This window comes from Mus musculus, chromosome 3 (assembly GCF_000001635.26).
Source record: "Mus musculus strain C57BL/6J chromosome 3, GRCm38.p6 C57BL/6J".
NCBI lineage: Eukaryota > Metazoa > Chordata > Mammalia > Rodentia > Muridae > Mus > Mus musculus.
Window position 1 is genome coordinate 121,708,035 of NC_000069.6, and position 144,179 is coordinate 121,852,213.

The 144,179-nt window shown below is 42.6% G+C and overlaps 2 protein-coding genes and 2 long non-coding RNA genes across 6 annotated transcripts in view; 2 read left to right on the plus strand and 2 right to left on the minus strand.

Annotated features, from left to right (window-relative positions):
* Nucleotides 1–15,502: 15,502 nt before the first annotated feature.
* On the plus strand, nt 15,503–27,018 carry F3 (coagulation factor III). The gene is made up of 6 exons (NM_010171.3): nt 15,503–15,768; nt 16,943–17,048; nt 21,303–21,520; nt 23,490–23,668; nt 24,347–24,506; nt 26,072–27,018. The coding sequence occupies exons 1-6, from the start codon at nt 15,681–15,683 to the stop codon at nt 26,203–26,205; spliced, it is 885 nt and encodes a 294-aa protein (NP_034301.3). The 5' UTR covers nt 15,503–15,680; the 3' UTR covers nt 26,206–27,018.
* A 23,851-nt stretch (nt 27,019–50,869) lies between these two features.
* Abcd3 (ATP-binding cassette, sub-family D (ALD), member 3) lies at nt 50,870–107,268 on the minus strand. 2 transcript variants are annotated; one of them, NM_008991.3, is made up of 23 exons: nt 106,975–107,268; nt 88,415–88,451; nt 84,770–84,868; nt 83,700–83,788; nt 77,968–78,037; nt 76,439–76,536; nt 75,977–76,100; nt 73,894–73,950; nt 71,521–71,663; nt 68,963–69,032; nt 67,768–67,837; nt 67,583–67,680; nt 67,397–67,488; nt 66,108–66,199; nt 65,955–66,027; nt 64,269–64,332; nt 61,481–61,558; nt 61,318–61,383; nt 61,133–61,222; nt 60,588–60,707; nt 56,967–57,071; nt 53,381–53,437; nt 50,870–52,275 (listed from the first exon to the last, which is right to left on the minus strand). In NM_008991.3, the coding sequence occupies exons 1-23, from the start codon at nt 107,082–107,084 to the stop codon at nt 52,198–52,200; spliced, it is 1,980 nt and encodes a 659-aa protein (NP_033017.2). In that variant the 5' UTR covers nt 107,085–107,268; the 3' UTR covers nt 50,870–52,197. The 2 variants fall into 2 exon arrangements, with proteins under 2 accessions (NP_033017.2, NP_001342685.1); NM_001355756.1 differs by lacking the exon at nt 106,975–107,268 and adding an exon at nt 106,686–106,875.
* A 30,791-nt stretch (nt 107,269–138,059) lies between these two features.
* On the minus strand, nt 138,060–139,119 carry Gm33924. The gene is made up of 3 exons (XR_376025.2): nt 138,971–139,119; nt 138,678–138,851; nt 138,060–138,211 (listed from the first exon to the last, which is right to left on the minus strand). It is a non-coding gene; the product is annotated as a predicted gene, 33924 (long non-coding RNA).
* Nucleotides 139,120–143,097: 3,978 nt separating this feature from the next.
* The window catches only part of Gm33987, a 4,040-nt gene continuing 2,958 nt past the window's right edge, over nt 143,098–144,179 (plus strand). Inside the window, exons 1-2 of one of the 2 annotated variants that reach the window (XR_867607.2) lie at nt 143,098–143,311; nt 144,060–144,179. The exon at nt 144,060–144,179 is cut by the window's right edge and continues 39 nt beyond it. This is a non-coding gene — a long non-coding RNA (predicted gene, 33987). The remainder of the gene's footprint in view (nt 143,312–144,059) is intronic. The other variant, XR_376026.3, reaches the window with a different exon arrangement.

The window sequence follows — 144,179 nt, forward strand, 5'->3', positions numbered from 1 at the left end:
TAGCCATGTTCCTTGTCATTCAAGGTTAGTTTGTGACAGATCTTTTCTTTGTTTTTTTCCTAATGACTGCAATTTATCTGATCAGTTCAGAGTTCAGACAGACACCTGTGAGTTCACATAAATCTAGACCCACAGCTATGGGTCCCTGGTCCCTGGTCCCAGGAACCATGCACTTTGTCTAGTTAGAGCACAGTGTCTATCCTTCACCTCCAGGGCACTCAAGCTCGAGCCTAGCAATAAGTCCCTCCTTATACACTCAACATGTTGAGCATCTGCCATATATCAAGCCCTGTTCTAACTGCTGGAGGTACACACTAGTGATGAATATATAGGGATATCTGTGCTCAAGGAACTCAGTCTGGGAGGTAGAGAGAAGGATCTTTTCTTTTTCTTTCTTTCTTTCTTTCTAGAAAATAATTATGTTGGGGAGAAATTTTACTTCAAGTTTTAAAAATAATCAAAGTTTTTTGTGATGGAGCATAATTGAAATCCCAACACTTGAGAGGCTGAGGAAGGAGGATCAGGAGTTGAAGGCCAGCCTTAGTTACATAGTCAGTTAGAAGCCAACCTAGGCTATATGAATTCTTACCTCCGAAAAGAAAAGTATTTTTAAAAATCAAAACAGAACAAGAAGAGAATTTCGAATGTAGATGAAGAAACTAAATGTACCTCTGAGAGCCTCTGGCTTGTCTCCACCTTTAACACAGACCCTGGAGTAAGCAGGTGATGACCACAGAGTTGGCTAGCGTGTGTGTGTGTGTGTGTGTGTGTGTGTGTGTGTGTGTGTGTTTTAAGTGCTGCTTTGACTCATTTAATTAGTTACTTATTTTGAAACTCATACCTTATCTTTTGCATAGCAATAGATGTTCTGATTTAGAGTTGTGAAAATCTTATAACATGGATGAGGTGAGAAATGAAACACAACTACTTTGCAACAGTATTTTGGAGAGATAAAAAAAAAAGCATAAGAATGAAATGCTTACAATTGCTACCGGTACAGATGTGGGCAGAATGAGCCAGTAATGATTTATTCTACAGAGCAAACGTGACTCTTCCCTCCTGAGGATCCCCCCCCCCCCAATTTAAGTTAGCTCATAGCTATGAGCTGGCAGCCAAAGCCATATTTCCTACTTCTAAGATGGGACCTGTCCATGTCTCATGTTCGGGACATGCTGGGCCAGCATGCTAACAGCACTTTTCACCCATGAGGTTCCAGATGCCCATCATCCATTGTGCTTGGCACAATGCAAAGCAGGAAACAATAACAAACAACAAAAACCCTAAGGTTTAATTACAGAAGCAATTCCTCCAAGGTTATCTCGGGACATGCAAAATTGGGATTTGAATTTTGGGGTGTCTGTCTCAAAAACCCATACTGTTCCCACTGAGTCTCGCCAGCTGAAATCTGCAGCCATGAGTTGTTTGCCGGGTCCTTTCAGGTCCTTGCCCTGCGTCTAGATTTGAATTCACACTGGCATCCGTGGCTGAGGAGCAAATGACTTAGATGACAGGCATGGCATGAGTGATAACTCGGATACCCATGGCTGCCTCCAGGGTTAGAAAGAAAGCAAAGTCGTCAGGAAAGGAACAGCCTAGCTCCTCAGCCTGGAATCCTCCACACGACCGCTCCAAAGGAAGTAGAGATGAGATGCTTGGTGTGCAGAGAGCATAGATCACCTTCTACATCTGAGGGTTCTGCATGGGTCCAGACAACGTCGCATCATAAACAAATTGCATCTACATTGAACGTGTATAGACATTTTTTTCCTTGTCATTATTCCCTGGTTCATATCCCATAACACCTATTAGATAGCACTAGTACTAGGTACTGTAAGCAATTAGAGATTATTTTAAAGTGTGTAGAAGTAAGTACGTAGTTTATATGCAAGTAGTATAGCACTTTGTAGAAGGAGCAGGCACTATGGTTACTGGATCCTGAAGCCATCCTTCAAAGAGTGGAAAACACAGCTGCAGTTGGATGCTCATTCCCAGCACATATAGTTCTTACTTACAACAAACCAGCCTTTTCAGTATTCACAGATTCTCCGAACAACTAGTTATCACAATTATTTTGTGAGATGCCTATCCTTTTGTGAGAGAGCTAAAACCCAAGAGTGGATTTCCCAAGGAGGACCCTGTACTCACCAGAGTGAGGGCTGAAGGTGCGGAGGAATGCCTTCCTGGCTGTTCCCTCCCTCTCAATATCCAGCCTCTGTCAGTTCCTCTCAAGAGTTGCAATGTCCTGAAGCCAGAGGGCAAGGAATCTTGGGAGATTACTTGTGTGTCTTACAAAACCAGTCTCAGATCTACGGCAAAATGCAAGTGATTGGCATTATCCTGAAATCAACAAGGTGAGAAGTAGGCTGCAAATATGATGGGGAAGAGGAATACCATGAGGTCCATAGGTCCCCTCTGCCATGTGTTCTGAGTCACCACAGCAACGGGGTCAAGCAACCATAGATTAATACCTCTGAAACCATGGGCCAAAATAAACAAACCTTTCCTCTTCTTAAGTTGAATTATCTCAGGTATTTGTTAGAGTAGTACAAAGTACCCTAAGACACTTAGTGCCAAATATTTTAAAGTTTTTTTCTTTCTTTTAGGAAAATTAAAAAGAGGTAGAAGAACAGAACAAAATTCAGGAAGTATGATTCCAAAGAAATATTAAAGAACAGTTAATGCACTCGATCTGAAAATAGGTTTAAAAGCAGCATGTATCCAAGTTCTTGTACCCATAATGCATTGCGATGAAGCTAGTAGACAAGGAGGAGGTTGACAGCTGTCAGAGGAGGATCAGCCATGTCTGAACATCCAGTCCCACCCAGGGAGGGCTGAGGGCGGGAAGGTTGAGCTTCCTGAACATCCATGCCTCCATGAGCCACGTCCAAGGTGGCTGAGAACACCACCCAGGCTGCAGTTCCTGAGCTCTGGATGCCCATGAGGTAAATAACCATCAGTATATTCATTCATTCCATAGAAATGCATGGAACCCTCACAACACCCTACGGACCACAGAAAGCAAGCCAAGGAATGGGAATATCCTAGCATCTCGTGAGTCAGAGTGATGTCCAAGCCATCTGGAGGCGAGGGAAGGGTACTGTGAGGACAAGGTTTGGCCAGAGAGAAGCACAAACCTCTGGTGTCACTCTCAGTTCTGATGTGCCCGTTTATGTGATAAGGACACAGCTGCTTCGATCGTAGAGATGATCCCAAAAAACCAAATATGTTTTCTTCTAGATTCTATTCTATTCCATTCCATTCAACAAACATCTGTGATGTGCCAGCCAGGAGTCTGGTGCTGGAGTTGTAAAACAGAGCATGTTCTTTAAAAATAGCCTCCCTTCCCTACAAGGAGTGGCTCATCTAGGGAACTTCTAATCCAGGCATTGCTGCCAGAGACCTGAGTTTCCCTATAGATTTCTGTGAGGTGGGAGGGTGATACCCCTGCCTCCAACAAAGCAATGATGACACTGGCCAGAGCCATGGAAAACTGGACTGAGCCACCTCTCCAGTCTTGCTGCACCACTTCTAAGTGTCCATTGCCAACCACGGGGAAACCTTTTCATCTTAAAGCGACATCAGACTTCAGAACAGCCAGACAGTGCATGAAAGGCATCTAGCTTCTGCAGGACCTGAAAAGCTTCCTCCTGCTTCTCTTCTCAGCCATGGAGACCTCACGCTCCGTCTCTCCCCATCTGAAACAAGGCAGAGAGGGAGAGCAGGATATTATTTTCTTTACAGTGAAGTCTGATTTCCTCTTGTTCAATTAATGCTTGATTTAAAAATACCAATGTAATTTAACACAGGAAGGACTATTATCTATTTCTGGCCTTTTAATAATTTTAAAATATACACTTGAAAAACTCTTTGTCTACCCCTCTCCCCTTTTTTGGGTTCATGTGGGTGATTAAGGATTATAGTCATTCCTTTCATGGTATTCTTTTTTTTTTTCCTGTACAAAATTGCATTCCTTGGGTGCTACTTCAGGGTCTGAAGGTACAGATACACTCTGTTTTGTAAGACAGAATGAGTCACATCCAAATCTAGGCATTTTTAGTGTAGAAATTTTGCTTCCTGGAATTCCAGTTTGTTTTGAAAAGTTGAATTCTTTTTTATACACAAAGAAATATATCCAAAGCATAATCAAGAAGGTAGCCGGCTGGGTGTCACCACTTACCCCCAGGATGTGGGCTATCAAGTAACATGTTGTACAGGACTTGTCTGTTTCCAGAAAGCACCGCACTGCTGTAGTCATGCTGAGATCTTCCCAAGCCTTTGCCTCATGGGGATTTGGAACCTGGAACTCTGAGGGGTTGCCTGGGAGGCCAGCCTGGCTCTCGAGGTCTCCTCCATGCCTGACTGGGGCTAACCTCCTAACCCATGCCACCTGCACAGTCCTGCTGCCTCACTCTGAGGGCATTTGTTTAGAACCTGCCTGGAGTGACTCTGAAACAGCTGTGTAATTGTGACATTTGTTGAGGTCTTTTGTTACTTTCAACACCTGAAGACATCAGTGGGGCTTAGTGTAATAAATACCAACGGTTGCCGCTGGCTTATCCACCCAAGTTAGAACATCACATGTCATTCAGATGAGCATGTGGGAAATAAACTTGAGGGTTGGGTTGACCTGGGGAAGGGGGAGGCGTGTTTGTCACTTTGGCTGGTTTTGTTTACTGAAGTGGCTGGGGCAGTCGAACAGGTGTGGGAAAGGACAGATCAACTTCCCAGAGGATTCTTCTGCACCCTCCCTCAGTGTTAATTGAACACTATGTCAACATTAATTAAAGTCTTTGGAATCAACAAAGCAAGCAAAGCTGAATTCACCTTGGGAGAGAATAGGAAAATGGAATAAAACGAAGAAAGGAATTTAATTTTTTTCCGGTCTACCACAGGCTGTGAATAAATGGTCTCTACAGGATTTCTGGAAGCCGTTCCATTTTTGGTTTTGTTGTTGTTGTTGTTGTTGTTGTTGTTGTATGTTGTTGTTTGTGTGACAAAGGCGCGTTTACTAGTTTTGAAAGTCTGAGTCATCCCTTCAAGTACAGAACTCCTTTAATCTCTTTGATGGGATTTAAAAGAAAACTGTTTCCCCGAGAAGCTGAGTGCTTTTCCTAGGCCTCCGCAACACTTTTGTTCAACATGTGTCATGGGTGTGACACTTGGCTCTAGAGCCCTGTTTCTGCTCTCACCCCTCTAGGCTCTGTGGGAACTCGAGGTACCCTGCAGAACCTTCTCCTGTCATGATGCTTTCCGGGAGCTTAGGCATAGATGCTATCAGGCTGGGTCGGTACAAGTGCGTATGTTCTGCGGCCAGACTGTAGTGTGAGCCACAGCTTTGTCCTCTCCTGCATCTGAGCCCGAGCAGTGGTATCAGTCTTAGCAAGTCATAGATTTCTCAAGGGGAAAGTGAGGGTGCTTGGAGAATCTGTTTGCCAGGGTTTACATGAGCTATAAATCAAACACTGAGGGTGTTATTAATGAGTAAACACGAGCAGCCCGGACGGGACAGAGCTTATCGTCGCTGATAAGACGGTGACTTGCTTATGAACTGTTCGGGCGAAGGACATCCTGCTGAGTCAGCAGCTACGTCAGGAAGGTGGGAATACTCGGTGCTGAAGAAACTTCATTAGTGTGTGTCTGCTGTCAGCAAGAAAATGGAAGAATTGTGAGGTCAGGAACTAGCAATTGAAGTGAGAACCGGGTGTTTGCCTGCAGGGATCTTATGAGGGAAGAGCCCCTGACAGTTGCTTCCTCAGTTTCCTCACTCTGGCTTGCACCTCTCAGGCTCTTTCCTCCCCAAAGCCCTTCTTAGAACACACCTCACTGCTTGTAATGGAAAACGATGTTGCTGTGAGCGGTTGCAGAGTCTCATAGCCCTTTATCTTGCAGGTGCGTTGCCAGCTTGCCCACTTGAGTGTCCTGCCAAGTCACTATTACTACAGGCCTCACAGGATCAGGCCACACTGCTGAGTGTCAGGCATCGGGGACTATGCTAAGAGTTCATACCCATCGTTACTGCATGTGCCAACGCTGAAACCAAACAACCAGGCCCACAAGCAAATAGGGATGCCAGAGTTAATTACCGTGAAAAGAAACGAGGTGGCTGAGCTGGTTGTGAAATGCTCATGACCAGCTTGCAATTGGATGCTTTGAACAAGTCACTTTAGAAGGTATGTTCAGAGGAACCATTAATTATAATCATTAACTATCAGTACAACAATTAAAACTATCAGATAAACTCAGACATAGGATTCAAAACAGTTGGCACAGGTCAACTGTGAGACTAAGTTCTGACCCAGAAAAAAAAATCAAGATTTTTAAGTAGCAGAGCACAGGACACAGGATCACAGCCCTGGTCTCTGTCTCCTCATTGCAGATAGAGATGCTTCAACTCTAAGAAATCAAATGATTAGGCATACGTGTGCATGTACACACACACACACACACACACACACACACACACACACACACACACACCTTCTCTCCCTTAGTGTTAAGAGCAGGTGTACTTTTCCATATCTACATTCAATCTTGACAAATAGACTATTTAACATAACCTCATAACTCAAGTGTTCTTTGCTCCAGGAAGACCTGGGCCTTTCGAGTAAATGTCTAACTTGGAATCATTTCTTTGAAATGCTGACTGAAGAACATTTTATTGTCTGGCCCAACAGGTCACAGGCAAAGAAGGAGATCAATCCCAGAACCTTCTTCCTCATCAACTACAGCAAAATCCTGAAGCCATATCTTTATGTGTCCATCATCAGAGATTAAAGGAGTCCAGGGACAAGCTTGTGTTAACAGGGGCATCCGGAGAAGAGGCAGAGGCAGGAGCTGAAACAGTTTGAAGAAAGACATTCCCTTGGATGTGTTGTTAGACTGTGTGGGTTTCTCTGTGAAAGATCCACAGCGGTTGTCATCATAGGGCATCATGGTGGAGGTAGTGATAAACCATTCTGACCTCACTAGGCTTAAAAGAGGCTGGGACTCACAAGTCGGTAGCATGACTTACATCACCTATGAACACAGGGCCAGAATGACGTTCTCTCATCTACTGTCCAGCTCTACTTTATCTCCTCTTGAGGGTATTTGGAGACTCGCTGTAGCTATTTATGGTTTGTTTCAACACAGACTCCACATTCTTGCTGCTCATAAAGTTAAGCTTCTCTCCTGCTTCCTCGAATTCCCCTCACAAACACATTCTGCCTCCAAAACAACTGCTTCCCAGTGGGTTTGCCCTACAGTTGCCCTTAACATGACTACCATGGGATTGGGGGTAGGGGGGGGGAGAACTTGATCTTTTTCCTGGGATCAGCCTCAGCTGTAGGCTCTGCAGACACCAATGATATTTTCCTTAGGTTGCTCCAAAGATGACAAGAGAATGACCACATAGCAAAAGCACCAGGTAGCCTAACACAAGGAAGTAGTGTCACCTACCCTGTCCCATGAGGCCAGAGAGAAGGCTAAGACCAGGTAAGACTGTTGTTCCAAGGGTTCAGTTCCCAGCACTCCCATTGGGTGGCTCACAACCATCTGTATCTGCACCTTCAGAGACTCCAACCCCTTGTCTCTTCAGGTCCCCACACACATGTCAGACAGGTTCACTCTCTCCCTAGCCTCTAACACACACACACACACACACACACACACACACACACACACACACACACACACACAGAGGGAGGATAAAAAGAAATCCTTTAACTTGTCCCAGAGGCAGGCTCTGAGGTCACCACTGGGAAGAGCACACTAAGTTTATGGAAGTGAGTGGCTTGGGGAGCCAGGTCAGTGCTGGGGCCACTGGGGCATCTCACAGGAGTAAGCTTCTTGGGGGAGACTCCCTCTGGAGCTCTCCGGGAGGGAGGGACCGCTGAACAGACAGAGCCAAGCAAGTGCAGGTGATTCCATCACAAGTCCCATCTTGAGCCAGGGTGGTGGTGTCATGATGATAAACAGCAGACAGGCAAGAAATGTGCTGCGGAATGGCAGGATGATAAGGGGGAACTGATTGCAATCAAGCACACTCATCAGTTTCCTTAGCAAGTCTGCAAGGCCTTTCCTACCCCAGGTTGTGAGTTGGAAGGGTGACCCATATTTCTCGATGAATGACAGACCCTGCTGCGGGACACGGATGCCATGTTCTTGAGGCAAATAAGCCATTTTCAGTTACAATATCTTTCTTCTTCTCTGTTCTGGGTAGGAGTGCAACTTGAATGTAGAAACACCAGAACAAAATAAACTGGAAACAAGGCAAAAGAAAGAGCCCTTTCTTCTCAACTAAGACCAGATTTGGCTTGGTTTTCTTTTGGAAAACCTCCATATTCTGAAGCCAGGCACTCTAGAGAGGCACAGCTCACAAGGTAGGGAACACTGAGGGCAGCAGGGACAGGGACTTGAATTCATGCTGCAATTTCTTTTAAAGGATTTATTTGTTTGTTTATTTATTTATTTACTTATTTATTTTATGTGAGTACACACACTGTCACTTTCTTCAAACACACCAGAAGAAAGCACCAGGTCCCATTAAAGATGGTTGTGAGCCACCACGTGGTTGCTGGGAATTGAACTCAGGACCTCTGGAAGAGCAGTCAGTGCTCTTAACCGCTGATGCTTCTCTCCAGCCCCCATGCTGCAATTTCCACAGTGCTCCCATGGGAAGTGTGTGTTACCGCACATTCAGTGAGACAGGAAGCACTGTAAGACAGTAAGACATAGCACTGCGATTATGAAGTTGTACTCAAGGGCTCCGATAGTCAGATGCAACCCCAGCTCACCATTATCCAGTTGTGTGACTTCTGAACAACTTGTTCAACTGCCTTTGGCTTCAGTTAACCCATCTGTAAATTCATCCCTATCTGTCAAAAATGGGATTACTCTGAGGACTAAGTGACTTAATACTTGGTGGCTAATAAATGGTATTTTCTGGCTATTTTCAATGTCAGGAAGATTATAGCATGGTCCTGAGATTCACTGAGTTTCCAAAGTTTATCTGCTTTTCCACTGGGACATGATGTCAGCTAAGAAGAAATACAAGAGGGAATAAAGTTATTTATAGAGTTCCTGGATTCTTAGAAGATCTTGCCCATGACAGAAACCATCGTAATCGTAATTGTCATCTGAGCCGCATTTCATTATTGCCTAAGGCCAGCTGGTAGCATGTGGGAATTTGGGTGTTGTATGGTAATCTCCTTTGAACTAAAAAATTCCATGCTGGAGAGAAGCTCATGAATGCTCAGGAAGTATTTGTGTGTGTACATACATGTGTGCATGTTTGTGTGGATGTGTTTGCTACATGCAGACAACGTCAGTAGAGGCCACAAAATAAGCTGCCTGGTGTGGGTGCTAGGAACTGCAAATCTCTGTAAGAGCAACACGTGCCCTTAACTGTTGAGCCATCTTTCCAGTCCCAACACTTATAGAAAGTTTTAAAGGTAGGTTATTTAAGATTGAGGAAATAAACAACTCAGAAATCTCAGAAACTCCCCCAAATTTATCAAATTAACAAGGCTCCTCCCTTCCCATGGCTTTACATGCAGTAAGAACTGCTGAGGGGAGGAGACTTTCTCACCTGTCAAGCTGGCTACAGGTCATACAGAGAGCTCCAAGGTCCCAGCTTTTGTGAGTTTTCATTTATGCTGGGTGGGCTTTGGTGATACAACTGCCTTTAAATCATTCCTCCTTCTACGAGAACTCTTTCATCCATATTTCTCTAAGTAACCCCATAAAAACTCATTTGTTTACCGAGTTGGACTTTAGTGGCATTGTTACTTTGATCTGTTACCAGTTCCCTATCTGAGGTGAGTAGGCTTTTGTTCGTATCTCCCCCAGAATGGTTTCACATAACTCGGAGTTTCTAGGCTTTAGAGCAGGGATAAAGGCAAATTCCTAGACAACTGAGTCTTAGGTCAGAGCGAGCTAGACTGAAACCATGAGTAACCTTGATGATAGAGAAATCAAAGTTTGGGGAAGTTGATCTGAATCACTGATATGCATCTCTCAAGTCAGCAGTAGTTTCCTTTCTTGCTTTAACCCAAAGAAGTGGGAAACGTAACAAGATCCATGTGTCTTTTAGGACCTGTTGTAACCACACATATAACTGGATTTTACCAAGTCAAGTTTCATGGTCTTCTCTTTCTGCAAATTTCAATCCTCGTTCCTTCTCCAGATCCTCCCAGGTCACCTCCCGCCCTCCTCTAGCCACACACCAAGGACCAGCATCAAGTCTTGTTCCTGTCCGTTATGGCTTGGATGAAAAATGTCCCCCACAGGCTGGTGTATGAACATTTGGCATCTCATCCGTGGTGCTGTTCAGGGTGGATGTAGGGTTATAGAACACTTAAGAACTAGAGCTTTGCTGGGGGAAGTGCATCACTGAGGAGAGGCTTTGAGTATGTGTAGCCTCACCCAACTTCCGGTTCCCTCTGTCTGCTTCCTGTGTGTAGATGAAATGTGACCTCTCTGATTCCTAACAGCCAGTTCGCCGCCTGTTCCGGCTTCTGTGTCTTCCCCAGCGCAATGGACCCTATCCCTCTGGAACTAGAAGCAAATACAAATCCCTTCTTCTTTAAGTTGATTTTGTCAGGTTATTTTATCACAACCTCAGGAAAGTAATTGACACGCCATCTGTCCAGTAGCTTTAGCAGTCCTCTTCTCTGGTCTCAGACCCCCTCTGCCTCCAAAATAGGTCACACAGCCCAGACTTGGATGTTCCTCTGGCAACTGAGATTGCCCACGGATGGTCCCAGATCGGAGCAGAAACAACTGGAATCTTATAGTAGTACTGGTGATTGGCTCCAGATGTGACAAAGCCAAGACATGTGATTCTGGGCTGTTGGTGACTTCTAGGCACTGTTCCATTTGTTCTAAGAGCTTCCTGGGCTCGTAAACTGTAACTTGTTTCTTTCCATAGGCTGAGCAGCTCCTGCAACTCACTCTAGGGTTGCTAACACTGTAGATTTTCTAGGAGACTCTGTCCAGCATGACTCGCGATTTCTCCCTCCAGCCTCCCTTCTCTCCCCGCCGACCCCCTCTTCTGACCCACGTTCTGCTCTGTGCTAGCAGTCCCAGGGGGTCCCTCAGCTTCAACATCTCTAAACTCTTCTTAGCTGCCCACCTTTTTGTGGTCTTGGCCTGTGGCACTGCCTTCCCCCTGCTCCCCTGTCCCACCCACATCAGCTCCTAGCCCCCACTGCTGTTTCTTCCATGCTTTTCTGCTTATCTCCCTGCCACTGGGTGGGCTGGGGGTTCTATTTTGTTTGTTTTTATGTGACCTCAACTCAATTCTTCAGTTCTCGATTCTGCTGACCCCAGCCTGGGCTTTGCACAGGGGCCTTTATTTTGAAGACTCATTTCTCACCTCTGGGATTCCTGTATTCCAAAACCCATCCCACCTCCTCCACTCACTGATCTCAGCCCTTGCCCTGGCCTTTGCTCTTCCTCTGTGCTCCAGTTTACCATGATCTGAATGTTGGTGCCACCTGAAAATGCATATGTTGAAACCTCATGCAGGATACAATAGTATCAAGAGGTGGGAGGGGTTTCTGGATGTGATTAAGTTAAAAGGCTCCGCCCTCATAAGTTATATAGAGGATCAATGCCCTTATGAGAAGGCCATGGTGGGTCACTCCCTCTCCCCTGCTGTGAGGACACAGGTCACCATCTTTGAAGCCCAGAATGTGCCTTTGAGAAACCCTGATTCTATTGACACTTTTGTCTTAGACTTCTCAGGCTCCAGCACTGGGGTCTTTGTTACTGCAAACTCTCCTGCCTTATTTTCCTCCTTCCTCCTCTCCTCCCTTCTTTTTCCCCTGCCCTACTTTCCTTCTTGTGTATAGCTGCCAAAGTGATCACTGAAGTATTTTGTAAGAGTGGCCTGAATGGACAAAGACGTTGCTCAAACTCTGCTTTCCCCCAAGGAACCTTCTCTGATGAACTGGTCAGAAGAAAGTTCTCCAGGGGGTCCCGAGTAGTTTTACGTTATAAACAAAGCTTTAAGGATATGAGAACCTGTCCTGGGAAACCTGTGTATTACCAAAACCAGAGCAGTCACTATTAGCATGAAGTTTTCAGTCTATGAGTAAGACATGTATCTCAGACCTCAGTTCTGCTCCATCCTTGTAGGAAGTGTCTATTTGTTTTTCTCCCTGACTTATAAGCTATTTAGAGAGAGAGAGAGAGACTCAAACATAGTTCCTGTGGTATATTGTCCCATACATAGTAATCCCTCAATAAATATTTATTAAGTTACACAAACCAAGATCTTCATTATTCCCTGGTGATAGGAAAGACAAACACTTAACTTTTTCTCTTTTTTTTTCTTTCTTTTTTTTTCTCCCTTTCCTTGGTTGGTTGGTTTGGTTTTTTGAGACAGGGTTTCTCTGTGTAGCCCTGGCTGTCTTGGAACTTTCTTTATAGACCATACCAGGACAGCCTCGAACTTAGAGTGCTGATCGCTAAGATAGGCAGCCTACTAGCCCTGAGTCTGCACAGGTACTTATGTGCTAAAAATCCCAAGACTTAGACTGGAAGATTGTCCTCTAAAATCATGGGGCTTTAGATTTTCTTCTTAAAGATAGGTGCAGTGGTGCATGCCTTTAATCCCAGCACTCGGGAGGTAAAGGCAGGTGGATCTCTCTGAGCTGGACACAGCCTGGTCTATACTAGTTTCAGTCCAGCCAGGGAGACATAATGAGAACTTGTCTCAAAACTTAATAATAAGTGAATAAGCAGATAGAAACAGTGTTTTTCAAAATCTTGGTGCTATGTGATAACTAAGTTAGTGGCCTAGCAACTGTATTTTGAATACAGTTTTTGAATGGTCAGGTTAACGTTATACAAGTTTTCACCTAATTTTGGATGAAATATAAACTGTTGGATAGTACATAATTATTTTCACAAAACTCCTGAAGCACAGCAGCCATTTTCTCCATGACTAACCCTGCCAGATGTTTCTTCGGTTTTGCTGAGTCACTTTTTCTCCCGACTCAGAACTCTGCGTTCTCACTAACTCTGAAGTTCCACTGGCATTTTCTCATATTTTGCCTTTTACCTGAAAAAAAATGGGAAGGGGGGAATGGTTAAATTGCTTATTTTACTATCTCACACGCATATAACCAGTTTTTTAAAAAAAAAATAATTACTTTCAGTTTTACCTTCGGTCATAAATCTTAACCTGTCCTTTTCCTGGGAAGACAGACATTTTGAGGAATTTATGCTAAACAGCCTTTAAGCCTGGCTATCAACAGTCACGTTGCATCCCATGACTGAGCAGCTTCTGAATCACCCTCGAGTGTAAGCTGTTAGAAAAAAATGAAAGCAGCCCCCAAACGTCTTCATTCTGTTCTGAAACTACCTCTTCTCCAGGTAGAAGTCCTAGAAACCGGAAGGACCCTCAGCCACCTTGAGCGGGCTGGGGCTGGCTGGGGAGCAAAGTCCTTGGAATCCATAGGTTTGCATTTCCTCACCAATCTGATTTGCTCACTGCCTGGCTCCCAGACAGAAGCGCTTCAGCGACAAGAGTTCATCTGGTGAATGTTAATGAAAACTCTCAGCGACAAGTGTGGCTGCATAAATGAATTTTATTGATTCAAATGTGTCAAGTTCCTCCTGGGTGCTTGTAAACTGTGCTAAGAGCTAAAGGGGGGACCTGATCCCCCCTCCCCCTAAAAGAGCTTGATGGGGGAAGTTGACAGAGGGCACCATTGAGATTATGTAAAGTACTTGATGAACTTGGTTGGTAAAGCTGTTAGCATGCTCTATAAACGTGCACAAGAAGGGCTAAAAGCGTGCCCTGGTCACTTACAGACTCCTCATCAGCCACATTGCACCACTGGTGATGCAAAAGGAAACTGGGCTCTCTACGTGTCTTCACGCATGTCTGCTTTAAGGAATAGCCAACAGGATATTTCTGCCTATGAACAATAAGTTCCCCAAACCGCGAGTGTTTCCCACACCTGCTGAGGAACACAGTTGAGGGTCCGTGGATGGAAAAAAGATCACCCTTTGAACAGTTTTCTTGATGCCCTCTTCCTTTGCTCAGTTGGGAGTAAAAGAAAGTGCGGTCAAGAGGGAAAGTCCCTGGAGTAGAGGACCAGATAGAGCTACATTGTGTACTTAGGCCAGTGAGCACACGGACCAGCTGACCTCAAGATTGGTATTGTAGAAGGCTATCTAAGAGGTTCTGCCCTGTCCATTCTCAGACATAAGCAGGAAGCCTAATCAAAAGCTACTGTGAGTGGGACGACAGCTTAGTTACTCTTTACACTTCTCAGAGCCTACAAGGTGGACCCAAGTTTGACTTTACTCAAGGAAAGTAAAAAAGGAAGGAAGAAAGGAAGGAAGGAAGGAAGGAAGGAAGGAAGGAAGGAAGATTGTACAAAGCATCCAAAGACACAGATATTTACATTACAGTTCATAACCGTAGCAAAATTACAGTTATGAAGTAGCAATAAAAATAATTTTATGGTTGGGATCACTACAATATGAGGAGCTGTGTTAAAGGGTCGCAGAATTAGGGAAATTGGAAAAGAAGGGATAAACTGGACAGTCAACCAGGAGTGACAAGAAATCGTTTGATACACTGTCGAGCAAATGCTACCAGTAGGATAAGTGATCGTCTAAGGCTTCAACAACGTCACGGCAAAGCCTAGAACAGGAGGCCAGGAAATAAATGAAGAAAACCCAAAGCTTGCAAGTGACACCTGGCTGCCACTAGGCTCAGTGACAGAGGTGGGCTCCTGGGTCCATTCCCAGCATCCAGGAAGGGAAAACACAAATTGGAACGTCCGAATGTTTATTTTTCAGTTTCATTTTTTGTTTTTCTGCGCTTTGGAGGAATTCACTCAAACCCACTGCGGGCTTCCTCAACGTGAGAATCATCCTTCCTGGAACCCCCGTGGCTACAGAAGTCACGCTCAAATTCTCTCAGGCTTCATGTTGCAGTTCCTCGGTCACCTCGGGAACGGGAGTGGGGTGCCAAGTGGCCTTTAGACCTAATCCAGGGCCCTTGTCCATGGCAGACACGTGCATTTACTGCACCGCCCTGTGCAGCGGACCAAAGGGACTGACAGAATGATCTGCTAGCCACTGCGTGTTCAGGCAGGGCTTTGGAACTGCCCTCTGCTACCAGGAGTGGTCCAGGGGCTTTGATACATCCTCTGCTAGGGCCTCAGCGTACATCGAAAGCAGAGGAAAAGTAAGACTCCCTTGACTTTCAACTTAAGTCCCTTCAATGACACTCCTTTCTCCCCAGCCAGCCACCCAGGCTGGTCATCCAGGGATCAGCCCGGGAGCCTGGGTCTCCGCAGTACCTGGATCCGCCTGCGCCGAAGGGGCAGCTCGGTGCTCCGCGGCGCTGTTGAATCACGGTTGAGTCACCCCTTTCGGGGTCTCGGAGTTTCCTACAGGAGGGGAGTGGGCGGGGCAGGGGTGTGGACTGATCGGGAGCCGCCCACCGCGAAAGCGAGTGACCCGGGCCGGGGGGCGGGGAGTCGCGAGCTTCGGCGGAGGCGGCGCGGGGTGGAGAGGAGCCGGTGTCCGCGCGGCCCTTTATAACGCACCCCGCGCCGACCCCGGCAGCCTGGGTACAGCCGGTACCCATCACTCGCTCCCTCCGATCGCTCCTGTAGCGTAGCCAACGCGCCGCCGCTGAAGCCCCGAGACCTCGCCTCCAGCCCTTGGACATGGCGATCCTCGTGCGCCCGCGCCTCCTAGCGGCTCTCGCGCCCACGTTTCTCGGCTGCCTCCTCCTCCAGGTGACCGCGGGTGCAGGTGAGTGGCATTGGTCCTGAGAAGCCGGGGGCGCTCCGCCCGCGGGAAACAGAGAACCTATCTGGCTAGCTGGGGGGGGAGGGGGGGTGCTGCTCTGGTTCCTTGGGGACACCAAGGTGTCCGGCTGTACCTGTGGATTTGGCTGCGCTCGCCCTGAGGATTTGAATGAACAATGGGATGGAAGGTAGTTGGTGCCCGGACTCCTGGCAGTTGTCACTGCTAAAGATGCCTGCTTTGTGCGTCCACCGCGGTTGCATAAGATAAAACTGAGATTCCAGCTTTAACTCTGAGGGAGAGTTTCCTAGATGTTGGGCCCTTGAAGGTGGCAGGCTCGTGGGCCCGCCTTTGCCAAAGTCGGCGTGCTTTGCGCTTTGCGTGGCTTGCATGTTATCTCTGACAAGGTGTGCGCCTTCCCGTAATAAATAGGTGTTCTTGTGGCCTTTGGTTTCGGTCTGATAGAAGCAAGGCTGTTGTAAACTCAGGCAAGACAGAGTGCATACCCACATCTACCCAGTGCTGAGTTGAGGCAGAGGCTGAAACCAGGGGGCTTGCAAAACGAGACGTTGATGACAGCACTTTAATGGAATAGCATCCCACCATGTGACAGGTGCCACGTGGGCTGCACGTCTGACGAGCTCTCCTTGAGAATTTCAGTGTAAAGATATTTTAGATTACAATGGGAAAAGTCCGGTTAGACTCTTTTTTTTTTTTTTCGTTTATGTGCATTCCTGACTCTCACGTGTGTGGGGGACTAGCCCTGTTTGGAATTTATTCAAACCCTTCCTTGCGGCCTCTCCGACGGCTTCGGAAGAGTCCGGGACTCTCTGGCACCTTGGGCCCTCCTTCTGTGTCGTTTTAAAGTGGGCTTTCCCTGGAATAGTTTAAAGGAGGACTTCAGGATCTTCAGCTCTTTCCACGGATTGCAGTATGGGTGTTGCCTAGAGGACTATATGGCCCTGAGGGCGGGGATGGGGCGTGGGGGGAAGGACACGTACACACACACACACACACACACACACACACCCTCTGCTCTTGACAAGTTAGCAACGTTATTTTTGTGACTGGCAACAAAACATGTGCTCCCTTTGATGGCAGAGGCTGGGAAAGTGTTTAAGACACAAGGTCGAGACCACAGAACTGGGTGCAATTCGAGATATTTTGTGCTTATTTGTAGGCATTCCAGAGAAAGCGTTTAATTTAACTTGGATATCAACTGATTTCAAGACAATTTTGGAGTGGCAACCCAAACCCACCAACTATACCTACACTGTACAGATAAGGTAAGCCAGGTTAAAACCAAAGCAAGATGGCTAACAGCTTTGCACGTCTAGCTCTTATGCACTAATAGGGACTCTTTGAAGTCAGTTGTTGGATGGGGCTGTTTACCAAATGGTAGAGTTGTCATGGTAATCTGCTGGCTACTGTGATGTTCCATCAAATGGAAACATTCCATATGCTAAACTGATATGACAGGAACTGGCGCGGGGGGGGGGGGGGTTGTACCTCTGTCCCTTGAGTGCTTACCAAGCACACCTAAGTCCTGGTTTAGATACTCAACCCAGCATAGAATTGTCACTGTGGTCACTGTGTTGCTCGGGGAGGAAGTAGAAGTAGAAATTCAGTCACTCTTAGCTGTACATAGGGAGTTCCAGGCCATCCTACAATACGTGGGACCCTGTATCTAAATAATGCAGATACATACATACATACATACATACATACATACATACATGACATACATGACATAGTGTCTGGTTCTTTGAGGGTAGTTATAAGAAAATTAATAAGTGCATATAAGCTATAGAGGGGTGAGCCCACTTACACAGGCACATAGTGTGCTTTGGGATCGTCCGCAGCTAGTCTCCTCTAAGCACCAATGCCCTTTTCTGGTTACTAGCTGTCTAGACTGAGCTGCTGCAGGCATGTCAGGGAGAGGTAGGAGGAATTCCAGTGTCTACACTGCCCTGAAGCAGTGCTTGATTCATTAATCTATGGACTCGTTGAATTGAAATTTGGTTATACACACACGATTTCGGTGGAGGCCAAATTCCTGAGTCATTGAGCTGCTTAGAAAACACTGAAGGATTTGTCTGCATCCTGCGCCGTCTGGGGCTGTTCGGCTCACTCAGCCCTGTTCACCGACTGACAGCTCTCGGGAACAAGTAATCCCGTGCTTTTCCTCTAAGTGGTAACCAGGGTGTGCCAGGTGCCTTCCTTGATGATTTTCACATATTTTTGGCAAGCTTTTGGTTTCTGATAGATTCTAGGAGATGGATAAGGAACTTAAGAAACCTGCCTGGTGTGGAAATTGTTTTAATAGTGACGATGTAAAGGACACAGGAGTATCGTAGGCAAAAGGCAGGCACATTGTAACCCTTTGTTTTTCCATTTTAGCTTATGTTAAGCCTTATTTAGCACTAGGATGCAACTCTCAGGTGTGGATCCTTTAAATGACTTTCTTGTCTGATAGATATTGCCAAACCAAAAGGGGAGAGAATTTGTGTGTGTGTGTGTGTGTGTTCATGCATGCATATATGCACGTATAGCTATGCATAGCTAAATAGAGATGAATCTTATAATCTATAATTACCATCACAGTCAAACTTATCAGTTCAAAGGCTGGTGATGCAGGTCAGTTGTAGAGTTCTTGTCTATCGTGTACAAAGCCTTGGGTCCCATCCATTACCCATGTCCACTCTGCTCCCAATCTTGTTGAACTGGTAGTGATGGCACGCTGTAATCCCTGCACAGCTTGCTCATATGACGCAGGAGGATTAGGAGTTCAAGGCTACATGTTTGTTCAAGACCAACTGGAGCTATAGAGTGAAACTCTGACTTAAAACAAGTTCAAACCCTGACAGTTGAGAGTCATTAAAGTAGTTAATTTCTCTTATATAGATCTAACATTTACCTTACCCTTTCCTTCTAGATATGAAGATTAGGTTTTTCAGAGAAATGGTTACTTTCTAATATCTTGAATTAATTCGAACAACATTGGGAATATATCTTGGGTTGTCTTGATTTTTTAAGATAGAAGTCTGTATTGGTTGAAAGTTTTGGAGTTTTTAAGGTGGTCACCATTGAGGTGAGCACGGCTCATGATCTGCAGACATCAGAGCTGAGGACATAGCTTGGGGATCCCTGCAGACTTGGGTGTCTCACTGCTCAGGTCACCTTGCTCAGGTCCTTGCTGCTGAGCTGGGTGATCCTGGAAGCATTGCCATTAGTCAAGGCATGAGACCCGAGCTAGCCTTCACCCTTCCCAGGGGAAAGGGGATTCCAGGTCTAAGGGGATCTGGAAAGCCAGGGGTTCACACTGACTGCTGGTGGTACCTGCCCAGGCTACCTGGAATGGAGGTGTGCCACGTCTGCAGGGGGCTCTTCCAGTCTGCTGGGAGGAAGGGGGAAGCTCTGCTCATCCTGTCTCCTGAATCTCCTTTATTCACCTCCCTGAGGAGGTGGCACCTTATCTAGGGGACCCTGTCCCCCACACCCACCCATGCTGCTGGAGCTTGGCTGTGTGATGCTGGCCAAAGGGCAGCTCTGAGGGACCCAAGCCCCTTGGCTGAGTGTGGACGGTGTCTTCTCTGAAAGCAGGCTCAGTGGTAATTGGGAAGCAACAGCGGCCCAGCCTTAGCACCGTGACATGGCTCGTGCTGTCCATCCAGTCCATAGTGTGTGTTGAATTCCAAAGCTGAATTTAGAAGCTTCCAGACACAGCCTCTAACTCAATGAGTGAATGTTTCTTTTCTGTTGGAACTCCTCAGTAAATTGGGGGGGGGCAGAATTTATTTCCAAATTTGGGGAGTTTTTCCGCTAACCTAGAGGGACCTTGAAGACTTTTAAAGTGGTTTGTGCTCTTAGCAGCACCTGGAGGACCTCAATGGAACTGTCTCCTCATTGACCTGTTATCACCTACATTTTATTTAGAGAGCACATGGTCCTACTTGTAAGCTGGGTCAAACAAAACACTGCATCCATCAGGCGTATGACTTCACCCAGAGCCCAGCCACTGAACGACTTGCTTGTCATATGGTGGAAAGAAACCATTAAGGTGTCGTTGGCTTTTGGTATAGCAAAGATGTAATCAAGGTACATTTTGGTCATTCTGGATCCAAACTGCCTCTCTATACTTATTATAGAAGAAAGTTCAAAAATACAAGAAACTAAAATATTTCAATTTTAATATTAGCTTTCGACTTTGAGGATAAGGGATATGTGTACCTATGTACTCGGGTTCTTTCAAAGGGCTTTAGAGAATTCTCATTTGTGCCTCTTCTGTGTGGATTTAGATAATTTTATCTGTATGTGACTCCCCTGCTGAATGTTTTATCATATTACACATCTATGTTGAATAATAAGGTCTATCAAGCCGGGTGGTGGTGGCACACGCCTTTAATCCCAGCACTTGGGAGGCAGAGGCAGGCGAATTTCTGAGTTCGAGGCCAGCCTGGTCTACAAAGTGAGTTCCAGGACAGCCAGGGCTATACAGAGAAACCCTGTCTTGAAAAAAATCAAAATAAATAAATAAGTAAATAAATAAAGTCTAACAATAATAGATTCCCTACATAATTATATTCCGTTACGATCATCATATATGGCTAGTCACTGACTCTCCTATATGCCAGATATTCTGCTGGGCTCTTTGAACGTGTTAGCTCATTTGCTACTATCTAAGGAGGTGCTGGGTTCTTTTTAATGTGTGTGATCATGGGAAGTGTGTATTCACCCCGAAGGGCTTTCACACTCGGCAAACACAGAAGCCCTGATGCTTGGCCGAGAGATGAGAACCAGCACTCTTGGGCCAAAGAGATCCTGCATGTGGAGAGCTTTCGGGGCAGTAAGGTTGGGGGTGGTCGTGGTGACCAGCAAGCAGGAGAAGAGCGCTAAGCAGAATGACATGGAGATCTGGAACTCGCTTGAGTGCCGAGGTCTGTCTAGCAAGATATTAGGACCTCAGAGCACTGCTGGCATTCACCTGATGGAGTGCATCTGGCAACAAGTAGTGATGCTTGGCTAATGGTCATTGTCCTCTCAAAGAACTTTATTGTCAGCAGAAGTTTTTCAAGTTATTTCTCTTCGATGGTGCCTTACAAAAGAAAGATCTGCCCTTTGCCCTCGGAGGCTCAGACTTTGTTAAGCAGGCATTATCTGTATTGTTTCTCTCTGATCTTTGGTGAGATGTGTTTCTCATTCTCGTAGGTAAGGCTAGCATGTGGTGTAACGAAGCAAACAAACCCAGCTCTACCACGCGTGTTAGCGTGTGACTGTGAAGGCTGCTTAGTGCCACTGGCCTTCCATCCTCATGTACATCAAAAATAAAATAAAATAAAATAAAATAAAATAAAATAAAACAAAACCAAATAAAAGGTGCCCAGCAGAGCTAACCTGGTTACTGGGTGAACTTGCATTTGTACTTCAGATGCTCTTCAGGTTTTCCCAGTTGGGAGCGCAGAGCACTCCGGTGGAAGGCCATCCATCCTGCTAGCCACAGACCCTAACCTCCCGTTTCTTTTCCTCCTTCCTCCCTTTAGTGATCGATCTAGAAACTGGAAAAACAAGTGCTTCTCGACCACAGACACCGAGTGCGACCTCACAGACGAGATCGTGAAGGATGTGACCTGGGCCTATGAAGCAAAGGTCCTCTCTGTCCCACGGAGGAACTCAGTTCATGGAGACGGAGACCAACTTGTGATTCATGGGGAGGAGCCGCCATTTACAAACGCCCCAAAGTTTTTACCTTACCGAGACAGTAAGTAGCTTGGTTTGTAATGCCTTCACTCTTGGTCTAGGCTTCTGTATAAATATGCTTGTGCTTCATGACCCCCTATTAGCCATTAATTAGATCTCTCTCTCTCTCTCTCTCTCTCTCTCTCTCTCTCTCTCTCTCTCTCACACACACACACACACACACACACACACACACACACACACACCAAGGAGATGCATCTTATAAGTGTCTCTCTCTCTGCAGATGGGCAGGAGGTTCACAGAATGTGAACTCGTGTCTTGATCACTATGTCATCTACTCACTTTCTCCTCCAGTCTGCCGCCACTTCCTATCAGGAACCAGCTGGAGGGTGCGCTAAAGCTGGGGTTGTGGCTTTTCCTCAGGCTACTGTGTCATATGCTGAATTTTATATTCTTTCATCAGACCAGGGGTGCTAGTTTAGACATTTTCCTCCAATGAGCACAGATCCACAGGGAAGCCACTTGTGCCTGAAATTGGGCTTGTCAGCCTCCCTCGTGCTGGGTTTGAATGTGTAGCATGCTTTCCCACCTTTGTCCAAGTGTGTGAGCCTGCCATCTAACAAGGAAATCTTCTTTCCTTTCTCTCTCTCTCTCTCTCTCTCTCTCTCTCTGTGTGTGTGTGTGTGTGTGTATGTATGTATATCTTCCTTCCTTTCTTTTTTCTTTCCTTCCATGTTTCAGAAGTAGACATTTCACAAGCTTATGCAGCACATTAGGAAGACTAAATCCCACTTCTTTTGCAAGGCCTGCTGGTTAAAACACAAGTGTTGTGGTTTTGGTAATCCCCATCTGTCCCCTTCTGATTGCTCAGCGACGTGGATGGTGAGAAGGATGAAGGGCAATTGAGAAGATTTTACTTCCGATGTTTGCTCTAATGGTCTAACTACCCAAATGAATGTAGCTGCCTTCCTGGGGTCCCCACTGACAAGCCTCTCTTCGGACTCCTTTGTATTTTTACCTTTGTGCTTCTGCACAACACGCGCATGCCAATCATGCTCCCCAAGCTGTGATTTCCCTTCATAGTTCTTGAGCTTTCAGCAGTCCAGACCAAATCCTTTGAGATACACAACAGAACACACACAATCACACACACACACACACACTGTTCTGTGATTTGCACAGAGTGAGGACTTGTCTGACCATCACATGTGCTGCAGTTACCTCGTGTAACTGAATCAGGAACCAAGAACTTAAAATAGATTGGGTGTGGGATGTGTCAAGAGGTTGTTGCAGGAAAACATTAAAAATTAACAAAATTAGAAGGTGACAAATGTGCACATAGTGGACTTTCAAAAAAAAAAGTCTATGCCTGGTGTATGTTTGTGTATCATCTGTAACTCAGTTCCAATGATCAGATGCCATCTGACCTGTGGACCCTAGCCATGTATGTAGTACACACATCCATAGAACAGGCAAAATACATGCATAAAAATAAAAAAATATTTTTAAAAGTCTTAAAAAAAAAAAAAAACCCTTCCTGGGCTTCCCAGCCTCTAATGCATTGTAGCTAAAATACGGAAGCTTGGAAAACTTCTTGTCCAGCCTGGTAGCCATCACTCACACATGGCTACCAAACTTTTGAAATATGGCTAATGTTGCCAAGGTGAAAAATATATGCCAGTTTTTGAAAAATATAAAATATCCATAATATCCACTATATTGAGTGCATGTTAAAATGCCAATCTGTTAATGGACCTACTAAAGTATATAATTAAAGTTAATTCCACAGGCTCCTTCTCACATTTTTCTAACATCTGCAAGGAAGGGTCTCCTTGTGCTTCCAGAGGACGGCATGGCTTGCTATGTGTTGAGACTCAGCTACAAGACCGTCACCACTCCTGCTACTGGAGCTGATTCTGTACAGGTGTTCTGTATGAGCGATGGAGGAGCTGTCAATTACGATAACTAAGTGATCTTTTCTTTGTATTGATTTTTAATTTCTAAGCAAGGTATTTTTTTTTCCATTTCAGCAAACCTTGGACAGCCAGTAATTCAGCAGTTTGAACAAGATGGTAGAAAACTGAACGTGGTTGTAAAAGACTCACTTACATTAGTCAGAAAGAATGGTACATTCCTCACCCTGCGGCAAGTCTTTGGCAAGGACTTGGGTTATATAATTACTTATCGGAAAGGCTCAAGCACGGGAAAGGTAAGAGATTTTCCATTTATTTTATGCCCCCCCCCTTTTTAATAGATCTTTGATTCTCCACAGCATGCTTGCTTCCCAGTTCAAATATGGAGGAATGGGGGTTGACATGGTGGTGTGCATAACAGGTCCTCCTTCTGCCTGTCACTGCTGAACCTTCTGCCCTTGGGCAGGGTCCTTTCAGAGATTCCAGTCACACAGTCAAGGAGCTAGACCAGACTGTCCTCTCCCACATCTTCATATTGGGGACCCCAGGGTGGGGGTGGAGCAGGGATAACTTATTAACTAATTTGCATTTGTGTGCACATGTGTATGAATGCATGTACAGGCATGTGTACATGTGCATGAGAGTTTGTATGTGCATGTGTGTGCGCATGTGCATGTATGTGCTTGCGTGTGTGATGCTGGGCAGTGTTACCCAGGACCTTGTACACTAGACAAGTTCTCTACCACTGAGTTGCATTCCCAGCCCCCAAATGCCCCTTCTTTGGTGATTCCATCTCTCTTTTCCTACAGTAAAAAGGGGCTGAACTGGGCTAGGTGTACTGTCTTTTTAGCAGTCATCAGGGGTTACCGATGTGCCAAGTGACTTCTAATCCCTCGTGCGTCAATGATGTCTGCATGGACTTAGAGCCCTGGTTTTGCTTTTCTCGGTGATTTGAGAACTCTATCTTTTCACAGAAAACAAACATTACAAACACCAATGAATTCTCGATTGATGTGGAAGAAGGAGTAAGCTACTGCTTTTTTGTACAAGCTATGATTTTCTCCAGGAAAACTAACCAAAATAGCCCAGGAAGCAGTACAGTGTGCACCGAGCAATGGAAGAGTTTCCTGGGAGGTGAGTGGCCATGGCTGTCAGTGCCCTGGGAGGCTCGGCTGCCCCCACATCAAAGCCAACATGTATCTCTTAGTTTCAAACATTCAGAAATGAGCTTAGGGTGTCTTAGAATGTCTTTTTGGATTCTTCATTCTCTTTGGGGGCATTTAGGAATGATTTCACATTGTTCCCTTGGTCACTTCCCTGGGCACTTGCAATGGGCCAGGTTCTATAGGGTACTGAGCATGCAGATTACAGACTTTAGAACTTAGGTACCAAGTCACAGCCTTCTCTGCCTGTTTTTCCTACTGACATGATCTGAGGGGCCTGGGCCCAGGGGAGGAGTAGTTTCTGGACCAGCTAGTTTCTGGAATGGCAGATATTTCAGTGCACCTATGATGGACTGTTGGTACAGGAGCTGTGTGTGTGTGTGTGTGTGTGTGTGTGTGTGTGTGTGTGTGTGCATGAATACACTCTCTGGGTATTCAGTGTTGTGACTAAAAGCTCTGGGCCCCACAGAGAAGGGGCTCTGCTGTCAGAGGAGACGACTAAGGGGGCAGTAGCTATGGCCTGGCTCTGTTAGAGCTTCAAGTCATTATGCCAACTAGGCCAGACTCGGGAAGACAAATGCCACATCTTCCTCTTATATGTGGAAAGCTAGATTAAATGTATGTACATGTATGTATTTATATATGTATGTAGTGGGGTCATGAAACTAGAAAGGAGACCATGGGAGAGAAGGAAGAAATGTAAAGGGGAAGGGTTAATAAAATAGAAGTACTGAAAAGAGGCGGGGGATGGAGGAACTATCTAGGGAAAGAAACCAGAAAGAGACCAAGGGGCATGGGGGCCAGGAATGAATGAGAACAAAGTCTAATTGCATGTTCTTCATAAAAAATACCATAATTAAACACATTACTTTGTATGCTGGCCTAAAAATAACTTTTTTAAATGCAATAATATGTTTAAGTATTCTGCCTTCTTGCCTCTGTTAACAGAAAGTTCTCTTTCCATTGGAGCCCATTCCCACTCTGGGCTAGCCAGCTCCTTAGCCACAAGCCTCACTATTCCCTTCCCTAAGCCCTACACTATCTAGTTCTGATGCCCCAGGCTCTGCCTGTTTCCCTGCTTCATCTCTTAACCCAATAGATCCTCTGGGGTACTGACTACCCCAGCCAACTACTGTCTCTTCGTCTCCACCATCAGCACTGTGCCCCCTCCTTCTCTGTCTTTCCCATTTATCTTCTGTTATAATCTCTGCCACCAAACTCAGGGTCGTTTTTTGGACTACATTTCCAACATGTGTTCTTCCATCCATCTCCCGTGGCTCCTTTCTAGTCCAGGAACCTTGGGTAGCTCATTTAATGCTGTAGCCACTGTCAGTTTCTCTCAAGCGTATGAGGTCAGATAAATTCTTAATCAAAGAATGAGAGAAAGAGTGGAAGAAATAAATGTCGGGTTTCAAAAAGGCGGGACGGTATGATTTGGGGTCACGCCCACCGGCAAGTGGCGTTCGAGCCTCCATGTTGACTTTACATCTTTGATTTATTTTTTTGTTTGTTTGTTTGTCTGTTTTTGCTTTTCAGAAACACTCATCATTGTGGGAGCAGTGGTGCTCCTGGCCACCATCTTTATCATCCTCCTGTCCATATCTCTGTGCAAGCGCAGAAAGAACCGAGCGGGACAGAAAGGGAAGAACACCCCGTCGCGCTTGGCATAGAGGAAAGGCTGAAGCCGCTAACGCTCACACTGCCTGCACGGCACTGTTGCGGAGAGCTCTGATGGGAACTGTGCAACATGGAGCGTGGAGCCTGCCGATCCTAGCTCAGAGAGGCTGCCTTCATGGCCTGTTACTCCAGCTAACGCTTTGATTCCAACACTAGCATTTGTCACGTTAGGACGAACTGAAACGGTACAAACTGGTTAACACTACAGCGCCTTTTGCACAAATGCTTTAGATTGTATGGTCTACACTCAGGAAGACACTAGGTCACCCAGGCAAAGCCAGTGGACAGATGCCTTTCATATAACCTGGGTGGGCTTTTGGAAAATCTTTGAGAAGTTGATTTCATAGGCTGTAGAACAGTAAAGTGGGAACTGGGCGGACTTTTCTAACAGTCGTACTTTTATAAAGCGGTATTTGGGTGTTTTTTCCCTCGAATAGGTACTTTTGGAAGTTCAAAGCAAGTGGCAAACTTTCATATAAACATGTTAAATGCAGGATATTTCTGCTTGGGGCATCTTTGTGATTTGTACTTTCCTACAATTTAGCACTTTAACTGACAATGATGGGGTTTAAACATTTGACAGCCAACTCTATTTTTATACGACTACTATACAAAGAAACTACATATAGTTTTATGATTTAAGGTACTTAGAAATGTTTATGGTTAACATTGTATATATTTACATAAAATTTAAAGGTTTTGTATATGGGATTTTCTATTTATATAGCTTCTATTTGTATATTTTGAGATAATTTATTTAATATACTTTTATATAAATAAAGGTGATTGGGAATTGAGACAATCGCATTTATATCTTCCACTTATTATTTACTTCTTGGTTTTCACATTAGGTGACTCCGTTGCTGTAACAATTGACCTTATCAGTCTTAGTGGCTTACAACAATATATACTTTTCGCTTAGACTACGTGTTTGTGAGTGTTGGTAGGTGGTAGCTCCTAATGGTGTCTTCTCATTACAAGGCCCGAAACAAAGCAGGGGTCTCTATTGGATCAGAGCAAAGGTGAACACACACACACACACATGCACGCGCGCACACACACACACACACACACACACACACACACACACATACATGCGTACACCCCCCCCCCCCCAAAGCACAACCATACCAAGGCAAACAAAACAAAACAGCAAAACAGGCTGCTACACCTTCCTTTTTTTTTAGTTTTTCGAGACAGGGTTTCTCTCTGTATAGCCCTGGCTGTCCTAGAACTCTCTCTGTAGACCAGGCTGGCCTCGAACTCAGAAGTCCGCCTGCCTCTGCCTCTCCAGTGCTGGGATTAAAGGCGTGTGCCACCACGCCCGGCTACACCTTCCATGTTTAAGCCACTTTTTAAAAATGACTTTTTGATTATAATTACATCACTTCCCCCCTTCCCTTTCCTCCCTGCAGTCCCTCCCTCGTAATCCCTGCCCTTTGACCCTTAGACTCATTCGAATTCATAGTCTTAACACTTCCACCGAATACTTTGGTTCACCAGTCAAGCAAGTCACGTGACTAAGCCTGATAAACCTAGCCTACTGAGAGAGACCATCTAGTACAGACTTAGGGTTCTCCCCAGTCACTCACTTGCATTTTGGAGGAGGCTCAAAGAAAAAGAGACCTGCCTTTGATTTTGTTGTTGTTGTTGATAAAAATTGGAAGGATCAAGTTAGACCTCATGTGAGGAAACTAAGCACAAGGACTCGGTCATGCTGAGTTGACTCAGTGACTTCTAAAACGGAGAAACGGAGCGAGTCCTTCAGAGGCAGCAAAAGTCTACACTGCGCAGAAAGAAGATCTGAACTGAATGATGGTGTTCTGAGCTGGCTGCCAGGCAAACCTGCTCTTGCTTCCCTCCCTCTGTGCAAGGCTGGGGAGTTGCCAGTGGCCCTCTTAACTGGTCGGTTTTGTTTACTCAATAACAAATGCGCTCCATCTGCCCCGCTGCGGGCACCAGTGCAGCTTTTGATACCACAGCGACCAGTGTGTGTGGTGGAGTCCCAAAGAGAAAGGACAAGCATGTGTCCTTGTCCTCAGAGAGGGGCCTTACGCCTTATCTTGAGTCCCTGCTCACATGACTTATCCAGGACAAAGAGCTCGGTGTAGCACACGAAGGGCAAAGTTGGCTACAGGAGCTCATGACTGACCTTGCCTTCCTCTGCCAGGAATAATTATAGCATTATGTAATCCCCTAGCTTCATAATCTAAGGAATTTGAATTATCTGCAGACTGAAAGCAGGTCTGGATGTAACAAGGTAGAGCAGGAGGAAGTCGTTATAGATGCGGTGTAGCGGTGCTGCGGGAATCAGAAGGTTCCACTCCCAGCGTTAACCATTGCACACAGGCCCCCTCTCTCCTTGTTGTGGACATGAGACAGCTGCTCCTAAATCAACACAACGGGTTCTGCAGCCGAACTGCTGCCCTCTAGTGGGCCGAACTGAACGTCTCCCTCCCTGTGCTGGAGCCTATCAAGCATACTATATTAATTACTAAACAGAACTCGAAAGCTCTCTACAGATACATTTTCCATCTTAAATTACTGTTTGGCATATATGTAAGAGACTCTTTTTGAACTCTGAGTCAGAGCAACTCTCTCTTAAACAATCATCTTGCTCCCTTAGGGAAAACTCATTTCTGAATGCCCTTCCTATGAGCTCCTGGATTTAACACGTACTCTTTAACACATTCTCTTCCCCCAACTGTTGCCTCGCTGTTTCTTTTTTTCTTTATTATAATCTTGGCTTTAATAGAGTGGGATCAATCCTATTTAAGGAGAGGCTCCCGCAAATGACCAGTATGCACATTTGTTTAACATAGCAGGAGCCCTCACTTAATCACACACAAAAGGATGCTCTGACTGGGTGCTGCACACAGATGATCTGTAGAGCAAAATGAGAAGACAAGTTGGGGACGTGACAGACTCCTGGAATACACTTCACCCAAAGCCCCCACCACTGGAAACCCAACTAATTATTTTAGCAAGCTGGAGCTGGGTTTTCTGTTCCCTGTGATCAAGCCTTCTGTCCTTTGTAGTTAAAAAGAAATACCCAAACTAACATTGTATTATGAAAGTCAAGCATAAAGAAAGAAGCCAGCTATGGTGGTTTGAATGAGAACGGCCCCCATAGGCTCATATGTTCAAGTGCATGGTTCCCAGCTGGTGGCATTATTTGGGAAAGATTGGCCATGGTGGGTGTGGCCTTGTTGGAGTTTGTTGCTGCTGGTGGACTTTGAGGCTGAAAAGTCCATTCCATTCCTCTCTCTCTCTCTCTCTCTCTCTCTCTCTCTCTCTCTCTCTCTCTCTCTCTCCCTCCCTCCCCCTCCCCCTCCCCCTCCCCCCTCCATAACAGTTACTCTGGCATTAGGTCCAAGCCCATGGCCAAGCGCCACCTAGTGTACATGCTTTAAGCCTGCAACATCTAACAAATTATGATGCCTTCCAAATATGCACTGTAGCCCCAACTTCTTTAAAAGTTCACAGCTGTCCTGCAGATCCAACTACTTACAAAACATACTTGACATCTCACAGGGATTTTATTCAAACCATCCAAAGAGAAGCTAATTCCCTACCTCCTTCAAATCCAGTTCTCTCCAGTCTTTTCCATTTCAAGAAATGGACAACTTGGCTCAGGAGGCCAAGACCCTGGTGTAATTATTAGAGTGTCTTTCCTTTTCCCATGCCCCTTCAATCTAAATGAAGTTGGCCAGCTTTTGGGTTAAACAAGATACGAGTTGCAACTGCCACTTCCCCAACTCCACTTTGAGGCACTATGATGACCCTGCCAGGCAAGGCTGCCACCCTGCCTCCACTACTCACCTCCTTCCTCCCTGCTCTGACCATGATCTTCATGACAAGGCACAACGCCCAAGGACAGGACTATCATAACATGCTGGGTTTTAGGACTTCATTTTTAATTTCCACCCCCCCCACCTCTTTTCCCTATTTGACAGCAGAAATCATTCCAGGCACACCAGTGATCTCCCACTGCAGTGTGGCTTTTCCTGAAGGGTATGGACCAACATCCATTCACTGCAGACAGGACACCAGTGACAGAACACAGAAACAATTCCATCTGCTGCTGGCTAATCTTAGGTCAACCTGATACAAGATGGAATCACTTGAGAAGAGAGAACCTCAGTTGAGAAAACGCCTCCATAAGATCAGGCTGCCGACAGGCAAGCCTGAATAGCATTTCTTAATAAGTGGTTGATAGGGGGGGGGGCAGGGCCAACTTATTGTGGGTGCGATATTCCTGAGCTGGTGGTCCTAGGTTTTATAAGGAAGCAGGCTGAGCAAGCCATGGGGAGCGAGCCAGTAAGCAGCATCCCTCCGTGACCTCTGCATCAGCTCCTGCCTCCAGGTTCCTGTCCAGCTAGTTTGACGTCCCCTGACTTCTTCCAGGGAACTATGATTCAGGACATGTAAACCAATAAACCCTTTCCTCCCCAAGTTACTCTTGGTCATGGTGTTTCATCTCAGCCATAGTAACCCTAACTAAGACACATCTAAATGTAGTTTGCTGAACCAAGGAGTTTAACTGGGATGACATACAGCGTGGGTGGGGGTTACTCACAGAAGCATGGGCAATTCGCTGCCGGGACACCACTGATGAGGAGCGTCCGTCCCAAGCATGTATCAGTAGGGAAGGGAGGTGCCCTGTGCACCCTCCCTCACTTCCACAGAGAAGGCTAGTGGCTCAGGCTTAAGACCCCCTGCAGGGAATCAGCACTGCAGTGATTTGATGGTTAGCAGTTCCATCATGCGCAGAGGCAGAGTTCCACAGTGACCAGGGTCACCCCTTCTAACTCCCTCTTCTTCCTTAGCTTAGCTGATACCTTCCTAGTGTGAGGAGGAGTGGGTGGAGGTGAGGCAATGTTTATTTGATGCCACAGCCCTTTCCAGGTCTGATCTATGTCCTAGTCCTGATTGGTTACCCTGCCACAGGGAACCTCACTGCTAGCTGCCACCTCCCTTCCTGAGACAAGGGTCACAGAACTGCTGCAGCTGACCGGATGGGGGAAGAGTCAAGGGTGAAACGTCAGACGAGTGAGAAGCAGTCTCACATCTCAAAGGATACCCTCTACCCTCTTACCGTTTAACCAGAGGGGACTCACAGGTCACTCACATCAAAGTGATGTTTACCAAACTTGTGCTCTTAAAATAACATGAAGTTTTAATACAGTAATGGCGAACTTCACTCCTTGCTCAGAGCTTTGAGGGGGAAGGCAGGTGAGACTGCTTTCTCCTACCATCGACCACATGCTACACAGCAGGCTGTTGTTCTGATATTCCTGTTTGTCCTGCTGTTTTTGCTCTGAGCCCAGATGCCCACTTGTCTATGGTTTTACCTCATTTCCCCTTATCAGCTAAACTGTGCCACTTCCTTTTAAAGGGAGACCACACGCTGGCGGAGATGAGGTCCTGTGTACATTTCCGACTGCCTGGGTTAATTCTGCTCATTTGTCAGCATGCTTTCAAGGCATCCATCACCTTCTTCCCATGTCAGCGAATCCAGCCACGCTCCAAGCCGCCTGCCCCCAGATGAGCAGCTCTGGTGCCACCCAAGAAACACTTACTTAATTAGAGGCCTTCGACAAGAAGCTCTGAAAACGGTTCTAAAGCCACAATGTTTACCATTTACCTGTCAAGGAGGCTGGGGTGGGTACAGACCAGAACAGGCATTCCCGACCTTCGGAGACGTCAGAATGCAGCCACTTCTGAACTCAATCAAATTAACAGCAGGAAAAACACTGCGAAGTCCTCCTGTGGCACATTCCTCCTCCCTGTGCAGACAGCACACTCCGGTGAAGGCCTAGCGAGCAGGCGCTTGTGGGACTGGCCCTACTGACCAGAAAGGATCCTGAGAGCTTTAGTGAAAACCAGGTCTGGGTACTTTGTCAAGTAAACCAACTGTTCTGAAGAACTTCCTCTCTCGGCTCACCCCAGTAAAAGGGTAGGAGCGAGTCAACTCCACAAAGTGGTGCTCTGACCACCATGTATAGACTCATACAAACAATAATTCAAAACCACTGGATTTTTTTTTTTTAAAGACCATCTCTTTTTAGCCTGTGACTGTGTATTAGGAGTGTGTCAATAAAACATTTAGGAAATCATTCTTTTCTGGGGAAAATGAAATCACTAAAAAGAAAACCCAGGAAGTGTGAGACTGAGAAACTGTGATCTGTTTTAAATGAAACAGGTCAGTTTTTTTCCTTTGACCCAGGATCTTGCAGGTATCCAGGCAGTTATCAACTCACGACCTTCTCGATTTGGGAGTTGCAGGTGTGTAATAAATTTCCAAGAAGAGGCCTAAGGAAACACTGAGAGGTTCCTAACATACACCCTCATTTTCAAGCACTACCAAAACCAACTGCTTTAACATAGTAATTCGTCTTCTCTGACAAATATTTCAGGTCAGAAAAAAAAGTGACATAACCCCCAGAAGGGCAGGGACAATTTTCCCTCACACAGACCTATAGCCGTGTCTTGACTACGATGACGGAAGGCACCATCTATGGTTCCTGAGAAGTGCGTAAACAACGGGGCAAGAACATTCAGGCTAAATTATAAAATTACTAAAAAGTCCATAAGCAAAAGACAAAATGTTACACCCATAAGTGATTCCAAATGAAGAGTCATGAGGGAAGAGATGACCAGAATGCCTGAACAAGATAATCTTCCTCGGGTGTTGCGGGAAATACTAAAAAGATTAACTAATACTGGCAAGTTTCCCGCACTAGTGCCTCTGCCCCAGCGGCCTGACCAGCCATGCACTGGTGGGCAATGGTCGACCTGTTTTTATCTGACTCAGAGCTCCAAAATCTCTCCACCCAGCTCGCTAAGTTCCCACTGGTGAGCCGCTACCACCCCAGCCCCATGCTTCAAAACCCCCACGGCCTTTGTGGTGCATATCAGGCAAACCTGTGCTTTGCCACCATACCTCTCTCTCTTGAACCCAGTTAAACCACTATGTGAAGGAAAACATAACACAAACTTAGTTCAGAAACAACGGTAACTCAATCACTGGGCACAGCAACTAAAATCCTAACTTGTAAGCCTTATTAAATCTAAATCCTGACGGCAAATCCTGATGAATCTGCCACTGAAACCAGGAGACACTTATAGCTACATCTTGTCCTCACACAATCCCCGTCCAAAAGAACCTAACTCTCTCCTGCTTCCTCTCTTCCTCTGTCCAACCCAGAAGTCCCTCCTACTCACCCAGTGATTGGCTCCTTTATTCATTAGGGGATTGGTTCACAAGAAGTCACCTGAGGATGCAGTCCCCCAATCCCAGGAGAACAGAATTAGCATCAAAACACAAACAGCACCAGGCCCATCTACCACTCAGGCATCTGTGACTTCTGTGGCCCATGTGTCACACTGTCTAGGAGCAGCCTCTTCAGTTAACTACTTGAAAAACTAGTTAGAAGACAGAATTCTTGAACCAGCCAAACCTGCAGAGGCAGAGGCAGAATGCTTCCAGATGCTGTCTATGACTCCAGAATTGGATCTCCCTAACCATGTAACCCACCAGTCCCGATGTCCCTCACAAAGGTGGATGAGGGCTATGGGGTGGAAAGGGACAGCAGAGCTGCAGACCTGATGAGAGGAACCTTTAAAAAAAAAAAACTTTCTTGAACATTACTTCCTATTATAACAACTATAGCCTAAGTCCCCAGTCCATGACAAAATGACAGCAGTTCATATTCATGTTTTGACAGTGTTGACTTTGCTTACGCCGATATCAAGGTTTTTTTAAAAAAACTTTTTAAAAATATTTATTTATTTATTTATTTATATGAGTACACTGTCACTGTCTTCAGACACATGAGAAGAGGGCATCAGATCCCATTACAGTTGTGAGCTACCATGTGGTTGCTGGGAATTGAACTCAGGACCTCTGACAGAGCAGTCAGTGCTCTTAACCACTGAGCCATCTCTCTAGCCCCCTACCCTTTTTGAGGAATGATTTATTAGTCCCCAAGCAAGCCCACAGCAGAGCTGTGACCCCATGATCAGCTTCTCAGAGACACACAGAGGACCCACCACTGTGTGAACAGCAGGCTTCCCTGCTCGGGCCTCAACGGTGGGTACCCTGCTTCTGCCTGCTTGTGCATTCAGATTCACTAATTTATTCATTATTCTCATACTAACTCCACATGCCAGACATTACAGATTTTATTCAAATATGACAGGTATCATCTCGACTGTTGTAGAGCTTGCTAAGTTGTAGGGCAAAATGTCAAACAAGCCATTATAATAGTGTATAAATGTTATCACTGAGAGAGTGAAGGAGCTATCTATCTCAAACTTATTTGAAAGACAAAGAATTCACCAGGAGAAGGGGAAGAGGGAACACCTGACCTGAAGCATCCAAACTGCACCTCAGGAACAGGTTATGCGATGTAAGCATGTCTCATCAAACCTGGACTTCTGTGTTACTTTGCACATTCCTAGTAGAACACTGCCTAAATGGCTGTGGGTAAAACACAGAGTGGGGCCAATGAAGACATCAAAAACGGCAAACAACAAAAGTGGGGGCAAAACTTAAGTATTGATAATATATTTTTTTAATTTAGGACGACTATTGGTTTTTCAGAAAGAGAACCATAATGAACATATGAGTCCAGAGAAGAAACTACACAAACATCCCAAGTCTAAGATGCTCTAAGAACATTCTAAAAACCTAGGATACCCAAGATATAAGATACAACTTGCTAAACACATGAAACTCAAGAAAAATGAAGACTGAAGTATGGACACTATGCCCCTCCTTAGAAGTGGGAACAAAACACCCATGGAAGGAGTTACAGAGACAAAGTTTGGAGCTGAGACGAAAGGATGGACCATGTAGAGACTGCCATATCCAGGGATCCACCCCATAATCAGCATCCAAATGCTGACACCTTTGCATACACTAACAAGATTTTATTGAAAGGACCCAGATGTAGCTGTCTCTTGTGAGACTATGCCGGGGCCTAGCAAACACAGAAGTAGATGCTCACAGTCAGCTAATGGATGGATCACAGGGCTCCCAATGGAGGAGCTAGAGAAAGTACCCAAGGAGCTAAAGGGATCTGCAACCCTATAGGTGGAACAACATTATGAACTAACCAGTACCCCGGAGCTCTTGACTCTAGCTGCATATGTATCAAAAGATGGCCTAGTCGGCCATCACTGGAAAGAGAGGCCCATTGGACACGCAAACTTTATAAGCCCCAATACAGGGGAACGCCAGGGCCAAAAAGGGGGAGTGGGTGGGTAGGGGAGTGGGGGTGGGCGGGTATGGGGGACTGTTGGTATAGCATTGGAAATGTAAATGAGCTAAATACCTAATAAAAAATAGAAAAAAAAAGAAAAGTAAAAAAAAAAAGAACATTCCAGAATCATGCATGGCTCATTAGTTTGCACTTTCTTAAATATACCAAGCTCTAATGCTATAGAATACGTATTAACATAAAAAAATATGAGTATAGGAACTTTCAAGTATCCCTAGCTAAAAATGGAAAAACAGAACAAAACAAAACAACAACAACAAAAAAAACCATTTATCCTTTTCTTTCCTTCCAAGGCCCCAGGAAAATTGATACTATGCAACACCGAAAAGGCTTGATTGCCTTGAAGACTGTCAGTTACACAGATTGGCTGGCTAGCAAACTCCAGGATTACTTCTGTCACTGACCGCTCAGTGTGGATTGTACATGAGCACTGTTCTACCCCATAGTTAACATGTTTTAGGAATAAACACAAGGCCCCGCTCTTATAAGATGCTTGCTTTACTGACTGAGCCGTACACCCATCCCTTCATCTGGTTTTGTATTTCTATAGTACTTCTTGTTTGTTTGTTTTTGTTGTGGTGGTTAGTTTGCTTTTTGTTTTGTTTTGTCTCCTTGGACGTTTGTTTGACACCAGGTCTCTCACTGGGACCTGAAGCTCATCAATTAGGGTAGCCTGGCTAGCCAGTGGTCCCAGGTATCTTCCTATCTCAGCTTCCCTGATGCTCGATAACACACACATGCCACCACACCCAGACTTTTATTTTTGTGCTGGATATCCAACTCAGGTCACTTAGCCCACAGGGCCATCTCTCTAGTCTCCTTAAAAAAAAAATTGTACACGTGTGTGTGTGCCACTTTAGTGCAGGTGCCCCTGGAGGTTGGACAGGGCATTGGCTGCCTTGGGACTAAAGTTAACAGGTGGTTATAAACCACCTGACGTGGAACAAGGGCTCTTCACTGCTGAACCAACTCTCCAGTCTGTCCTTTAAAGGTCTGTAATCATTATTATCTTTAGTTTGCTTTTGAGAAGAGCCAGTGTCCTGACCGTGCATGTGGCAGTTCCCGATGTCTTTCTGTGCTTTTCTGCCTCACTATGAGAATGTTCTCTGCTCCCTCTGGCAAGTCTTAGTGTTTCAGCCTCTTGTTAGCTCTGCAGTGGTGAGTTTTCTTTTATGTAAACTGTAGATAAATATCCCCTGTAGACTCAAGCCTTTTCGGTGTTGCATAGTATCCTATGACCAAAAGCAAGTTGGGCAGGGGACGGTTTATCTGGCTTACTGTAACCTCCCCTCCCCAGCCTGAAACCTGTTTGCTCAGGTTTCAGTGTTAGAGAGCATGGGGACGGAGCTTGCCACCCTATCGTCCTGCCATTCCCACTGCCACTGCCTGCCACCTAGCTGTTCCGGAGCTATCACGTGTTCATCTGCAACCTTACACCAAGATGATTTGGTGGGAATCGGGCCCCTTCCCCTCCTTCATAACTCGGTGCACGAATTAGTAAAATGGAGCTTTGATCAGAATTTTGTCTTAGTTTCATCTTTCTCTCGTCTGCCTAGCTCCCTCTTCTCTTCCAGATTCCAAGATGCCTTTCCAGAACAGAACCCAGACATTTGAGCCGCTGGACTGACACAACAGATCTGGCAGGCACCCAACGTGGGGCTGAAAAACGGCAGAGGACATATGGAAGAAGCACTGCTGATTTGGAGCTCCATAGAAGAAGAAAATAATTAAAGGAAATTCATACCGGAGAAGGTCGGTATGGGCTAAGTTGAAACAGCGTTAAACCTGAGCGCTAATTCACTTAGGTCCAGCAATGAAGCTTATCAGGAGCTAAGCACTTAACAGGCGGTTAGCCGTAGCTCCCAGAAGCTACATTTTTAGGTGTGAGAAAAGAAAGGGTTTATTAAAAGGAAATTAATAATCAGGCGGATGGCCGCAGTTAAAAACTGCATCATGCGGGAGGAAAATGTCCCAAAAAGCAGAGAGAAATTTCAGGAGTGCCATGCTTTGTTTTCTCTGGGCTTTACAGCAGAAGTACTCTGCCCCTTTTGTGTCTTTGTCTAATGTCTGGTGCACCAATCTGTTCACGTGTTCAATTCATGTATGTTCGTGTCCAGTCTGTATGAATGAATGTTCTATGTTTTATGTTGGATAATAAAGATGGCAAAAAAAACTTTATCTGCAAAGCCGAGAGCTGCCACGTGCTTCAACCAGGAAACAGACACATGGCAGGAGGGCCCCTGCTGGAAAAACTGTTCGTTATAGGAAAGAAGGAGAGTCTACAGCCCCTTAGTTTTGGGGTAAAAAAGTTGATAAATGGGTTTTTTCCTGGAGGGTTCTCTACAATCGTGATAAATGTATTTGGCAAATGATAAAGTGCCTTTTATTCCATGATTGTAGCTAGAAAAATTAATATTCTCTGATTGGTCTAAATGTAACTGCTTCATTTGTTTTTTGTTTTTTGTTTTTTTATTGGTAATGTGCTCTGCGTGTTTTCACTATCAGCTCATAAATTATGGGTTAAGATTAATAACTGTTACATTGCTACAGATGGTTAGTCTTAAAATTGATAAGTTTAGAGTCCTTCCAACACGTGGCATAAGGCAGGCCAAGAGGCTGGGTTGAAAGACTCCGAGAGGAGCCCCTCGCTCAGGCCTCAGGACAATAGCGGACACCCAAGAACTCACGACAGACCGAGCTTGTTGCAAACCACATGAGGCTTTATTCGGGGAAAGCCAGAGCTCTGGGGACGACTCATATCCCACGCAGGGGTAGAGGAGTCGTCCTCGAGGGGAAAGAGTTCCCAGTTTTTATAGGCCCTCAGGGGGGAAAGGAGAAGGGGGAGATTAGGGGATTTCCAGATCTAAACAATGTCTATTCTCAAGAAATGGGTATGGGAGGGGTACAAGGAAAGAGTCTAATGAAGGTGCAGCAATGGGCACACACCTGGTCAGAACATTGGCTGACACACAGGTTCAAGGAGTGGCCAGAGCATTGTGCACCTCTATTTTTCTAAATCAGTGAAGCTAGTTCTGCTAACACTGACGTCTATCTTGCCAATTTCAGGGCTTCTGTGACCTTTTACATTCTGCCAGGATCTTTCAGGGTCTCTAAAGACATTTCTAGTTGAGATAATAATTAATGTGGTTCCTATCCTAAAAAGTAAAATTAAAGATAAGATTTAAAGCAATGTCTCTTTATTAAAGCATTAAAGCTTACATGTATTCATAGGTATTAATTGGCAGTCAAACTTCATAATATGATAGTAATACTTCTAATATAATTCTATAAGTAATAAATTGTTTTGAGATTGGGTTTTACTTTCCCAAAGTTAATGTTGCAAAAGGAACTTAATAATTCTTTACAGATCTAGCCAGATGCTGTTTTAATGAAGTTCAAATTCATAGTTTATAGAGTCAATCAGACCATAAAATTTATCAAGACATTACAATCTGGTTTGCCTACCTTTTATATAGTTATTATAGATCCGAAGGTTTGTTTCTTTTTCTCTCTCCTTTGCATCTTAATGATTGTAAAGGTTTTGCTTCTAGTGAGTTTGTAATAACTAAAATATTTTGCCTCTAATATGGCTAAATATTGATCTACATTATGTAAAAAAGAATATCATTTCTGCTTCTATACAAGAAGCCAAGAGTTTTAATCTTTCAATGTATATTGTTTCCTAAGTGGAAAATGTTTTATTAACTAATGCTTCTCAAGGGAAGTTTACCTTAAATCCTTGCTCTCACCCAAAAGATTCAGAGACAATATCTTTTAATTATGTAGGGTTTTAGTTTACTACAAAAGGTTTTACAAAAAATAAAGAAAGCTCTTATAATTGTTATTAATTATATTCTCTGGTAATTAAATATTAGCTGTGCCCAAAACAATTCCTTGGTCAGAAAAAAACATTGTAAAGTCATTTTTCTCATCCTTCCAGCTGATCGTTGGCCCACGTGGACCCAGCTAGCTGCTGGCTGCTGTGGGGCGGGGCCCTGAGACACACAGTTTCCCAGAGCTATAGTGGGGCAAGAGGCCGCCATAAGGCGGGCAGTCTTACAGCGAACTCAGGAGAGGGCCAAGTTCACCTTTGCCACATGAGCCTGCACGTGTCCCGACCAGAGTAGCCATATTGTTTTCACTAAGACCCAGAATAAGGTTTCTGGCCTAAAACAAATTGGGCTGCCTTCAGCCTCTTCTACCTGAGAGAAAGGCCAAGGGCAGGCAGCCAAGGTTGAAGTGGTTTTCACCTCAAAACACAGTTTCAACTATGGTACCAATAAAAAATTGTAAAGTATATTCGTATATTTTTTAAAAACCTATAACAAAAATTGTGTCTTAAAAACCTGACTAGTGTATGTTCAATACAGCAATTTATTTTGTTATTACAAAATATTAATAATTGACCTATTATATACCATCTTTTTAAATAGATTAACAATCAATATCCCAGATATAAGTTAAAAATTGTTTTTTATCCATGCCTTTATATCTTCTATGAATTCATGCATGCATACATCCCAATTATTGTGTTTAATAACAACCCATATATGAGACATAAGTAAATGTAAATTAGATCACATGCTTAGTCTCTTAAGTTTCCCCCTGTTTCAGCACAAATAATCTAGTTGTGTGCTGTAGATGGTGTTTTAAAATACTTGTAGGAAGCCACCCTCAAGTCGTTGCAAAATGGCGCTGACATCCTGTGTTCTAAGTGGTAAACAAATAATCTGCGCATGTGCCAAGGGTAGTTCTCCACTCCATGTGCTCTGCCTTCCCCGTGACGACAACTCGGCCGATGGGCTGCAGCCAATCAGGGAGTGACACGTCCTAGGCGGAGGATAATTCTCCTTAAAAGGGACAGGGTTTCGCCATTCTCTCTCTTGCACTCTTGCACTCTTGCTCTCTTGTGCTCTGGATCCTAAAGATGTAAGCAATAGAGCTTTTGCTCTCTTGCTCTCTGGCTCCTAAAGATGTAAGCAATAGAGCTCTTGCTCTCTTGCTCTCTGGCTCCTGAAGATGTAAGCAATAAAGCTTTTGCCGCAGAAGATTCCGGTTTGTTGCGTCTTTCCTGGCCGGTCGCAAACGCGTGTAAGAGTTGGTGCTGAGACCCGGGACGAGAAGACCTGGGACGAGAAAACCCGGGACGGTTACCATCACCGGCGCAAGGAAGATCCCTCATTCCGGAACCAGAACTGCGGGTCACGGTCATAAAGGTTCCCGTAAAACAGACTGTTGAGAAGGATCCAGTCTGGATTCAGAACTCCTCGGCTGGGGAACGGTGGTAATGAAGTGTTCCCGCAACACAGACTGTTGAGAAGGATTCAACTGCGTGAATTCAGAACTCTTCAGCTGGGGAACAGGGTACCCGTGAGTATAGCTTTACAAGGTAAGTCTGGTCTTGAACTTTCTAACGAAATTCAAGACAGTCTATCAGAAGTAAAGTGGGAAATAGCTTTACAAGGTACGTCTGGCCTTGAACTTTCTAACGAAATTCAAGACAGTCTATCAGAAGTAAAGTGGGAAATAGCTTTACAAGGTATGTTTGGCCTTGAACTTTCTCTAGTGTTAGGAGCCTTTTTGTTCCTTTTCACATGTTATCAAGCAGTTAAGGCAGGGCTGAAAATTCTGGATGAAATTCAGGGCAATCTATCAGAAGTAAAGCGGGGAGAGAGAGTAGGAGCAAAGAGGAAATATGGTGCACAAAATAAGTATACAGGCCTTTCCACGGGTCTTGAACCCGAGGAAAAGTTTAGGTCAGGTAAGAATACCTGGGGAGAGATTAGAAGGAAGGAAAAGAAAAAAGAAAAGAAAAAAGATCAATTAGCGGAGGTCTCTAGGAGAAGGAGCCTATACTCATCACTAGATGAGCTCAAGGAGCCAGCTCTTAGTAGCTCTGAATCAGATGAAGAATTCTCCTCTGAAGAAACAGACTTGGAGGAGGAAGCAGCTCGTTATGAGAGAAAAGGGTACCAGCCAGATAAAATGCTAGCTAATCAGTTAAGGAAAAAGCCAAAAGCGGCTGGTGAAGGCCAGCATGCTGCTCGGCCTCAGGGCAGTCGGCTTCAAGGTCATAGTGCACCTCCGTCCTATGCGGAGCCCCCGCCCTGCGTAGTACGTCAGCCCTGCGCAGAGAGGCAATGGACAGAGAGGCAATGCGCAGACTCGTTCATTCCTAGAGAGGAACAAAGGAAAATGCAACAGGCATTTCGGTCTTTGAAGGAGCCGAGGGTGGGCATGTCCACGCTCAGGTAGAATATGTGCAGATTAAAGAGCTTGCCGAGTCGGTCCGTAAATATGGAACCAATGCTAATTTTACCTTGGTGCAGTTAGACAGGCTTGCCGGCATGGCACTAACTCCTGCCGACTGGCAAATGATTGCAAAAGCCGCTCTCCCTAGTATGGGCAAATATATGGAATGGAGAGCTCTATGGCAAGAGGCTGCACAAGTGCAGGCCAGAGCAAACGCTGCTGCTTTGACTCCAGAGCAGAGAGATTGGACTTTTGACTTGTTAACTGGTCAGGGAGCTTATACTGCTGATCAAACAAACTACCACTGGGGAGCTTATGCCCAAATTTCCTCCATGGCTATTAGGGCCTGGAAGGCGCTCTCCGGAGCAGGTGAAGCCACTGGACAACTAACAAAGATCGTCCAGAGACCTCAGGAGTCATTTTCAGATTTTGTGGCCAGAATGACAGAGGCAGCAGAGCATATTTTTGGAGATTCAGAGCAAGCCGCACCTCTGGTAGAACAGCTCATTTATGAGCAAGCCACACAGGAGTGCCGAGCGGCCATAGCCCCAAGAAAGAACAAGACTGGCTCAGGGTTTGTCGGGAGCTTGGGGGACCTCTCACCAATGCAGGCTTAGCGGCCACCATCCTCCAATCCCAAAAACGCTCCATGGGCAGAAATTAATCAACGCATAGATCTTGTCCAGAAACAACTAGATGTATTATGGCAAATAGCTCAGCTGGGATGTGAACAAAAGTTTCCGGGATTGTGCGTTACTTCCATTCAGTATGAGAAATTTACTAGGGCAGCTAATTTGTCAAAAAGTCTTTCTCAGTATATGTTACAGAATTGGACGGCTGAATTTGAACAGACCCTTCGGGAATTGAGAATTGCCATTATTCAGGTCAACTCCACGCACTTGGACCTGTCCCTGACCAAAGGATTACCCAATTGGATCTCCTCAGGATTTTCCTTCTTTAAAGAATGGGTGGGATTGATATTATTTGGAGATATACTTTGCTGTGGATTAGTGTTGCTTCTCTGGTTGGTTTGTAAGCTTAAGGCCCAAACTAGGAGAGACAAGGTGGTTATTGCCCAGGCGCTTGCAGCTCTAGAACATGATGCTTCCCCTGATATATCTATGCTTAAGCAATAGGTCGCTGGCCATTCAGCTCTTGCACCCCACGAGGCTAGTCTCATTGCACAGGATAGAGTGAGTGTGCTTCAGCAGCCCGAGAGAGTTGCACGGCTAAGCACTGCAGTAGAAGGGCTCTGCGGCACATATGAGCCTATTCTAGGGAGACATGTCATCTTTCAAGAAGGTTGAGTGTCCAAGTGTCCTTCTCCCCAGGAAAAATGACACGGGACCAGACCAGGACCCCTCTGGGTGATGAGCCTGGAGGAGGTTTTGTGTACGACTCCTTTACCTGCACACTGGGGATTTGACCTCTATCTCCACTCTCATTAATATGGGTGGCCTATTGCTCTTATTAAAAGAAAAGGGGGATATGTAGGAAGCCACCCTCACATTCGCCGTTGCAAGATGGTGCTGACATCCTGTGTTCTAAGTGGTAAACAAATAATCTGCGCATGTGCCAAGGGTAGTTCTCCACTCCATGTGCTCTGCCTTCCCCGTGACGACAACTTGACCGATGGACTGCAGCCAATCAGGGAGTGACACGTCCTAGGCGGAGGATAATTCTCCTTAAAAGGGACGGGGTTTCGCCATTCTCTCTCTTGCACTCTTGCACTCTTGCTCTCTTGTGCTCTGGCTCCTAAAGATGTAAGCAATAGAGCTCTTGCTCTCTTGCTCTCTTGCGCTCTGGCTCCTAAAGATGTAAGCAATAGAGCTCTTGCTCTCTGGCTCCTGAAGATGTAAGCAATAAAGCTTTTGCCACAGAAGATTCCGGTTAGTTGCGTCTTTCCTGGCCGGTCGCGAACGCGTGTAAGAAATACTGAACAATCAAACCTTAATTTGTATATTAATAGTCAATGCTATATTTCAGAGCTCACAATTGCTTAAGATTGTTCGTCCCTCAGATACTATTAATTCTCAAATTTGCAATTGCTTATGCATATACAACTCATAAAAAAATGCTGTCCTTTTAAGAACGCAGTTTTTAGACATTTATTAAATTGTCCTAATTGCCTGGACATTTTAAAACAATGCCAGGATGGATTTATATCTCAGACAGTCTATAGGTCGTACATATAAGATAGATTAGATTTATAACCTCGTTCTTTGTATATTCATAACAGTTATGGTTTAAAATAATATTTTAGTATTCTTAAAAATTGTGCATGTATAATTCTTTACTTTTAGTGTCCTCAGTTACTAGTTGTTTCCACATAATAGTGTTAATTCTTGAGGACTTTTACTTAATAAATTGCTACAAATAAATGCTCTTATTTCTAGTTAATAAATAAATAAAGCACATGTGACTCTTAATAACTTTTCAAGCTTTCTAGTTACAACCGCTCCTTAAGAAAACTGATTAAAAGTGCAATTAGTCACTGCCCCTTTACAGCCAAATATTTAAAATGTTTTGTCAACAAGTTATTAATTCAAAGGATCAGATATTGTGAAACTTTAAAACTTTAACTTCTTAAAAGACAAAGAAGGGGGAAATTGTATCCCTGTACATACTATTTAGTGCATTCCCATGCACACTATTTAAATCATACCTTTATTTTCAAATTTTAAAATTTAGACGTCAAAGAATTTAATAAATGCTTTAGAGTATCTTAAAAGGATCTACTTATTGGCTTATAGATTGATCCTAAACAGCTACCTTATTAGGGAAGGGAAAAACAGGTTCTCTCCACAGAACACCGCAGAAGCATGATGGTTAATTCGTGTGACAAGCTGGCAGGTAAGTTGACTCAGTGGCCTGATTGAAATGACTAAGAAACTAAATTAGATTCATGTTTTAGATCCATCCTTGCTTGCCATTTTTCCAGTTTAGACTAGCTTCAAGCCTTTTAACTTTATGGCAATAGTACATCAGAGACTATATATTCTGACTTAGTAAGATTAGTCATTTAATAGAGTCATAATGATTTTTCTCTTTTCTTCATTGTGACCAGTCATTCTAACTCAATCTTAGACTGGTCTAATATTTAGTCCAATATTAGAGATTCCTATTGTAAATAACCAATATTCTTAATTACCTAGCTAAGTTAATTCAGAGCACATCCCCCACTTCCAGAGAATCTCTGGCCTTTTTACTAATTCTAAAACTAGCCCAGAGACTGAGCTTGAGTCTTGCTAATTTGCAACTGAATAAAGTACCTGGACTTCCCCAAAAGAAACTTTGCATTGCTATTTTCTCATTGTCTGGATCTCATTTTTTCAAGCAGGTCAATCAACACCTTCAGCCTGACTGCAGTGGGCATGCATCCCTGCCCCCAAGAGCGTACAGGTGGCAACTGCTATTTTCATTCTAAAGACATTCCAGCACATATTGTGGCTTTAGGTCTGATTTGAGATTTAGGTTTACTACGAGGGCTAGAAAGGCAGAAATTTCAAATATTAGAAGAGATTGTTTTTTATTCTGATAGACGGGCTTAGTCCCTTAGCTGGTCTCTGGTTTTCCACCCTTGCTGTTACTGCAAGGTCCCCTTAGTTCCTCAGGCTGTGGGAATAACAGAGATGAGGAGGGTGACCTCCAGCTCCTAATATAGCCTAAGAACCACAAATTGTGGTTTTACTAGTGATATAATTCTTGTCGAGGCCTTGCTAAATCTGAGGTTGACAATTCTCCTTTAGGAGCTGCACGGTACTCAGAACTGTGCATACTGATTCATGATCATATGAATACAGTACGGGTACCACTTGGGTGCAGAAATTTACTTCAGGGGAAGGTCCAGCTTGACCATTTCTGGGTTACCTGTGAGATACACCCGGTTTGGATGGAGGTTGGTAGCTAGTTCCAGTTACAACCAAAAATATCTTTCTAAGGCTCTGCCTCCCCTCCCCAAAAGATACCAAGAGCCACAAGTGTGGATTGTGACAGCACCCACGGGAGGAATAGGGTCAATATCCCCCCAAGCCATTGTTAAAGCCCACTCCTCTATGGATGAGAAAATCATTTGATCACCTCAGTTAAGCATGGTCTTATTAAACTTAATTAATAGGTGGGGAGAGAGGTTGGAGTCTGTACTGTTAGAAGGGCAAGCCCTTCACAGCCTCCCACCCTAAAAAGTCAATTGGCCTTATACTCGGAGCCGGTCGTCACACCCTCCTACCTGTTCCCCACCTGTCATCCAAGAATGCGGAGAAATATCCACGAACTCTCCTTCAGTGTTATTCTTAATAAAGTGCCTTTCAATTCGTACAGTCAGCCTTCGCCAGGGTTCCAAGTAGTTGACTACTTGGTATTCAGATAAAAATTTGTACAAGGAAGTTACCTACTCAGTACTAATTAGCATTATAAAAGTCAGAGCCAACAGCTCAGGGCTAGTCTGCTAGTTGTTTACTAGGACAGAAAGGACAGTCTTATCCAGATATGGTTTACTATAAGAAAAGTTAAGAAATCCCACAGAGACGGGTTTCTTCATTAAGCCCTAAGAATTCAGGCAGAACTAAAGGGCATAAATAAATTTTATGCCTCAGCCCAGCCTTTTCTTTTTTATATTAACAACAGGGAGGAGATGTAACCTCCCCTCCCCAGCCTGAAACCTGTTTGCTCAAGTTTCAGTGTTAGAGAGCATCAGGGTGGAGCTCGCTGCCCTATTGTCCTGCCACTCCCACTGCCACTGCCTGCCACCTAGCTGTTCTGGAGCTATCACGTGTTCACCTGCAACCTTACTCCAAGATGACTTGGCGGAAATCAGGCCCCTTCCCCTCCTTCATAACTCGGTGCACGAATTAGTAAAATGGAGCTTTGATCAGAATTTTGTCTTAGCTTCATCTTTCTCTCGTCCGCCTAGCTCCCTCTTCTCTTCCAGATTCCAAGATGCCTTTCCAAAACAGAACCCAGACATGTGAGTCGCTGGACGGACACAACAGCTTACACTTCCACACTGTAGTCCATCACTGAGGGAAGTCAGGACAGCAACTCCAACAGGGCAGAAACCTGGAGGCAGGAACTGATGATGGGGCCTGGGGGTTGCTGCTTACTGCCTTGCTCAGCCTCCTTCTGTATACAACTCAAATCCACCAGCCCAGCATGGTACCACCCTCAATGGACTGTGCCCTCCCACATCAATTCCTGATCAAGAAAATGCCCTATAGGCTTGCCTGCAGCCTTTCTCTCTCTTTCTTTCCTTTCTTTCTCTTTCTCTCTCTTCTTTTTTACTTATTCACTTTACATCCCGCTCACTGCCTCCTCCCAGTCACCCCCTGCCACAGTCTTTTCCCCACTCCCCTTCCCCTTCTCCTCTGAGCAGGTGGGGCCTCTCTGGTATCCCCCTACCCTGGCACTTCAAATCTCCTACAGCCTGCTCTTATAGAGGCATTTTCTCACTTGAGGTTCCCTCTTCTCAGATGACTCTAGCTTGTAATGAGTCGACATAAATGTGGCTGGCACAATGAAAGCTCCGTGCCTGTTACAATGATGGCTGACAAGGCTGACAGAAGGGTGGAGTCAGATGCTAGTGGGAAGGCAGCCAGAAGCAGTGCTCTCTATTTGGCTCTACAGAAAACAACACTACACGGCCCTCAGGATGGTTCAAAGCCTGGGAAGTGGTTTAACCACAAGGGGAACTTTGCTGTAGCCTACTGATCATAGAAGTGAAGGGTGGGCTAGGGGTGGCCCACACTGTCTCTTCCTCCACAGTGGGCTAGGACCACTAGCTTGCCAGTAACAAATCCAAATTCTCATATATCCAATAGATATATGCAATCTTGCAACCCTGTCCACACACCATCCAGATAAAACTCCTGACCTAGTCTCTTTCTGTATCATCCGCAAACCTCCAAATTTATCACATAAGTTCTACTAATATAAGGGGAGGTGGCATGGACTCCCTGTTCCATAGATGACACTGACACCAGTTATAAAGAGCAGATGGGATGGGACAGGACCATCTTTGGGAAATGCAACTTGCTACTAAAAATGTATACAAAAAAAAAAAAATCAGCTGCATTTTTACCATAGCAAAACTGAGAAAACGAGCTGCTAATAGCCAATAAACACGATCAGTCTAGATACTAGCCAATAGATGAATACAGAAAATGTATAGACATACAATGTAGTTTTATTCAGTGATAAAGAATGAAATTATGCCATTCTCAAGAAAACAGAACTGGAGAGTGTCGTGTTCAGTGAAATGACAGACTCAGAAAGACAATTATCATGCTTCTTATGTGTAATCTAGGATGAATCGGAAGGAGGGAGGGAGGGAGGGAGAGAGAGAAGGAGGGAGAGAGAGAGGGAGGGAGATAGGCAGATGGGATTATTTGAGAGGAGCTGGGTGGGAGAGAATAATGCAGAAAAGATGAACACAGCACATGTATGAAAATATCGTAACGAAGCCCATTATTTTATATGCTAAAATATTAATAAAAATGTTAAATATGTACAACTGATACTATAATCAACAAATTCCCAAATGCCTAGGAGTAAAACTAATTAAGGAGGTAAAAGTGGTCTCTATACAGAAGGCCACACAACAGTCCTAAGGAAAAGGACTTTCCATGCTTCAGGGTTGCAAGAACTCTGTATTTTCTGGATGTGTGTCTGTTAGGATTGGTTAGTCATGCTCAAATGTCTCTACATTGGTTTGGGGAGAGTGTGTCTTCATTTCTTCTATTAGTTTCCCTCAAAAACATAGTTCAGGTGACCATTTTTTGCTTTATTCTATCGTTTTAAATTTGTATTTTTAGGTACAGACAAATGGAGAATTGTTACACTTCACTGTTGCAGAGCTGGCCATTTTATTAAATGTCTCTTTACTTATAATCTAATTTGTCTGATATAAGAGCATTTAACTATTTAAAGTTTCATACTAAGAATACATGGAGAACCTCTGAAACATCAACAGGACATGGTATTTAGTCTTGAAAGGGCTTAGAGACTAAACAACACTTCCCAAAGACGATCTAGACACAGCCAGTAACCATGAAGAGTTTAACCTCACTGCAATCGTGGGAATGTAAAATGAAGGCATGATGACTTCCTGTCCATAGCTAATGACACAGAAAGGAGAAAAAACAAACAAACCAAATAAACAACAAAAAACCACTTACAGTGGAAACAAAAGGGAATTTGAGCAGAACCTCAATTTTTTAAAAAAAGTCCCACTTCAAAATATACCAAAAAAAATACACCTATGAATATCCTTATGGCTTACATATATATGCATATATATATATATACACACACACATATACATGTGTGTATATATATGTATACACACACACACACACACACATATATATATATATATACACACCTAAGAATATCTTTATGGCTTACATATACATATACAGAAGAGAACCCAGCACCCACTAATGGCTAGGCAAAAAGCTCATTCAGATGTTTAGACATAGCCATAAGAGAAGGAACTGTTGTCTCTCCATCGGTCGATCTCACAGTACTGAGAGAATTAAGTCTTGTACAAAAGGGTACCATGTATCTAAAAAGAGTTAGAAAAAAAGGAAAAAAAAACAGGTAAAGTTAGACTGTAGGATACAAGTAGAAGGCCAGTAACTAAGAAAAAGATGGAAAGGAGGCTTTTGAATGATAATAAATTTCTATTTCCTGATTTCAATTGTGGACATGAACAACAACAAAACCAGTGCTTAAATTTAAGGATACTTCTGTGCCTGTGCTGCCACAGAGTGTTTACAGTTTTAAAAATGATTTAACTATGGGGGGGGGGTAAGAAGGTAGGTGGTAGGGACCACCCAACGCTGACAAGCTGGGGCACACACCTGTAGTCCCAGTACTCGGGAGGCAGAGCCAGGTCAGCTGCAAGTTTGAGGCCCACCAGGGCTATGCAGTGACCAACCATTGTCTCAAAAACCAACCAGCCAAACAAACAAACAAACAAACAAAAAACTACTCAGTGTTTAAATAAAACACTGTGAGTATCAGCTTCTCAATTAGTAATGTCATATCCAACAACAGGACTCAGTCGCTAGACACGGCTTAAGGTTTTAAAAACTAAGCTTAAAGGCCTGGAGAGATGGCTTAATGGTTAAGACAATTGACTGCTCTTCTAGAGGTCCTGAGTTCAATTCCTAGGAACCACATGGTGGCTCATTACCATCTGTAATGGGATCCAATGCCTTCTTCTGGTGTGTCTGAAGACAGCTACGGTATATTCACATACATAATTTTTTTTTAAAAAAAAAGGAAAAATGTTTAAAAAAAAAAAAAAACTAAAAGCTTTAAAATGATGTAAGAAAATGGGACAGCTGTACTCAGCAAGTATCTATCACTGAGAGCCACCACCTCACTCCAGCAACGCTGAGCAACACTGTTTACATACTTTCTCATTAGATAAAAGAACTGCAGGACACAGAGCAACACAAACCTCATCTGCAGAAGGCCATCCACGACGGTCTTCCATTTACTGATTTCTCTTTGGGGTTAAGCCAGCGTTCTCGGTGTAATCTGTGACAATCGTGCAGAGGACGACTGAGCACCGCTCTCTAGTCAGCCCTGGGAAAAGCATCCCCACGCTAGAGTACACAGGGGTTCTCCTGGAAGACCTGCCTCTCTGCCTCAAACGGTGAGGCACTTTACTATTAGAGGAAAACAGGAAATCCCCGATCAGGAGGTAGACAAGAGGTTGAACACGTCTGCTGGCAGCCTTGCGGTAGGTAGCCTAGCAATCTGAAAACGTGTAGTTTCCCTGTGCCTTAAAGCCTTTCCAGGACACGATAGCCTTTAGCCTTCCTGGCCATCTGTTAGCATTTGTGAAGTGTAAACATTTGGTGAGGATTTTCTAAGAAAGAAATGCACATTTAAACATGTACATTAATCACAGCACTCAGGAGGAAAAGGTAGGCAGATCTCTGTTGAGTTCAAGGCCAGCCAGAGCAACATAGGAGACCCTGCCTAGAAATATAAAACAAAATCTTTTAAAGCTCACTTAATAAGGTAATGTAAAAAGACCGCCTGGGTGCTGAAAGCCCTTTCTGAATGTCAACATTCAAAACCAAGAATAAAAAAGGTCAGGCACATGTTCTGTAGGTTATCATTTTTTTTTTTTAATCTGAACAGAAAATAAGTACACAAGTTTGCTAAGGAGACATGGTAAAACTGAATGTGATGCATTTATGGAATCAATACATCAGGGTTATCTTGGTAGCCAGTGATTGTGAGTTATGAAGAAACAAGACCATTAAATGCCCCTTTCAGAGCCCACTCAATCAAACCGATTTCACAACTACGTATGATCACGTTCACTCTCAGCCCTCCTTTGTGGAAACAACAGTTAGTCTCTAATGGTTCCGGGGAGCCAGAGCCGATACAGGAGTAGTTGTCCAGGAGTCAGAGACCGTTCCTAGGAAATGTCATTCACCCATGTGCATGAGAATGGCTTAGCAGTTTTACAAACTGAAACCACAGACAAGGACGGCAGCAGCGTTGCATGCTCAGTACACTACGTCATATAGTGCCTCTACACTCATGTGGCGCTCACCATTATACAACCACATTTCTGATGAGACTGTCCATCTCTTCACAAAATCCAAAATCCTCCTAAGACCTTGAGCTTCACACAGGAGATTATGTCTGAACATTCCAAACACTGGTCAGACTGGTACAACAGGTAGCAACCACAGGCTGTAAGCACGGCTGCATACACACTGTTGTACACCACATACACACTGCTGTGCACCATGAGAACCTTCAAAACAACTCAGTCCAGCGGACTGAGACAGGTACATTTATTGTTTAGCTAGAGAAACCCCAAATGGCTCTCCTGGAGTCCAATGCACTTAAAGGCATGTGTGAGGAATGAGAATAAACACAGCAGCTAAAGAAACCCGCCACTGTGTACCGAACGCTATCCTGTAACGATGGAATATGTTTCAATAAAACATTGTGATTGGTCTGGTTCCCACTACCATGGGGCATAAGAAATGAAACTCAAGACTACTTTGTTAGAATAGAACAGTTAATGACCCCAGTTTTAAACAGGGTTCTTCATGAAAGAAAAAGACAGAGCCATAAAAGTCAAATTAGCTGACTTCAAATGGTTTACATCCCAGGATGAATCAGGTTACACTGATTTAAGCCCAATTTAATTCAGGCAGGTTTTTTAACCACAAGAATAAGGACATTCTTAGTACATAATTAATAATTAAACCAACATATACACAATTAGCAATATCCTATACAATATTAAATGTTTTAACATGTTTCAATTATCCTATATCTAGTCAATTTGTTGCTTTGTTTTTTTTAAAAAAAAACAAGCTTAACTTTATTTTACAATGCATCTTGCATTTACAAATGCATTCTGTTCATTATCTTGTTTTGAAGCAAATGAAGTTCTTGAGATGGTCTCTATGATCCGAACTCAACTGTATCTTCTGTGATCTTTTTGAATTCATAATTGCCTCTCCCATCCATATGCAGGTAGTACTAGGGGAGAAAAAGGAAAGTCAGAGACTAAGAACAGGTATGTTTCCCCATTTCGGAGAACTAAAACAGACTTTTGCACGTTTCTAGTCAATGCACAGGCATCCCACAAAAGAAGATGCTTTCACAGCTCTGAATTGCAGCTCAGAGCTACTAGGATGACCGGTGCCAGAGCCTGGGTGGCTCACCAGTGCAGCACTGACTGCTTCATGGTCAGCTACCACTCTCCACTTGAAAGACTCTTGTTTAGGTTCAGCAGAGACGTGAAGGAGTTATACGTGTGCCCCCAAAGACACAGAACAAAGCCTTCTGTTTCTAGTTAGTGAGTGTCTATATATAAAGATATGTTTTCTGTTTATTTTCTGTTTGCTATTTTTTAGCTGCTTCGTGTTCCTTTCCCTTACACGGTGGCTGTTCTTACACACATGAGGCCTAGGGCTGGATCCAGCACAGGGAAGGAGGAGGGGAGGAAAAGGGGGAGGGTAGGAGAGGGGAGGGAGGGAATAGCAAAGTTTGAAAAGGAAAGATAAGAGAATCAGAGAGAAGAAAAGAGCTCTATTCTCGACATTCCCCCACTAACCTTGAGGACACTACCCAGAATCTATAGCACTTCCTGTACTACTTCGAACTTCAGCACGGTGTCTGGTAAGTGGCTGGGACTATCTAACAGATCCTATTTTATTATACTACAAACATGGCTGGCATTATGCTATCTTTCCCTTATAGTCCTGACCGCTACTGAAAATGCTAACAAAATTTTGCCATCTAATTGTTAAGACTTTCTGCTCTTCTGTCAAACCTGAATGGTAACGACACAGCTCATTTACCCATCGCTATTACACAGCAGTCACTTATGACACTAGAGACCTAACTGCTCTCTAATCTCAGTAGAGCTAGAGATTGTTATATACATTCTCGCTTCCAAAACTGACAACAATAATACCAAATCAAGTCCCACTGTATACTGTAAAGCTCAAACCACCCTTTTCCATAAAATGTATGCCCACATGGTGACGTGACCATGAAATCTAAAATCAGTCAACAAAATTCACATATTTACATAAGATTCATAAAATTCATCACTCCGTACAAGGGAAGAAATACAAACCTCGTGGTGCTTCCAAAGGGACTTTCTGTGTGAAACGGTAAAGAGGGTGATGCCAACCTAATTCAAAGATTCAAAGAGAGGGTTATGTCACATCGGGATGGCAAGCCGCAAACACATGCTTCTAAGTTCTTAGATACCACGTTCAGTGGCTACAGTGAAGAATTAACGATAAAACATACCCTACATTTGATTTATTATGAAATGGTAAGATACGGACAGCAAAAGATTAAAGTCAGGAAGTCACTGCTTCCAGATGTGCAGTTCCCTACTGTAGTCTCATCTTGGAATTATGTCTTGGGGTTCAGAGTTGGGAGTAATTATTCCATTGCTTCTAGAAGGTTCTAAGCAGAATTCTGCATGTGTCTTCAGTAATGTATACAAATACTGACGCAAATGAGACAAAAAGTTGTAAAAAAAAATCTTCAAAGTTTGGATTAGGTTTTGCTACCCAATAAGCTTACTATAAAACATAATAAAAATATTTCAGTCTTGGTCCAGAATTTCTAACACAGTTCAGATTTTTAGATTTTTGAAGAAACATCACTGTAGTTGTTCTGGATCAGTGGTTCTCAACTGAATGGCAAGCTTTTACATATATATATATATATATATATATATATATATATTATATGTATAATATAATATATATTTACACATATATATATTATATGTAATATATTATATGTATATATACATCTATATATACATCTATAAAATATATATAATATCTGGTGGGCATTCTGGTAATGACTGAAGACTTTTTTTTTTTTTTTTTTTTGGTATGCTGAGAACAATACTGCCATCTAACGGACAGCACTAAAAGTGCTGCTAAACACAGTCCTAAGGCCCAGGAGAGTCCTAGCCACTGCCTAGGAGTTACCCAGCCAACACAGATGACTGGGAGGACACTGCCTTAGATCCTCAACACACACCTCTCACCTTTGGGAGAATCAGCAAACCTTCACCATGATTTTTTAGTTTCATTGTATTATTTATTTTTTTCTCAGCACTTTTTTTATTGGCTATTTTATTTACGTTTCAAATGTTATCCCCTTTCCAGGTCTCCCCTCTGGGAACCCCTATCCCTCCCCCTCCCCCTTTCATTTTATTTTTTAAAAGGATTTATTTATTTTTATTTTATGTGTGTGACTGCTTAGCCTGCATGTAGCCTCCAGTGCCCTTGGCGGCTAGAAGAGGGTGTGAGATCCTTTGGAACTGGAATTAAAGGCAGTTGTGAAACACCATGTGGATTCTGTGAACTGAACCCAGGTCCTCTTGTAGAACTGTAAGGGCTTTGAACCAATGAGTCATCTCTCTAGACCCTAATCTTATTTTCATTTTGATAATACTCTTAAAAGATTAGCCTAAGTAAATTCTGAAAATTTCTGTCACGAAATTTTATGACTAAATTATTCTGCTGGCACCAAGTAGTACCACTTAAACTGTGCCACAAGTTTGGCTGCCAATGTGCAAATTAGGAGCTGCATAAGAAGATATGCACATTATCAGCTTTCATATTTCAACTGTATCAAAAGCCTACTGAGACTTTTTTTTTTCTATTCCTGATGTTTTAATTGGATTAGGGTAGGCATAGTGTGTATTAGAATTACTTAGGCCAAAATACAAAAGTAAAATCTAAATGGTAAGATCCAAACACCGGATGCTCGTGGCTTGGATTCGGCAAAGCAGCCACCGTTCTCTTTAATGTCATTGAGCTCAAGTGCTGCTTTATGTCATTTGTAAATTTACAGTTTGGTAGTTAGAAAAAGGTCTTGGGCTTGCAAGAAGCCCTAGTGGGCAAGACACTTGCCACCACGGCTGACAATCTGAATCAATTCCTGGACTGACGTGGTGGAGAACTGCCTCCTACAGCTGTCCCCTGACCTACATGAGCGCCATGCATGCAACAGGTTCCAAAGCAACAGTTTTTAAAGGTTCTAAACTTAAGGGCCCAGCCCTCTTCCTCATAGCCAGTACAATGTTAAATGACCATCAAAGGCTCAGGTAAGTTCTCTTCCCTCAAGTGGAATGTATCTTACAGAGCCACACATCTTAAAATCAAAAAAGGCAACAACATAGAATTGTCAGGGAGAAGCCTTCAAGCCAAATCCAGTCTATATGACCTTATGCATGGAAACACTGCAGACATCTCTAAGCCTAGAAAACTGGAAACCACATACAAATTACTAAAGAGGACTCAAGAAGAGAAACAAGCCATTAAAGAAATACAATCCCAGTTCAATCAACAATCTTCCAGTGGAGAAGACCCTTGCGGACCCTCTCGACAGCACACCACACGTCATCCTTTCACACACCTGAGTTACGTGACAGTTTGTTAATACGCTGCTTTACTTTGCAAAGTTCAAGATTCCACACTTCTAACAACTTCCAGGTACTGCTACGGCTGCTGATCCACAGCATCCTCCAAGTGGCAGGGAGTGTATGTGTGTGTGTGCATGTGGATGTGTGTGCGTGCATGTGCGTGCATGTGTGTGTGTGCATGCGCACGCATGTATGCACATGCAAGAGTGTGCATATATACATGGCTTATTGTAAACTCCCCAAATATAAACTGTTAAAATACTCCTGAAACTCATTTAGTCACACAGAGTAACAGAATATACTACTATTTTTCAAATCTACCAAGAGTTCATCAGGACTAGTGAACAAGTATGTAAATAATGGCAGCACAGCTTACCTCCTGTTTATCAACTAAAAGAAACTTGTTTTAGATAATACTATCCAAATAAAATAAACCAAATAAATTAAAAACTAACAAACGAAGGGTGGAGAGATGCCTCAGGGTAGAGCACCTGCCGTCCCCGCATGAGCACTGGGTTTTGGCGGTGGGCATGGTGGGCGGCCTGTAAACCCAGATCAACCTGTGTTCTCCACACACCCCCTATGCATGCACACACATACAAGCACAGCAGGTACATATGCCACAAACACATATGTACACATAAAATAAGAATGTGAAAAGATTTAAGTTAGCATATGGTAACTGTTGGTTTTTCTTAATTTAAAAAATGATATATAGGTAACGTTAATGGGACAAAAGAAATACCAGCGTTTTTGTTGTTGTTGTTGTTGTTGTTTTGGTTAACTGAGTAAGTAATAATGTAAAAGAGATTTAAACACTATATCACAACTAAGAAATTGCTAAGATTTAGAATGCATGGATAATTTCTTATAATCTGTTTGTATCTATAAAGTTGTATTTTTAAATTTTCTTTAAAGATTAATTTATATAAATGAGTTTACTATAGCTGTCAGACACACCAGAAGAAGGCATCAGATCCCATTACAGATGGTTGTAAGCCACCATGTGGTTGCTGGGAATTGAACTCAGGCCCTCTGGACGTGCACTCAGTGCTCTTCACTCTCCAGCCCTTATAAAGCTGTATTTAGAATACACTGATAGCTCCATGCACTCTGTGTATATATTAGTTACCAGTTTAGAGACAATGCTAGGTATTACTTCTCAGTAGCATTCTCGTTGCTTGGAATTCCCTCTGGGCCAAGCCTGCAGTGGGTGTGTGTGGCACACAGACGCTCCAGCACAGCCCCTGTGTGTGACGCTTACCTTTCGACAGTGGCTGTAAATGTAGTCCTCCACATCCACACTGACCGCACTTGTGCATTCATCCAAAATGGCAAACTGGGGTTTATGATAAAACAGTCTTGCCATCTAAAGTATAAAAGGAAATAATCTGTATAAATAGAGATTGGCCTAAAGGTGAAGCTAATAAAAAAAAGATAAACTTACTTCAGTAAATATGCTTTTTGAGTCTTCGAGAGCTAAATATTAAAGTTATTCTTAACTAAAAAGCATCATCCCAGAGACAGAAATAATATAAATAAAATGAATTATTTTTACTGTCATCTTAAACAAAAGGAGAAATATGTATGTGAGAAATATGTATTGCTAAGACAAAACAAACAAACACTTGTGTGAGATGGAACTCAGTCTTAAGATGAACGGTCAACAAACAAGTTTTGTGCTTTAGCCAAACCTTAGAATTCAGACCCCAGATGGCTCAGATGCACAGCCTCCCCCTGTTGCTTAAGTAAGGGCATCTGCTGGTGCTCACTGACTGCATTCTAGTGGCCCTGCCAGGTCGGCCTGCTTGGTCAGGAAGTGTGCTGTCTCTGAAAGCTGCTGGCCTTAGAAATGAACCCAGGAGTGCTAATCCTTTCATTTCTTTCATTAGCAGGAATGTGGAACATTTTCTCTCACTTAATATTCCAAATGTATTCTTTTTCTGGAAATGTTCTGCCACTGTCCCCAATAGAAATCTTCATGTTGCAAAACCAACAGACATGTCCCTCACCCTAATCAACTTATCTTCTGAGAAACATTCTCCTCAAGGCACTCCGTCTCTGAGAACAGCGAGGGCACTGGGGTCCTCCCCTCACGGCGTTCTCCGTCCTCTCTAGTACTTTCCCACTTGGCCATTCAGTGTGTGTACGTGGGGTTCCTCAGAACTAAATCCCAGATCCTCTTCTCTCTCAGAGCTAGGAGCGAAATCTTCCTGGCCCCTTTCCTACTCTCCCTCTCATCCACTCTTTCTTCAGTCTCACGGAGTTTAGAGTACACACTCCTCATCCCTGCCATGCCCTCATCTCAGAGAACACTCATCTTCTGCCTGCATGACACACCACCCTCCTGCTCTGCTTTTCACTATTCTTTTCACTATTCTTTTCACTATTCTTTTCACTATTCTCCATGTGACCAGGGAGCATCTACTACATATGTAACTCAAAGAACCCCACTTGACAAAAAGTTCTCCACAGCTTCCCCTTTCTCATCTTCAAGGTCCTGTTCCCCTTCCTCCTACCATGCTCTGACCTCAGCATCTAGCCAGCACTATCTCTTCCATCAGCCACTAGGAGAAAGATGTCTGGGTCTTAGAGGTTCTGTCATGTCTCTCTTTCCTTCTCTTTTTGCTGTTGTGTTGCTTGCTTCTGTTTGATAGAGGCTCTCACTCTAATTAGCCCAGGCTAGCCTAAATTCATGGCAATCCTACTGCCTCTGACTCCAGAATGCTTGGACCATGCCTATGCTATCACAACAGGTGTATCTGCTCTTAAGTCCCAATATCTGACTCTGGTCCGGACATCTTTCAAGTGACTGCTTAAGTCACTTTCTCGATCCAAGTGCGCCCTTTATAGAACTGCTGCATATGGCAAACTTGAGCTTATCTTTCTTTGTGTGGTTGCCTTAGCTGTAAGATTCACTAAAGTAGAAACCATGATGAAACTGCAACAATATGCCTGACACTACCCACAGCTGTTCTATTCAAGTACACAGCAAGTGAATAACTAAATGAGCTGCTTTTCTGAGGCTTACACCTGTGTGCATGGAGCGAGGAAGAGGAGGCATCAGGCATTATCACAGACTGTGCACTGACGGTGTTTCACAAGGGCCTCTCTGCTCCACAAACTATTCTCACCGTGTGTGTGTGTGTGTGTGTGTGTGTGTGTGTGTGTGTGTGTGTGTGTGTGTGTGTGTCTCCATCTCCCCCCATGCTGTCAACTATTTGACTCCACAAAATAAGGAAGTTGTAAGGTAAGTATTCAAACCGACATTCTGTCAGCTGAGGTTGATAAGCGGTCTTTCACACATTCTAACGTTAGCTGTCTGCTTGGCAAGCCCAAACTACTAAAGTACAGTTTCCTTGATATTCACATTAATAATTTCATAGGACTGTTTTAAAGATATAGTTAGTGTGTTAGCCTTTGTAATCTGCTTGGCATACTGGCTATCATCTACTAAGCACTTAAAAACTAGCTATTACTGACCTCAACTGTTACCGGCCTCTTATTCAAATATAAAGAGCTCTGCTGAGCAGTAAAGGAGTAAGTAGGAAACTGAAGATGGGGGCTGGGAAGATGGCTCAGTGGGTAAAGAGCCTGTTGTGCAAGCACAAAGACCTGAGTCCAAACCCCCAACACCCATACAAAAACAAAGCTGGGCATGGTGGTATCAACTGTAATCCAGGGCTGGAAGGCAGACAAAAGGGATCTTGCAGGCTTGCTGGTAACGAAGCCTAGCCAACTGATAAACTCCAGATTCAATGACGGACCCTGTCTCAAAAAGTAAATCCACAAGACATCTGATGAAGACCTCTGTAGTAACCAACGACTGAGCTGCCATGTGGGCACTAGACATTAAACCCAGAAAGTCTGAAAGAACCAACAGTGCTCTTTAATACTAAACCATCTCTCTAGCACATTTTCTTGATTCCTAATTGCTGTAGGAAGGCCCAGCTTACCCAGACAGTACCATCTGTGAGCGAGCAGGCCTGAGCTGAATAAAGAGGGTGAATGTGAGCCTGGAAACAAGGCAGTCAGCAGCAGTCCTTCATGGTTTCCACTTCAAGCTCTTACCTTGAGTTCCTGCCCTAACTTCACTGATGATGAACGATGACACAAAAGCTAAAATAAACTTTCTCCTTCAAACTGGTATTGGTCATGGTGTTTATCACTGAAACTGGCAGCACACAGCAGCAGGGTCTTGCTACAATGGACCTGACCATGTTGCTGCTTGGAAGGGCAGTGGAAGCATTTAGAACTTGTGGCTGGGCTGCTCCGTGGGAGCTTAGAGACTAACAAATAAGGAGAGGACAGCATACAGGAGAGTAAATGCTGTCTTTTTTCAAAATAACTTTGTGATTATAAAAATTTAAAGTATTTCCCAATTCTTTATACTAGGAAAGTCTTAAAATTCTAAGTAACTTTGGGAGTAGGTCAGTGACAGAAGAAAATAGTTACAAGTGACAGTGCAGGGAGGAACAAGGACAAAGGACAGGATGAAGAACTGGTGTTTCTAATACTTTCAGTTGCTCAGGGCGAGCAGCCTGAATGAGCGGAAAGAGCAATCTTTAGGGAAAAGTTCCTGAGAGATGCTGTGGCCCATGCTCCTCACAGAACCACTGTCTAGAAAGCAGCAGCCTCCCAATAACGTTCATGTAACACATCCACAGCTTCCTCTTTCACAGGGCAGAAGCATTACTTACACATTTTCAAAATTTCAAATTTATATGAAGTTAAACATTTTCTAGCACTTTTATTATAATTTAAGCTAACTAACACTATAATATTTGCTGTGTATAAAACAAAGCCCTGTGTCAGGATTAGTCAAATTCTGACTCTGACAGTGACTTCAAGCAAGCATTTGGTCCCAGGTTCAGAGGACACTGACCGCCATTCTTTGTTTCTCTCCTCCGCTGAGTACATCCATCCAGTCCTGAACACTGTCCCAGCCGCCTTCTCGCTCAAGGATGTGACCCAGCTGCACATTGTCCAAGTACTCCTTCAGCACCTGCATGCAAAGACGAAAGACGGAAAGTGTCTTAGAAGCGAATGGTCTGTCCTGGCTCACCTCATTTTTTTGGACCAGCTCAGTAACTCCACAGCCAACCACTTGGACAGCTAGGAGAAAAATGGGGCAAAGCTGACTGAACTGTCAGGCCCTAGCCATGGCACCCTTGACAAAATGTCTAGGAGCTTAATGACAGTGCAATATCATATAACCAATGGAAGGGGGCGATGAGAATACAGCACTGTAGCAATAGTTGAAACATGCCATGAGTAATAAGCAAAGCAGCTATCGCTTACCACCTCTTGGAGAGTTTTAACTATGGTTTGGAAGGCTTTATAGATTAGGCCACACTATATGATGTTTAAAATAACAAAGAATCTGAAGCAGGGCATGCTGGGTACACATAGAATATAAACAGCCCTTACCTGGTCAGAGATCCCCCTCTTCTTCTGATCTTCCTTTCCATCTGGATATATGACTTGGTCTCTCAGTGTTCCCAGGGTCATATAGGGTCGCTAACAGGGACACAGCAAGAGTCATTAAATGTATGTTTTAAAATATTAAGCAAAAAGATCTTAAAGGTTACAAAAGAGTTCAAACAAAGTCTTACCTGAGGAACATAAAATAACTTTCCTCTCTCAGGTTTAGTAAGCCGCCCTCCAAAAAGAGGCCATAACTACAAAAGCAAAGGGAGAACACGAGTGACTGTGAGATCCGTAACCCAACAGTATGACAAACAAGACAGCAAACCCTGGAAACCAGCTTGGACATACCTCACCAAGAACACGGAAGAGGGAGCTCTTTCCACAGCCGTTTGGACCACAAATCAGAACGTTGGCCCCAGATCGAACCTGAAAGACAATTTTTTTTAATTAATTAAATTAAATTAAATGAATATGTACATGAGCCAAAGTGGTCTTTGCTAAGTCGGAGCTTCTAATTTTACTTGTAACTGTGGTGTTGGGCACAATTATGAAGTATATGAGAGATCTCTTACTTCTGATAAATTTCAATTTTTACTGTTTCCTTTTTTCACTTAAAGACCATTATTTAGACGGTTTAATATAGTCTTAATCAGAATGCAAAATTTGAAAACTTAAAAAAATCTGAGGATTCTTGAAAATAAGAATAATTGTATATATTCACATTTATTAACATATTATCTGAATTGTAGAGCAGATTCTTTTACTTAGAGGTCTACAGTTACTTAACAATATGTCACAAATATTCTTCCAGGTCACTGGGAATGGGTCCCTCTTACCCATTCTTTTAATGCCTGTAGCATTTCATATATACCACACACTATACTATATGAGTAGTATGAATATACCATAATTTCTCTAAACATTTCCCAATGATTATATATGTACATCATCTTTTATTTTGATCTTTTAAATGACACTGTACACAACTTCTGTGTCAGCAAAAATATTCACAATAACCAAGTAAATAAGACTGTACAGACTAAGCACTGGGGAGAAAACTCAGAGTAGGAAACAGACAGGCCCAGATGCCTCGGAGTTTAAGTACCCTTCACTGAAAGTGACAACTGGGAAAACTTCTGAAGACATGTAAGGAGCTTATGAGGAAACCATTTCTGTCCACCTGCAGCAAGCAGGCATGAGGACATGAAGACAGGAATGGGCCTTGCCTCATAGACAGACAGACTGGCTCTGCTGGTGAAGACAGCAAGGGGAGCAGCAGCAGTTACTGGGCTCAGAGACATTCGAGGTAGGGAGAGGAGGAAGTGTCAGCAAGTCCTAAAGAGCGGCACAAGCCAAAGCACTCCACGCCAGCCGGGCTCCGACTGTGGTAATAACACAGTCTCAGGGCTCGGACTATGGTAATAATACAGTCTCGGGGCTCGGACCGTGGTAATAATACAGTCTCGGGGCTCCCACTGTGGTGATACAGTCTCGGGGCTCCGACTATGCTAACAGTTTCGGGGCTCGGACTGTGGTAATACAGTCTCGGGGCTCAGACTGTGGTAATAATACAGTCTCAGGGCTCGGACTGTAATACAGTCTCGGGGCTCCCACTGTGGTGATACAGTCTCGGGGCTCTGACTATGCTAACAGTTTCGGGGCTCGGACTGTGGTAATACAGTCTTGGGGCTCAGACTGTGGTAATAATACAGTCTCGGGGTTCGGACCGTGGTAATAATACAGTCTCGGGGTTCGGACCGTGGTAATACAGTCTCGGGGTTCGGACCGTGGTAATACAGTCTCGGGGTTCGGACCGTGGTAATACAGTCTCGGGGCTCGGACCGTGGTAATACAGTCTCGGGGCTCAGACTGTGGTAATAATACAGTCTCGGGGCTCGGACTGTGCTAACACAGTCTCCGCGGTATTCAAAGCAGCCAAAGGTAAACAATGCCCACAGAGATGGAGAGAACGCAGTGAGTGTACACAACAAATACCACTCCACTTACAGAGCGATAAACTAGGCCCGCACTGAGAGCCTACGGAGGATGAAGGGAGAAGTCCTAGCCTGCAGAAAGCCCACTTGCTTTCTGATGGCCAAGTCTGCCTTCTGATGACTTTCCAAAAGAAAGGAATCCTGGTTCTCAGAAGTGTGTCAGTGGGCACAAATAACCTAAACAGTAATCTTCAAAATTCAAGATACAAATCATACAAAAAACAGTCATGGTTGCCGTTTCACTTTACCTATCATATCATATCATATCTCGCCTATCATATCACCAGTGTAATTAGGAAAACATCAGCATCACTGTTTATTTGGCTGATGTCCTACTTGGAATGGCTACACTGGGTACAACTGTGCTGCTTATTTTTCAGGGGCTAGTGACACTCCCTGCTAAGCCTGATGGCAGATAGAGAGGACCAACTCACTACAATTGTGTTCTGGCTCTGACATACACAATATGGCACATGCCTCACCCCCAAAACACAACACACAAAATATATAAGTAAAATGTAAGAGAAAGAGGGAGAGAGAATGACTCTGAATTGTTTATATGAATGTAAATCATGCTGCACAAAGAGATTTTGATTTAGATTTTTTTATTTAAGGAGATTAAAGTTCTATTTGCATATTTAAATGTTCACCATTTGTGGATATTCTAATTAGATACATCTTAACATGGACTTTATTTGCAAAAAAAAAATTAAGATTATTTTTTTCATGTGTGTGTGCATGCTTGTATCGTGTGTGTGTGTGTGTGTGTGTGTGTGTGTGTGTGTGTGTGTGTGTGTGTGTAGGAGCCTGCAAAGACCAGAAGAGGATGTCAGATCTGGAGAACTGGAGTTACAGTTAGCCACCAGGTGGATGCTGGGAACAAAAACTGGTTCCTCTGTGACTTCTAACTCCTGAGCCACATCGCTAGCAAAACAAACTTGATGTAGTCGTAATCACTGAGAATTTAAAGCCAGTCCATTTTTTAAAAAATGAGATTTCTAGATGGTTCAAAGACATAGTCTCAAAAGTGACTGTATGAATTTATATAGAGACAACTCAAACTTTAAAGTTAATTTAAATATTCAATTTTCAATTCATATTTTGAAGATGATTTAAACTCATATAAACATTTTAAAACTTACTTCAAAACTAAGGTCTTGGATCAAGATGTCACCATTTGGTGTTGCTAAAGGAACATGATCAAACCTAAAAAGGACATTAATAAAAAGAGGGAAATTAAAACATGTAAGGAACTTAAATAATTCAATACTACAAATAGAAATAACCCAACACAGCAAAAGACCATTCAGACACTTCATAAATGAATACATTCAGGGGACAAAATGCAATTTAAAAGGTTCTCAAGCTCTCTAAGCACCACAGAAATGCAAATGAAAACTGCCAGGAGCATCACCCTATTAAGGATGCAGCTATAAAGACAACTGTAAGTGCTGGCAAGATGCAGCGGAAGAGGAACCCTTAGCCACTGGTGGTCAGAATGGAACGAAACAGCAATGACAGGAAAGTAATATGAAGGTTCCTCAGACAGGCACTCCTAATTCCAGGAGGCTATCTGAAGGAAATAAAGTAACTGCCGCAGAGTGGTACCTGTGCTCGCTCCCTCCTTCCCTCACTGCCTCCCTCCCTCCCTGTCTTCAACTGACAAACGGATAAAGAACATATCATATGTATAAGTACACACTCACACAGGGAGTATGTGTGAGATTTTCTCAGCCTTAAAAAGACAAGAAAACCCTGAATCTGGAGCGCCAGAGAGATGGCTCTGTGGTAGGAGCCCTTGCTGCTCTTGCAGATGGCCAAAATTTGATTCCCAGCAACAGTATCAGGTGGCTCAGAACCATCTGTAACTCCAGCTGCAGGGGACTCAATGCCCCTTTCTGCCTCGACATGCACCTGCGCACACATGGTGCACACACATACAAGCAGGATCACACACAAGTAAATATTTGTTTTAAACTCCTCAAACCACAAGCATGTTTTTAAAATAACTGAATTGATTATCTTTTTGATGATTATGGTAAGAAAAACAAGAGAGAAAAAGAAACATAGTTCACATGTAACTTCTATGTAGAATGCGGTAGTAGTCGCTAGGGCCTGAGGGAAAGGGAAGTGAAGGTGGTGTCATTCCAGGATCATGAAGGAAGATGAGTGAGTTCTCAGGTCTAAGCAGCAGCACAGGAACTACAGTGAAAAGGACGCTCTACACACGCAAAATAACTAACACAGACATCCACTACACACATTCAGGAACAACAGTTAAAAGTGCGCTCTGCACACACAAGATAACTAACACAGACATCCACTACACACATTCAGGAACAACAGTTAAAAGTGTGCTCTGCACACACAAGATAACTAACACAGACATCCACTACACACATTCAGGAACAACAGTTAAAAGTGCGCTCTGCACACACAAGATAACTAACACAGACATCCACTACACACATTCAGGAACAACAGTTAAAAGTGTGCTCTGCACACATGAGATAAATAACACAGACATCCACTACACACATTCAGGGGTAGAAATAAAAGATATAATAATTAGCTGAAATAGGAACATTATTTTACAATATGTAGGTAATATCAAAACATCAAATTACACACACACACACACACACACACACACACACACACACACACACATGTTTATGTACCTTAATCATAAACTTAACTTTTAAGTCAGTGGTATACCAAAGCTATTTAAAGTGTTTTAAAGGTCAGCTTTAAGTCACAAGCTGAAGAGCAGGGCTGCATGCAGCGTACACACTGTGTGGTCCAGCGCAGCCTTTCCCAGTACATACTTTATAATGTTGTCTGTATTGATGATTTCTCCAGCACCAGGGACCAAGGGACTAGCTTGTGCTCCTTCAATACCTTAATAGAAATAATTATGAAGATATTATATATGGGAAAAACTTAAAACCATGACTGCAAACTATGATGTTTGTATTTACCCTTCTCCTGTTGTGACACCATTGTACGTTCATATCTGCCATGATTTAAGTCCTTTAGTACTTGCATTAATTCTGTAATCCGAGCCGTAAAACTAAAATTTAATAAAAATCATAATCAAAAGTCTATTACATCATGTATATAAACTGAAATGTCTAACATCGAAGCTTAGCTTAAGAGACATAACCCAAAGGAAGTCCCAAAGGAACATAAAATATTAATAACATACATGTCCTACTTTGCTTCAGTAAAAGACAAGGGACAGGAAAATGAGGAAGAGGTTTCACAGGATCCTCCACCCCATTCAGAGGCAAGACAAGTGTTTCCCGTGGTCACTAACACACATTCTTGCTAGTACTCTCCAGACACAGGAAGGCTGGGCTCTGAGCTGCCGGAGTGACCTACTGTTACATATAAAACCAGCCATTCTATCAAGAAGTAAGGATGCACTGATGCACACTGCTTCTCTACAAAAGGGGAAACTGAGGACAGCTCTACTCTCATAGTGTGGAGAGGGGAAATGATAAAGAATTCATAATATTTGATGAAAATCACTGGACAATAGAAACCAGTCCCGTGATAAGAAGTTGGGGAGTGTAAGAAGGACATGAAGGTCAAAGAGGCGGTTTCTTATCAGAGAAGCAAACGGGTGTTTGTTTGTTTGCTTGTCTGGTGTAAATAACAAGCAGAAATCCCCCAGGGGAAACCTTGGGAGGTGACTATACTTGAGAGTGCATTTACACTTGGTGTTGACACTGTCACAGAAGGCACTGTCCCTACAGGCATGAATTTTGTATGCATTAAGTATGATGTTTTAACATATCAATCACTCCTTAATAAACTGGTTTTTGTAGTGTAAGAGAAAGAGAAAAAAAGAACTTAGTTGCCAGTATCAATCCTTAGGGGGTAAAAATCTATAATTGAAAACAAAAATATTCAAATGTAAAACTACTCACTAACTTAAATTTCTGTTAAAAACAAAAACAAAAAAAAAAAAAACAAAACAAAACAAAGACTGCCAAGAATCATTTCCCAACATATCCAAGGCCAGTGTCCACGATGGACGGCAAACGAACGTGACGCTTCCCTAGTTAAGACTCACCCAGCTGCCTTCAGGAAGCATGAGGGGCTCACGGGAGACAAGTCCTCCTTAATTTTCTATCAAAACCAGCTTCCCCGAGGAGAAGGGTCAGTACCTCCCATAACTTTAATCTCACCTGGATACCAGCTTATAAGAACAATATATGTTTAAAGATTATTCTATGCAATTGCATATTAGTACAAATCTTACCCAGCCAATCTAGTCATTTCACGCCCAGCCAAAACTATACGACCCAAAGCTTGAGACATTCTCAAAAGCATCCTTCCACTTTGGTAGTAATCCTTAAAGACAAATGAGTATTAGATTTTGCTCACATTCCTAAAATAGAACAAAGCCTTAATTTTGAATTTTCACTTCATTAGCGTAGAAGTTTACCTCCAGCAGCTCTGAGTGTGTGCTGTGAAGGTGGCGAGGGTGTGCCAGATCTAGGAAGGGGCGACTGACAACCAGGTACCCGACGACAGTGGCAACATCTAAAACAAAACAGTTAAGATTTTAAATAACGTTATTTTACTTTTCCCACAGATCATGTTGCACCATCTCTTTTAAAACATACTTACATTTGGCAATGATGCTATCAATGAAACCCATAGAAAACCGAAAGAAAATGAAATTATGTAGGTGTTCCACCTGTCAGGAAACAAATAAACAACAAATTTTCCCTAAGGATAAAGCATAATTAATTTACAAACATATACTGAATAGCTATGATTCCTGACTGTTATACACCACACAGTGAGGACAATGCTTAACAGTGCTCAGATGCCAAACACTCTGCATCACACCGTGTTTACTGAACAACGTTGTTTCCATTACACATAATATACTAATTACACACAATAGCATGGTGCTGTTTCCAATCCTGCCAGACACCTATACACACAAACTCATCAATCACCAAAGCAAAAAGGGAGCATGAGATGCCAGTTCAAATACACATGTCAGAGAAGGTCAAGCTGTACTAAGTTATGGGTACATGACTGCAGACCCACAGGCTGAAAACAGTGCTTTGAAACTCTAAAAACTCTAGTCATGCTAGATGGCAAAAATATCATTTCTGAAATAACCTAAGACAACTTTTTAGTATTAAAATATGTATTCAAACATCACAAATTCCCACTAAAATATTAGCTCCATGTGGGTGAGGCAAGATCTCACCCAGCACGCTCACCACCTAATTCTCGCCTGCACTTAAGCCGCCTACCTGCCACTGAATATCTTCTGAATGAATGTAACTATCTGAACTCAAAACAGCAGCAAATAAAGAAAAACAGCTTTTAGAAAACATTCGTATTCCAAATCAAAGGTCAACAAACTATGATCAACAAATTCTAGCACGCCACTTATGTTGCAAATCAATTTAGCAGAGCCAAACCACTCATGTATGTATTGTATATCCAACAGAGACTACATGGTCAGGAAACTTAAAATGCAAATATGTACATACTATCCCGTCCTTCACAGAAAAATCTTGCTAACCTTACTCTACAAAAGTCTCCACTGATCTGTAAGGACCATTAAATCAAAAACCCAACGAGAGTTCTATAGCAAACACTACAAAAATGAACAAGATATTTTAGTAAATAAATCTATTTTATAAGTGGAGAATTTAATGCTAATGTAATAGTTTTTAAACTCATTTTTAGTTTAAAACACAGTATAAAGATTTGCTATTTAAAATATATCTTTAGCATTATTCATCCACATGTAAAGGCAGAGAAACCCGCGTGGCCGCCCGTCCAGTGTTTATCTTACCAGTTTTCGGAAGACTGAGTGGATTGTCTGCTTCTCCCGTTTATTCCCATTGTAAAAGGCAATTTCTTCACTATTAGAGAAAATAATTTAGCAATTAATGTCAATGCTGTCTCACCCTGACATGTAAGTGAAACACAGTATTCAATGAGTGAACCTGTGCATATGAGTGGGCATCTTGGGCCAGTGTAATGGCTCAGGGGTAAGATGCAAGCCTGCCAACCTGAGGTCACTTGTCTAAGCCTACAGTAGACTGGGAGGAAAAACTAACTCCACGAATCTGTCCTCTGACCACCAAAACCACTCAGTAGCAGGCCCTCCTCAATAATAAAAAAACCAAGAGAATGATAAATGAACATCTTGTTACTAAGAGAGTATCTGGCACAGGCCAAGCCAGGGAGTGTGATCAAGTTCCTAGCTAAGTTTAGAGGAGGGCAAGAGTACACAACTGAGTGTATCACAAACTGGACTACAACCTACCTGTATATAACCTGGCTGTTAAAGACACAGTGAACAAATATTCACAAACTGTAAATAAGGCAGATTATATAGAAAGAAAGATTAGGCTGAGACAGACATTATAGAGCATGAGTTAAATTACAGACCTAAACCAGATAAAGAGGGAGAAAATAACAGAAAAATACAAGAAATGATGCTTTGCCCCACAGCTTGTGACAGTGCTGCCATGCCACCAGGTCTAAACGCACCAAAGCTGTTCTTATCCCAGCACCACAGTAGTCCTCACAACGATGTCCCCCGAGAGCAGGAATGGGCCCTCAGGGCCACAAAGATCATCAGTGGGAAAACAGTGCCATACAGATGAAGAAAGCTCAAATGTAATTTATGTAAATTCTTTAAATTCACATAACAAGCAAAGTTCAGAATCTAAAATTATCGCTCCTGTCTAACCTAAAGTTTATAGTCTCTCTGTCCTGTAAGTAAGATGAAAACTGCCCAAGCAACGTACTTACAGAGTTACAGATGGCCGTGAGCCATCATGTGGTTACTAAGGAATTGGATCCAGATGCTCTGAACTGCAGGGCCATCTGTCTAGCCCCCACAACGTACTTCTTAAAACACCAGAAAGTGTGTAAAGTATCTATATAGAAGCCTAGACACCACAGCTTAGACACATTAAGGATGTATGTGGGCGCTTGTGAAAGGGCTAGGCAGCACTGCAATGCAGGCCTGACAAACCCAGTTCCATCCCAGAACTCCACAAGGTGGCAGGAGAGAGCTGAGCCCTCCACATGGGCACCATTGTGCCGGGTGCACCCGAAATATAATCAAAGTGCATACATAAAACCTCAGTACACTAAGGCAGGAGAATCGCAAGTTCAAAGCCAGCCTGGGTTACATAATAAGACAAAGAAAGAAAGAGTAAGACCCAGGAAAGAGTAGGATGGTGGAAAAAGAGAAGAGGGAAGAGGGGAGGGTCTCTTAAAGAAACAGCAAGAAGCAGTTTCTTCTTTTTGTTTTTGGTGGTGAAGGTTGCTGCCATTCTGTGATCTCAAGAGTTAACCAGAGGAAAGAGATGGTTACAGGGTAGAGCCAAGAGAATACCAGCAGGAGCCACAGCTCCAATCCTGCTGTGCCATCTGCACTGTCCTAAGGGTCCTTACATGACACAGCCAATGCCTCCACTATGGGAACGTGCCGTTTTCTAGTAAAAGCATACCACAAACACCTTTTCCCTAATTACAGCCACTATGCCCCTGCCTCCCTAGAGCATGAAACTCTACATAAAAAAATCAATATAAGGAAGGAAAGGTGAACTATGAAAAGAATGACCCCCTAAGTAATTCCGTGGCTTCCTACAGAGCAGCCTACACAGTGCTACAGTAAGTACTAGGACCCTCAAAATTGACTTAAAGTTGGCAGTTAGGCACAGAAACTTTACAGAGCACCTTAGCTACTGATGAAAACCTGAGCCAGGGCATGCACAGAGTTCATCATCGTAACAATTCATTGTCCATCTACAAGAAAAGCAGCTACGGATAAGTTGCTAAAATCAGTTTATAATGCATAGGTAGACACAGAAACGAAAACGGATGGCTTCAACGGCTGCATTTCTTTCTTCCTATTTCAGATCTCAAAACTGTCCAGAACGCAGTTCTGGCCTGCATTCGAGAGGTCCTAAGGCTCAGTGCCCAGAACTCCTTCTCCCCACACAACAACTGTCTGGAAAGACAGAATTACTGAACACTGCAAAACAGTCACAACCTAAAATGTCTGTGGATAACTTAAGGCAGAAGTTTCACTGAATACATACAAAAATGTGAATACTATCAAGACTAAATTTTAAAATAAAATTCACAGAAAATCAGTCAATAAAAAGCATGAAGAGGTAAATCAAGGAAACTACACAGCCAATAAAGAGGACTTGAAGCATGCAGGATTTCTACTTTATAAAACTAACATTCTTCATAATGCTTATTTCCAAAACAAGTAAAAGTCCACACTATTTAGTACCTATATTGCTAGAATCTCAAGTCACTATAAATGACATCAATATCCACAAAAATAAAATTTCATTATTATTCTAAAATGTTTCTCCTTACCTATTAGTGATAAGCCGTGAATTCACGTATCTGTATTCTCCTTCGTACTTCTGCTCCATAATTGTCATCTTACCAATGGGTCTTCTGAGTCGAGTTAGGAATAGCCCAGAAACAAGCAAGTAGGCCATCATGCTTGCCGGGCCCTGCGATGAATGAAGGAGAATGATGCACAGTACTCAAAGGCACAGTAATAAAATCTACGTGCAGGTCTGTAAGTAACTGAACCCAGAGAGGCTGAGCTTTGCTTGTTCCTCTCTCTTTTTCTTTCTTCCTGGAAGATCACATGCTAGTCTCTACACTTCTTCTACTGTCATCCCCCAACTCCTATAGCTCTGTCCCCAACAACTGACCACCTAACTTCTAGTGGACTTTACCTTCTGTTACCTAACACTCTTCCACTGGAACCCAACTTAGTGTTCTCTCTCTAGTCCACAACAACTCTCAGAGCTATTTTACACTCTTTGAATGTTAGCAGTCCTCTAGGTTCCTTCCTTAGCTCGTCTCATCCTAAACTTACACTTCCAGTCTCATCAGTTTTGGATACAATGTATCACTGCCAAGTATGTAGCGTGCACCCTCACCCCAGCATCTACAGGTGTCTCAAGGGCAATCCGTACACAAGCTATCAGCTCGCCTTGCTGTAAACTATACTTCTGTCTTCTATACATTGTAACTCCATAAATGACCCCACAGCCACTGGCCATCTTAAGAAGCTTCGATGAGTCCCCAAAACACCCTTAATTTCTACATACCTCTCATACTCTGCCCCAATCAAAACTGTTTACCTGAACATGCCATTCAATTGGGGCTGTTCTTACATCTGACAAGTTTAACATCTAATGGACATCCAAGAATCTCCTCAAAACAGTTCAGTCAGCTTCAATTCTTCCAGGCACTAAACACTTTCGTGAAGCATCCACTAGTGGACATTTCATGCTTCATTCTAACTGCCAGAACAACTGCTTTAAACATTGAAATCTCCCTTCTGACTCACCTTTTATGGCTAGTACAATGTATATGAATATATGTGCCAATATTTTTCAAAATTGTATTAGACTGATCAACACATTTCAGTAACTATAGCAAATGAGCTGAAGGTGCCAACTGTATTTTTAAAATGTCAATGCAGAATTATACATATAAATACGAAAAACACCCGAAATATAATTTACAGTATAAAGTCTAGAAACATGTGGTCTGTTCCCTCTTATGGTGCAGTCAGTTACAGAATAATTACACCTGATCACAGGGTAGTAAAGAGAAAAGCAAGAAATTCAAACAAAAGGGAAAAAAATAAGTAAACTATTACTCAACCACAAAATGAATAAAAAGACACACACAAACATACATACATATATATATATATGTACATAAGACCAATACACTGTTACATGGTTTGTTATAAATAAGAGTAACATGAAAATTATTCAAGTTAGATGTCAATGAGTCTTGGGTTTTCTTTGTTTGGTTGGTTTTTTTGGTTTTTACACAGGGTTTCTCTGTGTAGTCCTGGCTGTCCTGGAACTCACTCTGTAGACCAGGCTGGCCTCGAACTCAGAGATCCGCCTGCCTCTGCCTCCTGAGTGCTGGGATTAAAGGCGTGCGCCACCATGCCCAGCTGTCAATGAGTCTTAAAAAAAGTTCTTGTCACCACACATATCAAAAAAGAAAAAAAGAAAAGAAGGCTCATGGGTTAGACAACAATTTATCATTATAAAATACTTCTGAAACTAGTATTTCATTCTGAGTATATTGCTAATATTATTCTAATTTTTTATTAAAATTAATTGCTGCCAAAGCTCTCATTAGAATAACTTTGCAACAATAAGCACATGTGTGTTCAATGTATGAAATGTGTGTTTAAATATTTCTGGTTATTATTACTAGAAAAAGAAATTGGCTTTTTTTCCAAGGGTGGCTTTCATGTCTACATGATGCTACAGGAGTGATAGTTAACATTTTCTTTGCTGTTCATTATTAAACTAATAAAGTTTGTAAACCCTAATAAATAAATAAATAAAATATCTAATTTAAAAAACCAAATTAGGGTACTTATTTTAGAGCCTCCAGTATAGTATTACCTTATAATCAGATCATACTAGGTATAATGTGAAGATGTTTCCAAGGTTAAAAAAAATTTTAGACCTTCACATTTATCAAAACACAGTATTATAGATTTTAAAATGTGGAATGGGGGTAGCAAGATGACTCAGTGGGTAAAGACACTTTTTGCCAAGGTTGAGTTTAATCCCTGGGACCCTACACGGTCAAAGAATATAAAACTCCTACAAGTTGTCCTATGTCCTATAACATCCACACACGCACACACATACATACATGCAAATACACACAAAAGAATAAAAATGGACTCACCTGAGCTCCAATTGCACTTGTTAACTTGAAAATATATAAAACTATGTCTAAAAATGGCTGTAAAATAAACATTAGAATATACAGAATTAGATCTAAGAACTAGTTTGCCTTGACTGATAAATAATACGAGATGTTAAATATAAAATGCAATTCAATATTTGATACATAATATGTGGAACTCTCACCATGTATAACAATTAGACCATAACAGTGCTTAGATAAATGAATATACAAAAATAAATAAAGCTCGTAAGAAACTTGACATGGAGATATTCCAAATAACAACTATTGACATCAAGTGTGAGAAACCCTTCTCTTTATCACTAAGGCAGCTCTATCTGAGGAAGCACTCACTAACACAGTAATATAAATGTTAAACAAAATGACTTGAGTTATAATTCCAAATCTGCTTCACATTTTCCTGGTTTTGATACAACATCTATAAACTGAAAGGGACTTCCCAACAATTACATAAATGAAATCATCAGGTGAGTCTATGGAGCTTATCTGATGATCAAATACTTTTTTATACATTTAAGTACTGCTGCTCACTGAGAACCAATCCAACCAGTGTTTCAAAAGCAGCTCGTACTTTCACCTTTTTCAAGGGACCCAAATGGTGTTTAATCTGAAGCCAAGCGCATGAGCACTAATACAAATGCCGGACTTTATGAACTGGCTCATTCCAAGACGTACATTTCCCTTTCTCTTCCATATTATTAAAAAACAAAATACTTTAAAATCTTGCCAGGCAGTGGTGGTACACACCTTTAATCCTAACATTCAAGAGGCAGAGACGAGCTGATCTCTAGGTTTGAGGCCAGCCTGGTCTGTACAGTCAGTTCACAGACAGCCAAGGCTAAAAGAGAGCCTGTCTTAAAACAAACAAACAAACAAACACCAAAAACCAACCAACCAGACAATCAAATAAATAAAATTTATTTCAAAAATATATAAAGGTTACTGGCCAAAAATAATATTTATAATTTAAGTCAGGAATTAAATTGATATTTAAAAGAGAGAGCACTATAGTGTACAGAAAGATTATAATTAATTTCAGGGGGCTAGAGAGATGGCTCAGCAGTTTAGGGCACTGATTGCTCTTCCAGAGGTCCTGAGTTCAATTCCCAGCAACCACGTGGTGGCTGCCAACCATCTGTAATGAGATCCGATGCCCTCTTCTAGTGGGTCTGAAAACGGCTACAGTGCACTCATATCACTAACTTCAGAATGTTTCTCTATTGCAGGTATGACACTTTATGAACTACACCTTTGTTCACGTGCCAAGAGGAAAGGCTATGTAACAGTTTCTCTCAAGTTAGCTTCGCAGGTCTATTAATAACCCTAAGAGAGAGGTGCTAGAGAATGACTCAGTGGGTAGTGTTTGCCACAAACACCTGACCACCTAAGTCCTAATTCAAAACTCATGTAAGAGCTGAACCCCGAGAACAACCATCTGTAAGCTCAGCCTGTTCCTCTCAGGAGATGAGAAACTGAGACCACAGAATCACCATAGCTCAGACACAGCAGGACAGGCAGGAGAGGCCGTCTCACATCCAGGGAGAATGTAAGAACTGACATCCAAAGCGGCACGCCGTGGCATCTGCACATGTAGACACACTGAAAGCGCATGCGCCAGTGTATATATATACACACACACACACACACTCACATATGTACACACATGTGTAACACACACAGTTACTTCCTTCACATAGAATGATATTGAAGAAGACAAGCAGGAAGCCCCTTTTGTCTCATTTTAAGGATGTGTAATTTGAAATATAAGTGAAAAAGTCAGACTGTAAGTGCTAGAAGTAAACAGACAAGAACACTTGTCTGAAATCAGTCAGTCCACACAACTCTTATAAAACTTTTGTAAGACACTAATTTCAATTCTAAGCCAAACACCTGACAAAATAAGATTTTAAGATAATTATATAATTAAATTAAGTATAACAATCCTAATTTTCTTTTAAAACCATTCTGTACATGCTACTCCCTTCCACCCCATCAATTCTGTGTAAGTTTGTTCAGACTGAAATTCAACAGCCTCGCAGGTTTTTTAAGTAGATGAACTTACCTTACTAAGATTTGAATACAGATCGACTACACTGTTACAAAATTTTTCTACATCCTGTGTAAGCAGCTGGTCTGGATTTGCTATTCTGTTATCCAGGTTGCCCATTTTATAATAGGTGAAAGCTCTGAAACAGCAATTAGAAGGTGACTTCAATACACGTGAGTACAGAGACCATGCACACTCACACCCTGCCCACAGCATACGCACAAGCAGACCAGTGCAGACACTGTACGGACTGCCCTAACTTCTGTCAGCTATGGGGAAGAGAGCCCAGAGAAGGGAGACTCGGTGCTAATTGGAGCGCACGGACTAGAGCCCCCGCACCCCCCACGGTCACTCCCAACGTAACCCTGATGGAAAGCCATTTTCTTGAAAAGCAATCCAATAAACACGACAACATCTACTATCATAAACACTGCTGCCCAATTTAAACATCTCTACTTTAAGAATAGTTTCACTTACTGGAGATACTCCTCGTAGAGGTACCGTGTGAGCCTGACTCGGAAGCACAGTTTGAGCTCATTTAACCCATACTTCAAGAAGTTATTAACCAGAGAGATCTAAAACAAACAAGCAAGTATTATTGGTTTCGTTTCAACCTCTACTTAATAAATTGTAATTTATTTCTCTATCAATTTCTGTATCTACAAGTTCTGATTTTCCTAACTCAGGCCACATTGCATATCAGTTTGGTTTTATTTAGACTTTATAACTGCAAAAATAACAAGCTAAGTCACATGTACTTAATTACCCCTATTTGGTCTCTTACTTGGAGCTTAATTTTAAAGTATTATTCTGAGTCCCTTTCTAGGTAATAAGAAATGCAAATCTTTCTGATTTCTATCTGGAGGCTGTACAAGCTCACACACTAGCATGTCTACCTCTGCTCTATCAACACTGCAGACTAGACTTCCAGTCACAATCCACGTGGTTTTGTTTTAAAGTGTGAGTTTTATATGCTACTTTCCAGATTATTCTAGAACCACTTTACTAGTCTATCTCACAAATCAATCAATCCTTCCAGTTTTGTTTAAACTGCTTTATTAAAACTGTTCTTATACAGGGTTTCCAACCTTTGATTCCTGTCACTTATATTACCTTTTCTTGAAAGGTCTAAAAATTGTGCATGCCCAATTTTTCTTAAGGAAACTTCTCTTTTATCCTCCCAAATCGGGACATTAAAAGTCTTATAGGGCCAAGAGAATAAAAACAAAGACTAAAGTAAGAAAACCACTTGGTTTTAGGCTATTCTAATTTCTAAGTTAATTCAGAGAATCGACTCTAGTTTAACAGTGGTTCCAGTTACAATTGTTTATGTTTTCTTTTTTTTTTTTTTATTTATTTATTATATGTAAGTACACTGTAGCTGTCTTCAGACACACCAGAAGAGGGAGTCAGATCTCATTACAGATGGTTGTGAGCCACCATGTGGTTGCTGGGATTTGAACTCTGGACCTTCGGAAGAGCAGTCGGGTGCTCTTACCCACTGAGCCATCTCACCAGCCCCTGTTTATGTTTTCAAACAATAGTTCCTGGATGATCTACCCATCTTACTCCAAATTTCACAATCTGGAAATGTTTTCAGTTGTCCCAAGTGGGAGAGGTGCTATTGCTATTTAACAGAATGCGGTTAAACACTGGAGAAACCTGGTCAGGAGAGAGATGAAAGGAAAAGAAGGAAAGAGAAAGGAAGGGAGGGAGGGGATGGGAGGAAAGCAGAGAGGGGAAAAAACAAAAAAACAGAGAAAGAAAAACAACATACATGTATGAAGGTATGTGTGTGTGTTACACACACACTAACATAAATAAAACCAAGCCAAACAAAATTCAAAGTGTTCTATTAAATGTAAAGTTTTACACTGAAAAAATTAGAAGCTAAAGTACAAAATTTAACACAAAATTAGAATTTAGTATCACAAATCTAGTACAAATTCAAGATTTAATGAGGTGTAAGGTTCTCCCAAAGAAGAGTTTTAAAGAAGTGCACTTACAAGAGGCATGGCAGCGATGAAGTTGAATAAGTATCTCTTGAAATCTTTGCTGCTGCGACCAATGATGCCACTGCAAACCACCACATGCAATGCTTTAGTGCAATAGAAGCCAATGTAACACTAGAAAACCTAGAGCTCCAAACCACTCTTGGGGATTTCCATGGAGTTATTAAGTAATAAGAAAAAAATGGAAAGAAATCATACAAACATGTTTACAAATACTGAAGCATTTTAACAACTTGCTTGAACTTGGCTGCAGAAGACAAGATGAAGAAAATTGCTAACTGCAGGCCACAGATGTGCCAGGGAGAACTGCAGAAGCAGAGCGTGTGCTCAGCATCTGTGGGATTCTGGGTTACAGCACCCAGGGATTCTGGGATATTACAGATTAAACCAAAGTAGTATTTGTTTGTTTTAAATATTTTAGCATCCTTGATTCTCACTGGAATGAACTAGTTAGAGATGGTAGAAAGCCTACCTCAGCCAGCTGGAAAGGGCAGAAAGTAAGCAGTGTAGGTTTTGTGGGTCCAAGTTCTGGTTGCAACTACTCAATGCTTTCACCAATAGAGTATAAGTAACCAAGACTGCCTGACTAGACTCTAATAAAGCTTTGCCTTTTAAAAAAATATATATGGTGTGTCCACACCTTTAATCCCAGCCCTCAGAGGCAGGCAGATTCTGTGAGTTTGAGTCCAGGCTGGTCTACACATTGAGATTCAGGTCACCTAAGGCTACATACTGAGGCCCTATCTAAAAAGAAAAAAAAAAAAAAATTTAAGCTGAGTAATGAGACCTAAGCAGTAGTCCTGGCTGGCCAATCCTGAGACTGTGGCACATGAGAGAAGTATCTAAATCAGTCTGCAAAAGCCTCAGGTCCTTTGACACAGTTCAACAAAAGCAGTTCCTCTTTTATCTGCTTTTTATCTGGTTTATGCATTTACCTGCTTTTCAAATGCATACTAAGAATCTAAAATAAGGGTTCCACTCACTACTTATTTAAGGGTTTGAAAGTTGGGCTGGAGCGATGGCTCAGCCATAAAAGGCACTTGCTGCTCTTGCAGGGGGTCTAGGTTTGATCCAGCACCCACACAGCAGCTCACGACTGTGTAACTCTCTTCTAGCCTCCACAAGCACTAGGCATGCATATGGTGAACACACACTCATGCAAACAAAACCCATATACATAAAATAAAAATAAACTCTAATAAGAGTTTGAAAGCCATTATGATATGAGTATATTGCGCATATATATTAAAGAGAGCTTGTTTGAAGTGACCACACATCTTGTATGTGGTCACAGAATTTTCTTTTCAGAGAATTTTTATTAGTATTCCCGAATGTAATTTTATAACTATATATAAATATATTATAAATATCTATATATTGAGAGCATATATAATATTTATATTGAGAAACACTTCAGCAAACAACTTGTCTAGGTCTCCCAAATAGCTGACTGGTATATGATAAGGAAACAATTCATTTTTTTTTTTTTTATGATGGTGGAGGTGAGTAAATTTGGGGAAATCTGGATTAAACAAAGCTATCAAACATCTTTACCAAGGATCTTTTCAAAGATTTTAATATATAAAAATCAAAAGGGGCTTTAGAACATGCTCTATTTTCTTGGCAAAACTTAGGAATTGTTACCCTACACTAATGGGAAAAAATAAAATAAATAATTTTTCTTCAATTCTTGATGAAATAGAAATACTGGTCTTTAAAAAGCTGAACTACAAGGGAAAAATGGAACAGTACAAAGATATTGTTTATAGCAATGATTCTATCTTAAACAAGAAGTAATTAGGGTACTAAAAAAAAAAAGAAAAAAAAAGCTTGAAAGAAAAAAAAAAGCTTGTAAGTTTTAGTTAAAATTGATTCACACTACAGAAGAGCTTTAGCGTTGCCCAAGCTGTGAACCACTACACAGAACGTGTGGTGCTGCGCATGCCATCCACCCATCGCTTGCATGGTTTACCAATGGAGTAGCTGCTACAAACTTAAAAAATGATTCCTTGAATAAAGCCACACTTCTGCTTATTATTCCACTGCAAAAGAAAAGTAGTTAAGAAAGAATAATCAAGTTATTTTTATTCCCGAAGACTCGAGGACATTCATGAGAGATGGCTTGGCGCTCTAAAAGCAATGCTCATAACAAAGTAGACGACGATAAGCCCGTCTTTGTGGGTGGACAGAGCAGCCAGAGCGGAAGGATCCTCGTCCGTCCACACTGTGGCTTAACTAGCTTCATCCCTACAGATGAATGTGCCCACTCCACACACTTCTCAGCCATTACTAACAAATCAGCCTTAAATATGAAAAAATGAAATGCAGCACATTAATATCACTCACAAATCTCTTGGAACCCTAAGCCTACTTAGAAGGGCCAAAAAGAAAAAAACAAATTCATTCACAGTGTAACTCTAATATTGAGACAAAAAGTATTAATTTTTCAAATAAAATTGTCCTGCATTATTGTCCTGCAATACTTAAACATTTTTTAGCTAAGCAACTAGTAAGTAATTCGTATTTAACCAAGTGTCAAAGTCCCACATATGACTGAAGCTCAAAGCCTATAGTGCATAGGAAGTTGTTTTAGTTACTTCTTTACTTTCTAGTGTCATGAAGAGAAGCCATAACCAGAGAGGAAAACAGCAAAGATTACTGCGGCCTCAAAGCCCACTCTAAGTGAAAAATTATTAACATTTTAATTTAATTTTATTTAATTTTACACATAGGGTCTTGCAACAGAGTGCAGACTAGCCCCAACGTGCAGTCCCCCTGCCTCAGCCTCCACAAAGCTGGGATTACAGGTATATGCCATCACACACCACATCAACTCTAGAAAAATTGTTTTAAATAAAATAAAACTACAAGAAAACTTGTAGAAAAGAATTTTTTCAGTTTCAAAATTAAAATTTAAAACTGAATACTAGGCTAACAGAATTATAAATTGGCTTATGTCCATCATCATCAATTAGATTACAAACCACCTAGCCTTGGCAATTAATTTTCTATATTACTAAGTATGTAAAAAAAATTAATTCAATAAAAAAGAAATACCTAGTACATAAAAATTACTGAATTTATAATATCTGAAAAGAAAAATCTTTAAGAATGTAATTTTTCATTCTATTCCTTAAGAGATAAAGTAATATTCAATCCTGTACCATTCTTTATGTGATTCTATCCAAATAACATAATATTTGTAGTAGTCATAAACTGTATATTTTTACTACACACAAATACAGTATCATCTGTGAAAACTATAATAATTAGAGAGACAATATCAATTAAAATTATTGATAAAATTATCAAGGAAAAATATGAAGCTTTACAAATCATATGGAAGGTTAGAAATGTCTTCTGGTTTTATCTATCATACTAAGGCCTTAAATTACTTGGGCTTATAGCTTACATAAACAGAGCATGACCAAAAATATTATTGCACATGCACACATATGCATACACTTAAGGCTCCTATAGACAACCTTAGAATAGAATAGAAATCAACAAGCCTTAAGTGGTTTTTAAAGTCTTCACTTTTAAGTGTGAATTTACAGCCAAGAGTCTCAAGCTATTCCAAAAATCTTTTAACATGAACAAGGACTGTTAAGGACACAGAAATAATTCTAGGCACCAGTGACAAAACAAACAAAGTAACTAAGAAAAAAAGAATGGCTTCAGAAATTTTAAAAAACAAATCCTTAACTCTAATAAGGATCCTTAAAAAATGGTTCTTGGAAATAAAGTTAAATCAAAAATTCTCTGGAAAGTGTGGAGAAAATGTCTTGGTAATAGAATTAAAGTGTTAGACATGATAGGTGATTTCTAAACCTTGCTGCAAATTACAATCGCCTGATATCTCAAACAGTGACAGCTAATTAAGCCAGAACTCTTGAGTGAGGCCCAGACATCAGCAGTTCTTAAGATAGTCCTGAGGATTCTACAGCCTGCAGCCAAGCTGCAGAGTGACACGTCAGAGTCTAATGACAAGTGACTTTCAGTTGGAATGCATAAACACAGCTCGATTACCATTGAGTGTGAGAGAGACATTCTCAGATCCACAAGGGCTCAAAGTTTTACTTCCCCGTCTCAGAAAAAGACGGTATCTACCAAAATGAGAAAGTAAACAGGGAAAAATAACAGTAAAAGATTCAGTCATGGGCTGGAGAGATGGCTCAGTGGTTAAGAGCACTGACTGCTCTTCTGAAGGTCCTGAGTTCAAATCCCAGCAACCACATGGTGGCTCACAATCACCCATAATGAGATCTGACGCCCTTTTCCAGTATGTCTGAAGACAGCTACAGTGTACTTACAATAAATCTGAAAGAAAGAAAGAAAGAAAGAAAGAAAGAAAGAAAGAAAGAAAGAAAGAAAGAAAGAAAGGAAGAAAGGAAGAAAGGAAGAAAGGAAGAAAGAAAGAAAGAAGATTCAGGCATACAGGAAACTAGAGACACGGGATGGAATGAAAACAGGAATGCAAATTAAGTTGTAAAGTTTTGTGCAAGTGTGTGCTTGGCAATCTTAATTATATACACTGTGGAGATTTTACAGTCCTGTGAAAAACCTGGAGCTGAGTCAGACCAGTAGGCAAACAAAAGGCTGTCATTAATAAACAGCAGAACAAGCAAGACGCCGTGCACAGAGCAACTACAGAGCACAGCCTGTAGCTCAGCTCCAACAATACACAGTATCTCAAAACCAAGAAATCCTGACAACCAAACTGTAGAATGTCACCAAGGAGACAACCACAAATGACTTCTCTCCTTCCAAATCAGGGAACAAACACACTCCGAAGCCACTGAGCCTTCTAAAAGGATGCCCGTCCACTCAGAGAGATGTGTGTGGAATTTAAAAGCCTACACAGTTTACCCATACATTTTTACGTAGGGCTTTTATATTAAGCAAACGTCCTTTTTCACTTTCCTACACAAAAGAGTCAGAAATCACGGGCATGAAGCATGCTTCCTACGGATCAAGGATGTATAAATGAAAGGTTATTTTAAAAGATTACCAAAGTGTGGGTACATTAACCAAAAAGTTACCTTAGATTATTTATTTTAATACATATTTGATAAAACACGGAGTACTATGAAACAGAATTCCAATAAAAATGTTCACCTTATCATTCTTATTTTAATATAGTAAATTCATTAACGGAGAAATTAGTGTTTCAACAATCTGAAATATCCCAACTGCCATTTTTCAACTTTAAATCCAAAATTTTCAATTGTAGTGATTAAAATGTTAGAAACATAATAAAAACCATGAAAAAATTAACTTTAGAATCAGAAAAGTCTGGTTTTTTCTTTTAATACTGCTCACTCCATATGACTCACCAAATGTTTTGATATTTTCCTCCAAATTATCTTATTAATTTTAGACACTAATAGTTGCCTGCTCTTTAAGCTTTTGTAACAGCATCTGCTACACTGCACTTTCATTTTTGGTTATTTGTCTTCACCCCTTTACACGATGTAAGCTCAGCAAGGCCCGGTACAGAATGTCTGCTGTTCACTGGTATAGCTCCTTACCATCATGTCTCATGGTGCCTGACACAAGGGCCCAAACTGTTTATACAGATGAACAACACATAGCTGGACTTCAGTATATTTTACACACCTTCCCCTGTTTTGGTTTGGTTTGGTTTGGTTTTTTGCTTATAACAACAATGCTTAACTACAAGGCAAACTACTACTTCCCACAAGAGAAAGTGAATGAACAAGTACCTCTCAATGAGCGTCCCATTCTGAATCATCCAAACATCACAGTATGTTCGAGATACCAGCATAACCGCAATAAGTAACAAGTAGCCTGTCTAAAACAAACCAGGCAGAGTAAACCAAATGCATTGCAGAATGTTAAAAGAAACAGTAACTTGGTGAAGCTCTTGGTCAAATCTCAGAGTTCTATTCTAACTATTCATTTACATCCTATGTATATTTTATCTATAATAAATTTTAACAGAGCTTAAAGGGAACTAAAAATTATAACAGATATGTTAAAGGCCCCATAGAGCATTTAACTAATGATCTCATTTAGAATTCAAAGGCAGGTCAAGTAATTCACAGTCAATGGCAAAAACTAGATAAGTAACTTAAGATTTTCTGGCTTGGTATGCTGTGATTTTCTTATTTATTTTTAATATGCTACTTTAATAAAGAACACTGGTAATGATTTCTACATTAACTAAACAACAAGCAATGGAGCTTTACATTTTATACAACCTGAGAAAATGAGGTTCAACGTGTTAAATAAAAAGTCTCTAATACTGTCCAGATTTTCTCAGTGCTTTCAACTTGAGTTTTTAAGGCAAAAGTTATACAAGAAAATAAACAAATTTAGCTAAGCAGAGCTCTGTGGAAGAGACAGGAAGGGAACGTCTAGAATAGCAAATGTAGGTGTGTCCTACAAACACATTAGACAAACCAAGGGAGACAGGAGAGGGCAAAGGCTAAGGGGAAAAGATCAAGGCCACATGAAGCATGCAGGTGCTGGTCCAACAGGCCCACATGATCAATAACTATCAGCCCACATAATCAATAACTATCAGCCCACATGATCAATAACTATCAGCCCACATAATCAATAATCAGCACTTCTACTGGGGAAAACGGGGCTAACAAGTGACGAGTGTGGGATGTCACATCATCAATACTGGTGATAACTTAGACACATATTTAACAGTCTTCTTTACCTGCACAAAAAACATCTTACCTGAATTGCTATGACTGCTCATTCTAAAAACTCATGAATATGGAAAGTCAGACATTTAGTATTATAATTTCTGAAGACTTACCTCTTTACAAAATGTTCTAGGAACCATAATTTTTAGGATCTGTGAGAGCCTTGATAAAAACACTTTGTCCACCACAGCTCGCTCTTTCTTTCCTTCTTTCTACATAGGGAGAGGGGAAAAAAAACTTTTTAAGATGATAGCTACAACAAACACAGTGTTTAAAGAGCTGAGTTTGGGCTGGTGAGATGGCTCAGTGGGTAAGAGCACCCGACTGCTCTTCCAAAGGTCCAGAGTTCAAATCCCAGCAACCACATGGTGGCTCACAACCATCCGTAACGAGATCTGACTCCCTCTTCTGGAGTGTCTGAAGACAGCTACAGTGTACTTACATATAATAAATAAATAAATCTTTAAAAAAAAAGAGCACTGACTGATCTTCCAGAGGTCCTAAATTCAAATCCCAGCAGCCATATGGTGGCTCACAGCCATCTGTAATGAGATCTGACGCCCTCTTCTGGTGTGTCTGAAGACAGCTAAAGTATACTCATAAACATAAAATAAATAAATAAATCTTTAAGAAAAAAAAATAAATAAAGAGCCGAGTTTAAGATAGCTGCAACAGTGATTATAGAATCACATCTAAGGGAACTGCGACAGACGCACAGTGGTCACGGGGCCACACTTCCTGTCACTGCAGACAACCATTAAGATGGACAGCTGGATTTATAGCACACACTTGAGCAGCTCTCCGTATTCAGATTCCAAGAAGACAGAATTACCTAACAGGAGAAAGAGAGAGGAGGTGTGCTCTCTGAGAGAAGAGTGTAAGTACTCAAGGGAAAAGCGCAGCCGAAGCTCTGAGAAGCGCAGAGTGAGAAGTGACCAAGTAGCTACTGCTTAGTTTATCTTCTGCAGTGACAGGGTTGAACCAAAGGCTTCATGCACCACCACCACTGCCATGCCCCAGACTCTTCTTAATAAATAGAAACTTTAAAAAAAAATCTTAAACGTGACTTTCCCTAATTTTAAGAAATGTCTGCTGGGCAGTGGTAGCTCACACCTTTAATCCCAGCACTCTGGAGGTAGAGGCAGGTGGATCTCTTGAATTTTAGGCCAGCGTAGTCTACAGAGAGTTCCAGGACAGCTGGGGCTACACAGAGAAGCCCTGTCTAGAAAAAAACAAAAAGGGAGGGAGGGAGGGAGGGAGGGAGGGAGGGAGGGAGGGAGGAAAGAAAGGGAGAGAGGGAGGGAGGGAGGGAGGGAGGGAGGGAGGGAGGGAGGGAGGGAGGGAGGGAGAAGGAGGGAGGGAGGGAGAAGGAGAGAGAGAGAGAGAGAGAGAGAGAGAGAGAGTCAGCCAGCCTGCCTGCCTGCCTTCTGGGTTACTAGATTTATCACTTAATGTTTTCAATATACAACAATCTGCAGATTCTAACTCATAAATTCCTAAGCTCCTTACTATATTCAATCCATTTCTAATAAGAGGAACACAGACAAAAGTAAATGAAGAAGTAATTACAGATCGACTAGCCAGAGTCATGAGAAAAAGAGTAATTTGGGCAGTGAGACACAGAAAGATCTCCACACTGAAATGTGACAAAGTAGAGGGATTAAAGCACAAAGAACAGCAAGTCTGAGTGCACACACCCAGTGCTGAGGACAATGGAGTGCACACTTAGCATCAAGACCTGAGAAAGAAAACGAATGACAAAAGGCAGAGGTGCCTACAAAGCACTGGGCTAAAGGACTAGAGAGGTCATGAATCTGTTGTCAGGACAGAGTTTGAGATAAGATAGTGGCTCCTCCCTTAGAGATTTATTTTCAAATAAATCTACAACCTTCTACAAAGATAAGGAGAAAGTGGCATCTATAGCTTTTGGTGGGAATATCTCCTTTACTATCCTTAGACTGGGAGAGTAGAAAAGAGAAACCCAAAAACTACAAGCTACCCCAGAACACATCCTTCCCAGCCCTTTCCAGACCCCTAGTCAACCATGGGGTGAAAAAGAGAACCATCTCCCTCAAGTTGTCCCAACTCCGTCCCTCTCTTAAAATATTACTAGTAGGTCAGGCATGGTGGTGCCTGCCTCTAAACCCACACCCAGGAGGCAGAGGTAGACAGACCTCTGTGAGTTCAATGCCAGCCAGGCCAGCCAAGGCTACAAAGTGAAACCTTGTCTCAAATAAAAAACAAGGGGTGGGGGGAGTGGCCTTAATGGAGAAATAAATTTTGCTACAATTTGATAGTCAGAGTGGACAAAGAGACAGACAGACAGACCAAGATAGAGAGAAGCGGGTGGGGCTTAAAGGATGTAACAGGGTAATAATCACTTTGATGCTTATTAGTCAATTCTAGAAATAATTTTAAGGAAGAAAAGGAAAGCAAATTAAACTTTATATAATAGCCTATATAGTAATACATACTAGGTATAAGAATTACATTCAAAACCATACTAATAGTACAGATATTAAAGCCAATAAACTGACACAGGGATAAATGCCATTTATTTGAAAAGAATGTCAACTTAGTTACTGCATAACCCCAAATTCCATCCTGTTATAGACCACAGCTGCACTACTCATAAGCTTCATGTTTATGTTAATGTAAAAATCCCTTACCTGGTGATATAACCCACACAACACAATACTACTCAGCATAAAATAGTATAGTAACAATATGAAGAAACCTGAAAACATCATGTTAAGTGAAAGGCCTGCAGGACCACACGTACTGAATGATCGCATTAACATTAAATGCCCCAGAGCAGGCAAATCAATAGACAAACAGTAAATGAGCAGTTGCCAGGGGTAACAAGGAGTGAATGCTACTAGGCATGAGCTTGGGGGGGGGGGGTGGTGTGAATTTAAAAATAATTCTTTTTAAGTTGTTGTTCCTTTTATTGTTGATCTTTTCTGTCTGGCTTTAAGGGGAACATCATTCCTTAATTCTGACTGAAACACACAAGCTGAACCCAGGTCATCATCTCAGCCACAAGGACAGTCAAGTTCATGGCCTGTTTCTCCTGTGCTGTAATAAATCGATGCAAGCTCATCACACTCTTACTACTCTCCAGGCTAACTAAGTAATACGAAAAGGTAATTTTTTCTTTAAACTTACAGGTATAAGGGACATGTACATGGTTTTGAGAATAATTTACTTTGTTAACCTTGAAATACAACGATATACTAAGATATAACTATATTTTAAAGGAATAGATCCTTACAAGACCAAACTAACTCCTAGACCATGAGGTTGATTTAGCTTTCTTTTTTTTTCTTTTCTTTTCTTTTTTTGTGATATAATAAATATTTAAAGAAAAAGTTTCTAATCAAAGTGGTACACTCGTTAAACCCCGCACTAAGGAGGCTGAGGCAGGAGGATGAGGGTTTAAGCATCTTAGAACGTACATACAGTGAGATCCTGTCTCAATAGAAGGGAGAAAAACAGAGCTACATGGGCAGCAAGTCATCTCGGGCTAAACCTAACCGAGTTAATAACTGTCTCCTTAGAGGAGCGTTGTCAAACAAACAGCACCAGAAGACTCTAGGCAAGACTCTTAAAAGGGAATTCCTGTGACAGAGTCTTGTATGTAGTCAAATGGAAGTGAGATTTTAAAACTTGTATTCTAACTCTAAAATTGTTTTACCCAGCAAAATTGATTAAATAATGCAAACCACCCCCAAAAGTAGGTCATTTAAAACTTTTACCTCATTATTCTGTAATGGCGGTTTTCCACTTTTCTTACTGCAAAGGAAAAAATAAGAGAACTTTATTTGTTATATGCTTCCATAATTAAATTATTCTAAAATGTCAAAAAACATACAATTCTCCAAATGGTCATTTTCTTTTTTCCTAACCAAGAAGCAAAATTTATTCATTAAGAATAGTTCAGGGCTGGAGAGATAGCTCAGCAGTTTAGGGCACTGACTGCTGTTCCAGAGATCCTGAGTTCAATTCCCAGCAACCTCATGGTGGCTCACAACCATCTGTAATGGGGTCTGATGCCCTCTTCTGGTGTGTCTGAAGACAACTACAGTGTACTTACATATAATAAAGAAATAAATCTTTAAAAGAAAAAACAAAACAAAAAAAAGAACAGTTCCTATGTCTCTTTACAGGCTGGGTGTTTGCTTATGAAACACTTGGGCCCAGAAGTGTTTCAGATTTCATAGTTCTTCAACATTGGAATATCTGCTACATACATTTTACCAGATGTAAAAACCCAGGGTGCTCAAAGGTTTCATTATGTCAGATAATTTCAGGGCAGACATGTTTCATTTGTACTAAGTATTGTTTAGAGAAATGACTCATTGAATGTTAGGTTACTAGTATTATGAACAGTTGGTGGTGTGTGTGTGCACGCATGCGCGTGTGTTAACTCCCACATATCATGCATACTTTTTTCTGTAAGTCTTCCCACAGAATGGTGAAAATCTACCTGTCCATTCTTGAATCAAAGCTTGGCCACATAACTGCTAGCCAGTGGGATTTTAACAAGGCAACACAGAGCTGCATGTTGGGAGTAGGAGGCAGGACCCAAGTGCTGAGGTTTGGTCTTTTACTGTATATTATAATCTCATCCCCAAGATGAGAGTCTGCAGTAGACCTAAGTGAGCTATGTGACCTTGCTCCCAAGTTATTTCTGATTGGTAGGTAAAGATGCTGTCAGCCAATAGCTAGGCAGAAGAGACACAGGTGTGTGTATGGGGGGGGGGGGTCATTGTTTTCAGTTTCCCAGGCTTGGGAGTCAAAAGAGAACCAAGAGGGGAAAAAGGTGGAGGAGGAAGAGAAAGTTGCCACGGGTTAGGTGAGTCATGAAAACATGGCCCTGAGGGCTGGCCAACTGGAGTTAAAAGCAGCCCAGATGAAACAGGGTTAAGTAATAACTCGAGGTTATTGATAGGAAAGTAGATTCTAATAGCACAGAGGTTAGACATCTGCCCAGCCTTTGTGCTGTTTAAGGCTTACAGTAAATATAAAAGTTGTCTGTGTCCTTTATCTGGGAATTGAATGATAGAGGTGGGGTAAAACTCTGGACTGGGACTAAAAATCTCTACTACACTCAAGAAGCAGTTTATTTTGTCTCAGTTTCAGAGGCTGCAGTCCACCCTGACAGCAGAGCAGCATGCACCATGAAGAGCATGAGAGGGTGAAGCGGCAAGCTGCCTTCTGTCCCTTTACCCCAGTGTGGCAGGTCCACCCAATTAGTGAATCTCCTCTAGAATGTCCTCACAGACAGTCCTGCATCTGGATTTGGAGTGTTTCTCGACCAGTCATGCTGACAACTCAGAGTAGCCATCACACCAGGAAAAGCTTTTACTGTGTCCTCTCACCCGCTCAGCATCTGTACCCCTCTATCACATGAGTAACCAACTCTAAGCTAAAGGAGCTGGCTGTGTCTGTCATCTGCACGTTACAGGTGAGGAAAGCGGTCTGCAAGCAGCAGCTCAGGCTGGTGATCTGATTCCTCGTCCCTGCTCCCGCTCTCCCCAGCGCCATCAGCCTGGCTGACGCCCTGTCTGTAACTCACTATCCTGTACTCCTTCAACAAAACACTAACCACATTCTAAATTCCTGTTTGTGAATTTCCTCCCAGTACAGAGGTCTGACGAGGTGAGCAGTGGGTGCAGATTGGTTTCTCTCAAGTTAAAAGTGCAGCATACTTGGAATATGGACTCTGCATCCATGAACAGAAGGGGGAAAGCAAGTTTAGGCAGCACTCAACCAGATCTAACACTCAGCTAATCAGATAGATGTCCTGTGGTGGTTTAAATGACAACCATTCCCTACAGTTTTGGACATTGGAACACTTGTTCAAAGTTGTCTTGGTTAAGATGTTTTATCACAGCAGTAGAGAAAAAGCTAAGCTAGGTTCTAAGTAAGTATTGTAAAGAATGCTGTGTGATGAACTGAAATGTCTTTATACTTCTGCATTGCTCACTTATCCAAATGTATGCTGCTCTTGTGAACTCATGACCTGGGGATTCATGTGTCTGAAGCAGACTCTAAACATAGGCTGCACGCACATTGCTCGGAGGAAGGCAGTAAGACTCTCTTAAAAGGGGCATCTTTGTTGCGCGTCTCCAAGTCATGTATACGCAGGGGCCATGTACACGCAATCCTCTTCTGTCAATGCCTCACTGGGCTCAATCAATCTGTACATTTCATTTTCAGCATAAAGACAAACAAGACCAAGCAAAGCTACAAAGACAAACCTAACTCCAAGTCAAAGAATGGTTTTTAAGGGTTTGGTTGGTTGGTTGGTTTGTTTCAAGACAAGGTTTCTTTGTGTAGCCCTAGCTGTCCTAGAATTCCCTCTTAGACCAGGTTGGCCTCAAACTCACAGAAATCTGCCTGCCTCTACCTTTTAAGTGCTGTTATTAAAGGTGTGCGCCACCACCACCCAGATGTTTCATTTTTAAAAGTGCTCATGTTGGGGCTGGAGAGGTAGATCAGAAGTTAAGAGCACTGGCTACTCTTGCAGAAAGACCCAGGTTCAGTTCCCAATACCCACATGAAGGCTCAAAACTGAAACTCCAGTTCCAGGGGATCTGGTGCCCTTCTGACCTTCATGGGGACAAGGCACACATGCAGTACACTTAGAAACATTCAGGCAAGCCAGGCGTGGTGTGGTGGCGCACGCCTTTAATCCCAGCACTCCAGAGGCAGAGGCAGGCAGATTTCTGAGTTCAAGGTCAGCCTGGTCTACAAAGTAGGTTCCAGGACAGCCAGGGCTATACAGAGAAACCCTGTCTCAAAAAACCAAAAAAAAAAAGAAAAAAAAGAAAAGAAACATTCAGGCAAAACATTTATAAAATATAAAATGTAAAAACACTTCTAAAATAAAAATACATAAATCTTTTAAAAACAGTACTTAGTGTTATTGTTCATAATTTAAGTGTGTATATTATAGGATTGTTTAAAACACATTACAAACTATAGGACTGTTACAAAGCAGAAGTGATATCAGAATGAGAGAAAATATTTGCAACCATTCATTTAGCAATAAGTTGGCATTCAAAACAAAGATTGTTTTAAAAAGGCAAGCAAACAAATAATCCAAAAATTATCAACAGTCAATATTCAAAAGGCATATAAGTAGCTAATGGATACATCAAAACATGTCCAACTTTATTTATCAACAAAATGCAAATAAAACTACACTGAGAGCTAGAGAAATGGTCCAGCATTTGAAAGTATTTCCTGCTCTTTCAAAGGGCCCACGTTCACTTCTCAGAGACCACATTTGAAGGCTTACTACAACCTGTAACTCCACTTTTTATGGCTTCCTACTTACCTGCACAAGACATGGTACACATTAGCTCACACAGGTACACACATAAATAAAAAAAGAATAAATACTTTTTAACATTTACAGTGAGGGGCTAGCGAGATGGCTCAGCAGGTAAGAGCACTGACTGTTCTTCCGAAGGTCCTGAGTTCAAATCCCAGCAACCACATGGTGGCTCACAACTACCTTCTTTTTGTGTGTCTGAAAACAGCTGCAGTGCACTTATGTATAATAATAAATAAATCTTTTTTTAAAAAGACAGTTACAGTGAAATATACCTAATACCTAGTAGGATCACTGTCACCAGATAAACAAAAGAGTAATATCGGCAAAGATATACAGAAAAGGGAATTCTTGTACAGCTAGCAAGAATATAACCCTGGGTTATGAAAAAGAAAACACAAATTCCTCAAAAATTTAAAGTAGAATTCTTAACATATAATCCAGCAATTCTACTTGTGGGTATATAATCCAAGAAAACAGGATCAGAATTCTGAAGTAGTGCCTGCACTCTCATGTCCACCCCCAAATCAGCTCTCCCTGTGCCCTGTGCCACTGCCAAATGGCTCTCGCCATGACTTTCTTCCTCTACATCTCCACAGCATTCTGTTTAGAGCACACACCTTGAATTAATCTCACCTGACCTAATATACAACCCACAGAAAACCTGTCAACCTTAAGCAATAAATATCCAAGAGCTAGTTCCTCAGAAATGAAGCAGCTGGTACTCTAATCCTAAAGGAAGAATACGGGCCAGCTAGGGCTGTGCCTGCCTTTTAACTCCAAGGCCGTGGAGACTGAGGCAGGACAGGAAGCCAGCCTGGAGTTCACAGTGAGGCCCTCTCTCAAAATTAAAAACCTAAGAGGAATACAAAAGCACAACAGAAAAAAATCATTACAATTTTAAAGCAGGGAGTCTTTCTCTCTGGATATCTTATAAAGTAATTTAAAAACTTGGGTGATATGTCTAATTTCCTAGAAAAACATAAATTTCCAAAACTGATCACCTATTCAGGAGGGAGATAAAGAAAAAAAAATAAAAGTAAGGGATTGGAAAGATGAGACATTAAGAAAATTGTCAGATAACACCTCCTACCCATCCCATCCCGAGAAAAAGCATCACACGCAAAGATTTATAAGGAAAACTCCCAAAGAACAGACAGCTTCAAAGTTGTAACAGTCACTGAGCATAACGTATTATAAGGCATTATATTTGCTTTATATTTGTTTCATGTATAATGTCACTACTAAAACATAACAAAAACTAGATTGTTCTTATCCTGTCAGTAGTTCTGGGTTTTACTTTTTAATTTTATACCATGAGATGTAGTTTGTATCTAAAACTTTTAAAAGAAGCACAGTTTCCAGAACAAGTCCAGATCCTACAGCACGGTACTGAAGCAGCTCAGGTCTGGCTCCTGCCCAATCAGGCTCACCTGCCCCTGAACACAGACTCTATGTGCTGAAGATACTCTAGCTTTAATCAGGTTAAACTGTGCAGTGACAGGTCTCTGACCACCCCCCCTTATAAAGTGTTAATCCATACGCTCTCACTCTGCACTGTCTTTACAAGTTACTGCTGCTGCTTAGAGTCTTCCTAGGCAGGCGTCATAGCACACACTTCTTGGTTCCCAGGCTGAACCAAGAAGACTATGAGTTCCAGGCCAACCTGGGTTACATAAGGATAACTTATTTCAAAAATCCAATCAGCGTTACAGAGGAGGCTCACTGTTAAGAGTACTTGGTACTCTCAGGAGGGGCCTGGCACCCAGATGGCCACTCAGCCATCTTTTATTTGACTTCTTGAGATAAAGGTCAGATTGGTCCTCCTCACATTCACTGTGTGCTAACAAAGGGATTAATATATCTCCTTTCAGTCTTAAACTGTACCAATCAGGATGACAAACTATCCAGCAACTCTATCTTAAAGTCTTCTTTGCCCAATTTTTCCCTCCAAAGAAAGAATGCCAAGTATCTCTGCACTCATCAGCAATCCACACAGTGCATCTGCCCCTCACCACGAGACGGGTTCCCTGCCCTTGCCATCTCCGTATCACTGATGCCTAACACTGCCTGACATACGGTAGATACTTTACAAACTTGCATTTTGTTTTCTCCTTTAAATTTAGTTTCAGACCAAGACTTTAGAAATCTGTCTATGAAGAAGAAAAAAATCTAAGTGACCAGATACATGAGTGGCTAACTCCAGGAAAGGAGGCAGGTCGACAGAGCAAGAGAGTGAGCAGCTTCCATCTTCAACAAGACACCTGAGGGACAGGACACCAGGCTTTCGTGAGACCCACAGATCATGGCTGTTTTTAATAAGCGCCATTTCAAAATAAAGCTCAGCTAACGACCACATTCACTTCCTCCTACCACCTAGCATTTTCCCAAGTAATTCAGCTATTTGTATTTCATTGTGAATAAAGTCGGAATTTTAGACATCTACCTGGACACAAACTACTTTCACAGATGGCCAAAGTGTTTAAAAAAACACACAGTCAATACACAAGTCAATTCAATAAAAATCTCGAGTTTTTCTCTTCCATTAAAACTGACTTTTAAGATTTAGAAGACAACCGAGGCCAAAAGTATAAAACCTAAAAAGCCAAATGCTACCGACAATAGCTACATTTCTTAACACTGACGCCAAGTTTTCTAACAATATGTTCCTATAAAGCAAACAGTACATACCCATATTTAAGTCAGTAAATAGAGACTTGAAGACTCATTTATTTATGAGAAAGAATCTAACATGAAACATGTTTTTCCTTATGGAATTCTCAAATTAAATTCCATTCTTCTAGGTACTCAAGAAAGGCAACTCTGTCATCTCAGAGGCATGATTTGTGTTTTCTAAAATCTAAAGGTAGCTGAGACCATGCCGTAAAATTAGGAGACAGTGAATGCAAAACGCTGACTTTTGATCCCCTGGACTCAAAATCTGTTCTTAAAGTTGTGTGGAAGGATGAGAAAAGAAAGGAAACCAACAGCCCTGCCTTCAAAGAGATTACAATCTAGCTAGAGTAAACTACAGATAGAACTATAAAATCAGACAAGTACTAGATCTAAGCAGTGCTTTGAAATACAAAGAAAAGTGGAACTAATGCTAACCTAAGCCTTTACTCATGTAAAACCTAAACTGAGGCTTGGCAGGGAACAGACTTAGTGTGAAGGAGACTTAAAGGAGGTGGAGGTGAATAAAGACATGGATACCATGAGCAGAAACATTTATTTCATAAGGGGGTAGAGAAAGGAAAGAGGCCCTTTCTAGTGAAACAACAACAATAACAAAATACATTTACCTTAAAGACAAATTAAATGTGTTCTAGCTAGAAGCACAGTTATAGCACTAGAGGGAATTTCTGGATCAGAATTCTAATGACACTCTGTGTGACTTTGGGCAACTTATAGAATTGTTCTGTACCTCGTTTTCCTGACTACAAAATGGAAATAATACCACCATCAGTTACAACATCTCCATCAGTTTCCATCAGCTAAGACACATACAGTGTTTATGACAGGACCTAACATGGTGAAGACTCAGATGTTAGTGCTATGAGGAAGAGCTGGTGGCTATGCTTAGGGGTGAGATGACACGAGAAAGTCTCTGCCCTCAGTGAGAACAGACTAGAGTATATAAATTATCCATAATCAACACCTAACAAAGGCAGTAGCTATACAGACAGGAAGAACAGCCAAGGAAATTATTAGAAATGATGGCTGGAGCAGATTAGGTGTGAGGATGAACTCACAAGGGAAATGAGAAGGAGAAAGGGTACATGCTCAAGAACAGGTCAAGGCAGGGGAGTAGGAGACACCTTCAGCTCCAAACTACTGCCCAGCAAAACAAAACACTTTCCTTTCCACAGACCACGCGCCCGTGGGAAGAGCGGAGGGCAGCAAGTCCTTGGCCATAATAAGGAATAATAGTAAAGAAAGAATTCTATAAAGCAATTGTTGGACTATGTTTTGTGTTCATATTCCAATAAGAGAACTATATGGAAACCAGTCAAAGGACAAAGGAATGTTCAGATTTGCGTTCATAAGTGGAGAAGGTGATTTAACTCGACAGACATTTACTATTACAATGATGTAACTATAGCATGAATCCTGAAATATGAGTCCTGCTTTTGTTTATTAAGATGTAGACTGACATTCCACCTAGGTAATCTAAAGCCAAGTGCTCTTTAAAGAAAGACGTTAGCTGTTAAGTTTCAAAATAATTCTGAAAGTTAATTTTAGATCAAATGTCCAGGCGACAGCCAACAATAACCAAGCACAACTAACTACACACTTACCAAGACTAACAGACATTACAGAAAATGCAGACCACAGATTTCAAATGTTCACATCTCCAGAAATGCCTTCAAAACAATATACAGAGTATTATTTTTAAATACTCTGTAGATGCATCTTTAAAATGTTTTTTGTTTTATTTTACTGTCTAAGTGTCTTGCCTGAATGCATGTCCGTGCAGCCCATGGGTGCCTGGTACCTATAGAGGCCAGAAGATGGTATTGATCCCCTGGCACTATAATTACAGCCATGTGGGTACTGGGAATTAAACTCTGGTCTTCTGGAAGAGCGGCAAGTGCTCTTAACTGTATAGCCAGCTCTCCAGACCCATATTTTTTTTAAAATATAATACTATCCACTAAGAAAAAATAGATGAAAGTAGCACCTGACCTGAAAGGAGAGTAAATAAAATTAAAAAAATAAATAAAATATACAACTGAAAAATTAATAGGATTAACACATTTCACACAGTTGAAGAAAAATTTTCAAAGCAGGACTGAAGGAATGCTCTGTGGTTAAGAGCACATACCAGAGGATGCAAGTTTGGCACCACTCAGATCAAATGGCTCACAACTCCCTGTCACTCCAACTCCAGGACACCAGACACCTCTGGCCTCCACAGGCACCCACACTCATGTTCACAAACCCACAGACACACACATACATAATACGTACATGCACACATGCATGCACAAAGGGAAAAAATGTTACATAATTCAACATTACATTTTAATAATGAATGTAACAATTAACTTTGTTTTGTGTTTACTATAAAATCTGTTTCAGCCCATGAATAAGTCTTGATCATTCTTCTGGATCATAGTTCACTTAAAAGAATTTGAGTAAAAAGATGTATTCTTTCCAATCCACATGGTCAAGTCAATCTTAATTGTTTGTAGATTTAAGCTTTCTTATGTATGTGAGTGTTTTGCCTGCACATTTTTGGACCACTTGAGTGGCTGCTGCCCAGTGATGTCAGAAGGTAGCAGATCTCCAGGAACTGGAGCTACAGATGGTTGTGAGCCACCCCGTGGGGGCTGAGAAGCAAACTTGGGTCCTCCGCAAGAGGAACAAAAGCTCTTAATGTTGAGCCATCTCTCTACCCCCGATAAATTCAGCCCTAAGGACTCCCACACCTAATGTTTTAAAACCTCTTTGATTCCTTGCTCACAAAAGAAAAATAAAACTATCCCAAACAACTGATGTGAACAATAAATGTAAACATGTCTAAAATATAAGATTAGAAATGCACTAGACAGTTTATAATACTATCTCCAATTTTCATGTCCCTGCTAACCCTTCTCAATGTCTTTGTTCAAGCTGTTTTCCACACGTGGAACACCTTTGACTCCTCAAGGAAAAGAAATTAAGATTGGGCTCAAAGGTGAACTCTATCCATATAAACAAGCAAATTGATTAAATCTTCCTAGCTCCATGTTCTCTCCCAAAAGACTACATTCCTAACCCAGATCTAGGAATTCTTAGGTTATATGGACTATCTATTATTTGTACTTCCACATTCCACTAACCTCACCGTCTAGCCTATTAAGAAACAGCATTCAACTGAATGCACTGGATAAGTTTTATATTTTACCCCACACTGATCCCACTTCCTCCAAGGCGTATTCTAAATATAATATTAGCAGGAGTGCTTGAGACTGAACTAGAAAAGTGGTACTGAAACATTATAGTGCATGGCTCTTTCAAAGGTCTTCTCTTTGTGCATGTGTACATGTGTGATACACACACACACGTGTGATAGTGTGTGGCTGCAGTGGTAAGCTAGTGCATGAGGGCCAAGGTAAGTGTCAGTGTCTTGCTTATCACTCTATCTTCATGTGCTGAGGTTCAGAGTAGGTCCACAGCCCGCAATTCTCAGGAGGAGGACACAGTCTCAGCATCCTTTGAGAAGTTGGTTTATATCCACGTACTGATCTCAGGCCAGCCTACTTCCTCCAACCCTTGGTCTGGAAAAGGAAAATATATCATCTATTACAAGTTCTTGTTTTCCTAAGCTTATGATATACTGAAGATCAGTAATAACACTGAATTTAGAGCCCTCCATATAAGCTCATACACAGTATTTTTGTTAAAATGTGGGAAAAAAAAGTAGTTTTAGGCCAATGAAATGTAACATAACAGATAAACAATAGGTGCTTTTTCCTTTTCGTGTTTAGAATTCAAATTTAAGGTGTATTAAAACTTTTAGTATTCAAAACTGGTTAATATTTGAAATAATGAAGCATTAAAGGAATAATTTTAAAACTATTCCTTGGGTCTAGTCTAGTGCTATTTACTACATTAAAATAATTACTTGCTTCTTTAGAGACACAATGTTGCTTATTTTGCAGGCTTAAGTTTCATAAACATTTTAAACTGAGAACATACAATGGGTAATATATAAACAGAACACAGTAGCTAAACTGTTACACACCCAAGAAGCTGCTCCACTCCACATAATGCATCATTTGTTAATGCCAACAGCCATGAACTATTACGTTAGGGCTGGCAGTGCATGCCTGCAGTCTTAACACCTGAGTAATGAGAGGCAGAAGGCTCATCCTTAATTGCACAGCTGAGTTCAAAGCCAGCCTGGGTTCCGGAAGATCTTGTCCCGAAATACGTGAATAAACAATAAGGACGTATATTAAATTGTGGTCTAAAAAAATAATACATGGCTTAAAAATAAAACAAGTATGTCATCAAGATAACTACACATGGAGTATATCATTCAGTCCGCGTATGTCTGCCTGATGCTATGTACAGTGCTGAGGCTGCTATGCCTAGGTATGGGCGTCACACTACTGACGATGCTCTGATGAGCGTACTTTGCCACTTATCTTTATCCTGTTGCACTCACTCAGATTTGCTATACTAGCAACGGATAAGAAAGGTAATTTTTTTAAAAAAAAAATGTAAAACCATAGTAACATATGCCAGTAATTCCAAAATTCAGGAGACTGAGACAAGAGGCTCAGAAGTTTGAGATCATCCTCAGATACCCCGAGTTCAAAGCCAACCTGGGCTAGATGAGATCCTGTCTCAAAAAGTTAGCAAAACAAAATCAAAACATAACATTCATAGCTGTTCCTAACCAAATACCATAATGTGTGTTACAGTTTCCACTGAAAAGCACAGCCAACAGTCCAAGTCCTGTGTCCTGTGCTTACCTATTGACTCAGATGCCGACAACCAAAGTGACTCCAGTAAAATTGTCTTGATTTTTCCTAACCAAGGGCTCAATGCCCTGGTACACAGTACAAATTCCATGTTAAACAACCTCTAACATTTCTTAAAACTTTCCAAAAGTAATACAGAAATAAGATCTTGAATAATTTTGAATTTTATTTGCTATATATAACTCAAAAAATGTAATTTTTTCTTCTATATGACTACAGTGTGTAATCTACGCTGAAAGACGAGAGGCAGAGACTACTTGCCAGGCCCTAGATGAGTGGATCTGGAGAAAGTACTACAATGCATTTCTCTAAAGATATAGCATGGCCTGAGAACTTAGAAGGGTGCAGTAAATGTTAGGGTTAAATGAGTTTACAGGTCAGACTAAAATCAGTCTGGACTCTGAAGGGGTGGTGGCGACTCTACACACTAACTGTTAGACTAGCCAGGGTCTCTCTTGCTTCTGTAATGTGAGAGTAGCCTCATGCTGACAGCTCCATAGACCCGACAGAAAAGACCCTTCCCTCCAGTTCTAACAGAATTATTTCAAAAGGAGACTCTGCTCAGTAAGAAAGACAAGGAAAACAACAGGTCTGTCACCAGAAGATGCTGCTAAGTTACAGGTAAGATCCAAAACAAGTCTCAAAGGGTATCTATTAGCAAAAAGGTTATGGCTTACCTATACGTACTCTAGTCTGATTTCTTTAATTTATGAGGAAAGCATACAGAAAGAATACTAACTAAAGGATCAAAAGTTTCAGATGATGTGATACACCACAGAGGATGTGTACTACCCAACCAACACTCAAGGTTCAAACACATCCACGGCAACAAAGGAACGATTTGAAAAGGGAAGTCAGTGAAAACTATTTGGTCGTCATAAAAATGAGTGCAACTTCATGCTATTTTAACCAAAGCCTGTAGTCTACAAAGTAGGTCACAGCTCTATTCTGCTCCCAGGAGACCACATTTTGCATACTATGAGTTTAGACCACCCCTTTATCAGGTGGAGAAATACAAAGTATCCTATTTAGGAGATGCCAACTGGAAACATGTAAGACCTGAAACTATGTCTCTAAAACCAGTGTGATGCCCTAAAAGTAAATGGATTCATCAACTTAAAAACTATTTAAGGACATTTTCATTGAAACATTTGAGAAGCGTTTTTAGGAAGTCTCAGTAATTTCTGGGTAGCTAACAAAGGGATATTTTGTTGTCTTTTTCGTTTTCTTTTGGTAGGCATAATGATGGCTTCTGAGCTGAGCACTGGGTTAAGATGTTTTCTTATTCAATCTTCACATAACTGGTGGCTTAAATAAATACTATTATCCCTATTCTTCTGAGGCTCAGATAAGGTGCAGAAACTGATGAGAAGTCATAGGTAAGGCATGGCTAACTGACCCTCTGAACCCTAACCCAACCGAAAAGACCCAAAAGGTTAGGGCTAGGGCTAGGGTTAGGGCTAGGGTTAGGGCTAGGGTTAGGGTTAGGGTTAGGGTAACAAGAAAACCGCTGTTTAAATTAGCAATAGCCATGCCCTAAGCAATCAGTACGCCAAGCTACTTCACGATCAAGATGCTGCTGCTGCTGCTGGATGAAAAAAAACCAAAACCTCATTCTTGCTAATCTATAAAACACATGGAGACTAACTTTTTAATATTGTTTTGCACCTCTAAAAGAGAAAAAAAAATCCCTCAGTAATGGCAAATTACACTAACACTCATTCATAGCATTATCATTTTGCATGACTTATTTAAAAAAGTCACATCAATCTGTATAGTTTAGGACGTCCACATTATTAATCCTATTTCCACAATTTCGTCCAAAGAAGCAAAAATATACAGTACTATCCCTAAAACTTCACAGGCATGGATCAGTTGTAGAACTCCTGTTAGTACAAGCAAGGCTCTGAAGTCCATTTCAAGTACTACGAGAAAAAAAAAAAATACACAACAAGAAAGATTTAAAATAAAATGTGATAGAGCCATAAAACTATATTGGTTTTAAAAAATCGTACATTAACGCTATCATTTATATTGTTTCTGAACTTACAAATAGAAGGCATAGAGGTCTAGTTCGCAAAAGGTTAGGTTAGGTTAGGTTAGGGTTATAACAAGAAAGCTGCTTTTTAAATTGACAGTAACCACGCCCTAAGAAATCAGCATCTCACTGGCACAACCACTGAACAGTATTTTCTCAGTACAATTACCAAACCCAATTCTACACACTAGCACTATATAGACCATCGAACAAAAGAAACAAAAGTTCCTTCCTTTGTGGAGCTTAATTACACCCCAGCACAGGCGTACAGTAAACATGGTCCTTAAGTACAAAGACCAGCACACTTGGTAATAGTAAGTGCTACGGAGAAAGGTATAGCCAGGAAGGGACACTCGCAAAGGATGTTATTTAAACTGAATGGCAATAGGTCTGATTGTGATCTAACTGATCAATGACCTGAAAGAGGGGAGGAAGTAAGCAATGTGACAGCCATGGAAACAACATTCCAGGCAAGGAACAGCACACGCAAGTGCACTGGAACAGACGGGCTGCCCACAGATGCACCAAAAACTGAGAACTGTAACTAACTGGACCACCTATACCACAGACAACACTTCTTACAACCCTCACCTGGTCTACCACAACTGGGCTCAGTACGCTGCTGCTGCAGCTGACAAGGATGATGACGACGACACACCCTTTAATGCTTCTGAATGTATGCTTCCTGTAAGCATCTCCTTTTATTCTAGAAACCCAAGTAAGGCCAGCCATGCAGCTCTACTCAACAGTTCACTCTGCGGGTGCCATTCAGACCCAGTCCCTCACATGGGACTTAGACAAAACCCTTAGTGAATTTGTAAAAGAAAGGTGAAGCCAGCCCTGCAGATACAAGGAAAGGACAACTTAGTCTGCAGGAAAGTTACCAAAGGTTAGTGGGAAGAGGGTGCAAGAAGTAGCTGCTAGATAGGAGGGCAAATGCTACAGCAGAGCCTGGCAACAGGCCCTCAGACTCAGGTTGGGGAAATGGGAAAGAAGTTCCCAGTAGTGGGACTATATCAGAAAGGTCCTAACTAAACAAATCTTAAGTTATTTACTAAGCTGAGATACAAACTTTGCTACTAATTCTACTGATTTTCTAACAGATTTTTCTATAATAGCTATTTTGGAGGTCATGATAAGATGCAAAGAAAGCAACACAGATATGAGACAGGCTCAAAAGACAAGAGGTGCGTGGGACCTAAAATAAAGCAGAAGCAAAGATGTGAGTGAGAGAACTATGTGCTGCCTAAAACTGCAGGAAAAGCTGGGGAGGAATCTGTGCCCCACCATTTACAGACAAAAGATGAAGGTGTACGTGACACACCCAGTCAGATTACACCCATCGAAGCAGAGTACGGCAGGCAAGGCACTTGTATGCACACTTAAAAGCAACATGATCATCGCTTAGATCATCAAGAGCAGCTAAATACTTCACGTCAGGGTGACCCTTCTCTAGCCCTTTAAGAATCTTAAAGAACAAAGGAGACAGAGAAATTACAGATAAGGCTGATCACATGGATAAAGCTCCGAAGCCGGGAAGGAGGATAGCCGGCTCACAGAACAGTGGAGAAACTGGCCTATTTGGAACACAGAGTACCAACTGGCAGGCAAGGCCATAGTAAGATTAGCCAGGTAAGACGAGACCAGACGGAGAAAAGCTCTGAAACCTCGGATGAGAAATCTGAACTTCGTTTCACAAGCATTGATGAGAAGGGAAACTGCTTTCTTCCGTCTTCAGTCTTTCATGGCTTACTTATTTAGCATAGTTAAATTCTGCAGCAATGGAGACTGGTCCCTAGCCTTGTATTCGAGCTAGCCTTACTGATTCCCCATTCTTCAGATCACATTACAGACTCTGGGGTACACTCATGACTTCTATGATGATAAGGCCTGTATTTGCTTCCTCAGCTTCTGTCCACTATTCTTTAAAAAGTCCTTCCACAGCTCTGCATCACTTATCCCCTCAGTAACATGTACTGTCTATCCTGGGACACATCCAAATGAGGGGTTTTAATATCACTCAAGGTCTCCCTAGCTCAGTGCTAAGTTACTTGTCTAGCATGGACAAGGCCTAGTAGGTTTGATCCCTGTACAGCAAAAAATAAAAGTTAAGTAAACTGGAAAATTAAGCATGACTCAGTCGAAAGCCTCAAAAAAATTCAGATTTTAATGTAAGCAGAAGCCAAGAAAAGAAACCCGTACAAAACTAAGTAGTGAGTGCTAGAGAAGAGGAATCTTAGTGTCAGAAAAGCAAAGGGTAGACACATCAGTCAGGAGTTATAAGCCATGCAAAACACCTGAGCTAAATCTTGAAATAAAATAACAGTGGGGAGAAGGGGTTGAGCCTGCACAGAGCGCAATCAGACCCCATAGAAAGCCAGCCTAGCACACTCAACAGTGTACAAGTTAACTGCACGTGGCTGCAGAAGTTCAAAACTCAAGCAGGGGCCAAACCGCTAACACAGTTAAGCTAGTATTGAAGTGTCTGCACACTCCATCGCACCATCTTCTTCACTTTTAACATTCCATGTTTAAGTCTTTCCCTAACAAGAATATAAGCTCCTTAAGATGGCTTACTCATTTTTAAATGTCACATAGATCTGTCTCCTACAGCATGTAGCACAGAATTAGCATAGCCTAAACAAACAATTCCTTTTTAGTGACTTTTGTCCATGAGTTAAAAGAGTCCACTGCTTAAGGTAAAGTGGGAAAAGTTAGCACAATACTAGTAGGAAATTATTAGAAAGAAATACAAAGGAACTTTCTCAGAAGACAAAAATGTCCCAATTTATGACAGGGATTTAATACAAGTGTGTCCATTTGTTTGACAAGTGTAACTAAGAATTGCACATTTCAATAAATGTAAGTTTTACCTATAAAAAGGAGTGGGGATCAAACAGATGGATGAAACAATATGGGTAAAGTGAATAGGGGATTATAATTCTATTATATATATGTGTGTGTGTATGTATATATATACATACACATATACGTAAAATATTCCATAATAAAAGTGTGTGTGTTATTTAATAGGGTAATAAAAATTACACTAATAGCATTTTAAAGTAACAGAATTTTATCCACTTTAGTATTTAGAATAATGCTGCAACATAACTTCTGAAGTACTTTTACAAGTTCTGTTAGCTCTCCAATTCCAAGAGATTATGTACTGGGAAGACAAACTTACTATTCACAAGATGAACAAAAATAAAGACGAGCAACCACTTATTCCTTAGTTAAGTACCAGACATTAAAATTAATTAGCTCTGTTACCAAATGCACCCAAGGGCCAGTAAAATAGAAGGTTAAAATTAATTAGCTCTGTTACCAAATGGACCCAAAGGCCAGTAAAACAGAACTTCCAGACTGTGAAACCAAAGATAGGGACTGAAAGATAAGAAAGTACAAAGTATCTAATACATATATATGTGTGTATATATGTGTGTGTGTATGTGTATATATATATATATATATATGTATATATATATTCATGTTCTAATATTATTAGATATATGCCTATATAACCTGTAGTTATATAGTAGTGACTTATGTAAGCTCAATCATTTTTATCTCAATAATGTATGCTTTGAATTTATCTGCTCATAATCTGCATCCTCACCCCTCAAAATGTTTAATGCCTAAAGCAAAGATTTTGCTACTCATCCGACAATGAAAGATCAGCAACTCTATTTTGTTCAGTAAACTACCTGTTGCATAATTCTATCTTCAGAAAGTTCACAAAGTTTCTCAAAAAGATTTTTTGAATGGCAGATGAACAGCTTCAATTATTTAGGAAGATAAACTGTGTTATACCATGTCACCTCTATTGCTATTATTTCCCAGTAGAGCTGTTGGCTTGGACTGTGACTGGAGAGGGACATAGGGGTTTTCTGGGTGCTGATAACAGTCTGCTGTTTGATCTGGGCACTGATTACACAGGTGTCTTTTACCTGCAAACCTGACATTTATGCTGCATATTGTTTTCTGTATGTATACAGTGTCCCAGTAAAGAGAACTGCTTTTTCTTCTTTTTTTTTTTTTTCGAGACAGGGTTTCTCTGTGTAGCCCTGGCTGTCCTGGAACTCACTCTGTAGACCAGGCTGGCCTCGAACTCAGAAATCCGCCTGCCTCTGCCTCCCGAGTGCTGGGATTAAAGGCGTGCGCCACCATGCCCGGCTTGAGAACTGCTTTTAAATCAGTCAGAGTTGTTAGCAGTCAAGTTCCCTCACTACTAAAATACCTACTCTAGGCGCTGAAACGCTTCCCTACAAAGACTAATTCAAGTAATTAAATGTAAAGCATTTACTATGTTCTATCGGCACATTCCAAGTAACTGATAACTTCTAATCCCAAATGAGAGTTCAGAAAGGGCACGATCTAATAGAAAAATATTTCAAATTAATCGTCCCCCTCCAAGAACCCTTAAAAAGGACGAATAGTATGTGAAGGAGAGGCATATCATTATTTTGTAAAGCTGATTTAGGAAGAGAAGGGCCAATGCTGCAGCCAATGAGCAAGTCAAAGTAGATAAGACAGAAAATACTTCATGAAAGGATACATGGAGCTCTCTGCTAGTATTTTAGGCCAAATTCTAATAATAAGATAGTCCGAGCAAACCAAAAGCAGGAGACAATAAATAGTACCTACCCAGAGGGTTGATGAAATAAAATGCATGAAAGCATTATTCTAAGATTGGACACTAAATATCCAAACACTAGTAAGAATGCTTAGTTAGGAAGTAACCTTTTCTTTGTCGCTCGCTGAAATCAAATGGGCGACAAGAAGTTAAAATTGTGCCTGTAATCCCACCCCCAGAACTCAATTCTCCCTTCTTTCCTAATCTCCCAAAAGTTCAAAGTAAACTTTAACATTCTCTCCAGGCAGGTAGCTGTATGGTGTAATTAACAAGTGATCTTCACCTAAAACACACTTTCACCTTTCACCTATAAAGTCGACGGAGGAAACTTTGTCCTCCACACACCGCTGAGCCAATTCAACCTTTCCAAATGAGGGCATTCACTGACCAATTCCGGAAAAAGAGGGCACCGCTTTAGAAGAAAATCGTGCCCACTGGACCCAGAAAACCCCAGGAACGCCCCTGGCTACTATCCACCGCCACTACTCCGGAGTCGAGCTGGCGAGTAAAATGCCCATCCCGAACGAACGCAAACCTTAGCGTTCAGTGGCGATGAGATGGCAAAACCAGAATGCACCCATAAAGTTGACATGCACGGGGAGATGGTGAGGGGGCGCGGGGGCGCAGGGACGCGGCGTGTCCTCCTCCCTCCCGTGGTGTTGAGATTGCGCGGCGGCCGCCAGGCTGAGGGCCGCAGGGCTCCGGGACCGCTGGCCCGGTTCCGCGGGCACCCGCGCAGCTCGGGACCTGGGAGAGAAGGGCAAGGCGCGCGCCCGGAGCTCCCCGCTCGGGCCCGGGGAAGGCGGCGCGGCCGCGAGCCTCACCCGTGCAGGCCGAGGGCGCGACGCCGCTTATGGAGTAGGCAGAGCAGCAGGAACGCGGCCCCCGCCAGCGAGGTGTTCCGTGCCGTCAAGTACTTGCTGAAGGCCGCCATGGCACCGGCAGGGCGAGCGAGCCGCGGGATAGGGGACGCGCCGGCGACAACCTCAGTGCAGGAACCGCGGGGGAAACTGGGAGGATAGCTCGGCGCCGAGAGAGGGCGGGGCCGGCCGCGCGGGAACGCCCCCTGGCGCGCGCCGCCGCGCCGAGCCCACCGTGGACTTTGGCTTCCCGGGCGCGCGCGCGGGCGCGGGGCGATCGAAAGGGTCGTTCCCCGGGGGGACGCTCTGCGCACGCGCGGACCCCCGCGGACTCGGCCGGAAACGCGGCGGGCAGACAACGCTAGTCCTCCGCGCCGGTCTCCAGCAGCCCACGCTTCGGCCTTGCGATCTCTGCTTGCACACACCCTAGCTTTCTTTCACAAGAACTGGAAGAGCGGGCCGGGCCTGCGCCACGGACTCCGTGGGCCCTGCCCCTCCGCCACCCCCTGGATGGGTCGGTACCACCCTCTTAAAGAAGCCGGGGGAGGAGGGGAACGGCCCCATCACTAAAAAGGTCAATATTTGCAACTTAAGGAGTGAAGGGAGACCTGGAAAAGAAAGACTACAATCAGATAATCTTATTTCAAGTCGCCGTGGATTAGGTCTCTAGTTCTGTAAAATCGGTTTGGGAGGACGGGTCCACCACTCTGTTAATTTTTTTATAAAAATAATGTAGTGGGAAAAAGCTCAGAGTGCGTGACAAAAAGGAGTTTTAAGAAACAATTACTCTTTTTTGGTAGATATGTACAAGGATGGCGATAAAAAAATGTATTTCTTTATGTTAGGTCTGGTCAAAGAAAGTTTGAGAAACTCTGTTCTTTGCAAAGGGACATTCAGAAATAACAATCGTGCGTTGTATTAATGCTGGCCTTACTCCCAGAAGCAGACGAACTTTACAGATTACAGCATTCTTCTCCTGTCCCACCCCTATCATGCAGAAAGTGTTATCCCTAGCGTTTAGTCTAGCGCATGCACAATAACTTAATGAATGGCTGTTTTCAGTTTAAGAAACTGTCGAGAAGCAAGTGTCAGAAAGGAAGCTTCTAAAACCTCACAAAATATATAAATGTTGCCTACGCATAAAAGGAACCAATGAAACAGTGATGCCTAGGTGTTTTCTCTGTGTGAATGGTTAAATGGTTATGAGAATGGCAAAGACCACACACCGTGGTGTGTGCTGTGTGCAGGTGCTCAACAATCGTCAAAAGTCTAAGTTACGCAGAAGTAGAGCCTGTACCAAATCCTCCATATGCCGTTTGTGTGTTTTCCCATTACCCTGGGAATCACTTAGGTAATTAGGTATGCCTGGCACAGAGAATACAAGTATGAACAATCAATCCCTTATTCTCCAGAGGCTGGTGCAGAAGAAAAACATGAAGAAAAATATGGATGAGTTTAAGTGTCAGCTTAGAGAAGTGAACTAAGTGCTATGAGAATACCAATAAGAGAATTTAGAATTTTCCTAGAACTTTTCCTTAACACTTGACAAATAGGATGACGTCAAAGCTACACCCTAAGGCCAAAGGAGTCTGCTAGCAGGTGGGAGGACTTGGGTAGGCATTGTTTCACTAGTGAGTTGCAGCGCAGTATAAAAGCATTGGAAACTTGGGGGAGAAGAGTTTGTAATAATGAAAGGAGAGTTCCTAAAACTGATTGAAAACATCATCTGTAGGATAATAGATTTCGGGCTGGAGAGATGGCTCAGCAGTTAAAAGCACTGACTGCTCTTCCAGAGGTCCTGAGTTCAATTCCCAGCAACTCCGTGGTGGCTCACAACCATCTGTAATGGGATCTGATGCCCTCTTCAGGTTTCTGAAGACAGCTACAGTGCACTCATATACATAAAATAAATAAATCTTAAAAAGGAAAAGAAAAGAAAGAGAAAGGAAGGAAGGAAGAAAAGAGAGAAAGAAAGAGAGAGAGAGAAAAGGAAAGAAAGAAAGAAAATAGATTTCAAAGCATTCAGGAAAAAAAAGGCAAGAATAATTCACTGACAAAATATTCTACAAAATACCCTTACTCAAGAAGCATAGAAGAGTCTAAGGGGCAGGAAGAGGAAGGAAGGAAGGAAGGAAGGAAGGAAGGAAGGAAGGAAGGGAGGAAGGAAGGAAGGAAGGGAGATTATACAAGCTACAATGTTTTCTAGTTGTTGATATGCCCATCTGATAAAAAACACTGAGGGTCAGTCTAACAAAGTTAGCTTTAGCACAGAGGGACAGCACAGAGGGACAGCATACAGAAGGACTGCAGCCCCCATCACCAAGAAAGGATGAGGAAATGTGTGCACATAGAGAAGAAGTATAAAGTCTAAATGCAGTAGTGCTTGAGAGGTTCAGAGCAAACTAGATCCACTGCCGATATTAAACCTGAGTTGAAAAGTAGACGCCAGGTTCCATTTCTCTGGAAACATAAATTGAAATCAGTGCAGAGAATTGTGTCTATAAACCCCTGGTCTCTAAATTGAAGCCTGTCTTAGTTTGGCTTTCTATTGCTGTGATGAAACACCATGACCAAAAAGCAAATTGGGGAAGAAAGAGTTTGTTTGACTTATACTTCCACATCAACTGTTCATCACTGAAGGAAGCCAGGGCAGGAACTCAGAGAAGGAACCTGGAGGCAGGTGCTAATGCAGAGGCCATGGAGGTTGAGTGTTGTCTACTGGCTTGCTCAGCCTGCTTTCTTGTAGAACCCACCAGCCCAGAAGTGACCCCACCCACAATGGGCTGGGCCTTCCCCTGTCAATCACTAATTAAGAAAATGTCCTACAGGCCTACACTTATGGATCTTGTGGAGGCGGTTTGTTAATTGAGATTCCCTCTCAGATGACTCTAGTGTGTGTCAAACTGACATAAAACCATCCAGCACGAAGCCACTTCTCTAAGTCAAATCCAGGTTGTTCAAATCCTCCAAACAAGAAGGGGATCCTGTCTCAGTGACACAATCTCAGAGCAACCAAGTGTAGGATTTTAGAAGGGAAGAAAGTTCTTCAGCTCTATGTCATTTGATATGCAATGTTTAGATTCACATTTCATCATACCAAATAAATATAAGACAGAGAAAGTAGGATTTTATTAAGCAGTCTCCAGGCTATCTGACATTTAAAGAATTTGAGCTACTGAGAACAGGGGAGATAGGGGACACATGGAGTTGGAGATTGAAGAAAGAATCAGGGAAAAAAATGTGGCAGCCAACTCTCATGATTGTTCTCCTGAGCTTTGCCTCCTGGTCTCCCAGTCTTCGTCTCTCTCCTTTACTTCAGAGCTAGTACAAAGAGTAATCTGATAGTATGTGACTCTTGACTGAGCTCCTGATATTAGGACTCTGGCCTTGATCTCCTGGACTGCTTTCTCGAGAGAAAGCCAGCTGTCATGGAGAATGCTCTGGAAGTCCCAGAGAATCGGACACCGGCCTGGCCAGTCACTTGAGAAACAGACCTCTCTCTGGTGACACCTTCTGAAAACTACAATCTCATGAGTGACCCCACCATAGAACTCAACTGCGATGCTCCGGAACTCCTGACTCACAGATGCTGCGGAAATAATGCACGTTTGCTGTGTTCAGACACTAAATTTAGAGTGTGATCTCTTTGCAGCTGATTGATTCAGGTCAACCCTATTAAAAAGCAAAAACTGGGACATATGAGATTTGGAGGAAATAGTGGGAAACAAAGCAGATTGAGGAAGATGGCTAAGGCTGAGGTTAGGGGAGAGTGGAATGAGAGAGAATGTTGAAATGCTTAGTATTGTGGTGGTTTGTATATACTTGGCCAGGGAGGGGCACTATTAGGAGGCGTGGCCTTGTTGGAGGAAGTGTGTCACATTGGGGGTGCACTTTGAGAACCTCCTCCAAGCCACGGGGGTGGGGAGGGGGAGACAATCTTCTATTTGCCTTTGGGACAAGATGTGGAACTTCCAGCTCCTCTAGCACCTTGCCCGCCTGGACACTGCTATGTTTCCCACTGGGACGATAGTGGACTGAACCTCTGAACCTGGAAGTCAGCCCCAATTAAATGCTGTCCTTTATAGGAGTTGGTCGTGGTGTCTCTTCACAGCAATGGAAACCCTAACTAAGGAAAGTGTCAACATGTGGAAGGCATAAAGCGCCAAGTTAACAGAGTGTGATTTATTCTGCGTGCACGGATAAGCGTTAACTGCATGCATAAGTTTGGGGGAAGATTAGTACATCAGCTTTAGGGTAGAACATGCTTCAAGAGCAGGAAGAATAGACTGGAGGAGGAACTATAAAGCTGAGAGACCAGTTTACACACTACGTGAAATATCTAGGCAAAAGGTAGTGAGAACCGATTCAAGGCAGCACGGAGCAAATACCAAGAGTGGATTTCATCTGTATAGGGGGGAGGTGATACTGTTAATTAATAGGGAGAAAACTTTTTAACAGGCTGTGCCATCTCCTGGCTGTCTGAGAGGACAGTAATATTTACCCAAAGTCTATGACACAGAAGTGATGCACACTTGTTATGGGGGATAATGAGATGCAAATGAGCAAGCCCCTTACTGTTTTCTCATCACCAAGATACACTCCAGGATCCTCACGTCCATGTGAAGCTGGGCTGTGCCAGAAGCCTTGGCTACCTTTCCAAACCTCCCACCCCAGGAACTGAGGGAACACGCCAGTCACTTCCTCCCTGGAGGTTTTATTCTTTCTGCCTTAGATTACCAGACAGTCTTTGCCCTGTTTCCCACTCAGTGCACTCTAAAAGATAAAACTCTCCTTTCCAGACTCTGGTAGGATCTGAAACTTCAATTTGTATTTGAGTTTTGACACAGGTAGCGAAGCTCTCCCCCTCAACGAAGGCAATGCTGTATAGAGCCTGTTCTCCAAATTGGAGAAAAGGGAAGAAGAAAATGTCTAATTTGATATCTCAAGAAGTTATCTTGTGAGTCACCCATTGAGGACACACCTACAAGTAAATAAAATGGCCCTGCCCTCTCATGATTAGCAATGTGAACAAAGACACAGTCAAAAGGGAAATGCCATAAAAAACTGTGTTGGCTATAAAATCAAAATTATGTATGGATCTGAAAGAGGGAAAAACTAACCTAAGCTAGGGGCTTTCCAGGAAACCAGGTTGTGGTGCCAGACGTTTACTGTAATTCTCACATTAATCTTACTTCGCCATGGCTGCCCTTGTGTGCTTAGTTCGTCTTGTTTGTGCACTCGGTCAGGTACAGAGCAAAATGACATCAGTCTTGATGTTCCATCCAGCAACTCAGTGCCCAGCCATCTCTCTGTGTGATCCAACCAAACACTCCTTCAAAACCTCAGTAATGCTCAGCCTGACTAGTTGTTCCGTTCAATACCAGCATTCTCTTTTGAGGGGCCCAACTGCTGCAGGGAACCACACCTGTGGTTGGATTCTTCACTGAGCTGTGCCAGGTCTCCTTCCTAGACAGCGAACTTCACACAATACCCTCCTCAGGCCGAAGTCCTGCTCCACACTCTTTGTAAGACATGGGCCCAATATCTGGCCCCCACGCTCTCCACCACCACCCACCAGAATGGAAAATTGCATAATTGAAAACAGAGTCTCATACATTCCAATCTGGCCTTTACCTCACTATGTAGCTGGAGAGGACCTTGACCCTCGGATCCTCCTACGTCCAAGTACTGGAATTGCAGGCTTGGACCACCATGCTTAGTTTATGTGTGCAGAGGATCCACCCAGAGGCAAGCACTGAGCTACATCCCCAGCCTCAGTGGGTGGGGGAGGAGGAGAGGCCAGGTGGTTTTAAAGTAAAATTTATACAGCATTCAATGGACTCTTTATTATTTTCATTTTTATGTATTTTTAAAACTATTGACCATAGTTTTGCCAATATAACTGCATTTTATAGTGATACATTTTGAGATAAGACATATAAACTGTCTTATAACGACATGTGCCAATATGTTAACTCATACGGAACTATCCAATTTGTGTAGGTAATAAATTGGTTAAAGACTTATTAGTGGTTATTGTTGTTATGGAGAAAAGACAGAACTCAGCAGATGAAGAGGACACAGGACATCTGAGGATGAGTGTAGTAGCAGGCACTCTCAGGGGCCTGTTATATTCTGATTTAGGAAGAAATCATTTTATCGCCCAACCATCTGTCATAGGATCTGATGCCCTCTTTTAGGTATATGTGAAGACAGGTCACTCATATACATAAAAGAAGAAGGAAAGAGGAGGAGGAAGAGGAGGAGGAGTTGATGGTGATGATGATGGTGCAGCAAGGCTGGGAAGATAGCTCAATGAGTAAAGTGACTGCTGTAAAGTGTGAGGACGTGAGTTTGAATCCCCAGACCCAGGTAACACAGCACACGGTAGCATGCCTATAATCTGAGCACTCTTACTTCAGGATGGGAGACAGAGACAGGAAAAATCCAGAAACCCACCAGCCAGCTAGCCTGACAGACAGTAGAGGACAGAAAGGGGGAAAAGAAAAAATCCGTCCTGGCTCACACTAGGTAAACAAATGGTAGGCACCAATAGCCAAGGTTATCCTCTGACCTCCACATGTACCCAAGGTTATCCTCCGACCTCCACATACGTGCCATGGCAAGCAAATGTTCTCACACACATACACACACGTAAAGACTTTTTAAAGGATGTAGAAGAAGCACACCTGGGGAGGTGGCCCATGCCTATGGTTCCAGCCACTCCATGAGATGAGGCAACAGAAGAGCTGGAGCCCAGGACTCTGGCCAGCCTAGGCAAAACAGTGTGACTTTCAACTCAAGACAAAAAGAAAGAAAGAAGAGGAAGAAAATACAGACGCTTTCCCACTGAGCAACGCACCCAGCCCGTACAAATATTTATTTAATGCGGCCCTTGACCTCCTCCTTTCCTGCAGCCACATAGGTTACTACTCAGCAGTCCAGGCTCTGCCAACCTTTGCATTTTGATCCAATAGCTTCAGGCTTAATCTCCTGTCCCATCCCAACACTGTTCTTCTTTCCATGTTTGAGTCAATCAGTTCTGTGTTTTCTCTGTCTTTCCCTATCCCCAAGTCATGATGGAAGTCCACTCGATTCCTCCACAAAGCAATTATATAGCTCTTGTATGAGTGAGTACTAAGTATGAGTACCATACTCACATATTTACTTGGCCTTTGTTTCCCTCAAACACTGAATTCCTTCAGGGAAAGGGCTGCAGGTTCTTTTTTCCTTCAGAGGGACAAAGTGAGGCCATCTGGGTCTCTGGGTCAGAGAACCTCTGCTGCTTCTCAGCTCTTTCCAATGAAAGCAAGCATGGGCAATAATGCACACGAACAGGCTGTGTTAAGAGAAACCTCGAGTACAAAAAACCTTGAATTCAATAATGGATTTTCATGTACAATGAAAGATTGTTTTTCAATCACTGCTGCTTTAAGTTGATTGAAAAATGCAAAAGGTACGAACTGGATGTCCATTCAGGAGGTGGGGGCAGGAGAGTCAAGAGTTCAAGGCCAGCCTTGGCTACATACGCAACAATAAGAAATTCAAGGCCATAGTTAGTTCAAAGCCCGCTTGGGATATGTGATCCTTTCTTGGAAATGGAGGGAGAAGGAGGGAGGAGGGAGGAGGTGGGGGAGAACTGCAAAATGATTCTTAGCTCACAGGCTCTATAAACACAGGAGGTGAGGCGGATTTGGCTGGACAGCAGTAATTTGCTATTTCATTAGGGACATGAAAGAACTGGCTAGGAACCTGCTGCCAGGAGCAACCACTGACCTAGATTTCTTTTGTTTTCCACCTCGCTACATATTACTTTTATGGACTGCAGAGTATTGAGAAGCATATGTCCCTGTGCTTGTTAAAGTACTACCGAATTCAAGGAGTTACTAGGATTAGACACTTGCGTCTGTAACCGTTGAGCCTGAGCAGCACATAGAAAGCCTTACAGATTGCAACAGTTGTCATTAATGCTTTGATGATTCCTTGCCCCTGGTTAGAAACTCAATGTGTTCCTACATATTATAGAATGTTGAGAGGAATCGTCCAATAAGCAATTGCTTAAGAGAAACACACACACACACACACACACACACACAAGATAACTGAGGACATAAAAGTATGTGCGATGCTGGAAAGGTGGCTGAGTGGTTAAAATGCACTTGCTGTTTATACAGAGGACCAGGATTCAGCTCCCAGCACCATCTATAACTCCAATTCCAGGGGATCTGATACCCTTTTCTGGCCTCTATTGACACTACACACAGGAGGTGCACACACAAACAAGCAGGCAAAAAAAAAAAAAAAACTCAAAAATATGAGATGGATAAAAGTCAAATAATACATTTTTTTCAGAGCAAAGACATTTTAATGAGTGTATTACAAATACAGTAGAGAATCCTGCAGTGCTGCCCGCGTTGGATGAATCGTAGGCCACAAGTCTGCACACTCTTTGCAACTGGGCCTGTGATAGCAGACCCGTTCATCTCACCTTTATTGTGTACTGTGACCCCTGCATCATCTTCAAAATAAAGAAACATTCCATCTTTTCTTCGATATGACTTTTGTTGTCGGATTACCACTGGTGGATGGACCTTATTCTTAGCTCTGGTTTGCCTTTCCTAACTGTGGCCGTCACCATGTCACCCATACCAGCAGCAGGAAGTCTGTTCAGCTTTCCCTTGATTCCCTTCACAGAGATGATATACAAGTTTTTGGTCCCCTCTTCAATATCTTGAGTGTCCTGGATGAGAATACATTTAACGTCAGGGAAAATAACTAATCTTTAATACAACCTGATTTTATATTAATTTTCAAAATACTAGTTTCTTCCGTTTCCTAACATTGTTTGCCAATGTTGTCCAATCTTTCAGCCTACTGATCTAACCGGGCGACCCTTCCTGCTTCTCACTGAAAGTACCTCTCAGAAAGTACCTCTCCCTGGGTACTTTCTGTTCCAAACAGATCCATGCTGCAAATAGTCTGTACCATTTTATGTCTTACTCATGTGACTAGCCATGCCTGCAAGGTCCTCCTCTCAGATCTGCTGTCTGAATCTTACTATCAGAGAAGGGTGGATTCTCAAAGCATGAATCGGAGCACACATTTTCTGCTTAAAATCTTTCTATGGTTGTCTTAGTTAGGGTTTCCATTGCTGTGAAGAGACACTATGATCAAGGCAACTTTTATAAAGGACAACATTTAATTGGGGCAGGCTTACAGGTTCAGAGGTTCAATCCATTATCATCAAAGTGGGAGTATGGCAGTATCCAGGCAGGCATGGTGTAGGAGGAGCTGAGAGTTCTACATCTTGATCAGAAGGCTGCTAGGAGAAGACTACTGTCTTCTAGACAACTAGGAGGGGCATCTCAAAGCCCACTCTCACAGTGACACACTTCCTCCAACAAGGCCACACCTCCTAATAGTGCCACTATCTGGGCAAAGCATATTCAAACCACCACCCTGATAGCATAACAAATTGTATCCACTTCAACACCCATGAAATCTGTTCCTAGTGTTAAGACTATCTGCTGATATGTTCATGTTCTGTGAAACACCTGGCGTACCTACAAATATGGAAGAGAAATGATTATCTTTAAAAAAAAAAAAACATAAGAATAAAAACAATCTATCTCAAATGTCCTTCAAGCAACCTTCACAATAGTTAAGAATTGCCTGTGGGAAATATCGTTAATGTCAAAACACTTTCAAATCCAAAAAGGTTCCTACAATCAGTTGTTTTGCTTTATACATAAGGAGTGACAAATCTCCCTAGAACTGGGGCTTGTTTGGGCACCATTGTGTGCTGGGCGTGTAGTCTGAGCCAGCCCACGCTCGGCATCAGGGCTGTAACTATATACATTAGCAAGTTCCACTCCATTCAAATATGGCTCCTTAACAGTACAGAAAGGTTTTGTTTGACTCAAGCAATGAAAGGATTAATTTAGAGAAACAAAACTACATAATGGTAGGATGCGCTTTCGGCCTGTGCTATTGGGGCTTGAGAGATGATTTGGACCTTAGCAGGTCTTGTGGTCTTTTAGAGGACCCAGGTTCAGTTCCCAACATCCACATGGTGGCTGACAATCATCTTTGAAAAAAAAAATCATCTGTGCTATATTTCAAGGTACCCTTGATCATCTCTGTAGGCTAACTTGATAGGCAGTCGTAGGTTCTCCTCTTGCTGCTGAGAAGCTGAAAACTGACAGGCACTGACTGCTCTCTTGCCTAACACTGTGGGAGTTCCACCTCTGATGTCAGATGTCACTCCTCCTCTTTCACCCAGAGCCACCTCTTGTTATCACAGTTGCTAAACAAATCCAGGAGAGTTCTTCCCTATGTTCATCCTTCAGGGCATGCATCTTATCAATACTTCTTCTTCTTCTTCTTCTTTTTTAATTTTAATTTTATATGTATGGATGTTTTGCCTGCACATAAGTGCACCAAGTGCCTTCAGAGGCCAGAAAGGAAAGTCAGATCTGGAAGTGGAGAAACAAGATGCTGGGACTTGAACTTCTGCTGCAAGAGCAGTCAGTGGTCTGCCTCTGAGTTTTCTCTCCAGACCCTCATATTCCTTTTATGGTTCTAGAATGCTGACTTTTTTTTTTAACTAGTGCTCAAATCTTTGTAAAGCTAGGAATTTCACAAGAAAATTCTGGCTGCTAAGATCCTTGTTAGTCCCTGCAAAATTTCTACTGCAGCCTGATTGGACAGCAATTTTGCTTGTATCAGGATTTGGGGTTGTCTTTGGGGTTTTTGCTTTATTTATGTGCTTCCTTGCTGACTAGTTTTAAAGAACTTTCTATGGTATAACATATGCAGTAAAAACATTGGATTGTGATTTCCCTCTAACACATAAGTGCCCTCCTTCTGTGGCTACAGCAGCTGAGATAACCCTATAGTAATTAATAACTGCACTGGCTGGTTTTGTGTGTCAACTTGACACAAGCATGAAATCCAGCTGTAGGGCATTTTCTCAATAGTGATCAGTGGGGAAGGGCCCGGTGCATTGTGGGTGGTGCCATCCCTTGGCTGATAGTCCTGGGTTCTATTAAGAAGACAGACTAAGCAAGCCAAGGAAAGCAAGCCTTGGAGTACTCCTCCATGACCTCTGCTTCAGTTCCTACCTCCAGGTTTTAGCCCTGTTTGAGTTTCTATCCTGACTTCCTCCAATGATGGATTATGATCTGGAAGTGTAAACTGAATAAACTCTTTTCTCAGCAATTTGCTTTTTTGGTCATGGTGTTTTGTCACAGCAATAAAAGCCCTAAGTAAGATACCAGCTCACGGGTGCTCTGTAGGTTCCCTACCCACCCATGGTGGCTCTGCAGATTGATCTGAACGCAGGCCCTGAATCAGCAAAGAAGGAAGAATCTGTACCCGGAGAATCCCGAGTTCCACATCCAGCTTTGTCAGGAAAATGTACGACTTCACTTTTTGGTTCTGAACAGTACCGGGTGGGACAGCAGATACTCATTATTGGTCACTTCACAGAGTCATTCTTAGAACCTTTGGTTACTGGAAAAATCTCATGTGCCCAAGAGTAGGCACAAGAATTCCCCAGATAAGCTCTCACACATTCATATGCAAATACCACCCAGGGAGGTTCACATTCCATACCACATATTTCTCTACCATTAAACAAAAATGTATGCATACTTTTATACAAGTTTGTTTTGGTTTGGTTTGGTTTTTGTTTGTTTGTTTGTTTTTGAGACAGGGTTTCTCTGCGTAGCCCTGGCTGTCCTGGAACTCACTCTGTAGACCAGGCTGGCCTCGAACTCAGAAATCCACCTGCCTCTGCCTCCCAAGTGCTGGGATTAAAGGTGTGCACCACCACGCCCAGCCTTACACATTTTTTTAAGTTATAAAATTATTATAACATAAGCATGTTAGATAAGTTGATTCCTAATGCTCTTTATTGCTTGGACTTGTTCTCATAAACTTTGGGGTTAAGAGAAGGAGGTCACGCCAAAGGAGCTGCACTGGTGTGGTTGTGCAAATAAGAGTGGCCCCCATAGGCTCACATATTTTAATGCTTAGTCATCAGTGGGTGGCACTACTTGAGAAGGATTAGGAGGTGTGTCTTTGCTGGAAAAGGTGTGACTTTATTTGAGGAAGTGTGTCACTAGGAGTGAGTTTTAGGGTTTTAAATGCTCAAGCCAAGCGCTCTCTCTCTCTCTCTCTCTCTCTCTCTCTCTGTCTCTCTCTCTCTCTTGCTCTTTCACTCTCTCTGTCTCTCTCTCACTTTCTCTCCTCTTGCTCTCTTTGTTTCAATGTCTGTCTCTCTCTCTGTGTGTCTCTGTCTCGGTCTCTCTTATCCAGATATAGAAGTCTCAGTTCTTTCTCCAGCACCATGTCTGCTTGCATACCACCATGCTTCCTGCCAAGATGATAATGGTCTAACCCTCTGAAGCTGTAAGTCCTGGTTAAATGCTTTGTCTTATAATAGTTGCCGTGGTCATGGAGTCTCTTCACAGTAATAAAACGGTGACCAAGATGACTAGGGACCTTAGGAGATGGGACTGCTCTGTTTGGCATCACAGTGGTGAAAAGAAAGATTGCATCCTTGGTTTTAAAAAATGGATTGCTTGTTTTACCACAAGCAGTAAACATTACCATGGACAAATTTAAAAAGTAAATCAGGCTGCCGAAACTCTCAAGGTGGAGTGTAAACTATACAGATGAATCCTAATGGGACAATGTCTTAGGGTGAGAGAAAACCTGACAAGTAACTTGGGAAAGAATGTTTTGGGTTTGCTGCTCCCCCCCCACCCCCAATTGTAAGGTTAAACACAAAAAGAACTGTAGAAAATATTTGTATTCTACTTGTGTTTCACATATGAATACAATTAAATGTCAATGTGTTTCTACAAATGTGCTAGGACTGAACTTATCAAAAATACTATCAGTCATACAAGTTAGACTTCTCATTGTCGGAGAAAATAAGTTATCAATCAGCAAGAAAATAGAAAGAGCCCTGTAGGGGTAGAATTGAGTCAAAGGTATTTGTATGAACTCATATGGGTATGATAGCTGACTAGATAATACAGAAATTAGAAGTACCTTCATTACCCAAGCCTGGAGCAAAATTAGCAAGCTTAGAATTGGATTAAACACAAGGAATAAAATAAATATCCATCAAACCACACTGTTATGAACATACACATAAGTAACAGTATCATGGTCAAACAAATAAATAAATAAAAACAAAGGGAAATTCATTGTCACAGAAAAATTCAAAGGCGTAAAAGTGTTCAACTGATAAATGTAAAATTAACTAGGGTGATAGAAAACCAGAATTTGAAAATATGGGTACTCATTAATTATTAAGGACAAGACAAGAATAAACGCTAAAATTGGTGAGTCAAACTCTATCAAGGAGCAGAACTGTTGCACAGATAGCCTCAAAGTCTATATTAAAAGTTTTGTTTATTTTAACACAACTCCACACACTCTTTGATACCTTCCCATCAGGAGGTAAATCAGTTTGTGTTCATCCCATTTTGTCACTGTGAGAGAACACTTTCAAACAACAATCCAGGAGGAAAGATTTATTTTGGCTCACAGTCTTAAAGGTTGCAGTCCATGGTTATCTGGTTCTTATCCTGGCTGATAGGCATGGTGAGGAAGTTGCTCACTTCATGGAAAGCAAAGAAGTAGCCAAAGAGAAAGAGTCTGGGGACAACAATGTCTCCTTCAGGCCCAGGCTTCCTCTGAGTCGGGGCCTCCCCTCCTAGAGTCCATTCAGCTGTGAATTCATCAGCGGATTAGCCCGACAATGAAAGTACCACCCTTATGTAATCATTTTAAAGGCACCACTTCCTGGGGACCAAGTGTTCAACCTGAGGCCTTTCTGTGTGATACTTTCACATCTAAAGCAAAACCCAGAGCTTGAATGTTAACTAAACTTAGTAATTCATTTCTAATGAATACAAAGCATGAAAAGGAAAAGATCGTACTCATTTTATGGCTGAGGTATCTGGCAGCCACCCCTTTAACCAAGTGATGGAGAGTATCATTTCCAGTAATAACTTGATGGCTACAAATTGTTATCATGTATCACTGACACCCTACAATGAAAAGAGTTCTCCTCTGCAATATTCTGAAAAATTCCCTAACTCGAGTTAAATCACAAGAAAATATCTCGTAAACACACACTGAGACATCTGATTAGTGCTTTTTTAGCAGTGTTAAATTAATGACAAGACAAATGAGCCTGAGAAGCAGTTGCAGGTTGGAGGAGAATATGTCAGCAGCAGGACCAGATGCATATAGTATTCCACTGAGCCCTCCAGTCAAAAGGAAAATGTGAGTGGAAAAAAAATGGAAAATTTAAATAGTATGTGTTTTAGTTAACAGTCATGCGCAAATGTCGACTTCCAGTACCATTAACATCACCGGAAGCCAGGTGAAAGGGGTGAAAGAGATCTTTGTAATGTCTTTACAATTTGTCTGCGCATTTAAAAATAGCTTCAAAATCAAGTTAGAAAGATGTTGTGTTAAAATGTCGTCAATAGGCTGGGTGTGATGGCACCCACCTGCAGTTCCAGCGTTAGGGGGACAGAGCCAACGAGTCTGAGGCCAAACTGGTCTACACAACAAACCCCATGCCAGCCAGGGATGCATAGGAAGACTTTGTCTCAAAAGAAGAAGGAGGAGGAGAGGGAGGGGGGGAGGAGGAGGGAGAGGGGGAGGGGAGGAGGGGGAGGGGAGAAGGGGGAGGAGGGGGAGGGGGAGGAGGAGAAGGAGGAGGGGGAAGAAGAAGAAGAAGAAGAAGAAGAAGAAGAAGAAGAAGAAGAAGAAGAAGAAGAAGAAGAAGAAGCAACTAAAATAGAATGCCTTCAGTGTCCCGATAAAATATTATGTCTAACCAAGAGCCTTAATTTTGGATCCAGAAGCTGTTTAAAAAAATAAAAATAAAAAACAAAAACTAGTGCAAATAAACTCTGAAAATTAGAACACAGAAATCGAGACCATTGTGTTCTTTTTTTTGTTGAACATCAGCCTTGGGTTGCCATCTCAAGACTATCAACAGAACCTGTGAAGGTAACTGGCAAATCGTGTGAGATTACAAATCGCTAGTGTGTCAATTAGCTTTTCTTTTATATCTCTGAAAGAACCTCAAAAGACATGTTATTCTAAGCTAGGAAAACATTTCACATCCAGGCCACCAAACCATAAAAAAAAATCTAATCTACGTCAGTACAGAGCAACTTGTTATCTTTCTCTGTCTTCTTTCCAGAGACAGAAATGTGTACTGTTATATTCATATAACCTTAAAGTTCTAAAGAAGTCATACAAATTTGTTCTAAAAATACAAAAAAAAATCCACAGAAAATATTTAATTCCTATTAGGAACTATTTATAGAAAGAGAGGGAGAGGGATAAAGAAGAGGAGGAGAGGCTGCTGGAATTCGTGGGTGGAGGAGGGTTGATGGCTGATGCTAGCTGATCATCACAGGCAATCAGGGAATGAGGGTGGATGCTGCAGGCATGAGAGAGAAGACCCCGAGAGTCACTACTCCATGTGGGGGTGTGTGATGGGTGTTAAATTCAGAGTGAGATTTTCTTGTCAGGTGCACAGTGTGAAAGGGGGAGAGTAGCCAACCATCGGAGCCTCCATGTATAGTGAGTCCATCTTGCTTTATCCTCATAAAAGCCGGAAGCGGCCAGTCCTACAATCATCCTCCATTTTATAACTGGAAAAGTGAAGCTAAGAAAACATCAGAGAATTTACCCAAAGTCACACACAGATCGTAATTAAGGAAGGGAGGAATGGAATCTGGGATTAGGTGACTGGTGGATAATCTCGGTTGTCACCTTGACTGAATCTAAAACACAAGCTTCAGGACGCTCCCGAGGGGCTTTCTTCATCGGATTATTTGAAGCAGGAAGACGCATCCTGAGTGTGCGCTGTGGTAACAGCTCTGATGAAAGGTCATGGAGGAAGGAAACTGCTTTGTTGTCTGCTTGCCTCCACTCTCATCGGCAATCCATCAGTCCTGCTGCTGAGGCAATCCCTCACAGATATCGGCAGCTACTTTTTTGAGATTCCAACGAAGACTGAAGACCAGCATCTCTACAGAAATCCTCAGTCCTTCTGTGCCAGGTTGGGACTGCTAAGAAATCAGCCTCTTAGACTGAGCAACTACTGGATTTTCCGTCTCTCCAGTGTGAGATTGCCATTGTTGGAATACCCAGACTGTGTCCTGTAGACCAGTCTAACAGCTTCCATGTATATGTATATATGACTGTGCATGTATATATATGTGTGTGTGTGTATTCATATATATATATATATATATATATATATATATATATATATATATATATAAGTATGCATGAATGTATATATGTATATATATATATATATACACACACACACACATAAATATCCAGGGAGCTATGGGACTGGGGCAAGGATGGGCCAGAACAAGAGTGGGGTCAAAGCATGTCCAAACCCTGGAAATCTTTCCACTTTTGCCCACCAGAGTAGATCACATAGCCCGGTAGCCACGTTAAACTTCCTCTCCCCTTATAAGGTCATGTCCAGCAGTACCTGGAATTCTTCCTGATGCAAATGAGACATCCTCAGCACCCTGGCCCTGGCCAGTGCTCACTCACTACTAAAGCCCCTACTCATCCTCCAAAGCTGTAAGTAGCTTTGTTCCTCCCCATTAAACCAGCTGACGCGCTGAAGCTGTCTCCTCAGAGTCTGGTCTCTAAGCGCTCACCACTGCCTGAGGTCTCTTTGGATCCTGGGTATCCTGACTCCCTTCCCCACTTACAGGGGAAGCAGAGCCCCATGGCACATTGATAGACATATACCTATGTGTATAGATATACATATCTATACATATATCTATATCTATCCGCATCCTGTTTCTTTAAAGAACCCTGACTAATACATGTACCTTGGAGTTTGTGCTCTCGGTCTTTAGTTAGCAGAGCCAAACGCTGAGCAGACTCAGGGGCCAGCAAGGAACAGGTGAGCACAGAAGAGAGATTAGCATGTGTCTGGAGCGCTTCAGATCCACGTGCAGTTTTGATACAGTGTCTCATTCCATAGCCGAAGCCAACCTGGAAATGCTAAGTGTCTCAGCCTGGCCTCCACTCACAGTGATCCTCCTGCCTTTACCTCCCATGTATCGGGATTAGTTACATGAACGAACGGGCTTCCTTTCTGAGACCTGCTGTTACTGGCTAGGATTGGATTCCAGGCTTAAAAGTTGGAACAAAATAAAAAACAAGTAAGGAGGAAAAATCAATTGAAGACCAAATGTGAGTGGTTCTGTGTTCCTCGCTCTCACCTTCCCTCCTTAGTTCTGCCGCCATGCTCAGAAGGAAGGATGAAGGGCGAGCTTAAGGCAGTAAAGCCACAGAGAAGGACAAGGCACAGTGATGTGCAAGGGGTTCCGCTAACCAGTCTTCTTCCAAGCCCATAAAAGACCCTGCAAAGAAGGGAGAGAGTGTATCCATTGGGCAAAAGGGAAAGTTGATGTTGGCAAGGAGACCATGCAAGCATCAGAGATGTCAAAACAGACCAGGCAAAGAAAGCCAAAGAGGCCAAGGAAAGTGTGCACGTTTTCCATAGCCGTGCTCCTGGGGACTGAACAGTTTGAAATACTATTTTTCATCGAGTTTTGCAAACGTTCATTATTTTACTTTACTTTTGTAACCTATCTTGTTAGCCCACAGTGCGCTTCATTGTTTTATGATGGGAGGAACAGATGTTACTCACAAAATGTCACCAGAGCTGGCTCAGTGTAGAGAAAACATCTTCTCCTGCTGGTTTTTAGAGACTTCCTCTTGGCTCCCAGAAAGGGGGCAACCCCTAAGCTTGGCACACCTTGGCACGCAATGCCTAGTTGGTGTGGAAGTTTTCCAAATTTTTTTGTCCTCTCCCACCTGTACCATACTTAACTCCCATAAAACCAGAATCCAGACCTGACTCCCTACAACTGGTTTTGCCCATGTGTCAAGCAGCCAGGGCTTTGTGGTGACATCACAGAGATGGCAACCCTCAAGAGAACAGTGGTCCCTTTTCTGAAGGACTGTGGGTCTTCAGGTAGGACACTCTGCTGTATTCATTTTCTCTTCCTGAAAGTCTGAGTCAGCCGTGATTAAACAGTGCAGCCAACGTGGACCGCCAACTGCAGACTCTGCTTTCCCTGTTAGGACATCAGATGAAGACGCCATTAGATTTTATAGTGCCTTTTAGATTTGGATGGTCCACACAAGAAGGGAGTTTAAAAGTTCTTGCCTATCGCTAATGATTGTCTGCCCATGTGCTGCCTAAAGTGTCTTGACTGTGACAAGTATCTCGAATGAAACCAGACAGTTTGGCGCAAAGCAAAACACAAAACCAGTGGAATCAAAAATAAACGTTTTCTTTCTCTCTCTCTGTCTCCGTCTGTCATTGTCATACAAACACACATAAATCCTAGCAACCAACACTGAAACAGATCCTGGCTCCTCTGCATGGCAGCCTTTCGAATGGTTCTGTCCTGCCCAGGCATGGTACCTGGCAGGCTCTCCTCTAATAGAGTTAGGCAGAACTCTTTCACCTGAAAGGAGTGGTGCCCACAAGGCTTCATGGCTCTCACACCTGCTGACTACAGATCCAGAGATAAGTTTGTCTCACTAAGAAGTCTTCCCCAAGTGGTCTAAATCACTAGGGTCTCCTGTTACAAGTTCTCTATTGACCATTCTTCTCTATAGTGTGTTTTACTGTAATAATTAATCCCTTGAATTAATTTATCTGATTTCCATTTCCTCACGTCTATCTATGTACGATCCACAAGGATCTAGCTTCTTCCTTTTCTCTTAACAATGCAGGGTGGGGGTGGGGGGGCCCTTTGGTTTTCAAGTCAGTACTTGACAGAGACTCACAACGCTCTTTGATTGAGAAGTTGAGGCAGTAGTGTGAAGCGCCCTGCCTGTGCAGTCACTGCTGGAGAAGGCCCGTCTGCTTTACCTTCTGTTTGATTCCCAGATAGGATCTCAGCCCTCATCCTTAGTCTAACAAGTTGTCATGCTAAACACCAGGTCACCTAGTACTGCCTAGGGGGTATCTAGGGGCTAGCTCCTGACTGCCTCTCAAGATAGGCTAGTACTCACTGATCAGGACTGAAGTCGGGGAATTGAAAACTTGTTGTAAACACACAGAGGCTTAGGAGTTCCTAATGGGCTTTTAGTGTCTATTTTAGAAAAATAAGGTTTTATGTCAGGGCGGAATAGACAGCAGTAGGGGGGAACAAAGAGGTGAGACTGTCTAGTCCTTGTTTGAGATCCATTCTCCCTCTTCTACTCTGCTCCCTGGCCGTAGCTTGACCTTTATCACCAATGCTAACCGAGTTTCCATTTGGACCTGGCCAGTGAGACACCCTGACCCAAGCCTGGAAAATGCAAGTGCAGAGAAGGTCTGGTTGACAAGTTCTCCAGGTTATGCCTCAGTTTAGTGACAGTTTACCAGTTCCTAGATCAAAGGCCACGTTCTCATTCCAGGAAGGCTCCTGCCTTCCCCCCACCCCAGCACTATCTCTTGTACTGGTTTGAACCAGTCTTCTCTCTGCTTCTCTTCTGCTTGGAAGTGGCAATGGACTCCTTCTGTGGCTGGCTCCGTGATACTCTACAGTCTTTCTTTGCAAGTTTCTGTATGTCTTGTTACATTAATGTAAACCCTACTTTCATTCAACCCACTTTAATTACCTCTTTGGGTCCCGTCTCTTTCTTCTAAGGCTCCTGACTAACACAACAATTTAAAAGGGAGTGGATTGGCTTGGAGAGAGTGGGGGGGGGGGGGAATCCCAGGGACAGCTTTCTTGCTGGCTGGAAGTCAGTCTGAGATTACTCATGAGTATGAGATGGAATGCAGATGAAGCATCCTAGAAGATGGTCATGAGATTTGGTGACTATGGCAACAAGATTAAGCACAAAGTCACATGACTTAGCATGACCTGGTCTTATAAAAACCCCGGAGGGCATACAGAAAGAAAAGGACAAATATAGAGCATTGGATCCCAATTAGAGTGTTTCTGAATCATCAGAAAGGTGTGTGTGTGTGTGTGTGTGTGTGTGTGTGTGTGTGTGTGTGTGTGTGTCTGCTTGCGTGCACATGTGGAGGGCAGAGCTCAACATCGGTGTATTCCACAGTTGCTATCCACCCTTCTAAGACAAGATCTCTCACTTAACCTCTGCTTTGGCCAGTCAGCCCCAGGGATCTGTCTGCTTCTCCTTCCCCAATGCTACAATTATGCTCTGTGCCATTTTCATGGAATGATGGGGATATAATCCAAGGTCCTTCAGCGTGTTAGGCAAGTCCTTCACCAGCTGAGCCATCTTCCCATCCCCTTATGTGTCTCCATTTTTAAAGGAATTCTTAGATCCTGTAGGTATGGAGAAAAACGTGATTAATTAGAGAGCCTGATTGTACAGACTGTGGAGTTTCAGTGTTGGCTAACTGCATAACCACCTTAGGTTCTTTGTCCTATATTAAAACTTTGATAGAGACGGAGTAGGGACTTAAGACAAAGAGATAGGAGGGAATCCCACACTAAATTTGCTAGTACAAACATCTGCTCTATTCTGCTCTATGGAAATGAGACTTTCCTTGAGTAAGAATTTACTAATAACTAAACATTTCATTTATAATTTTCACTGGGAGGGTGACAAAAAGCAAGTCTGGTTTTGAAGAATGAATGTAGATTTATACACACCTGAAGGGGTGACTTCTGTTGCAGTTTGCTTCCTAGTGCTATGATAAAAAATTCCTACCATTGGGTGAGGGAAGTGTTTATTTCAGCGTATCCTTTCAGGTACCAAACACTCCATCACTGAAGGAAGTCAGGACAGGAACTCAAGACAAGAACCTGGAGGCAGGAACCATGGAGAAAGGCCTCTTTCGCCCCAGATAACTCCAGTTAAGTTTTATCAAGTAACAATGAAAGCTCACTAGGACAAGGTCATCTTTAGTCTAGAACCTAGTATGTAGATATTGACCTAAAGAATTTATTTTCCTATTATCAAGTGAGATCGGAAGAAATTTCTCTATCTATTTCAGGGAGCGTAGTATCCCAGCGTGGTCTTGTATCACAGCTATGTCAGCTCTCTTTTCTCTCATAATATAATTCACAGAGAAATAATTATTCTAGCATCTAGATTTTATAGACAGAAATTATCCTAGCATCTGCCCAGAAGTCACCCTGGTCCATGGCATTGGTCACGTGATACCAAGTGTACTTGTTGAGCTAGAAGAGGCAATGCCTTAGACGCCTTAATAAAACACATGTACATTGAAGAGTAGAAGATGAGTTCTGAGGAAAATTAGGGGCCTGATAGACGAGCCATACTTATAGGCATGGTGGTCAAAACGTGTTAATATATCTTCTCTAAAGCTGATGCACCCAGACTCATTCTCATTCTCTCTCTCTCTCTCCCCCCCCTCTTCCCCCCTCTCCCTCTCTCCTCTCTCCCTCTCCCTCCCTCTCCCTCCCTCTCTCTCCTCTCTCTCTCCCTCTCCTTCTCCTTCTCCCTCTCCTTCTCCCTCTCTCTCTCTCTCTCTCTCTCTCTCTCTCTCTCACACACACACACACACACACACACACACACACACACGCACCTCTTTAGATTTTGGAGGCAACCTATGCTGTTGTAAGACACATTCCTCAAGTCCTTTAAGCAATCAATACAGAATAATTCAGTTTTAGGAAGTATCTTGAGGGGGGGGGTTCTGCCTCAAGTACAGGTTGCAAGCAGATTGCACTGCTCCTCGGGCCTCATGACTTTATAGTCCCATGCACTTCTTTTAGATATAGATGCTGCCTTGGTTGGTTTGGTTTGTTTTGTTTAGAAATTCGACACAATCTACAGTTATCTCAAAAGAGGTGATTCAGTTGAGAAAATGAATTTATCGTTTTCAGATTGCCTGTAAGAGTTCTGGGGGAAATTTTCTTGATTAATAACTGATGTGAGACTGAAAGTCACATGGATGTTCACAGTCTGTGCCGCAACCTGAATCCGTGTTGATGCCCTCTGGCAATGCTGCCATTGGGGGCCACATGGATGTGGATGGTCTATGATGATGTTCAGGCCTGTGCTGCTGTTGAGGGCTATGTCTGCATCCATGGTCCTACTGCAGCCAGTAGGACTGTGTTGATGTCCATGTCCCATGCTACCACCAAGGGTCATGTGTATGTCCATAGTCTGTGCTGCAGCTGGGAGCCATGTTGATGTTTGTGAGCCGTGTGCTGCTACCAAGAGCCATATTGATCTGAGTGGCCTGAGATGCCCACCCAAAGCCATGGTGATACCTGGGTCTGTGTTGATGCAGAGGGCCATGTCTAGGTCCATGGTCTTACTGTGGCTGTGGTTGTGGCTGTGTTTATGTCTGTGTCCACTGAATGTCAGGTGGCTTATGCTGTGGCTGGATCCCACGATCCCAGCTGCACCTGAGGGCCTTATCTGGGCCCATGACTTTACTACAACCTGAGCCCTGTTGTACTCTGTGCTGACACCAGAAGCCTTATGGAAGCCCAAAATTCCTCCTTCCTTGGTCCATAAGGAGCAGGTAAGCTATTTTCACAGTAATATTGATGACTGCAGATGCACAATTCAGAAAGAGAGGCATACATGGAAGACTTCAGTGACAACCCCTACCTCCACCCCAAACAACTTCCCCCTACCCCAACCCCCATTCCCACCAAAAGGAATCCCCATTCCTAGACATAAATCCATTGGATAGAACTCTTAAAAACTGGGGTAGGATGCTGGGGTGTTGCCCTCCACAGTAGATGACTTCCAGCAGAAGGGGAAGGACTCAGATCCATTTAAGGGGCAGGCCACTGAGAGTTTGACCACACCCCAGTGAGTGTATAGATAATACAAATTGGTCTTTGTTGTTGTTTGGTTGGTTGCTTGGTTTTTTGCTTGTTTGTTTGTTTGTTGTTATTGTTGTTGTTGTTGTTGTTTGATTTTTTTTTTTTTTTTTTTTTTTCTGCAGGAAAGTAATAAGGGTTAGGGGAACAGGGAAAGACTGGTAAGTGAATGTGATAGGGGTATATGATGTGAAATCCCCAAAGAATCAACAAAAATATTATGTCGGAGAAAAAAAAATGTTGTGAGAGAGCCAAGTTCACGGTGGGGTCCTGGACATGTGGTCCTAGGTTATGAGATAGTAGGCAGTGGTGATACATGCCTTTAATCCCAGCACTTGGGAGCAGAGGCAGGCAGATTTCTGAGTTCAAGGCCAGCCTGGTCTACAGAGTGAGTTCCAGGACAGCCAGGGCTACACAGAGAAACCCTGCCTCAAAAAACAAAAACAAACAACAAAAAGATGGTAGACTGAGTAAGCCATGAGGAGCAAGCCAGTAAGCAGCTCTCCGTGGCTTCTGCTTCAGTTCCTGCCTTCAGGTTCCTGCCTTGAGTTCCTGTCAGTTTCCCTCAGTGATGGAGTGTGACCTGAGATTCGTAAGCTAAAATAAGCCCTTTCCTCCTCAAGTTGCTTTTGGTCACTGTGTTTTATCACAGCAGCAGAAACCCAGACTAACACAGATGTTTATGGAGTCTCCTAGTTGTCAAAGATGATGCCATTCTAGACGAACTCTTCTTTCTGTGACTCAGATGGCTCTAGTTGAATACACACATCTCAGTGACTTTGACTTAATGTGTGTTTTTAGCCTCCTTCTCCCTTTCCTCCACCTCTTCATTACTCTTCCCCTTTCTGAATAAGTATATGTTATATATTTATTATGTGCCAGGGATTCTTCTTGTGTCCATGTATGCATATGTGCACATTCATGCATGTGCAGGTACACTGTGTGTGCAGGTATATGTCCATGCATGTGTGTACACACACCCTGGCTCTGAGAAAAACCTCAGGTATCATCCCTCAGGAGCTATCTGCATTGATTTATTTAAAGCAAGATCTTGTTCTTCGGCCTGGAGTTTACCAGGTAAAGTAGACTGGCTGTCTAGCAAACCGCAGAAGAGCTTTTTGTCTCTGCCTCCCCAGCTCTCGGGTTACAAGAATGTGCCTCCATGCCTAGAACACCCAGTTTTGCACAGTTTCAGGGGATTGCCCTCGAGTCCTCATGCCTACACAGCCCTTTGCCAACTATCATCTACCCCCTCCTCCAAATGACAATATTCTTGGCAGTCTTCTGAATTATGAGATACGTTTACTCAAATGACTGTTTTGTAAAAAGATAGCCCAGTAATAACACTGTGGTCCATTTAAAACAAAACAACAACAACAAGTAGGACCTCCCTAGAAGATGCTTACAGAGTACCTGGCAACAAGTTGTGTGTATCCTCACACTGAGAAGACATAAAAAGTTTGTTCCAGGGCAGCTAAGGCTTCAGGGTAAGGGCCAGTTGTTATCCCTAACCTCTGCACAGTCTGCTGCAAGAGCATGCTGTGACTGGTCTCTTACTACAGTGTTTTAACAAAGACAGACAGCAGCACTTCTGTTCCAGTCAGCCTGGCTCTCTCTTTGCGCCTTCCTTCCCCATAGGCAACATTGCCCACCCTGGGTCCAGTTAGGATTTATACCTTTCTCTTGGTATAAATCCACCTAATACCTCCTTGGCTCCCTACATTGCTCCAAACTCCATAATTTAAAGCTAACTTCACCTCTTAGCAATCTGGAAAAACCGATCCCAATGGACTCTATCCCCTGCCATCAGGCAAATGTTCACGATAGTGTTGCAATGCTAGACCCCTTTCTGCGGATGCTATAAATGGCTCTAACACAGCATAAGCCCGGACAGCTTTTCTTAAACTGTTTGCAGCACAACTAAATTGCTAGGAAGGATTTTGGGGGGCAAATTCAGCAAATTCCTCAGTCTTAAAATACACACGACCCTTTTCTTCCTTTAGCTAGATTTAAAATAAGATTTTGATCCAATAAATCCCCAAGGACATGGCATTCTACATTTCATTTATTTTCCTCACCTGTTAGTATACATAGGCACCCAACATGGCTTCAGGACTGGGAACGGCCATAGGTGAGGACAGTTTTTCAAGGGAGCGATTCTGGGGATAACCTGGGAAAAACTTGAATTTCAATGAAGAGTTTCCAAGGGTTGGTTTTCCCCTTTAGCCAACAATCTAAATGGTGAATCCTGCTTCTCTGTTTGTGCAGGGTCTCCTGCACTGTTTTGAGTTGTGTCCTGACTCTAGGCTTTCTTAGGTATGCATACAACGTGACCAGCGTGAACGCTAGGTATCCCAGGGATAATCTTCCCGCTTGCCACCCTCTTATACAGAATATTTAAGAAATGCTCTGTGTATATTCATTTTTCTCTTTTAACAAGTTGTGTTCTTTCATACCTAATCTTAACTTTCTAGACCTCAGCTTGTCTGGAGCTATCGCATAGGTTACACCTGACGTCAGCTCCTCTCGAAGTCTTGCTTATCGTCATCGAGATTAGACTGACCCCAAACTGACAATCTTGATAAGATCTGCGCCAAAGGAAAGTAGCCTTGATCTAGAACTGGACAATGTCCGGGCAAAGGCATTGCAGAGATCAAGGTGTTACTGTGTGTGAACTTTGTGCCTTGGCTCAAAGGTGGTGGCAGGAGAAAGAGAAGCAGAGAGCACAAAGTCTTTGCGATCACAGATGTGTACTAAGGAAACCAAGAAGGTTAAACACACAGGGTTGTCTTTTTAACAGAAGAGATGATGTAGACCTGTTTTCCTCCCAGAAGGCTGGGAGTGGATGTAGTTAAAAGCCAAGTGACCCGTGCTTTCTGTAGGACCTGGCTACACCTGAATTTCCCAGACAGTTAGGTTCATCCCAGACTCTTCTTCCTTAGGCCTTTATCTTGAGCACTGTCTCTCAGTCAGCAGAACCCATCTTATAGAAGAGGTCACATGCGCCGGGCGCGGTGGTGCATGCCTTTAATCCCAGCACTCAGGAGGCAGAGGCAGGCAGATTTCTGAGTTTGAGGCCAACCTAGTCTACAAAGTGAGTTTCAGGACAGCCAGAGCTACACAGAGAAACCCTGTGTCTCAAAAAAAAAAGAAGAAGAAGAAGAAGAAGAAGAGGTCACGTGCACTTTGTAAAAGTCACACTCTAAGCTCTACTGTGCACATGACATTGATACAAGTCTTACCAGAAAGCTTTCTTCACCCCAAATTGTACTGTATTTAAATACATCTAAACCAAACTGCCTGGTTTATTTTTTAAATGTAAGTTTTTGTTATATAAACAAACTCTAGAGGTTTGAAGCAACACCAGCTACTGAATCATGCTGAACTGGGTTCCCTCCCTCCCTCTCTCCCTGCCTCCCTGCCTCCCTGCCTCCCTGCCTCCCTGCCTCCCTGCCTCCCTGCCTCCCTGCCTCCCTGCCTCCCTGCCTCCCATGTGTCCACACTCTACTGGCCATGTCGTTTATGAGACCTCCACAAGCTGTTAGGATATGGTTTATTGATTGGAGGGGGGGGGGTCTGCTTTAGAACTCAGAGTTCAGTGTTTCGGTGATGCCTTCTGGACCCTAGCATGCTAGCCTGCGTCTTTGTAGCCTGTGTATGATTACATCTTACTGTAAATGGGAAGCTGCCAAAACTGCCTTGGCACAGTCATGGGACAGGGCTCTGAAGAGTCAAGGAGTTTTTTAAAAAGCCACAATGAATGTATTATGTGTGACTAGAGGAAGTGACATCAGAAAATGTATCTTAGAAGAACGGAGGTCATCTCTTCCACTAAAATGAAGAACGTGCTGTACATGAGTTACCTTCTCTGGTGCTGTAACAAAATATGCTGATGACAGCAGTTTAAGGGACTCAAGCCCAGAGCTATGGACACACGCAGGCTGAGTCTCTCATCTCAGCAAACCTAAACGTGTCCAACCCTCACGGGGTGCCCAGAGGCTCACCTTCTCCATGACTCCAGATCCTGTCCCATTGACAATCAACACCAACCCTCAGGTAATGCTACAGAATTCGTGTTAACTTGAGAACCTCTGTGATCACTTTTCTGTGAGGCTGAGGCTGTGGGATCGATGATAAGAGCTGATAGGCTTCTGGATCGCCAGGGGTTAAATGGCAGGATGTAACGGTTAGGAAAAAGGTGTTACCATTACCATGATTGTTGTCACCAGACAGACTCTGGTGAATCTGTTACCCTAACAAGTCATGGTGTTCTAAAGGGTGATGGGGTGTTGACTCGAAGGTTCCTTGTCTTGTCAAGGACTTGTGAACCCTCACAGATTTTTCACTGCATAGAAAAACATGTCCCATTCAGTCTCCAGATAAATTGCTTCTCAGGCCTGGAGCCCATCTGCTGAACAAGAGATGAGTCCTTCAAGGACAGACATGTACTGCAATGTATAAGATAAACACTCCCATAGTCCACCCACCCCCGTCTGAAAAACTTCCATTGTCTTCCGTTCAGAAGGCATGAGGAAGTTGAGTGACAGATGAAGTTTTAATGCAGCTCCCAACAGTGAGCTCAGTACATCTGTGAGACCTGCCTTTCCTCGTTTCTCTAGTTTATGACTCTACAATTACAGTATGGCCAGTAGTTGGAAGAGCTGCTTCGCCAGCCTGTGGAGGGCGGGCCACTCCGGTAAACATAAAACTGTCATTCTCCTCGGTGATGTTAGCAGGCCTGTGGGGGTTAGCAACACCCTTAAAGACCCCACAAGTGCAGAAGCAGACTGACTTAGAACCCATAGACAAGCTAGGCACAGTGGCACAAATCTGTAATCCCAGTTCTGCCAAGTCAGAGATGGGTGTATCCCCCTTGCTTGCCAGCCAGCTTGAGTGAGTTGGGCAAACTCTAGGTTTACTGAAAGCCCTTGTCTCTAAACATAAGGTGGAGCATGACTGAGGAAGACACCACACATGGGCCTCTGCATTCCATGTGTATGTGCACACATGTAGATACACAGTGTACAGGAGTGTTGATATCCATTATACTTCCAAACACTCACTGATGAAGACTTTAACATCAGTAACTAAAAACTATGGGCTGCGGCTGGTTATAAGAGGGATATTAACTAAATGATAGTTTATGGCATAGCTGCTATTTCAGATATGGTGTCCCAGAAAGGACAAAATAGCCTTTATGCTATGTATGCTGTTATTGATCTGGCAAGTTAGCTTCTTTTCACACTCCACCAGTAAGGAGACTCAAAGCATCTCACCTTTACAGGGAGAGGACAGAAGTACATATGTACTCATATTTACTATTTCACACCACAGCTTCAGGATCTCTCTCTCTCTCTCTTAGAATCTTCAGGGACTTTCATGGTCTTACCCTTCCACAAAATATAACTCTTAAATTGGCAACATCAGGCCAATTAGACTGCAGAAAAACTTGGAGATGACTATCAGTGGTGAGATCAGCCACAGCCATAAAAACTGTAGAAGCCAATGTGGTGAGTGTTATTACACCATTTCCTATGCGCGACTTGCTTATAGGCCAATCCTATGGAGGAATTGCCTGAATTAAGATCTCGTCTTCCCCGATGTGTCAAGTTGACATAAATCTATCCAGCATGCCCGCATACCTGGATGTTATTGCATCAGCCAGTTCTGGACAGGCTTCAAAGGGCTCTGTACAGAAATAAGCTACAAGCACTTTGCTCATACCCCATCATTGTTGCTCCCAGCACTGGAGATTCTTTTAATGATCAGGTGTCAGCCACCAATAGGAAGCTGCCTGACACCCATGAACAAATGGGAATGAGGGCAGTTAATAGCCTCAAGGCTGGGTTCATCTTAATATGGTTATAAGCCAGAAGGTTTCCCTCTTTCTTCTCAGAGGAGCAGTTCTGAGATACATCTCATAAGCTGACTCCTCAGAGCTCTTTCCAGAAATGAACATCAGATAATCATAGTGGCTGTCAAATGAATAACTGATTCTTTTCTCCCCTATTTTAATTCACTCCTGATTCTTATGATGCTTTTTAAAATAGCTTATTAATATTGTTGTTGTTAACTGTGACATTTTTAAACACATATATCATTGTATTTTGTTCTTACTGCCTCTTGTTTCCTCTCTCCTCCCTTCCTGCTCTCCCCATCCAAACAGGTAAAGTAGCATCACCATAGAGAAAGACTATATCCACTTCAAAATGTTTCCATTGAATGGTTCTACAGAGCAAGAGTAATAGGCCACTTCTATGAACCATGGTATTTCCCCTTCTGTAGAAATTTAATTTATTCAGTAACCACGAGGAACAGATCTCATTCTCTCCCTTCTGGAAAGAAAGACTTTACCTCGTTTAGATGGTCAGTAAGTGGCAAAACCAGGCTTAGAGCTTAGTGCTTTGTAACTTCAAAGTTCATGTTTCCTCTGTGCTGTGATAAATTCTGACGGAAGTACAGAGACCTTCTGGAGAATAAATAAATTTATCCTAGCTGGGGGACTTTGAGAAACCTTTTGAAGGAAGTGAGCTAAAAGCCTGGTCTTTTGAAGAATGTATAGGTAACTGTGGCGAAAGGGAAGCATGCCAGGGGAGAATTCATGTGCAGGTCAGAGTAGAGGCAGTGGGTAGAACGTGGAGCCTCAGAGAACATGGCGGCCAAAGTATTTGAGCTCATAAGGAAATCCTACCCAAAGGCAGCCATCCCAGAACGCATGGTGAAGTCTGTCTTCTATTATGTGGATTCTGGGCCCAGATTTGCTTTTACGTACATTTCTGTAAGGTGCAGGACAGTATTATAGAAAAGGGGAACTCATTTTGCTGTCCCTTGAGAACAGTAACCAACAATCTACTGCTGCGGTTGACCAGCTAGCATGCGAATCTTCCCCGTAGAGGGCCAGGGTTATTCTGCACACCTCCACCTGACCTGGTCTAGCCAGCTTCCTTGTGGTCAGCAGCCCCTGGAAGGACAGTGATGAGCATGTGCTGCTGTTGTTTCCATGGAGACCGGTCAGATAGGGGTGGCTTGCTTTGACACTGGAGAACTAATGACCCAGCACAGAGCGCTGTCTACAGCAAGTGAGTAGTGCCTGCAGGAAGCCAGCAGAAACCTTTGGGCTCATCTGGATTGTGTGCCCTTGGCATATGTTATCTTCAGGCACAGTTCACAGAGATGTGGGAGGCAAATGAGAGGCTCACAAGGAGACAGAGTTCCACACCTGTGGTAGAAAGGGCTGAGCACCACAAAAAGCAGCCATCACCTCTGCCAACCTCGACTCAAGGGAGGCAAGGGATTTGCCAGCTTGCTGGTCACTGTGGGTGACAGTTTGAGTGATCAGTGCACTAGTCACTGTGGGTGACAGTGCAAGATGGAGGCTTCAGAGGCCATTGTCTCCCAGCTCTGCTCTTCTAATAACTGACTGGAGGCAAGCATTGCCTGCCTACAGGCATAGCCACCCATGTTCCTCCAGTGGCTCCAGTAAGACTGCCCTGTCTGTGCCTCTTCCATAAGGCTGAGGAGGAAAACTACCTTCTTTAAGGCCCAAACCACTGAAATTTCATTGTTGGCTTCAAGAGAAGAGTGAAAAAGTGAAATTAATTCAGTTCTCCTTTTTGAGAGAGAGAGAGAAGTGAGAAGAAGGAAGAAGATGAAGAGAGAAAGACAAGGAAGGATGGAGGGGGAGGGAGGGAAGAAGAGAAAGAAGGGAGGTAAGGGAGGAGGGAGGGAGAAAAGAAGGGAGGGAGAAAGAGGAAGGAGGAAGGGAGGAGGAGGGAGAGAGGAGGGAAGGAGGGAGGGAGGAGGGGAGAGAAGTCTGGAGAAAGGAAAGTGCAGTGTATCTGGAGTGTGATGGGTGATCTGTGACCATGGAATTCAGAAGGCCAAGCACACATGTTCCACATTAAGCTACATGAGCCCAGAACTGGGCCTGAGGTGGTCTGTCATTGAGTCATCCCAACACAGCACTGCACCCAACATGCAGAACACGTCATGGATATTTGCTATAATAACTGACTGAAGGTAAGTCTTAGCACTGATGATGCTAGGCTGGGTTTGGCCCTCATCCTATGTGTAATAGGAAGCCAACTGAAGATCACTAAGAGAACAATCCCGTCACTACGGAAGTCTGTTCCTAAACAGCTGTGTGTAGGAGACTCTGGAGGCCATTGGGGGGGGGGGAACGCACACGTTGTGTGGACGTCAGGTGGGAGATGTCACTGAAACCGGAAGCACTTATCACTGGAAGGCCAGGTTACCAAACTTGGAAATACAACCTGAAATCAAACTCTGGATCATCCATAGCAGCATTTTGACAAGAACCCTGTAAACTGTAAGAGAAAACTCTTTTACCACCTCCTCATTGATATCTGGAGAAAGTTTTATAAGCAAAATTTCAGATCTGTGTATGCTCACTGAGCAAGGATCCAACTAATAATTAGTTTTCCCCATAAAATTATTCTAAAAATGAGAATTTCTGCAGAAAAACGTTGAGGCTCTCTCAAACAAGTAGCTTACAAATAAGTTTTGATGATGCCTTATACAAATACAGACTGTGAATATTTATCTGTTGAGGATAAATATTGCATAACCATTATATTACACTTAACAACTTTCAAAGACAAAGAGTAAAAGTTGCTTTTTTTTTCCTCCTAAAAATGTGCATTACAATGCCTGTTTCTACATATGACTAGTGTTCCTCTGTTAAGAAACATATTTTTCTCTCATGTACAGAATACAGGTTCCAGTATCTTCGGGGGGGGGGGGGTGAGTTGATTTTGTGAAGTAGGCACTTACCTCATTAGTGAAAAGGACTCACACTGTGAAATCAATTTCTACAATAGAAGACTTGGGGTTCTGCAGGCCATCCAGAAGAAAAGGGTGGGTGAGGAAGAGACACAGCAGGAGTAGGAGAGAGGAGACAATGAGTAGCCTGGTGCTGTGGGGGATGGGACAAAGCAACGTAGGAACCTGCAGAAGCAGAAATGTCTCACTTTAAAAAAATGTGTCCACAAGAAAACCTATAGAATCAACTAACCTGGGACCCACAGAGACTGACCCACCAACCAAGGAGCCCACACAGGACTTACCTAGGCTTTCTGTAGATATGTAACAGTTGTGTAGCTTGGTCTTCTTGTGGGACTCCTAACAGTTGAAAGCAAAGGCTACCTCTGACTCTTTTGCCTGTTTTGGGGACCCTTTTCCTCCTACTGGGCTGCCTCCTCCAGACTCAACACTAGGGAACTAGTCTCACTGCAACTTGATATATCCTGGCTGGTTGATATCCATCAGAGGCCTTCCCTTTTCTGAAGAAAAATAAAGAAGTGGATGGGGGGCAGGGGGCAGGGGGGTGGGGGGAGGGTGGAGGCTGGGAGGAGAGGAGGGAGGGGAAACTGCCTTTGTGATGTAAAATTAATTAATTATTAAAATGTCAGTGAAGCCATCACCTAATAAACAGCAGGGAATCAAGAGCTGTGTGAATCACATCAAACAACTCAAGCCTGGCTGTTGAGTAGTTCAGTGAAGTAATCCATCCAAGATGACAGTGAATCAAGAGGCAAAGGCAGAACACCTTGTCCTGCCCTGGGGCTGCCCTACCTCTACACTGACAAGAAGCTCTGTGGAGTCAACCAAGCCTGATGGTGCTCAGGAGTGAGGCCAACTGGACCAAGAGTCTGAGGCTAGCTTTGACACTGGGCAAAGAGGAGGAAGGAATTAGCAGGAAGAGGAGGAGGAGGAGGAGGAGGAGCAGGAGGAGGAGGAGGAGGAGGAGGAGGAGGAAGGGGGAAAGAGAAGAGGGAGGAGGAGGGAGAGGAGGAGGGAGAAGGGGGGAGGAAGGGGAAAAAAGAGGAAGAAGGGGAGAAGAGGAGGAGGGGGGAGCTGCCCTTTATTGTGAAATAGAAAGTCAGGCATATTAGCAGGATAAGTTTCACACAGAAAGAAGGTTTACAAGTGCAGAATTAATGGCAAATGATCTACCATGTTTACTGAAAGGAAAAAACAAACCAAAGAGCCAGTAAACAACTTATAGAAGCTCAAAAAAAAAAAATCTCTGCAGTCTGGTACAAAACTAAAAAATATATAGAACCAACTGCTCATTAAACATCTCAAATAGTCCAGTGGATTTGTTTAGTCATCAAATGATAAATAGGCTGCCTACAAAATCCAAACATTTTCTTATTTATGAATCCCCATACTAACTCCTCAAAATTTAGAATGTGTGAAAAATTCATATGAGCATTGTACAGTCTTCTGAAAGTCTTCTGTTGAGTATGTGAATGGACAATGATTTCTGATATTATTATTTATGTGTTTATAGTACCCTCTCTACTAGATAAAAGTTCAGCTTTGCATTATTTCAAGGCATTTTGTAAGAACATGTGCTGACTTGAATCAGTAGTCTTGTTGGAGCTAACAGTGTATAGTAAACTAGAATAAAGGCTAAGTTTTCTTAGTAACAATTTTTACCTTTAAGAAAGGAAGTGTAGCCAGGCGGTGGTGGTGCACACTTTTAGTCCCAGCATTCAGGAAGCACAGACAGGTTTGTCTCTATGACTTCCAGGCTAGCCTGGTCTACAGAGCAAGTTCCAAGACAGCAAAGACTACACAAAGAGACCCTGTCTTGAAAGAAAAAAAATTGTATTTATGAAACTCTGACTTACTACTTCTATTATAAAATTTAAATATAAACTAGGATAACCTAAATCAATATAATGGACAAAGCCTGTTGCTCACCATGACCTTCAAGGATGCTTTTTAAGAATAGATTGTCACTGCTGATGAGCCTTTTACCTGGATGCTCATCTTCCTTACATGGAAGATGTTCCTGAAGCTCTGAGATCTGCATTTTTAAAACTGTATAAAAGCCAGGCATGTGGGTCTGTGCCTTTGATCCCAGCACTCAGAGGCAGAAGCAGGCAGATCTCTGTGAGTTCAAGACCAGCTTGGTCTACATATTGAGTTCCTGGCCAGCCAAGGCTACATCTTGAGACCTTGTCTCAAAACAAAAGTGAATGATGATGCAAACCCCAGCACTTGAGAGATAGATGCAACAGAATCAGAAGTTCAAGACCAGCTTAGTCTATAAACAGCTCAAGACATCCCGGGACTACATAAGACCCTATTTTTAAAAATTAAATGTAGGTAAAATCCAAAAAAAAAAAAAACCCATCATTTTAATAAAGGTAATAAACTTCTCAAATGCTAGAAACCACAGGTGGGCATATTTAAATATAATAAATATAATAAAGCATAACTCCTGGGAGAGCATGTGAATATCCTTCACTTTATTTTTTCCAGGCACATTCTTCAAGATTAAGATCATGCATTGATGTTTTATTTGATGTCCTATTATATAAACACAAACATATCCATTTCTCTATCACATTTGCAAGCCCAAAGCAAATCCTTATAGAGACAGAGAAGCATTCTTTGAAGTCCTATTGGGGTGACATTTTCCAAGCTCTGAGTGATAGTAGTAGGGTTAGACACAGGACTCTGAAGTATCAAGTTCTTTGGAGATTAGTGATATATATCTTCTATGGGTGGGATAATAGAATTCATCTACGTTTGAAACACTGATAACCACAGGATATTTACATGCCACTACGGCCAAGACACACAAAGAAATGACAACATGTGACAGAATGAGGGTAACGGTGGGTTTGGTTTATTGCTTATACTATGCTAATTGGGTTCCTAAATTACACCTGTGTGTGAGACGCTGAAGGCCCCTGCCCCCTTTTGTTTCTAATTGGTAAATAAAGTTGCCAGTGGCCAATGGCTGGGCAGGAAGACAGAGTCCGGCCTTTGAGGTCGCCCTGCCTTGTCCCCCCCCCACTCCTCTGCAAAGAATGGGAAAGGAGGAGAATATCCATTGCCAGGAAGAAGAAAGTCCCCATCTGAGACGTGTAGGCCTGAGAAATGTAGGACAGAGAGAGAGCCAGAGACTCTGCCAAGATTTAAGAGTCAGGAGTCTGGTCCATGAGGGCTGCAGGCCTGGGTACATGGCGGCAGGGATGAAAAACAGGTGTTAATAATACCTGTTAACAGAAGTAATAATTCTGGGATATTGGAAAAGAGTGTGTGTTAGCTACAGGGAGGTGTGGAAGTGTCCAGTCGTTGAGCTACTTAGGGCATATTAAAAATAAGGCTGCCTGTGTGTCTTTCATTCTTGAATCCAAAACATTTGGGTGAGTAATGAGGTGTGAGTGTGCACTCCCACCCCCCGGGGACGTTTAGAGCAGATTAACATTAGATCTTCCTGACAGTGGTTGCCCATCAGGTAAGGGGCGCTGTGTGCAGCAGCCTGTGGACAGTTTGTGGTCTTCTCTTTTTCTTTAAACATTTTTACTACGTTATTTGTGTGTGTGTGTGTGTGTGTGTGTGTGTGTATGTGTGTGTATGGACGTGTGTATGCACTCATGCTTATACATGTGTGCCAACTCTGTATACAAGAGGACAACTCTTGGAAGTTGGTTCTCTCCTTCCACTATGTGGGTCCCAAGGCAGAACTAAGGTTGTCAGGCTTGGTGGCAGCACACTGAGTCGCCGCACCACTAACCCATCCGCCAAGGACTGCCCTGTGCCAAGTGCTTGCTTTCTCCTTCTCAGGCCTTTCCTCACCCCACCAGGTATTGGGACATCAAAGGCCTTATTCTAGTATTTGATTGTATTTTATTTCTCAAGATCATTTCTAGAGTTCTGGAATGTTGATTCCAAGAAAGTCTCTTGTGCCACTCACAGTCACTTGGAAATATGGCCACATGCCCTTTCCCTAGGCTAACAGGATACCCATTGCTCTATCCTGTAACAAGCCCCCGGGGAGTTAGAAGACAAGAAGAATTTCTGGTTTCTGCTACAGGGAAAAGCTGGCCTTTCATTACTTCATCTGTACGGCCAAGTCATCTGCTTTCTATTCTGACCCATATCAAAGCCACCTACAGATATTTTTACTTTTATTTTGAGACAGGCTATTCTGTGTCTCAGGCTGGCTCGAACTCACTTTGTAGCTAAGGAAGAACTTTTTGCCTCTTGCCTCCACCTCCTGAGTGTTGGGATCACAGGCACGGGCCTGTAACCTTGGGAACCCAGGGTTTCACACATGCCAGCCAAACCCAGTCAACTGAGTTACGCCCACAGACCACCATCAGTCTTTAAAACAAGGCCAGCCTCTAAGCAATGCCCCTGGTCTTTAGTGGTTCACTTCCTTTATGGGTGTGGCCAATAGTTCTTCTCTTAATAAATTGTAATCTCAGTCTGATTTTACTGAGTCCAGCTTCCCTTGAAGACTCTGAGTGGCCACTTCCATCTAAGAGTGGTTCTAAGTGTTGAGCGAGAACTCTCCCTGACTTGGGGAAAGCCTCTTCTCCTTCTGTCAGAACACTCAGCATCTTACTGGTGCATCTGAGATTGCTTAAGGGCCTAGGCAGGTAGGTCTTATGACCCTCTAAATCTCCCTTATGGTTCTCAAGACACTGTCGTCTGTGTGTGTGTCAGTGTGTGTGTGTGTGTGTGTGTCCGTGTCTCTGTATGTCTGTGTGTGTATGGGGATGTGAGCATGGGGGGGGGGGTATATATATGTACATGCGTGAACCTGCATGTAGAGATCAATATGAAGTGCTCTCCTTAATCATTCTTACCTTGTTTTGAAACAAAGTCTCTCTGAAACCAAAGCCTGATGGCTCATCTATATTGTCTACCCAGCAAATCCTTGGGATCCTCCCGTATCTGCGTCCTCAGCTCTAGAATTGCAGGTGTAGGCTTTCTTCCTTCCTTCCTTCCTTCCTTCCTCCCTCCCTCCCTCCCTCTCTCCCTCTCTCCCTCTTTCTTTCTTTCTTTCTTTCTTTCTTTCTTTCTTTCTTTCTTTCTTTCTGTGAATGGGTTCTGGGAGATCTAAACTGAAGTTCTTGTGCTTACACAACAATAATTTAGTGGACAGCCATCTCCTCCCCAACCCCTGCCCCCCCCCCCCCGCCTGCCAAGATATGGTGCTTTGTTGCAGAAATATCCATTGTAATATGGGAATCTGTATCTGCTTTAAGTAAATTGACAGACTCTCAATGAATTTAAGTTGGCAATGTTGCTTCATATCAAAATAAATAAATAAAGTTTATATTGGGTACTGTTTTCTGAGCCCCGAAGGCTGTATTCAGCACACATTATTTCATTTTATTATAGAAACCAGAGCAGATAGAAGATGAACAGACAGAGTGACTTCCCCAAAGATGCATGCTTAGGAAAAGAGAAGTCAACCTCATCGAGGGCCTGCCGGATTCTAACTCCTCCTTCTCAGCCACA

Excerpts from the sequence above, each read along its gene's own strand:
- F3 (NM_010171.3), top strand. The coding sequence starts at position 15,681 with ATGGCGATCCTCGTGCGCCCGCGCCTCCTAGCGGCTCTCGCGCCCACG. Across the intron at positions 21,521-23,489 it reads GTTTTTACCTTACCGAGACA|CAAACCTTGGACAGCCAGTA; the intron begins GTAAGTAGCTTG and ends TTTCCATTTCAG. Across the intron at positions 23,669-24,346 it reads AAGGCTCAAGCACGGGAAAG|AAAACAAACATTACAAACAC; the intron begins GTAAGAGATTTT and ends ATCTTTTCACAG.
- Abcd3 (NM_008991.3), bottom strand. The coding sequence starts at position 107,084 with ATGGCGGCCTTCAGCAAGTACTTGACGGCACGGAACACCTCGCTGGCG. Across the intron at positions 61,559-64,268 it reads TCCAAGACCTTAGTTTTGAA|GTTCGATCTGGGGCCAACGT; the intron begins GTAAGTTTTAAA and ends ATTGTCTTTCAG. Across the intron at positions 61,223-61,317 it reads AGTTATTTTATGTTCCTCAG|CGACCCTATATGACCCTGGG; the intron begins GTAAGACTTTGT and ends TGTCCCTGTTAG.